The 116,916-nt window shown below is 49.5% G+C and overlaps 8 protein-coding genes across 30 annotated transcripts; 4 read left to right on the top strand and 4 right to left on the bottom strand.

The window, feature by feature from the left end:
* The first annotated feature begins 37,922 nt into the window (after positions 1-37,922).
* LOC6597824 (retinal homeobox protein Rx) lies at positions 37,923-74,994 on the top strand. 2 transcript variants are annotated; one of them, XM_026990682.1, is made up of 7 exons: positions 37,923-38,672; positions 44,978-45,028; positions 52,080-52,300; positions 72,339-72,528; positions 73,826-74,474; positions 74,552-74,645; positions 74,739-74,994. In XM_026990682.1, exons 1-7 carry the CDS (start codon positions 38,045-38,047, stop codon positions 74,973-74,975), a joined length of 2,070 nt encoding a protein of 689 aa, XP_026846483.1. In that variant the 5' UTR covers positions 37,923-38,044; the 3' UTR covers positions 74,976-74,994. The 2 variants fall into 2 exon arrangements, with proteins under 2 accessions (XP_026846483.1, XP_026846484.1); XM_026990683.1 differs by having other exon boundaries at positions 72,339-72,513.
* Positions 43,141-43,633, top strand: LOC113566187. Its single transcript, XM_026990681.1, has 2 exons — positions 43,141-43,279; positions 43,344-43,633. The coding sequence occupies exons 1-2, from the start codon at positions 43,165-43,167 to the stop codon at positions 43,541-43,543; spliced, it is 315 nt and encodes a 104-aa protein (XP_026846482.1). The 5' UTR covers positions 43,141-43,164; the 3' UTR covers positions 43,544-43,633.
* A 1,420-nt stretch (positions 74,995-76,414) lies between the features above and the next one.
* LOC6597825 (low-density lipoprotein receptor-related protein 6) lies at positions 76,415-77,558 on the top strand. Of its 2 annotated transcripts, none has more exons than XM_026990693.1 (2): positions 76,415-77,315; positions 77,366-77,558. In XM_026990693.1, exons 1-2 carry the CDS (start codon positions 76,977-76,979, stop codon positions 77,492-77,494), a joined length of 468 nt encoding a protein of 155 aa, XP_026846494.1. In that variant the 5' UTR covers positions 76,415-76,976; the 3' UTR covers positions 77,495-77,558. The 2 variants fall into 2 exon arrangements, with proteins under 2 accessions (XP_026846494.1, XP_002022903.1); XM_002022867.2 differs by having other exon boundaries at positions 76,416-77,315; positions 77,391-77,558.
* Positions 77,559-77,616: 58 nt separating this feature from the next.
* Positions 77,617-79,749, bottom strand: LOC6597826. 3 transcript variants are annotated; one of them, XM_026990759.1, is made up of 5 exons: positions 79,653-79,749; positions 79,445-79,587; positions 79,309-79,386; positions 78,874-79,234; positions 77,617-78,814 (listed from the first exon to the last, which is right to left on the bottom strand). In XM_026990759.1, exons 4-5 carry the CDS (start codon positions 78,959-78,961, stop codon positions 77,955-77,957), a joined length of 948 nt encoding a protein of 315 aa, XP_026846560.1. In that variant the 5' UTR covers positions 78,962-79,234; positions 79,309-79,386; positions 79,445-79,587; positions 79,653-79,749; the 3' UTR covers positions 77,617-77,954. The 3 variants fall into 3 exon arrangements, with proteins under 3 accessions (XP_026846560.1, XP_026846559.1, XP_026846561.1); XM_026990758.1 differs by having other exon boundaries at positions 79,445-79,749; XM_026990760.1 differs by lacking the exons at positions 79,309-79,386; positions 79,445-79,587; positions 79,653-79,749 and having other exon boundaries at positions 78,874-79,270.
* An 81-nt stretch (positions 79,750-79,830) lies between these two features.
* On the bottom strand, positions 79,831-82,009 carry LOC6597827 (N-chimaerin). The gene is made up of 4 exons (XM_026990757.1): positions 81,851-82,009; positions 80,633-81,778; positions 80,464-80,569; positions 79,831-80,404 (listed from the first exon to the last, which is right to left on the bottom strand). Exons 1-4 carry the CDS (start codon positions 81,945-81,947, stop codon positions 80,245-80,247), a joined length of 1,509 nt encoding a protein of 502 aa, XP_026846558.1. The 5' UTR covers positions 81,948-82,009; the 3' UTR covers positions 79,831-80,244.
* A 1,050-nt stretch (positions 82,010-83,059) lies between these two features.
* LOC6597828 (myosin-2 essential light chain) lies at positions 83,060-85,753 on the bottom strand. 2 transcript variants are annotated; one of them, XM_026990628.1, is made up of 3 exons: positions 85,680-85,753; positions 85,537-85,564; positions 83,060-83,990 (listed from the first exon to the last, which is right to left on the bottom strand). In XM_026990628.1, exons 1-3 carry the CDS (start codon positions 85,680-85,682, stop codon positions 83,578-83,580), a joined length of 444 nt encoding a protein of 147 aa, XP_026846429.1. In that variant the 5' UTR covers positions 85,683-85,753; the 3' UTR covers positions 83,060-83,577. The 2 variants fall into 2 exon arrangements, with proteins under 2 accessions (XP_026846429.1, XP_002022906.1); XM_002022870.2 differs by lacking the exons at positions 85,537-85,564; positions 85,680-85,753 and adding an exon at positions 84,083-84,146.
* A 198-nt stretch (positions 85,754-85,951) lies between these two features.
* Positions 85,952-88,895, top strand: LOC6597829 (ribonucleases P/MRP protein subunit POP1). Of its 3 annotated transcripts, none has more exons than XM_026990627.1 (3): positions 85,952-87,775; positions 87,835-88,745; positions 88,834-88,895. In XM_026990627.1, exons 1-2 carry the CDS (start codon positions 86,164-86,166, stop codon positions 88,719-88,721), a joined length of 2,499 nt encoding a protein of 832 aa, XP_026846428.1. In that variant the 5' UTR covers positions 85,952-86,163; the 3' UTR covers positions 88,722-88,745; positions 88,834-88,895. The 3 variants fall into 3 exon arrangements, with proteins under 3 accessions (XP_026846428.1, XP_026846427.1, XP_026846426.1); XM_026990626.1 differs by having other exon boundaries at positions 88,804-88,870; XM_026990625.1 differs by lacking the exon at positions 88,834-88,895 and having other exon boundaries at positions 87,835-88,802.
* Positions 88,896-92,038: 3,143 nt separating this feature from the next.
* LOC6597831 (proton channel OtopLc) lies at positions 92,039-113,204 on the bottom strand. Of its 16 annotated transcripts, none has more exons than XM_026990666.1 (14): positions 112,755-113,204; positions 108,236-108,291; positions 107,733-107,926; positions 106,336-106,469; positions 105,949-105,987; positions 100,076-100,186; positions 98,534-98,718; positions 98,290-98,459; positions 97,656-97,767; positions 97,413-97,573; positions 94,192-95,618; positions 93,740-94,100; positions 93,091-93,342; positions 92,749-92,989 (listed from the first exon to the last, which is right to left on the bottom strand). In XM_026990666.1, the coding sequence occupies exons 3-13, from the start codon at positions 107,880-107,882 to the stop codon at positions 93,202-93,204; spliced, it is 2,991 nt and encodes a 996-aa protein (XP_026846467.1). In that variant the 5' UTR covers positions 107,883-107,926; positions 108,236-108,291; positions 112,755-113,204; the 3' UTR covers positions 92,749-92,989; positions 93,091-93,201. The 16 variants fall into 16 exon arrangements, with proteins under 16 accessions (XP_026846465.1, XP_026846467.1, XP_026846466.1 ...); XM_026990665.1 differs by having other exon boundaries at positions 107,733-107,987; XM_026990664.1 differs by lacking the exon at positions 92,749-92,989 and adding an exon at positions 92,039-92,186 and having other exon boundaries at positions 107,733-108,291.
* Positions 113,205-116,916: the final 3,712 nt, after the last annotated feature.

A 116,916-nucleotide genomic window follows, 5' to 3' on the forward strand; every position in this document is an offset into this window, starting at 1 on the left:
TTAGCCGCCGAGTCCTGCCATTTAACTAATGACAAACAACGACCGCAATTGAGCTTCGCTTCACGCTCCACGTGACTTCTTTGCGACTAAGTGGAGGGTGGAGGGTGGAGGGTGGAGGAGTTGGGAGAGCCTTGGGGGGATCTGGCCCGACGGAGGGGCATCAGAAGAAAAACTCTCGGCAGTGCGGCATTTCCTGTGGCCTAAGCCCTCCTGGACTCCCTGTGGAATGGAAGGCCCAGCACATAATCCAGCCATCGACTGATGCACGTGCATTCCCGATCCCTCCAGGGCTCCTTGTCCTGGCAGACACGCTCCCAATAGTCGGATGGTCGGGCGATGGCGGTGGCGATGGCGCGACGTCGCTTTGAGCCACTTGGAAATCGTTAATTTCATAATTACATGTTTCATGCACACGCCCTGTGCCCCGGACTCCAAAATGGGGAATAGCTGTGGCAAGTCCGTGCGTGTGCGTGTGTGTGTGTGTGAGTGGCACATAAGTGGCAGCCAGCCAGAAAGCCAACACCATTTTGGCCATAATTTAGTTTTGCCCGTCCATTAGCAGGGCAGGGCAGGGCACGGCAGGAGCCGGGGGCAGGGGGCGTGCCTTTGTTGCAATGCCACACAAAGGGGGGTGGGGGAGGGGGAGGGGGGAAGTGGCCTCGAAGGAGCGGCAGTTCCACAAACGCGAAAGAGAAGCCAAAGAAGAAGGACGAGTGGATAATTATTAATAATTATCGCATTGACGTGTTTTCGCTTCTTCTCGCTCTTCGAGGGTGCCCCCCCCCCCCCCCTGCCATTGCGAGTGTGTGTGTGTGTGTGTGTGTGTGTGTGTGTGTGTGTGTGTGTGTGCAAGTGGTTTATATAATTGGTCAACTGCTGCCCCTTCTTCATTGCCCCAGCGGCGGCCACTTGGCTCGAGGGTTGACACAGAACTGGCAAAGAAAAAGGGTTGCCCCCGTCCGCCCGTCCGCCGCGAGGGGAATCGATTTTGAATCCCTCTTTGGCCTTCCATCAGGCGGCTTCTGCCTGGATTTGCATCTTGGAGCTGCCTCCCGCCTAATCAGCTGTGGGGTGGGGTCGGGGGGGGGGGGGGGGGGGGGGGGGGGGGGGGCAACCCAAGCCCGGCCCAAGGATAACTCCAGAGCTCATTAAGCTGCGGGCTCAAAAGAGAGAAGCTCTTTTCAATTATTGCCGCAGAAACATTGCCGCAACATTTGAATGGAATTCAAAAACGCTCATAATTCAGAATTAATCCCAGGGCCCCAACGGGGGCTGTCCTTTGTGGACATTGCGCCTAAATGAGCAGCAGACGAAACCATTCGAAACGGAACTTCAAAAGCGTGCCCCAGCCCCCGCCGAAAGGAGACGGGGATATGGCTTTTCACTTTCTGTTGACGCGGCATTCCATTTTGACCATCATCTAAAGGAAGTCTATGGCTGGGGCTGGGGCTGGGGCTGGGGCTGGGACTGGGGCTCAAATTAAAAGTAAACGTCGCATTCATTTGAATCTTAGGGGGTGCCAAGGGGGGCGGCAAGAGGGGGCTGCATGTGGGGCTTACATGGGGTTTATTTTCTTAATTACGCAGCTCAAAATGCTGGACCCGCAATGGCCCGCAATTATGTGATTTCAGAATTTTTCAATTAAAAGCCACCGCTCGAAAAGGAGTCAAAAGAACGACAGGCTGTCAATGGGAGAGTCCTCCAGTTTTTGTTTCGAGTTTTGTGTGTTCTGTTTTCTGTTTTCTGTTTTCTGTTCCGTTTCATTGGATACGTTCTGGCAGGGATTAGCGCGGCGGCACACAGATGGGGCCGCTCCGCTCCGCTCCTCTCCTCTTTTCAACTTTTTAAACTTTTCAAATTTAATCAACGGCCAAAAAGTGACGCAAAAGGCGGGCCCTTGCCCCGCCTCCACGGGCCTTTTATGGCAGACGTCCTGTTTATGGCACGTCGCGTCTGGCAACGCCAGGGGGCGCCACCGCAGGCCGCCGCGAAGGTCCTCGGGAGCTTGCGCCGCGGCCCGGGGGTTCGTGTGCCGGGAAAAAGCTTAAGCTTCGGAAAGCTTACGCAGCAGAGTCTTGGGAGTGGTATTGTGGACCCAGGAAGAGCCACCGAACTGTGAGTCAAGGATATATGTAGGTGTCCTACAGGACATTATCATTCGGCCAAAGGCGTCTTGGGGGGGTCTCTATCTATCGTGCTTCTGCGATGATTCTGGTCCTGTATTTTAGATCTATTGTTAATTTGGTGCAGCGGCAGGTCCTGGGGAGTCCTGGCGGGGAGAGAGAGCTCATTTCTGACGGATGGCTGGCGCCATTGGACGGATGCGTGACAGACAAACACTCGTGCCACCAGCGCACTGACAGAGGGATACCCAGTGACCGGTGGGGGCAGGGGGAGCTCTCCCCTCCCCACCCATCCATGTCGGGCCCTGATTGAATCAACTTTATTTCAAAATGATGCCACTTAAGCGCTTCCTCTTGTGCCAGTGTGTGTGTGTGCCGGATTCAGTTTGGATTTTGCATGTGGCTGCCACACACACTCGCATGGCATACTTTCTGGAATGTGCAACGTGCCAACCGAAATAAACTTGATAACAAGCAATTTCTCACGTCTCTCGAGCGTGGCAGTTGCCATTTTTGGTTGCTGCCCCGAGGACGAGGCGGGCTCACGGCATGCCACACATGAATCCAAATCAAAATTGCCATACACTGAGGAAAGCAGATCCAAGCGATGAATTCGAAGGGAGCTTCTTGCCCTTTGATTGGAGTGGGCCCAAGGATGATACGAATACGATCAATCCTCCATTTCGATGGCTCTTTTCTCCGAGTGTGAATGAATTCGATTCGAAATCCACACACCGAAAGGCTCCCCCTGATGGCTTTTCGGATGTGTTTTGACTTCTGACGCGTTCCACGGCGTTCGCTCCTCGTTCGCTCCTCGTTTTGCTTATCATTAGTTTAATTGGTGGCATGACGACATCATTGACATCTATTTTATCCATTGCCCCGGCTCGGCTCGGCTCGGCCCGGCCCATCCCTGGCTGCCTTTTCACCATTTAATTGGATGTTGGCAGTCGCAGGCCCAGCAGGTGGCCGGACGAGGAGGCAGGGGATTGGGCTGGGCCAGGGCTGGGCCAGGGCTGGGGCTGGCTTCGAGGGTTGCCTTTATTTTGACATTTGACACAATTCGGATGACTCGGAGCGGCATCAACAAGCCCCCGCCCCTTACACAGGGGTGGACTTTTAATTTGTCACTAATTTTCCATGTCTCGTCAAATTTCATCGCTCCGCTGCTGTCCTCATTAACGCCTTTTAAGGCAGCGACAACGAGAGAGAGGGAGTGGGAAGAATATGATTCCAATTTCGCCAACTTAATGAAAGTGTCAACTTTAACGAGCCTCAAATTGTTTTTATTTTCACTTACTAATCTTGGCGCAACAACAACAACAACAAAGAGGGGCACCAGCAACGCCAAAATCAACAAAAGTAAGCCCCAGCATTGGGGACACCCAAGAGACACCCTCAAAGAGGCATCATTCCCAATGGTATATGGTAAGCATATATGTTTATTGCACGATTAATACCTTATTTTATGTTTTATAGGATTTAAGACCTCGCCAAAAAGAAGATTCCTTGGAAAGATGTCACCAAAACACCACAAAGAGGATTAAAGAGGAAAATAATGAGGCCAAGACTCGATCCTACTACTATAAATACTTGTACGCATTCCAGTAACTAAAGAACATTTACTCAGAGCTCACGGAAATACGTAAGTACCAAAATCTTCTTCAACGATAATCCATCACTGAAAGACGCCTCCGAGAGGAGGACGCCACAGGAACACAGGAACTGCTGGCCTATGCCAAAAACACCTCGATTCTCGAAGACCTTAAGCCCCGCCCTAGCCGGATAACGGAGGTCCATACTGAGGGCCGTCCGGGTTAACCTAACCTAACATTCTGAACATTCTAAAACTGAAACTGACCAAAGCATAAACTACTCAAATATATAATTTGTAGAATATTACAATAGCACCAGCCAAAGGTAAGCTTTTTTAATAGTCCGTAGCTCCAACCTCGTTGTAGCCCGTCACATATATCTCAGAAAACCCTTCATACCCTCCCAGAGAGTATTAGAAAATAATAACAACGCTAACGACAACGACTTCCTGCCCGACCCGCCCCGGACCTCATCAGACATCAACGCTATTGATTGCTTCATCAGCGACCACTGACCCCCTCGAGCCCTTCCCCATCCGCTGGGGGAGCTTTGTGCCTTGATTGATTGGAAAAATTATTCAATCTGGTCTACGGATTTTATGATTATGTGGATTATTACATTTTGCTCAACATTATGTGGGTCCAAGGCGGGGAAGTTCGACCAGCAAAGGGCGATGGTGGATCTGCTACATCTGTGACTTGTTTCGACTAATAAATCGTCTATAAATAAAGTCTTTTACAGTCCCTTAAGCTAAGCCATGAGATACGAGGCCTGTAGGTGTTTTTCAAAGTTTGATCTCATTAGAGATTCATTACCGATTCATTACCCAACAATTGGATGTGTTATTGCTAGCAGAAGTCTTTATTTGAAATCTAAGTATTCATAAATCATCACCTTCACATATTCCACCAATTTGGAATGGGCTGTGCCTGGAATGACTTCTGGAGATTAAACCAAACGCCGTTTAAATTTGAAGCTAAACAGGATTCGCGGAAGGACCAGTGCCAGGGGACAGAGGACTGACACTCTCGTGGGGCCCGAAAGCTGGCTGCCTATTTAGACAATTGCTGTCAAAACATTTGGTAATTGATACCAGGATACCAGGATGTCTCACGGCCACCAGCTAGGGCACAATGGGGCCACCAGAGTCCTGGCTACAAGCGAACAAAATTATAGAAAAGAACAGAGCAGAGCAGGGCAGAAAGAAACGCGTCAAGTTGATTAAATTGCGTGAAGAGCTAAACGACAACCGCAAGGATAATGACAAAAGGGGAAGCCGGCCAAAGGATTGCCCGTGTCATGGTGATCGGGTTTCAATTACAAAAAGGAAATGCCGTCTCCAGTCTATAGTCCCCATAGCCATACCGATTCCTATTCCCATGGAAATCCTGTTTCCATTCCCATTCCCATTCCTATTCCGAGGCTCCAATTCAATTGCCGCTTCCTGGCGCAAATGTCATTCGTCCAGGGGCCAAGACAAAGGACTGGCTGTGGCTGTGGCTGTGGCTGTTCCCTGCCTCGTTTGGTTGGGTTTTAATTACGTCAAGTGATTCGCTGCCTGCCCTGCCTGTCGCAATAAGCAAAATGGAAATCAAATGCGCCATCTTGAAATGCAGCTCTGGCATCTCAAGTGACATTTATCGCATGTTTTGACAGAACGTTTGATGTGCCAGGCCAGCATCCCACCACCGACCCGTGACATTTCCACTTTCGCTGGAGGAAGGGGCACGAGAGGGCACTGCAACACTCTTGAGGGAATCCTTGGCCCATTATCATCCAAATTATCGAAATCCGTTCGTTCGCCTCCATCGAGCACTCAGCGAACACCCAATCCAGCGCAAAACAATGGGAGACCTCGTTTTCCACTCGAATAGATCCGCAGATGACAACACCACACCACAGCACACCACAGCACACCACAGCGGCTGTCCCGCATTATGCAATCATTATATTTTTATGCCTATTAACAACTAAACGAATCTACAGAAATTTGCATAAATCTGCGCAGGTGATTTGGGCAGTGGAGTGTGGAGTGGCCCGTTCCCATTTCCCCATTCCCCATTCCCCATGAATGAGTGTGAATCAAATCGCTGACTACTCAGACGGAATGGACCCAGGACCACACTGCGACCTGGTTCACAAGTGGTTCAAGCCGTCCTGATTGATTCGCTGGGGATCTATCTGAGCGTTTGAGCCTGAAAGGCGCTGCAACTGACTAGAAGAGAGTGCAGAAGGCCACTCCTTGCACCCCTCACGAGCGAAATATCAATTAAATAGTCAATTCTTCAGCAGAAATGCACTGCCTTAAGACACAGTCGCTCAAGGAGGGCCAGATACGTCCCGAATCCAATTTGCACAGCCCGCAGCAATAGCATTTGAAGTGGTTCAACCAATTGAATAAACAAAACCAATCGTAGTCCGAGGCAAAGGGCCAAGTGTGAGTCTCTCTTCCCCGAATAATGCACGTAAATGATTCGAGCTGGCACTCACTTAGCCATGAAACGTATTCACTAGGGCACCCCGTCTCTGTCCCAGTCCCAGTCCCAGTCCCAGTCCCATTGTGTCCGCAGCTGAGGCACCTTTCTGCATGCGAGTATGTCCGTCGGTGGTTCCTTCTCTTTGTTGCTCAATTTGTGCCTCAATTTGCTCATTTATTCCCATACACTTGGCTTGGCCGTTTCCACACTGCCACATTTGTCCCATTATCACTCACTTGCCAAGACTGGACAGGCCAGGACAGGACGGAGCAGGACGGAGCAGGACCTCTGGACACTGGACACAAATTGTGCTCGCCTGGGCTGGGGGCAAACTCAATTGCAGTTCACATGACAGGACAATTGAAGGGCTGGCCGCAGCTGAGGATGCCTGGGATATCATTATCCCTGCCACTGTCGTCCTCGTCCTCGTTCTCGTCCTCATTGTCACCGAGTTCCTGACTGACTAATTGCTGCCTGCTCTTTGCCGCCCGGAGAAAGTTCTCGGTGGGACACCGGAGAGTGGAGAAAGTCAGCCGTGAAATTTTAATGATTCGTAAGTCGATACGCCTTGTAAGGCGACAAGAACTGGCACTGTCACCGAGCCTGGGGTGGGAGATGCAAATGAAGGCACCACGAGACGGAGACTCGACGCTTTGGCAACCTCTCACTGATCCCGTAAAGGACAATTTCTTATTGAGCATCAAAGGCTAGAGACTATACCCTCTGCTCGAGAGATATTCAAGCATTCAGAAGGATATGCAAGGCCAGGAGATGCCCGTTTAAGCAAAGCTATGGGGTCTTCCCAATGCACAGACAACACATTATACCCTTCGGCTCCACGGGTAAGGGGTAGAGTGAGAAAAAAGAGCGGAAAAATCCAAACAAATGAAGGGGGATGGAGGAGTGACACCGAGGGTGAGGACCGGGGCGCACGTCAAAAGATTATGACAATTTTCCCACCACAAATGAACATGAAAACCCGACAGGCGACAACGACGACGACAACGACAACGACAACGAAAGGAGCAACAGCCCAGGACCGAGACGAGGATGAAGGACAGAGGACAACGGACAACGGATCCAGACCCAGACCCAGACCCAGAGCCATTGTTAGCTCCTGCCTTGTGTTGACAAGGATTAAGGACATCAGCGGCAAAGAAAATTCCATGGAAAATAAGAAAATGACAAAATGTGTAAAAAAGAAAATGAAGACGCGGCATTAGAGGCAGAAAGGAGCCAAAGAAAAGCCCTAGTAGACAAGCAGCATAAATGTAATCAATGGGAGAACAAAATAGCGAAAATTATGATTGATGTCGATTGTTTGATTGGGTCCGTCGACTGGCAAGGGAGTGGGGACCGGTCCCGACTGCTCTGCCACGGACTGGCTTCCAAAGGAAGGAAACTCGGGGGAGAGCCGCAGCGGCTGTGAAAAGGACGATCTGGGATTGGGGAGTGAAGCGATGTGCATAAGAGGCCCACTGTCGAAGGAGGTTCGATGGAACGAAGATCCTTTGCCTTTAAGGATCCCATGATGGTTCGTTTAGAACCAGTGCTGATCCACATCCAGTAGAGTGGTATTGTTGGCAACAAGATGCGGGGTTCGGGCACTCGAATTGCAACTAAGTCGATGTGAAGGGCCTCTGGCGAATGTTGCCACCCGGCGTGCTGCCACTTCGGTGGACGAGTGGAGTGGCAGCAACCCTGGCCAGCAACCCTTCCTTTCTCATTAAAAATCATTTAGGAAACACTCTTTTTTGTTATTTTTCCTTTAGGATAATTTCAACAATGCCCTTGCAAGTCCACGCAGTGCCCCGTTAAGGGTTAGACGACGCCGACGACGGGGGGGCGTGCCTAGCGCCATTCAACGCCAAGTGGGGCAAAGGGGGAGGCACAGCACAGCACAGCATAGCACTCGAGTGCAGCAAGACGCACATGCAGCCATCAGCCATCAGGCAGAAAGGAGGCAAAGAAGGCAAAGGAGGATGCAGGCAGCGAAGCTCCTTTTGATCGAATTAAGGCGCACAGCATGGCGTTCAAATATGGCCAACTTTGTGTCGAGACCTTTGCACTTGTCTCAGCCACGGCACGGCACGGCATGGCACGGCATGCCGCACCACCCCCACTGGCAGCCACCACCCCACCGCGTGCTTGAGTGCAGTTTATTGTTTGATTTTTTCCTCTTTGTGCATTTGCTGGCTGGCTGGCTGGATGGATGGCTGGCTGGATGGCTGCCTCTTGTGGGGGCGGCCCTTTGAAATTCAAATTCAAATTGAAATTCAAATTAAAATCAAGAGCGGCGCAAAGCGTTCGCCATCATCGCAATTGCATTCGTCAGCCATCATGGTTACCTTTTTTGCTTCACAAGATCTTCAGCCATGGACTCCGCCCAATTCGCGGACATCAAAGCCCCCTGCGGCAGGTGGAACCTTTCGTGAATGCTCGCTCGTCTTTTGTGATTGTGCAGCGGGCCTCCTTGGGCCCGCGGCACTGCCCCTCGAGTGGGGAAAGAGTCACCGAAAACGAACAAAAAACCAACAAATAAAGGCCCACCACACGCTGAATGAAAATTAAAAGGTCTGAAAGGTTTCACGCTCCAGCGCGGTCGCCAAATGAAACTTTCTCTCCCCTCGTCCCTCGCCCCTCCCCAGTGGATCTGGCAAATTTTGATGGCTCTTTCCACCATGTTCTTTTACTTTTAGGCAATGGTCCGCTGAGCTGAAGAAAGTCTCTGCTTTTCTTTTGCAACATGCCCGAAATCATTGTCTTTCGAAGGGCTCTGAATTTATCCAGCCAAGGATAGTGTGGGTTGCAATGAATCTCCACTACGAATTTGACTCAGAACGATGGCATTCATCGAAGATTAGCACATCTATATGTACATGCATTCTACATTCTATATAGGGCTTCTTCTACTCTAAGGTTTTCCATTTGCCTATGTGAATCCCAAAAATGAATGGCTATTCCCTTGGCTAGTTGTTGCCACTTTCTAATGCAAGTATTCCATGTTGTGCAACAAGTCTGGTATCACTTTAGAGGAATCAGAGTGCAGTAAATGGAAAGACCGAAAAGCCGCACACACTTCTCATAGAAGCACCAAATGGAAGATGTTTCCCAAGTAAACCACAGGTGGCTTATATCGATGTATAAACATACTAGCGAGCCCTTGAATCGTTGATTATTTTGAAAGGAGAGGTATATAAGTGTATTGTATCCACCTTGAAGGTAAAGTTAAAGGCGAACCTGTCCTTAACGTGGTGTCCCCCAGTCCTTATGTCACATCAGCCTAACCCTAACGTCAAACCAGGTTTTAAAATGCAATTTTTAAGACAAAGCAAAGAGTTAGTGAGAAAAAAAAGAAAACGATAAGCCAGTCCAGGGCTGGAACAGAGCACCCCCGGTTCGAAGGTCTCGGATCGAAGGCTGTACTTATAATGCAACTTGGACAAATCCGTGTCCAAACAGGAACAAGTTAACGAACTAAAAGGAAGTCGCTGGAGCTGGTCGTTGATATAAGATGTGGGATGTTGACTTTAAACACAGGCCCACACAAAGATGTATGTTTTACTGTTTGGGAAGCCATTTCCTCGCTGTTCTTAGGCGATTCAATGCCCCAAGAACTCTGCTCACTTTGTTGATCGCTGTGCGAAAAGTTCGAGGTGCCGATTGGGTTGCCAAAATTACTAAAAAAGGCTATTATTCACAGTTATTACTTTGTCACAGTGATTGAATTGCATTGAATCCACGTAAAATTGGGTTCCGTTCTGCCCTGGAATCGCTTTCGCTTGTGCAACCGAGCTTCCTCTTGTGTTCATTCGTTTTCTGGCTTATTCGTGTGCGTTCATCTTCGCTTCTTCTTTAGTTCCATCATTTTCTTTTACTCTTCGAATATTCTTCTACTCCTGTGCGAATCACTTGATCAGGTAGCGTAGCTGAAGATGATTCCGGTACCAGCTCCAGATCCAGTTCCACAGCTGTAAAAGAACCAGCGTCGATAGGCAAATGAAGCAGTCGATATTCCTCGAGGGCTGTAGTCGGCCGTCGATAAGGCAGTAAGAAAGCACATCTCTCTCTATTTCTGGTGTATATTTTCTATAATATGGATCTGCTGCTGTGATTTAATAACATATCGTATCGTATCAGAGGGCGCTATAGATGCTCTTTCGTTCTCCATTCCACCTGGCCGCCAGTGCGCCGTGGGGCATATTAAATGAATTGGTAAAACGGAGCAAACAAAAAGTGCAACAAAATGCAGCTGTGGCCCCTTTCATCCTTCCCTCCCGCCTTGAGCCACACACGTGTCTGTGTGTCCCCAAAGGCGCCGTCCGTCCGCGCCGGGCAGAGGGACTGCGTCAAAGGGATCGCACCTCAAAGCAAAATGCAAAATAATTGTTTATGGTGTTTTAACAATTTGCAGAGAGCCGAAAGAACGAACGACAGAAGGCGGCAGTCCTCATTGGGCGAAGGAACCTCGAGAAATGCAAACATATAACAATTATAAAGGCAAAGGCGGGACGGGGATGGGGATGGGGACAAGGAGGAGGTGCACAGGTGCATGTGGAGCAAAGGAAGCGGTTGCACATTATGCAAAGCAGCCAAGGATATCCGAGGAAAAATGCGTCTCATTATAGATTCAGATTCAAACACACACGCATCCTCAATCCCATTCGCCTCGCATTCCCAGAAGAGGACACCGAGGACCGAGGACCGAGCACGGAGCACCGAGCACCGAGCACCGAGCACCGAGCACCGAGGACGAGCACGTCGCATCGTTATCCTTAATTTATAAGAGTGTGCTGTGCGTTGGCGTCGTCATCTTGTGAATATGCATGAAACTGGAAGGAATTAAATTTTCAACTCTGTCCCAGGACACCCCCCTGAACCGTAACCACCACCGATCCCATAATGAAATGTAATGTAACCGAATAACGAACCAACCAAGCGAAACCGCCATCACCCAGGGAGCTCCCCGAGCGGCACCCACCTGCTCGCTGGGCTGCAGTTTTCCCTTTGTGCCCATCCGCATCCGCATCCGCATCCGTATCCCCGTTCGCAGTAATTTGCATATATGCATTAATATGCTTCAAGAATCCCGCATCCATCCGTATCCATCCTTTGTGGGGATGCGCGGCATGCGGTGGGGGATCGAAGTGATGAGGCTGCACAATCCATCGGGAGCACAGGCATCCCCTTGCGGGTGGCTGGGCGCTGGAGGTGGCCTGTTAATGGTCCTTGTTAAGTGATACAGTCCGCCACCACATCCGATGGCAGAAGTGTCTTGAAACGGATACGCCACTTGTTAAACGATTGGGGAGCACTTAATGACTGCCAACCGATTACGGCCCATGCTCGCGGATGCATCGAACTTTGTGTATCTCAATGGTAATTTCAAAGGGTTGCATAAGACACCTTCTCCACAGCCACCTGGAGATCTACCGAAGAACAAGGCGAGGGATTCCACCAGGATCTTGCTATGATGGAGGTACGCTACTGGAAGGCTACTGGAACTCACACATGATGGCTGACTATTGTTGGAGCAGACTTAAGATCTAAATAAAGTAGTCCTATACCTTAATCATACCCATCTGATACAGAAATTGCAGTTACACCTTTAAAATCGTCTTCAAATATTGGACTGCAATCATGGAACATAACGTAATCATCAGATATGCTGTTGTGCACTGTAATAGCTGTAGGGATCTTCAAGTGATCCCTACAAGTGAGTAGTAATCCTCTCCAGAAACTCAGAACTCGTTAATTCTTAGTTTCAAAAAGACTACAGATACCCTTGACTATATCGATACTCATCAGCTGGTTAAAGCGCTGATCCTACATAGATCAAAGGCTAGAGTTCTCTTATGACCTGTATTAGAATGTATCTACTTTATGTCTAAAGAGTACTGGAATCCCGAGGGTGGTGGCACCTGTATCTGTCTATCTATCAAGCAGAGCTTGTAAAATATGAGAGAAAAGAACCCTTTCCCTCGCTCAGACGAAGACCAATCGTATAGTTAATATGTGCAAAATGAGGAACTGTGGGAGGAACTGAGTGTACTGAGTGTACTGAGTGGATGCCAATGAGGAGGCGACAAGTGCACAGGGAATGGGCTGAGGCTGAGTCCGGTCTGTGGTGTGGAATTAGTTGCTGGGCCTGCCAATCCTCGGGTATCCGGGTATCCACAGGGCCAGGCATTGTCTTGGTGCCGGCCAAAGCCACCACCAGAGTCAGCACCACTCCTCCCCCTGGCTTTCTCAGGGTTGTGCCCTGCTCTTCTGCTGTCCTCCTGTTGAGGGGTTGCCAAATCGAGTAATCAGCGTTTTAATAAACGCCTCACCCCCAGCGCCTCACCGACAGAAGGACAATTTATAATGGCTTCCGCTTTGAGTCGGTCCTTCTCTCGTTGCAGCCAGCCACCGAGACAGAGAGAGAGGGCGAGAGAACGCGCGAGAGTGAGTGAGAAAGAGCAGCGTGCGCAGGTCGAGCGAGTGCGAGTGAGAGAGCCCGAGGGTGAGAGAGAGCAAATGCAATTCATAAAATGAATAAAATGAAAATGAATGAATGAATCCACAGAGAAAAGGAGAGAGGTATACATATAAAGAGCGAGAGAAAGAGAGAGAGAGAGAGAGAGAGAGAGCCAAATTAACTGGGAGGGGCATGCGGCACCAACAGAGAGCGGCACACGAAAAAGTCCTGTCAAGGATGATTGCAAAAATCAGCAAAGAATGTGAACAAAGCGGAGGGAGAGAATATAAAAAGAAGAGCAGCAGCAGAGGGTTGCCTGCCACACGACAGCACACACCCCCGCAGCCACCCACGACCCTCCTGCCCCACCCACTGCCCCACCCACTGGGGCAGGTAAGCGAAGGGAAACAACCACCAGGCGGCATGCGGCATGCGGCATGCGGCCTGGGTGCAAGAGTGACAGCAACAGCGACGCCAACTGTGAGGCGCCCCGGACAAGACGAGACCTGCCTGGGCCTCCTGCTCCTGCTCCTGTTTCTGGCCAGGACTCTGCTGACCGTGATTGGGTCCTGGCCGGTGGTGGTGGACGTCGGCCGGTGGCTGGGGGCTGGGGGCTGCGCCTCGGCACTCGGGCGGCGGCACTCGGGTGTGGGTCGCCCCGAAAGCGGATATTATATTGGAAATATTGAACGCCCGCCATGGTAATGCTGACGAGTCGCTGGAGTGGCGGGGCAGCGTCTAATGGCTCGGCTAAACAGCCCAAACCCAATTGCACCGCATCGCCACGAATCAACAATTACGCAGGCGTCGCCTCTAATGAGGCATATCGATGGCTGACTTTTAATGAGGCATCTTTGCGGCCTGCATGCAACAAGGGGCACCCATGCGATTGAGTGCGACTCGCATGGTGTTCGGCGACTAATTGATTAATCAATTCCTGATTTACATTCGACTGGGTGTTCAAAAAGTACCGAAAATTGTCCAGGCCAATCCCTGAGGCCAGCAGCAAAACGGACGGAGGATGTCCTCCTCCTCCTCCGCTGTGGCCTCCTCCGCTCCTCCTTCCTGCTGGATTCCTGCTTCATTTGCTTTGCTGATTTCGAAGTTTTTCCATATTTTTATGCAATTTTCGCTCTTAATTTTGGGAAGAGTCCGCAGTTCGTCTAGCGGTTGATTATGGCGCTGTGGGAATTGAGTTTGGGGAATTATGATGCGTGAAATGTGAGGGCTCGGAGCACAGAGCACAGAGCACAGAGCAGAGCCATTCGCTTCCATATGCAAATCTCGTTAGTTGTGCTCCTCCCTCGCTCCTTCGATCGTTCGCCCCATCGTTAGCGAATCTCAAATGCAGCCAAACGGTAAAAATGGTGGAAAAATCGAGGTGGAAATTGAATTTCGCAAGTATCTTCTCTCCCCCGCACAATGACGTATTAATTTCAAATGTTGAGAGGCGGAGTGCTCGACAAAATGCGCGAACCCATAGGTACGAGTGTAACCCATCCTCAAGGGCTCTCCAGCTGTATCTGTATCTGTATCTGCGTATCCGCATCCGTATCTATATATCTGGCTTACGGCCTAACGAGTTGCAGCATCTCATTCATTATACGACGATTTGCAGTATTATGGCCTCGTTTGGAGCCCCACTCCCCCCCCCCCACCCTCGGTTGTTTTTGGCGGTTGGGGCGTGGCAAGCACTCATCAAATATAACGGTTTCTTTTTGTATTATTTCTTTTTCCATTTTGGAAAATTTGCATTAAGTGAAGTAGTCATCAGTTATCAGCATCAACATCATCCACATAATCATCCCCCAGTCCCCCAGCCCCCCATCTCCCATCTCCCAGCCCCCATCCCCATCCACCGACGCAGCAAATTTTGAATTCAATGGACGGGGACAGCTTTCCGAGGACGGAAGGACGGTCCTCAAGGGGTTCTCTCAAGCGGGCTGGTGCGGTGGCGGCATTGTTTGCCCAAGAGGAGCCCTCCCCCCCGAAAGCTCAACCTCATTTGGACCAGAAATATGCCAACCGTTCTCGACGAGCACTCGGAATAATAGAGAAGGTATCGGAAGGAGCAGGGAGCAGGCAGCAGGGAGCAGGCAGCAGGCAGCAGGGCCATTGCGGAGCACTGTTGCGCTTCAGTTGCCTGTTAGTTTGAACGCAAAATCAGCGACATTATAATCGTCCTCATTAACAGTGCGCCGTCGTTGTCGTCCTCGTCCTCGTCCTCGTCCGCGTCATCATCATCATCATCGTTAATATCCTGGAAAACCTACCTCGTCAACTCATCAGCGTCATTAGCGAAGAAGCTGCAGCAGCACCGGCGGAAGGAAGGGAAAAAATGTCGTTCGCAGAATGGGTTCGGGGCAGGTCGAGCCTTGAGATGCGCTATAAAAAGCGCCTAGAAGGGTATAAGGTGGAGTGCCCCAGGGATAGGATATCTCCGGCAAGCTCTCACAAAAAGGATTATGCTCTTGATGCTCTTGAGACTTGTGATCGAAACACACGAGTGTGCATCGAATGATCAGTTCTGGGGATAGTAGGAGCCTGTAGATAGCTGTCACATCTCTGGATGTGGGCCGCCTGAAAAGCCGCAACACATCGGATTTTGTAGGGTCCCTTAACCGACCACGCTTACTCAATCCATCTCCGTCTGAATCTCAATCTCAATCCGAGTCCAATCCAATCCAATCCAAATTATCGCTACCTGGCAAGTTCGTTGAGTTTTCAATTGATAATACACTTGACTGAATCCAGCACATCCCCCTATCCAATGCAGTCGCCATGCCTCGTGCCCCGTGCCCCGTGCCCTGTGCCCCGCGCCCTTTCCGGATCTATTGAATGCCCATTCAGACAATTGCACAGCCCATCGCATGTAGACGAATCCAAGTCGCTCCCCAGTCGCTCCCGCAGTCCGTAAGTCGGTCGGTTTGTCAATCAGTCAGTCAGTCAATTGGGGAACGCAATTTTCTATTGGCAGTCACTGACAGGAAGCCAGGATGCCGAAGGATGCTCCAGGCCAGAGCTGATGTGGATGTGGATGTCGATGATGATGATTCTGCGAGGGAGAAATCGAAAAGAAATATTATTTCAGCGTTTCGTTTTTTTTTCGCTTTTTTCGCTATTTACTATTATATTTTTTTTTTGTAGCTCTTAAGTGCACTTTCAAGGGGTTGTGTAAATTATTCAGCTTAATTCTGGCTGGATTCTGGCATTATTTGCAGACCACCCACCACCCACCAGCCACCACCCTGCCTTGACTCGATGCGATTCGCCTTGGGTGCCTTTGTTGTCCTTGCTGGTGCTCATATTTCGCTAATGGCTGCCTGCCTCTGCCTGCCAGGACCACCTCCATAATTCTGCTCCTCCTCCTCCTCCTCCTCCTCCTCCTCCTGGTCCTCTTGTTGCTGCTGTTCTTGCGGGTTGGTCGTTGCATTGCGCACAGGATGTCATTATGGCGCACAACTGCAATGCCCCTGGCCCCTGGCCCCTGCCCTCTCGCCATTCTTTCCTTCATTCATAGCCTCCATTCCGCCAAATTGAATTATATCGAATTTGGTATTTTGCAATTTGTATTCCACTCCCATTCCCATTCCCATTCCCGTTCCCATCGAGGCTGCTGCTGCTGCCCAAAGTTAATGGATGGCTCGGCGGTAGCAGTGCAGATTTGATGGGTTCTCGTGGGTGGGAGACTGATTTGCGCAACATACATATATAATGCAATTAATTAAATATTGACCGCCGACGAGTAAAACTGATCTCTGGGGCATCGCCTGATGCGATAAAATATTTTGGATGTGTGTAATGGGGTTAGGGGTTTGCCCACGTGGGCAATGCCTCCATAAATGTCAGTTTCTAAGGAAACCCTGAGTCTAGGCTTCATGGGAATCTCTGGCCAAATCTCACCATCAAAGCATGCAATACTTAAACGTCATAGCATAGAAGGCACATTCAGGCCCAGAAACACACAGTCAAAATTCTAGTTCCGTTCGGAGCGGACGTGTGAAAAATCAGATCCCAGGAAAAAAAAAAAAAAATTTGTATTTTTGGTAAGTTGTAGAATGCCGTTTTATCGAGTGTCACATCTGTGAGGCTCCGACGACAGTCTCTGTCAGTTCAGTCTTGGGTGAAGCCGCTTTCTTCGCCAAGCTCATCGAGTATCTTACAGGACACGCACTGATCCTGCACCGTCGAGGGATGTCCCAAATGCGCAGAGGTCCTCGATGGATGCCTTGCGGATGACCTCCTGGAAGTCATCAAAAGCGTCGAACAGCGAGTTCCTTCAAGATTAATGAAGCCTCCTCTTCAAAGACAAAGTCGTTCTCCATTTGTAGCTCATCCGAATCCTTATTGCCATCGGCCTCATCATGATTCTTGTTGACATTGTCATAGTTTGTGGATGCCACCATTTGAAGCATGCGTTCGGTAATCTTCACGGAACGCAGGGGCCATATTCTCAGTCACAACGAGAACTGACAAATGTGGCACAAGCTCATCCCCAAGGCTCTCATAGACAACTTCCAGAGCAGAAGATGCGACTCATGCAGTTGGCGATCGAGGTCAGTGTATCGATGCACTCCGTACTACTCCGCCGAACGCCGAACAAAGCTACAATGGTGTCTTATGGAAACATGTTCGATTCTTGGCAGCTCCAAATGTAAGCTGACAGCTCTCACTCAGCCGGCCTTGAGTGTTCCTTCGGCAGTTGCTCCACCAGCAGGTAATTCCCATATCCAACTTATAAAATAGCTACTTGAATATAAATTGATATTTGCAGCTTCTTTTTGAGCTCGTCCTTGTCTTTGCCCAGGAATCCGGCGAGTGGATCCGGCGAGAGCGAGGAGGAAGCTAACGAGAAGTGGGAGCGAAGGCTGACGGATCGGTAATTTATAATTTTCATGGCCTATTGTGTTCCTATAGTAGTCCCTGGTTATTCTCAGTCGGTACAAGTGTCCGGCATCTCTACGGTGGCCATCGCATCGAAAACGAGTGCGCCGAGTCTGGCTTCGATCGCCCAAGATACGATGTAGTTTTGTATGACTTTGATCCTGACCTGAGACGGGCCTGTCGATCGTTGTGTATGCGAATGTGGTCACTGCGTTCCACTAGATTTTCGAACGCTTGCTTCAGACAGTTGCATCCACAGAGCATGGCAATGACAACGAGATTGATGGTGATGACGATGACGATAACGGTTCAAATGAGTTGCAGGTGGAGACCGACAGTGCCTTTGAGGAGGAGAAGGCCACATAAGCATTAAAGGAACTCGCTGTGGGTTCAAGCAAGGTAATTCCCATATCCAACTTATAACATAGCTCTTTAAATAGAAATTTATATTTTCAGCTCTTCGCAGACCAGATCTAGCCAGGGTTTCACCTTCGCCGCTGGCATTTACTGGTATTTGTTGAGGTCATCCTCGTCCTTGACCAGCGAGCGGCGAGTGGATCCGGCGAGAGCGGGAAGGAAGCTAACGAATGGTGGGAAGAAGAGGACCGTGCCTGGGCTGTCGAGCTTTTCAACAGTCTTGCCAACCCGGCAGGCTGTCTCGTATACTCCTCATCTATCAAAGACCAGCTTGTGGATTGGTACAACGTATTTCTGCCATTGATCGATACAACAGAAGTTTTCATGCACAAATATATACAAATGAACAGTTGAAAAGTGTAGTACTCGTAAATATATTCCAAGTGAAACAGTAATCCCCCTAAAGTGTTGGGACAATCAGAAGTCTGACAAATGACATTTATCTCAAAGGAAGTCGTAGTACTGCACTTCTAATAATACAGAACTCAATCATTAAGTCACTGCGGCAAGTCGCGTCACATCCACAGACCAAAGACATGCATGAAATGTTGCCAAGTCGGAGCCGGAAGAGTAATCCCCACTGCCAAGTGCAGTATCAACAGTTGAACAGCCAACATGGCTCGAGTGGAAATGGGAATCGTAATAGAAATTCGTTTAGTTGCAATCGCTCAAGGATCCTGCGATGCTGGCTGAGTGTCAGCGGCAGGCGTAATCGGAATGGCCAAACGTTGCACGCGCACAATACGCATTCTTGTGATGATTGCACAATAAATATGGCAAGAGCCCGGCCCCACGCACCACGCTCCACGCTCCACGCCCCATGCCCCGTGCACCTGTCAGACTTCAGCGGCTGTGATTTGATTCGATTTAATAACTTCTGTCAAGCGCACACACTCGCAGCTCTTGTGGAAGTTCCATGATGTGGCGTGCAATTGACGGGCCCCCATCCTGGCGCCACTCGAAGCTGCCAATATTTGCCCTGCAACAACTTATTTACGGGGGAGGCTGACTTCGATGCGTTGCCTTTGTCGAGCAAATAACTTCAGACCGAGACCGAGACGGAGACGGAGATGGAGACGGAGACGGAAACGGAGTACGTGGCGGAGCAAATGCCAAACGGTAATAGAAAATGTCAAAAGCCATTTCCTAGGCAGATGAACATGCGGAAGACCTGTTGATTTGACCTCACAGAGCCTTTAACCAAGCCTAATATGAAGGACATATCACAGACCTTCAGGGTACCGCATTCACGGTGAATCTAGGCCTCCAAATACTCCCAAAATTTCGATGATCATTCGCCTAGTCGCATGGAATTATGGAGGCACCCTGAACAGAGCAGAGCAGCCCGCAGCCAAAGATTGTTCTAACGATGATAAACCAATAAGAGACCGCATATCGGGCCCCCTACCGTTGCCATTACCATTACCTTGCACCATCCCCGCGGAGTGCCTTCCCGGGTGCCACTTCAGAGGCTACGTGTCAGAATTGGTTGACATGTTTGCCGTTGTCTGTCCTCTGGTGACGTGAAATGTTTGCACTTCATCCTTTTGTCCGTCGGCCGTCGACAGTCGTCAGTCGACAGTCGACAGTCGATGTTTTCGTTGATAAAAAGGCCTTTTGTATCTGGTATCTATCAGATACGCATGAGTATGTTCCCCTATTACCGTCCTATCCCTCCATCATCCCGCTCCTCTATTTATTTGCTCACGCCGACAGATGTTGCATTTGTTGCTATTCCCATTCACGCTTTCCGCATAATTCTGGATGCAACCGTCGCCTGTTTCGTTCTGTTCAGTTCTGGGAAATGTGAAAGTATCTCAGGGATACGAAAATTACTCAATTTCACCAGCTGGAAGCAGCGGCCAGGTGCCACGGCCTCCGCGGGGGAACGGAGCACACTCATCACTCGGCATTTCTCCAGTCTGCCCCATCAGCAGAAACGCAGACGAGGCACGGAGAAAGGTTCCCATTTGCATACCAAAAGCACGGATAAGCCAAAGCAGGAGACCAGACGAATTTCCCTCCGATTCGGTCAAAGAGATTTCTCTTCGCTTCTCTGTAATCCAAAATTAATTCATTTACAAATTTTCCCCTGTGCGGCGAAAGGTAAAAAATGCCGTTAAGCAATTTTCATTCATTCATTCATTCATTCATATGCTAAGAGGTCCGAGTGTCCGAGCGATTTCTTTTTCTTTTCACCAAATCTTGACCAATTCTGAGGCTGGGTGGGGGAGACAGCCACCCCACCAAGCCATAAAGCAATTAAATTAAATATTTGAAATGTGGAAACACAAGTATGGAGCAGGCACCAACTCGGGCTGGGCCAAACACTCGCTAATGGCATTGGATACGAGTCAAAAGCGAGCTTTTTCCGACATCTCCCGCTCGCACTTGGATCTGAAAAGGATACAAATATCTAAGATGTCTGCAGTATTGCCTGTCGTTCGCGAACGGGTCGTTTGCTGCACTTATACTCCCAAAATGTATTATAAAACGGGTTTAAAAGTGCGGAAATGGTGAACATGTAAAAAACAGAAAAGTTTTTTTGGACTTTTTTTGCCATTTCTAAGTACGAGGATCCACTTTCATTAGAGGCCTTGTATACTGCCAGATCTGCCGCTTGTTTTCTGTAAGCTCTAGAGTTGTTGGACATAATGGCAGGTGCAGGTTTTGCCTTAGAAGTCCCTTAGAAGCATTTCGAATTTCCCTTGCAATTGTTCCTAAAAGCTAGAGGCTTCTACTTTTATCTTCTAGTCTTCTTCAGAGCTCGTGCCAGGCTGTGCTGTCTTAAATCAATGCAAAATGGCATTCTCCCTTGCGATTTAGGCCGATTGACATCGAGTACCAACTAATACTAACACTAATACTCTACAAAGGACATTTTATCCCATGGTTCAAATGGCCTGCACTCATTACTTAAGCCTTTTCTCGTTACTCGTTAAACGATGAGCAATTACCAAAAATTTGACGACAATTTCCACCGCTCAGTCATCCAAGCATAGAAAGGTGCCTATCATTGAAGATCAATGTTTTTTTGTGGCCAGAAAAAGGGCCAAAAATTCCTCTAGTTCAAAGTAACGAAGTAAATATGGGCTCATCGTCTCGTTCTATAAGAGAACGAGTGTTTTTCAGATCTGGCGAGAACCGGGGTACAGGCGCCAGCCATACAGCCCTCCCACCCTTAAGCGAGTAGGAAAATATGTCGTTGTTTGTTTGGCTTTCTGCCTCCGAGATGCAGCAGGACGGGACCCTGCCCGAGGATGTTGATCAAAAGCCAGGAGGAGCACAGCTGAAGCGGATTAAGCGGCATCATCAATTAATTGTAGTCAAGGTCTGGCCAGAACTGGGCATCACGAAACCACACAAAAGGCAGAGACATGGAGCACAGCAGCCCCGTGCAGCCCCGTGCAGCCCCGTGGGTCTGGAGCATCCCTTGTTGACTGTGTTTGACTGGACCGCACGAGTGTAAATAAATTCAGCAAGGGACTTCCTGGCTGGCTGGCTGGCTGGCTGTCTGAAGGATTACACTGGGAAAAGGTTACGTGGCCGGGGAGTGGAGCAGTCACAATGGCAGCCGGGATAACAAGCGACACAACAACGGGGCCGAGCAACTTGGCCCATTGTCAAGTGGGCTCTAAAGCTTTTAGCTTAAATACACTTTGGGCCAACTACTTGGATGCAGGAAGCAGAGTGGATGGAGGGTCGTGTCGTGCCTCCGCCTTCGCATCCGCATCCGCCTCTGCCATTGACATATTTGGCCAGCGACAGGGGCCGGCCAAGTGTAATTTAATTTATCGTTTCGATTGTGCCAAAGTGTATCGAGAAAATTGCGCAAAATCGAATGGCCGGGTCGCCGGGTCGCCGTTAAATGCAACTTAACGAAATTGCCAACAAATTGCTGGACATGCCACATGCCACATGCGCGGGGGCAAGCATTTAATAAATGAAATTGAATCAAATCTGTCCGCATGACGCATACGCCGCGTTGCGCCCCGCGATTCGGCTAAATACCTGAGACACACACACACGCTGCATGTGCTGCAACCCTTTGGGCGACCCGAAAGCTCCCCCTACTCCGCTCTCCTGTTGACACTCGAAAGCTGCGATGTTTGCAAACTTTTCAGCGCTCGAAGGCAGCGCTAGACCTGGACCTGCGGCAGGGCTTAGTCGGGACACGAACCCCCAGCGAGCGGCCGCCGCAAAAGGGGAGCAGTGGCAGGGCAGGGATGCCAGAGATTAGTGGAGGAGGAGCATCCGATTGGGGAAGGAGAAGCAGCTGCAGTAATCAATTTTGGAAATCACTTAAAGAAAATTGTTTATCTGGCAAGAAAGGGGGCGAAAAGTGGATTCTCTCCGAGCAAAGCGGCGGCTGCTTCATCGAAATTCTATATTCCTTGAGGGGGGGAAATGTGGGAGCAGACTAGGAAGAGTTTTCAGTGGATAAATCACAATTTGGATGGTCAAAAGCGGGATAATACCTGAGCGAAAGGCCTTAATTAAGCCTCAAGTTTAATCTAGAGCATTCAAATAGTTAGCCAAAAGCTGATTTGTGCCAGGACATACGTATACCCAGAAATTTGTCATTTGATTGGCAGATCCCTGGAAGAAGAGAGGCTACTTTAAGCCTCACAAATTAAAGTTACTTCCTGGCTGAATCATTTAAGATTCTTTTGTTTCAAAAACGACTAAGCAGACGCTCCTTTGAAGAATATCTGGATGGAATTGGTGTGGCATGTGACCCCGTTCAGGGGGGAGTCGTGGACGCCTTCAGGAAACGCATTTAAGTCAATCATCTTGAGTGGGATTACCCTGATTGGGGATACGGCAATCACGTGGCAATCACGCCGATGAGCGATGTGGGATGTGGGTATGAGTGGGTCTCGGTCTCCGTCTCCGTCTCGGTCTCGTCTCGGTCTCGTCGAGTGCTCAGCCACTTCAAAGTGCAAATGTCATCCAGCCTCCAAATGAATGTTAAACGCACTTCAAAGCCCCGTCCAAAAGTCGAATTGCATCCATGGAATCCACTCGGCCAGCACCGAGGGCATCGCTTGATTACTTATTTAGCATTTATTCCAATTTCCATTTCCATTCCCATTCCCGAAGAGCCTTCGACAATTGTCTATTGTCAGCAGTTGGCACTTGGGCTCTAATTGCAATCTGCAATCTGCAATCTGCAATCTTATAGGACCAGGAATTAACCAAAACGGGTATGAATAAGCGGGATCGTAGCAGAAGGAGGAGGAGGAGAAGGACCTGCTGGAGCTGGAGCCTTTGCGGCCTATTATGCAATCAGCAGGTTGAAGGCTGAATGTGAATCCCAATCCCAATCTGAATATGAATATGATTTCCTTTTTGTATTTGGTGTTTTATTTTCCTGTTCACGCCACTTGCGCATTATTCAAATTTTGCAATTTTCAAATGAAAAACAAAAGCTCTATTCAGAAAAAGCAGAAAAATGTGTGTGTTCTATATAGAGGGAATGGATGGGAATGGAATGGAATGGAGAACAGTCGCTGCTGTTGCCGCAAATCCTTTTATGATAATTTCTCAAGAGTGTCGTCCTTTGATCAGGCAAGTGCCTGGCGTGCAGAAAAAACTCATTCAAGCATGAATGTGAATATGATTTTCAACCACATCAGACCCACCTACACCCACATTCAGACACTACAGACTTTTGGGCGTGGGACAGCACGGGGCACGGGGCACGGGGCATGAGCATGGGCAGGAGCAACCTTGGGCCAAGGGCATTGTTTTCGGTTAAATTTGAGACAAAAAGGATCAACATATCCACAGCAAATCAACCAATGGCCAGAGTGGGTGTTCAACTGGGGATAGCACCGCAATAACCCCAAGCATATACCATATCCCATGATCCCACGGTTCGACCCACTGTTCCCGGTGTTGCCTCTCGTTAGTAGTCGGATTTCTCTTTCTTTCTGCTGTGGGCTTGGGTCGTGCCCTTTCCCCCGTCTTCTGCTTATAAATATTCAAAACTGCAGTGCCCCCAGCCCAGGCATCCCCTCGCTCTTCTCTCTAATTGCATTTTTAGCTCAATTTTCGCTCACTCTCCGTCCGGGTCCGGGTCCGTGTTCGGGTGCGGGTCCGTGGCTCGTTTCCTGGGAAATCATTGCAATTAAAGCGTAATTGTTTTTACGCATTTGTCCAGTGTGCCACCTGGCGCACCTGCCGCACCTGCCCCAACTGCCCCACCAGCCCCAGCAACTACTACATCTTCTGCCCCCCCGCCTCCCGCCACTGCGCTGGGGCCTGGGCTTGGGCTTGGGCTTGGGCCGTGTCTCGTGTCTTTTCGAGAGCTGAAAAAATTGTGTATATCCGAGGCAGAAATTAATTTACAACATTCATAATGCAGCGCCTTGCCCCATGCCACAGGCCCCAGGCCCCAGGCCCCACCGGCATGCGCTTAATTTTCGCGCATTTGGTGGGAGTGGCGCAGGCTCAGCCTCAGCCCCGGCCCTAGTCCCAGAAGCAGCCCCATCTCTGGCTACAGCGAATACGAACACACGAATTCATTTGCATAATTTTTTAATACTCCATTTCGCTTGCAGGTGCGTCGGCGTCGGCGTTCTCCGCATCCGCATCCACATCCACATCCACATCCTTCTTCTCGCTCTCGTCCTGCACCTCATCGTTAGCTAACGAGGAGTGGATGTGGTGGCTCTGCTGAGTCCTGGCGGGTCCTGGTGGGTGTCCTCATTATTATATTTCACTGCCTCGACGAGCACACACACGGGCCTCCTTCACTTTATCCGTTTATACATAATTCCCGCCTGCCTTCCCCCTCACTCACGCTGCGGCCGTATCTCTGTCTCTCTCTCTCTCTCTCTCTCTCTCTCTCTGTCTCTTTCTGCCTCTCGCTTTTTTTCTTTCTTTTGGCGAAATTTTTAACTCATTTCCCCCCACCCCCACAACCCTCGACCGGCTCATGTCATCCAAATTAATGTTAAAATATGTTGATTTCCTTTGAGAAAAGAATTTTTCCGTCTCTTTTTTCTCTCGACTTTTTTTTGCCATGAAAATAATTCGAATGAGAAGCAAAACTTGTTGGCTACCAATTTGAAAACGGCGACATCCTATATAGAACAGAAATGATATCCCAAGAAGATCATCGCCGAGAGTGGGCACCGATTCGGGGCGGAAAGTCTCGTCGGAGAACCCATTAGCCAGCCAGTTTAGACATCGACCTGCCCATTGCCCATTGCCCATTGCCCAGCGGCAGAGCGAGTGCACTCACCGCCGTAGAGACTTCATAGTTATTCATTATTCCGGGGCTCACAGTCCGCCAATTATCCAATCAAAGAGGCGTGAGCAAATTGCTTTCTAAAACGTGGAAAATGATTTAATTCCATTCCATTCGAACAGCTCGCATGCAGAGCACTCAATAAGCAATTCAGAGTCGGAGGCGGATCATTCGTGGCATATTCAGGAAATTTAATTGGTTCCACCGAAGCGGGGAAGCCGGGAACCATCAGCCGACAGCCGACAGCCGACAGCAGTCAGCCGACAACTGGGGGAAACCCTTGAGAGGCATTTTCGCGTCGTCGTCGTCACCTCGTTAAAAAAGGTGAAAAACTGTTGTAATTGTTTTTACAGCCAGCAGAGGCAGAAGCAGAAGCAGAGGCAGAGGCAGAAGGCCCCGGCAAGTGTGAATCTGAGTAGACACTCGAGCGAGTGTGTGAGCGAGTGTACCTCATAATTGGTTCTGACTGCTAAATGAACCATTTACCAATTAAACTTGATTGCCAGCCAAAGACCTGAGACCCGAGACCCGAGACCCGAGAACGGAGAATGGAGAGCCGAGAGGCGCTCGACCTGGCCTAGAGATGGTACAGTGATTGTGGCGATAGAAAGACGAGTACAGCACGAGTACAGAACGATCTATCCATCTTTAATCCATCAAAAACGAAGAAAATACTTCCAAATCGGGGACGGAATAAGTCCAACCACTGAGCCGCACTTGAGTATTCATAGATTCCCGATCACGCTGCCATCTCTACTCGCCGAGAGGCGCTCGACATGGCCTAGAGATGGTACAGTGATTGTGGCGATAGAAAGACGAGCACAACACTAAGCCAAACGATCTATCCATCTTTAATCCACCAAAAACCAAGAATTTACTTCCAAATTGGGGACGGAATAAGTCCAGCAACTGAGCCGAACTTGAGGATCCACAGATTCTCCATCATGCTGCCATCTCTAGTCGTGGCTGCAGCTCGTTAGCGACCTGTTAGAGAAACGCTTTAGTCACGCTTAGGAACAGAACAGAACAGAATAGAACAGAATAGAGAGAAGAGGAGAGGAGTAGAGCGGAATGGAGTGGAATCGCTTCCCCGAAGTGCCGCGGAGCTGGAAAAAACAAGGCCCGTCGGAGCTGGATAAACGTTGCCTGTTTGCTGGAAAAGTGTAGGGAAAACACACACGTGAAAAGTTGCTGAGCCATCGACGGGGCACCTGTGCTCCTGGCTGTCTTTTTTGCGCTTAGAAAAATGGAAACTCAAGTGCCTGCCCCTCCTTCGCTCCGGCCATGTGGGAACATGGCACTGCCTCCGAGTGGAGGGATCTGTGCTGGCGTGGGGGAGGGCTATTCAAGACAGATTGGCGTTAATCATGCCATTAATTGGGCCAAAACGGCAGGGCAGGGATAATGATAGACCGACAGTTGGCGGATGAAATGCGGACAGGGATCGGTGTCTGTCCAGCTGCTAAGCTCTGTTCTCTGAACGAAAGAATAATAATGATGAGGCTGAAGATAACAAGTGGAATATATCGTACAGTAAGGCTTAACTGGAACTAAAATCCAGACGATACAAAATCCTGGTAGCCTCGATAAACTGTTTGATTCCGCATTGGCAACATTGGACCTATCAATCATCAATCAATAAACAGATATGGAAGTAAGCCTAATTGCAGTTTATTCCTTGAAATCTGAGGATATTTTGCACATTTGAATGCCATTATATTCGATGATTCCATAGTGCCCTCGAAAGGCTCGGAGTCTGTGCAGCTGGAACTCAATGGTCGATGGTCGATGGTCGCTGGTCGATGGTCGCTGGTCAATGGTCGATGGCATTGTCATGGGCTTTGTTTGTGCGGCCCAACTGTTGCTGGCTTGCGATTGTTTTTTCTGCAGTTGTGCCACTTAACGGATGGGATCACACCTCCGGCCGGTGGAAAGGTCAATGGTAATCGCATTCGTAAGCCGGCTCGGCCCACTCCTCTTCGCACCTCTCGTGGAGATCTGCTTATTTACATTGGCACTTCTCGGTCGTGCGGATTAGCAGCAGGGAGAGCCACTCGGGCATCCTGTGCCTGTTTGTTCTCCAAATAATATAATTACAAGTAATTCAGATGGATTCTGCAGGCTGCTGCTGCTGCTGCTGCTGCTGCTCTGCCGTCGATGATCCCATTTAGAGCCAAGACAATGGCCCACTGGAATGTCCTGCGAGGGCCCGTCACAGACCCGAGTCCTGACAGCCTGACAACTGTTGTGTCAATATTTTGACAGAAGAATGCCAAAAAGGAAGAGGTCTCTCGCTTTTGCACACAGCCTCGCAGCGAAGCAGGAAGGATGGCTGGCTGGCTGGCCAGGCCGTGGACGATTCGATGAGTCAGGCTGCAAATATGCAGACGGGATAATGCAAGACGGAACTATCGAGAGAAAGGGAGAACAACCTGAACAGGTTTTCGGGATGGGAACATAGCCAGGAAGCCGTGGATCGGATCGTATTGGGTAGCACTGAATGCCTCTCCGGATGGAACGTGTCCTGAGCGGCGGCGGCAGCTTCTTCTTGAGGGATTCTTTGACTGTCTAGTGGCTAGTGGCTCGTCAGCTGTGGGTGTGGCACTCTACAGTAGATCGGAGAGTTGTTCGAAGCAGATTCGAGGATGGCCTGTACCTGCCGCGCCACCTAGCCATCTCTCCATCCCCCTCAAGGCGGTGGTTGCCGGAGCACTCTTTCACTTAACAACAATTGGAGCACACACACACACACACACACACACACACACACACACACACACACTCGTTTTGCATTTGTCAAGTGTCCAGAGAGACAGACACACAGACCGACATTTGCATGAAAAGACGATATAAGCAGCAAACTAAAATAGAAATTAAGAGAAATGCAAGCAAAGACGGGTGAGGGGAGGGGAATGTGAGGGGGGGACTTGGGTCTGGGATGAGTGGCGGTGAAAAACAAGTACAAAGTGCAACTCAGATGGCGGAAATGAAAAGAAATTGCATGTACAATGCATAAGTATAGCTACGAGTGTGTGTGTGTGTGTGTGTGTGTGTGTATCTGTGTGTATAATGAAAAAGTACTTCATTAAAAATCAACAGCATTTCCATATAAACACGAGGAAAAGCCCCACAATCGCGTGTCGAGACCTGAGATACCCCGGAAATGGTTGGAGAACTTGTTCTTGGAACAAGCATAGCCCCAAAGAGCCCCATATATCTATCTCCATATGTGTATATACTGCGATCTGGGGATACCCCTCGTATGGTAGTGCTCTGCCGAACCGGAATACCCTGTGGCATGGCTGTTGAGGCACAACAACAGATGGAAAAATAGAAACCAACCGAGGAAATGCAAGGCACACGTGAGTTGGGGACAGCTCTTGAGGGAGAATGGGCGATGGCTGGGTGGGTGGTGGCCGTAGCAAGAGGCGTGGCAACGCCATTGTTGCAGGAAATGAGTTGAGCCATAATGCAGGGCCCCGAGTGGATGGCTCGGTGGCTGGGTGGAGGGAGGCCTAGACTCTGGTCCAGAATTGAAATTAAAAATGTGTAAATGAAGAAATGAATAAATATGCATCGGGGGGGTGGGTGGCTTTCGGGGTGTTTGCCAAAGCAAATGCAAGAATATAATTGCTACATTTCGTATTAAGCAGTTTATGCCCCACACCGTGCCCCTCGTGCCCCACCCCACCCTCAAGGAGAGTGCCGCTGCTGCTGGGCAAATGGCAACAATTGAAAACTTTCTTTGATCTTTCGCATGGAAATTAATTTCTTGCGCCTTTTTGTTGTTGTTCTGCAATTATGATTCGTATTATTTGTCGGCGTTGAATGGGCCCCCCGCCCCCAGCCACCAGCCACCAGCCCCCCGACCGTCCAGGTCCTAGAGCAGGGGATAATGGAAGCTGTGCCCGAGAGGGCTCTGCGATTGGAACACTCAGTGATACGCTCAGCTCGCTGCCGAGCGCGGAACAATGGGAGTGACAGACGGGATTAAGGATTATGGCAATCTGCGGAACAATTGGAATGGAATGGCATGGAAAACGCGTACAGTCACACAGATACACATGTGAGAGCCACTCTGATGGGCTTAATGAAGGATTCACCCATATTTCTGAATTTAAAGAATATCTAGGGATAGCCCGGGCAATTACTGAAGGGAATATTTGAAGGAGTGTGTGATGTATTGATTCCCAGCCAAAACTTCCTTCTTTGAGGCACTATTACCATATAAACATTCAAAGACCCCACCCACAGGCGGTTTCCCCCCCTGCCCCCTTCTTTTGTGGCAGACTCTATCAAATCGCATTCTAATGATCTCTTACCATCTCTTTCCCCCTGTTAGACCCCTATGCCTGCACAGAGGGCCCTCATCTTGCATTTCTGAGATTCTATTTTTTTCTAGCAGTTGCATAATCAGACCATTGCATAATTTTAGGCCTACACTACACACACACACACACGCGCACAGAGAGGGAGAGCACTCACACTGTGGCATACATTAATTATAATTTGCGGCCTGTAGGAGAATCGCAGCTTATAATTATGCAAAAGTCTGCATAGACACGCCCCCGTGCCCCCGTGCCCCCACCCCCGCCCCTCCTCGTCGTTGCTTGCGAGAAATAATTGAAAATTGCGCAATTCTCACAAGTGGGAAACAGAGCGGCCGCCCCCTGCCCCACCCCACGCCAGTGCCAAGGCTCCACCACAATTAACCGGGCGCATAGCACACCCACACACCCACACAACCACACACCCACACTGGCACATGCATATGTATATGTACCTTATGTAACCGCCGACTGCCACGCCCCCCTGAGAGTGACACCAGCCTCCGTGGCTGGTAGAATTTTTTCCTCTCTGGGATTTTTTCCTCGGAATTTGTACGATTTTTTTTTGCCACCGCATTTTCTGGGCGCCAACGCCCTGGCCCCAGGGGCAGGCCATATCCCATATCCCATATCCCACATCCCGTATGCCCCCCTCCTCCTCTCTTATGTATTTATGTGTGAGTGCGATTATTATTATCATGATTATTATGCGCAAATTGCAAAATTTCGCGGCAGAAACAGCAGCGGGGTACAAAACTCTCACATGAGAAAGAACACTGGAGAAACTGTTCAGCAGACGCCGAAAAGAGGTCCTGCACAAGAGACGAAGAGCTGAGAGATTGAACGCCGTAGGCCCAAAGGCCTACAAATAAAGTCTATGCCTATGGAAGGCATTCAATAACCTCTGGAACCGCCGTCCTGTCGCAAGACCTTGCCGAAGGATCCGCTTTCAGCGCAGCAGCAACGTGTCTTCCCGTTTCTCTCAGTGTGTGTCTCCCCCATGGCCCAGACTTCGGTTCAGGCCACAAATTGCTGCGGTTTCAGGCTGCATTTTCCATTGTTTCACAAAATGGCGTGGCTTAGGCCAGGCCGAGGGAGAGTGAGAGAGCCAGAGAACGGGAATGGGAATGAGGGATTGGGGCTGCTTTGTTCCCACTCACTTGTTGTATTTGCATACATAATTGTAATGAAAATTCACGCCCGACGAGCAGGCCCACATACCCGTTCTAGTTCCCCTTCCCTTTCCCGTTCCCGCTCCCGGGCATATCCCTGGCAAATCAGCCTCATCATTATCATTATCAAAACGTCACCAGCCCCAGCCGCAGAGGGGCATGTGGCAGCATCATTTGCACCGCAGCGGGCTCTCCTCTCCCAGACAAGTGGATATGGAGCTGAAGATGAAGATGAAGCCCTCTCTCTTCCGCTTCCGCTTCCGCTTTGCCACCTCTCGGTGCTCTCGAGCACTCGCATAGTTTTCATCCTGCCATTACTTGTCTGCAGCTCTCATTTGCCGAGTCTGCGGATAGGAGTGCTGGGTGGATGCCATCTAGCTGGGGATAGTGCGGGTTTTCCCATAAACATATACACATCCGCTTCTAGGGGAGTTTTCTGTTCGATTTGTGGCCCTTCGCTATGGTTTACGTTTCGATTAGTGGCCAAAGATCTCGCATTTGCCCCGGAATGAGGCCGTTCCTCCTTTCAGTCTCCTGGGATGTCCTTCTGTTCTGCGGATATTGAATAGTTGTGGCATACATACATACAATTCATTGATATGGTCTTGCGCCAGTCCATTGCTTTCCGGCTGCAATTGTTTCAGCGGCTCGGGGCTTCGACGCGGGCTTCAGGCAAATCCAATTCAGATTTCTGGAGGCAATCCCTCTCTGCAAACGGCGGGGATTTGCTTTGATTGCGAAACAGAAAACAAAAACGGCAAAAAAAGTAATCAAAACTCGTGTCGAAAATTGAGGACTGGAAATGGAGAGATGCAGAGATGCGGAGATGCGGAGATGCAAATGGAAATGAATCGCAGGCTGGGCGGGCGGGAAGGTTGGCTGATTGAAACGCCTCCTAGTGGGTGGTTTTTAATCTCTGGCTCGGATTCATGCACTCCTCGCACAAAGAATCAAACGGCGGCAAGAGCATTCCGAGGACGAGGTGGCCGCTGACGAGGTGGTCCTGCGTCTCTGCCCCGGCCCACTGAGGGCTTCTTTTTGTCAATTGCCCACATTTTGTTCCGGAGAAAGCGTATCACACAGCAGGTGATTGCCAGATGGTCCAACAAAGGTCAAAGTCAAAGGCAAAGTTCTTCTGGGATTGCGGCAGGGGATATGGCTTGGGAGCAGAGCGAAGAACCAAAGATTTGTCCTATCAGATCCCATCTGCCTCCGAAGAATGGACCATTGGCCAAGTACCTGACCATTTCGGGGGCGATATGTTCATACTTTCCAGCTCCAAAAGCACCGAAAGTTATCCCTAGATACCTCTCGACTTATCCAGGCTCCCCATCCCCAACCATCGCCTCGAATCCGCCCGAGCACAATACTCCAATTGGAGAATATTCCATTATTTTGATTCGATTTTGGCGTGCCCTTTCCGTGGGCCCATATGCAAATCGGGGTGGCCAGGGCCCTTGAATGGCTCATTAGCAGCAACGAGCGGCAACAAAGGACCTCGTTTTTTCCAGGGGAAGCTTGGCAACTCTTACCAGTCCCCAGTCCCAGTCCCAGTCCCTGCTCCACCCCCTACCAGGGCGAGGCACAGCTTGAAAGCGAAATAATCAAATTTGCGTCATGTCGTTTTAGTCCCTCTTCCTCTCCCTCGCGCGGACTTTGATTTGAAAATTAACAAATAAAATGCCACAAAAAAAAAAAAAAATGTATATTTCGGCCAGCAAGAGAGAAAGAGAGAGAGAGCGAGAGGGAGAGAGCGAAACATGAATGAATGAGCCCGAGTAATAAGTAATGATGGCAGCCGGCTGAGCGCCGGAAACGCCTGCAATTTGCCACAATTGAAAGTGGCTGCCGCTCGGCACTCCTCCTCTCCAGCCGCCTCCCCCTTTCGGGCTGGCAGGCTGGCGGGCTGCCATGTTTTCTTTTTTATTATAATTCTGCCGCTGCTTTTTGTGTTGCACGAGTACTCCCCTTTTTTGGTTGGCTGCCGCACCCGCCACCATCCATCGAAGCATCAAACATCAAACATCGAGCGAGCTTCGAGCGTCGAGCGTCTAATTGAAGTCATTCCCGTTCCCATTCCCATTCCCGTTCCCATTCCGCATTCGAATCCCACTCTCCCCTCACTGCTTTGCATAACTGAAATCTCTCGCACATACAATTTGATTAACCCATAAACGAGACGCGGGACCTTCCATCATCATTAGCGCCCGTCCAGGGCAGTGCACTGCGCGAAGGCCCGAGTGAGTCGATCGAAAATGAAGGATTTCGCAGTCAGTGTAGGGTTGTACGCCTCCCTTCAGAGGCTATCCATCCATATGTTCCATTCAACCCACAAACTCCTTGTCCCTGCGGAATGGGGAAAGACTTGGCACTGGGACTGGGGCAAGCAGAAAGCCCTCACAGTTTCTCTCAGTGTGGCGGCCATCGAGCTGGCAGGCCTGTGTGCCGCTCCAGACCCAGCGGCGGGCCGCGCCTGGCTACTTCTTCTGTTACACTTCAATTGAAATTCAAGAGCCGACGCTGTAGTTGTCGTCGTTTCGGCCATTTTGGATTTCACACCCCTCGCGATGCGTTCCCGTTCCCTTATTTTGCCGGTGTGTCGGCCACTAATTTATTTTGCCTTTGCGTTTTTTGTTGCTTATTTTCTAATTTACCTCAGGGGCAACTACAACCACCAGCAGGCAGGCCACCACCATTGGAATCAGCCGCCACCACCCCTAATCACACCTCCGCTGTCTCTCTCTCTCTCTCCTCTGCCCTCCTGGCTCCTGGCTCCTGGCTCAGTCTATCCATCCATCACTATCCCTCTCGTGGTGTAGTGTTTGCCTTTCGGTTTATTCAAGTGCCCGTCGTCTGTCTGCCCGGCCTGTCCCATAAATTGGTTCGTCGTCATTGTCGAGCACACTCTTCGGCCACTTCGGTAGCACACACATAGGGCAAAAGACAGGCCGAGGCCGAGGGCCAGGCCCAACCCTTGTCAGAGCATCCTCACTCTCGAGTGTTCTCAAATGATAAATCACTTTTCTCTCGCACTTCGCCCCATACAAACGATCAAGTATTCCCCCTCCCCCCCCCCTGCCCGCAGATAGATGGAAATTAGTGCAGATAATCCTGTTAACAAACAAGGCCTGCCACTGCCTGGATCTGGCCAGGGATTAGTGGGATTCGGGGAACCTTCGCAGCACAACAACCATCTCCGGCCAAGACAGTCACTAGTTCACTACTGGCTTTTGGGCCAGTAACTAAGCCTAACTAGCTGCTAATTATGCGGATAGTTCGAAAAGTTTTCCTAATTGCGGTCGCAGTTCGGGGCGGCGCTTAGCGGAGACACGAACCAGCGGCAGTGGCGTTGATTGCCTTCGGCAGCGCGAAAATTAGCCATAAAAGGGGCCCTGCAGTGGCGCCCTCTGTGGGCAGGGAATCGCAGCGAAAACTTTGCGATTGGATTCGTTCACCTCTGCCCAAATAATGGCAGAAATTAATTTTCTCACGTTACCCGAGCGACGCAGAGACAATGCGGCGCGGAGGGGCCCGGCCCCAAATAGACAATTAAATAATTGAAAACTAAACGCGAAATCAGCAGCAACACAAAGGCAACAAAGGCAACAATGGCCGAGGCACCACCAACAGCATCAGCCATAATAAATAATGGTCAAATGATAATGACGATCACAATTCAGGGCTAATACAGTGTGCCCCCGCTCCCCCGCTCCCCCTTCTCCCTATACACTTTCTTAGGGTACAGCCGGTTCCCCCTGCGGCTTGAAGCTCAATAAGGCTTCCAAGATTCCAGCTGAAAGTCTTAGTAAGAGCCCTGCCACAGGACATTCTGCTTGGCCCTTGAAGCCGCATTCTTTGATCTGTTTATATATTTTAGACCCCGTATTATCCCCACCTTTCCTTTAGAGTATCCAATTTTCGGTCCCAGTGCCTTTTTTAAGTGTCGTTTAGCCATTGGGGCTTTGGGGCATTATCGTTGCTATTATGCCATTGTGCGGCAATTAAAGTTTCAACTAATCACACGGCAACAATTGTGTGACAATAATATTGTCTGATCCCCCAGCTCCTCACCCAGCCCCACCCCTCCCCCAGCTGCGACTCCAAGAGCTAACAAGATTTGTTGAACGCACTTGTGGCCGACAGCGAAACAACTTAATTACACAACAATGTGCAGCAACAAAGGCTGAATGTTCGATTCGGTTTTCGGTTTTCGGTTTTTGGTTTTCGGTTTTTGGCAAGTCTTACAACGGCTCTCTTGAAGGCGTCCCTCGATGGGGCCTGTCTGTCGGCCATCACTCGAATCTGAAGTTATTGCCCAAAAATAATCGGTGGGGGAGTGCGGGAGTGGGGGAGTGGGGGAGGGGGGGAAGCCTACACAAAAAGCAACTGAACTTTAATTGTTCATAATTAAGTTTGTCCAATTTTGATTGTGTCCCAAGACAATAATAGTTAAGTAAATAAAACTCGACACTTAATTGACATTCGAACACTTTGGTTTTGGTTTTGGTTTTGGCTGCGGATTCGGCATCGATTTGTTGGGGATTTTGGTCAACTTTCGCACTTGAGCGGCGGGCCTCAATCGTCATAATTGAATCATTCGGCGGGCCATGTCAACTACCAGAAACGTGAAGAGCAGTTCAAGCAGTTCGCAGCTCCAGACAGGGCACCCGGTATCGGCCGTGGAGCTCGAAGGATGGAGCATGGAGGCAACGACCAGACCGACACTCCTCAGGTAGTCGGCGGGGGCTATCCTCTCATTGTGTGAGAGAATCGCACGTCAAAATATTTGCAAAACAATGAAGAATGAAGAAGGTGGAATCCGGGACAGAGCTTCTTGGAACTTGAAGGACAATCCAAGCCAAGGGCCGAGCAAAAACAAACAAACAAACAAACAAACAGAAATGCGAGTGGAGCAGGCGAGAACTGTAGCCAATGGCCGCCAGGTGGGAAGCTGCAGAGGATGTGCCGGGGGAAAACTAGAGAAACTATGCCAAAACACACACAAGATATCGCGTTACGGACTACGGATCAATCATCACTAATCGCCCCTCGGGGGAAACTCAATATTTATTTTGACAGCCGATCTCCAATCTCCGATCCCCTGCGATTGTAATTGCAAGTTAATTAACAATCAAATTCCTGTAAATAAACGAATTCGCTCTAAAGACTGGCTCCGCTCTCGCATGAATCATCCGCCTCTCGCTGCCTGCTCCAGATCCTGCGGATCCTGCAACCTGCTCACAAAATATCGAATTACCACAGCCACATTCCTCTCTCCTCTAGTACGCACTCCGCGAGTGGCAGCTCTGAGAGCATCGCGCCTGCGCAGCCCCGACGGCATCCATCGCTGCCAGACTGCGTGGCCCGACGGATCCGACAAATGCCATAGGAATGGTGGTGGCAGGGGCAGGGGCAGGGGCAGGGGCTCTGGCATTTCAATTGTTTAATTGCGACAGAAGCTCGCGCGTGGGCCTCCCTCCGCGGACCCATGGGGGGCGTGAGAAAAGCCCCGCTTGAAAGACCCGTTGTATGCCAATTGGCAAGCTGCTGATCCGCTTGCTGAACAAAGCTTTCTAATTTCCATTGTTTCCACACCTCCATCATGGTCGAGTCTTGGAATATCTATTTATTTTGGATCAGAGCAAGTTACTCCATGATTTCCGACGGCTATAAGCATCTGGGGCTGCCCACCAGCGAATGCCTGAGTTTCAGCCCAATCCGTAGAGCATAGGCCGAGATCCTTCAGGACAGCAGCTCCCCTGAAGCAGTTCTCAACTTGAAGTCAATTGCTGCACGCGGGGGGGTAAAGCCGAAGCTCTGTTCTAGTCCCCTGCGCTCAGCTTTTGTCTGCCGTTCCCCGAATTTTCCAATTCCGATTCCCATAGTTCTCTAAAATTTGCTGACTGCGCAGCAAGGACTCTCCTCCTCCTGCTCTGACACACACACACACACACAAGGGCAGACTCCGAACCGGAGAGCGGGCTGTGTAAATGCTAATTTACGCATTTTAATAGTAAAAGTTGTACGAAAATTGTAATTAGACTGCTTTTTTTGGGTCCTCATTGTTAGGCATGGAGCGGATCGAAGGGTGGCTTGGGGCATGTCACAGCGAAGACCCGAACAGAGCTGCATACATATAATTTTTAGTTTTAGTTTTACTCGGAATCGGACCTGGACTCCGCTCGTTTTTGGGACTATAAATTGGCGTCCTTCATCGAGAAAGAGTCCCGTCCCGTCCCGAGCCCTCGCACACACAAAATGGGCTCCGCACACACTTGCAGAGGCGGCACGCACACACTCGCAGCGCGGGCACGCACACCACGAGGCCTGGCACACACACTGGAAGCGTTCCAGTGCGCTGGAAGCGGCCGCGTGCGCCAGAGCGGGCCCGCTAGCTGCTCGGGCTCGACCATCGCCGCTCTCTTCTGGCCCAGGCAGAGCGCGGCGCGCACATGCGCCATGTTGGCCTCCCGTCGGGCAGGGGAAGTGCTCGGGCTAGCCGCGCCGCTCGCACTCGCGGCTGTGCGAGCAGGGCCACCCGATGCTCGCCGCGCGACTGAGCCCGCCCCTGACGCTGCCGTTGGATTTACCGTTGCGGGGCAGCGCAGTCGTCGTGCTGCCAACGCTGCTGCCGCCGCTGCTGCTGCCGCTGCTGCTGCCGCTGCTGCTGCTACTGGTGTGGCGCAGTGGCAGTGGCATGTTCTGCCTGCCGCCTGGCAGCGATGATGGTTTCAGGTCCTCGCCAGCTCCGTTGCCGTGGCCGTAGCCGTTTACCGTTGTGTGTTGGCCGTGCCGCTGAATGCCTTCTGGCCGGGGCCCAACCACCAGGAACGGCAACGGCAACGACAACGGCAACGGCAACGGCAACGTTAGCTTTTCACGACGACGACGACGACGACAAAACTCCTGGTGCACATTAAGTCAGGCAACAGTTTAACGTGGAAATTATTGCGAATTTGTTGTGTGTTTTTGCGACAGCGACAGCGACAACGACGCGTGCCACAAATCTCGCAAATCTCGCAAATCTCGCAAATCTCACAAATCTCGCAAATCGCAAATCTCGAAGCAATCAATTTTTTTAGTGCTCGGCCCCGCATCGTAGGTTCAAGTGCAGTTTAGCGGGATTTTGGGCCGGCATTTTAGGTGCCTCTGGTGCCACAGGAGTCGCTGGGAGCCACACGGAGAGAGGGAGGGAGAGAGAGAGAGAGAGAGAGGGAGAGCGAAGAGCGAAGAGAGAGTTCTCTTTGAGCGGGAAACCGCGAAAATGTTGCATTAACACAGAACACAGGCAGAACAATTGAGGCAGAGCCAATCGATTAATCAGCAGCGATGCCGCAGCGTTCGCCCTTTGCCATACAGGAGCTGCTCGGACTGGCCGTGGCGGCAGCGGCAACAACCACAACGGAGGCGGAAGCGGAAACCGTGGCCACCTGCGAGACGCCAACGGATCTGACAACAGCCGCCAGCAGCCAGGCATCGCCAAAAACAGCTGCCGGAGGAGCAACAACAGCAACAACGGCAGCAGCAGTGGCCACAACATACAACACCGCCGCAGCAGTGGCAACAACAGGCACAGGCCCCACAGCAACAGCGGCCACCGGAAGTGGAGCGGTGGGTGACAGTATGTCATCGGCGATGGATCAGCAGCAGCACCACCAGCACCACTACAGGGATCACCATCAAATGACCATGGCAGCCGCCTCCCGCATGGCCTACTTCAACGCCCATGCAGCGGTGGCGGCCGCCTTCATGCCCCACCAGCTGGCCGCCGCCGTGCACCAGCACCACCATCAGCATCAGCATCAGCATCAGCCGCACCATCCGCACGGAGGGCATCCGCATCCGCATCCGCATTCGCATTCGCATCCGCACTCGCATGCGGCCGGTGGTGTGCCGCCGCCTCCAATGCCGCCGCACCACCATCCGCACCACCACCACCCGCTGCTACATGCGCAGGGTAAGCCACTGATCCACTGATCCCCCACCACCCCCCGTCCACCACTCTGCGCTGCCCCGAAAGGCGGCAGTCACAATAGCAATCAAAGTTTAAGCGCAATTAGCAATCGCAACTGGTTTTGTCACCTGCCAGATAAACGGGCACAGATACACACACACACACACACACACACACACAGATACTACTCGGGTCTGCTGTGCACAGTGGGACAGATGCGACGCAATGCGTTACGGAGCGGCGGCTGGGACTGGGGCTGGGACTGAGTGCCGCTTAGTTAGCATAAAAAAGAAATTAATCAGCGGGCCATCGAGAGGCAAATCAGCTTTAGCCCCAATACGTCTTCCCCGAGCACCGAGCACCGAGCACCGAGCACCAGACAGCCTCCAACACCACTTCAGGCCCTCCTCCACCCTCCACCCTACACCCTCCACCTCCAACGCCTCTCAAGTTGAGCTGCTAATTGCAATGGCAATTGCTCTGCCTCTCCCGGCTGCATGTGTGTGTGTGTGTGTGTGTGTGTGGGTGGCGTGGCACAGTGGTCCGAGAAGCAAAACAAGAGGGCTTGGACTTGGGTATGGCTTGAGTGGTGCAGATAGACTTGTGGGATGCTTCGGGAGCTGCTTAAATCTATTATAATTATATGTATTACCATTTATGAAATATATTTTGGAAAACCCCCCAAAGAAACTCCAGCAAACCCACCGACCGATCTGCAGATATGCTCGCTTATCGTCGGGATATTCCCCACGAACGCCTTTCGGTACCCAAAGCCCTGGTCCCACTGTAGAGGCGTCTTTGTTCGACGATCAGCACACACATCCGAGTGGAGCAGCGGCCCAAAGTCGGGGCTTGAGTCGGCTGCTGTCGTCTCTGGGTCTCAAGCTCATTTGCAAGTGGCGGAGCCAGCAGCCAGCAAGTGGCAATATCATCCAAAGCCGAGTCGATGACAGCCCAGAGACACAGAGATAGAGATAGAGAGAGAGAGAGAGAGAGAGAGACCCGGGAGACCCGAGAGTCGGCAGTGGCAGGGGCAGATAATCTTGCAGATTCAAGTGGCAGCTGTTGTTATTGTTATTTTTATTATAATTAGCGTTGAAATGTCATCGTCATCGCCATCACCATCTCCAATTCCATCTCCATCTCCATCTCCATCTGGTCTGCTCTGATTCACTGTGCCAATTTCCATTCAAAGTATTTGACGGATATCGAATTGGGCTTTCGATTTGAATTTGAGTTTTTCAGAAGCCCCGGCCACTTCCGGTTCGTGGGGGGGGGGGGTCTGCTTTCTTTTCCGCTGCGAGGCCTCGCCGAGTGCCGCTTTGTGACTGGTTTCTGCTTTACTTTAATTATTGTATTTTCGTATTTTCGTATTTTTATTTCGTTTATCGCACATTTCCACCGACTCGTCGTCGTCGCAATTTGCGTTTAATAAATGTGAGAAAGAACTTTGTCGTTGGAGCGGCCTTCGTGCGGCATGTGGGGCCCACTGAGAGACCTTGCCCCAGAGGAGAGCAGAGTGTGCAACAAATATAGATGTAAGAAACTGCGATAGGCTTCCGAGAAGCTTAAAACAGCAACTACTTATCCTTAAGCTATGTATTTTTCAGGGATATATTCCTCGTTCTTGCCTGAGTAATGATTCTTAAATGGTTCCTTGAGTTGCTTGAGTTCCTTGAGTTCCTTGAGTGAGGCGCAACCGCAACCGGTCTAAAACTATCCCCCACTTCCCCTATATCCACCCCTATTGGAAACCCTCTATATCTTCGCTTAGGGTGTCCCCCATTCGAGGCCCTCTGCTCTGGCTTTGTGGCTAGTTTTGTTATTTCTCTGGCTTTCTGGCTTTCTGCCTTTCATTCGCGTCATCGTATTTAATTTTTGCATATTGTTGACTCGTTCTGCTCTGCCCTGCCCTGCCCTGCCCTGCCCTGCCCTGCTCTGCCCTGCTCTTTATACGTATGGCAAACACATTTGGTTCTCTGTTGATTTTTTACCCATTTGCGTGCCCCGTTCTTCAATTAAAAAATCGCATCAAGTTCTTGCGTGGCTTTCGGGGGCGGATTTCCTGTCCCCCAGTGCGAGGGGGGTAAGGGGGGAGGGAGCCGTGCCCCAAGCAAAAGCTTGGCGCCTCACGACCTGGCCATTAAGTGCCTTTGATCTTTTACCAGCGACGGACAGACGGCAGGAGAAAACCAAATCGGAAATCGGAAAACGGAAAATTGGTTGCCCCACAACAGGAACGGCAAAGAAAAGAAAAAAAGAGAACGATTCTCTGTGCTTTTCCCCAGCATTTAATTGACAATTTTCACTTTGGTTCTCCCTCTTCCCTCTCTTCCCTCTCTTCCCTCTTCCCTCTGCCTCGCTTTGTTGTGACAGTCGTGTTGATGTGTTTGCAGACACACCAAAGCACTCCCCCAGACCCTGCCCCGCACACCCGCACACCCGCACAGCCGCAGTCGCATGTGTTTTTGGCAAATTGATAGCAAAAGATTTCCCCCACTCAAATGCATATTTTGGCAAATTACTTGGGGCTCGAAATTAACCATTCAGCGCCAAGGCGCCGCCCGTGGCACACTGCCAGAGGAAGCACCGATGAAGGCTCCATTTAATGCACATGCCAAGCTCCATACTCCGCACTCCTACTGTCAAATGCTCATAATCCAATCTAATTATCGCCACTTAGTAATCAATTATTGCAGCCCCAATCTGGCGGGGTCCGCCGCCCCAACTGCCGCTAATTGCTGCTCGTCAGCGGTGGCCCAGAGCGGCTCCGACCACCACCCCGACACCGACTGCACTGCCCTTTGATATTTGAGCCACTTTGCTAATAGCCCCAGTGGCCGACCCTCTCGCAGATGATAAAAATATTCTTAATTGTAGTTTCGCCCCGCTCTGGCATTGGGGCATTCGGACAATGTGTGCGGTCTGCGACCAGGCCCCGAGCAGACATGACAGAGTCTTTTGACTTTGCTTTGATTTTGCGTTGACGTAAATTAGAAAAAAAAGTAAAAGCCAACAGCGACGAAAGAACCTCCAAAAAGCAGCGACAGGAGCGGAAAACATACATGGGAAAGGTGGGAGGAGAAACGCCCTTCATCGAGTGGGGCGGCCGACCGCCCGGCGAGTCGAGTGCGCCCCCCCCTGCCACCCTCGGCCACCCTCGGCCACCCTTGGCCACTCGGGGGCATTGTCTGAGGTGTGAAAATGTTCGATGCCGCCAGCGACAGCGAGGCACGAGTGCAGTTATTGTTTCAGTTGCACTCTAACCTCCGGCTCTATCCCTCCCATCCGCCCATCCGCCCATCCGCCCATCCGCACCCATTCTTTTTTCGGCATTCGGCATTCGCCATTCGGCACTTTGTCACACTTTTTCGCTTTGATTTTTTGCAAATTTAAAAGTCAATTAAAGCAACTTGACGAACAAGAAGTGCCGAGTGCCACTCAAGGGGTTAATTTGCTGTGCGAGTGAGTCAGTGAATGAGTGCGAGTGTGAGTGTTAGTGTGAGTGTGAGTGCAGTCCCAGCCGTGGCATGATTCACAATCGGCGATACACATCCAGCGGAATTAGCCGCAATTATTTCTAATTTGTTCCGCACAAAAAGTAGAGTGAAAGAGTACGAAATTCACTCACCATAATCACACATTAAAATAATAATACAAGTCGGCGATAATAGGCAGAGTCGTGGTTACACTCGTATTCATGTATTCATAAGCTAGATTTTGTGCCGCGTCACATGGCAATCAGAGACGGGCAATTCGTGCCCCGAAAAGCCCAGAGCTCCACAAACTGCACGCCAGAGGCGTAGTCGGGGGCTGGCGGACATCCAAGGGGGGTTCAAGACGGGCTTGGAACCCAGGGGCAGAGAGGGAGCCCCTCCAATACGAGCACATAGCAGGGGGACGCCCTGCTGGTGCTCCTTTCTCCCCGTGGCAGACGCCACTGGCCCCCAGTGACACACTCACGCGCAGGGGCCACACTTGAGCGGCGCTGCGCTAATTTTATAACGCAAATAAACACGATTTGGCACTTGAGTTTCCTCGGCTGCTTTCGCCTTCTGCTTCTTCAGCGGCTCGAAACGGTCTTTCGTATTGGGATCTGAAGCTGGAGCTGGGGCTGGAGCTGGGGCTGGAGCTGGGGCTGGAGCTGGAGTTCTGACCATTCGGCCATCAGCTGGTGGCTTTCACTGTTTGGAGCGACGGCGCGACTGCTAATTATGCAGCACTGGCCATCTATATGGCTATTTGGAGTGGCTGCTCAGCAGTTTTTGGGCCTGGAAATCGTTACATTTGTGGGCATGATCGAATGGAAATTCGACTACGGAGGAACGGCATGTCGTAGAGCGAGAGGGACTGTGATTTTGACAGGAAAAGCAAAGGAGTTTCTTCCTTTTTGGCCTTGCCCCAGAAACCCTTTCCCACTTTCATGACATTTGAAATTGGAGCTTGGACTGTCATACGTCCGAAAATATCAGGTAACTGCTGGGAAATCGCAAAAATGGATGAGTTCGAAGAGTACTTTAACAAGCTGCGCTCGATATTGGACGGGGTCCTGGAGCCGGAAATGTGGCCAGACCACGCGCTGACCATGGTCCTCTTCGAAATGCCTACCGGTAAGTGCTGGCCGAGCGAAACAGTGATCAGACAGCTATCTAGCACAGCCCTTACCTAGCACAGACGAGGCCAGAAGGAGACTGCGCCAGGCCCAGGCCATAGCCAGATACGGCGGAGACAGGATCATTTCGTTGGAGCACCTGCGGAGGGCGATGAACACGATTTTGCTGCGCCCGCGGCAGCCGCCGAAGCGCAAGAAACCCCCCCTGGAGGCTCGCTGCCTTCGCCCCCGCTCGTCCTTGGTCAACTATTGTGAGATCTGACGGGCCACACGGGCCTCCTTTTCTCCGCCCCAGGATGCCTCTGAAGACTGACAAATGTGACCCCAAAATGTGTATCGGAAAGGATTGCAATAAAGAGCCCATAGGTTGGTCCATCGATGGGCTCCACTCGAGCTCAGCCATTCGAACTGCTTGCTGGGTGTGCCTTGGGGCGTCGCCGCGAAGCACTTGGAGACTCTTTCGCTGGACACTGAAGCGGCTACTTTGCATGCGACCCGTGGGCCGGCGGCAGTTGGGGGCCACGAGCCATGGGCTCTGTGTGGGGTCTGGGGCCGCTATCCACGCCGCTCTCCAGTCGATGATTAGAAACTTGCTCTAAATCCAATATGAATGCTCTCCCCCGAGCCGCGAGCCGCGGGCCGCGGGCCGCTCGACCCATATCAGCTATTGTTTGGCGTTAATCAGTTTATAAATACTTCGTCACTTGCATTTTTGTTCCCCCGTTTCGACTGTACTGAGCTGTACTCCCTCTCCCCCTCTCCCCCTCTCTCTCTCTCTCTTCAAGAGCCATGGGTTTTTTTGTTTTTGTTCCTCGCAATTCTTTAGAGAAATTTTGCGCAGTATCGGATTTCATGGACGCTGAAGCAAAGAAATCGTAACTGGAATTCCTGGTAAAGCTGCTGCGATCCCAGAACCATGAGCTAATAAATGTAGTTCTTGTTCCAAACATCATCATCATCGTAATTACGAACCTACACACACCACATACTATGTCGACAGCGACAGCGACAGCGACTCGAGCTAAAGCGGTTGCCCTGCTTCTGGTGCTGCTTCTGGTGCTGGAGCTGGAGCTGGTCCCATTGTACTTGGCATCGTTTCTCGAAATGCGTCAGCGAGAAACAATTGAGGGCAATGCCAGGGCAGGGACAACCCCTTTCGCGGCTCAGGGGCAGAGGCAGAGGCAGAGGCAGAGGCACACAAAGCCCAGGCCCAGTCCCAGTCCCAGTCCCAGACCGAGACCCCGAACCCGAACGAGACGAGACGGAGCAAACGCCTTGAAACAATGAAACATCGACCAGAAATTAGCGCGGTTGTCTGTCAAATTTGATTTTGCTTTGATATGTCACTCCCCTGAAAGAGGCAGGGGTAGGGGCAGGGGCTGGGGCAGGGGCTGGGGCAGGGGCAGAGGTGGTGCACGAGGAGGAGCTTGTCTGGGCATCGATTTGCATTTCTGAGTGTCTGCCCTGCCCAGGGAGGGGCCTCCTCGGCCTTTGTATGGCTAATAAATAACCCGTCGCCCTCGGCGAGTGCTGAGCACAGTGCAGACTCGCACTGAAGACCAGAATGGGAGTCCCCAATGAAGATCCCCCTCTGGGATCGCACGTCCTAGCGTTCCTAGAATGCATACAAATGTGTAATAATTGTACAAGTATTTGTTCCGTGTCTAATTTAATCAATGTTTCCCTCTCTCCTTAGGCTTTCCGCAGCTGAAGAACTTCGCGGGAGGCGCCGGAACGTGTTTGCCAGGTAAGCTCGCTCTCTCGCCCCGAAACTCGGACGGGGTCGGGCGGCAGGACTCTGCTGTGGCGGAGATTAAGTGTGGCGCCCAAAGGTAGGCAATGCGCCGACCACAATGCAGTCCTGGCAGGGGGAAAAGCTCACGCGCTGACCGAGTCCCAGGCCCTCCATCTCCTCCCCTGGCCAACAGAGGGCAGCACCACTCATTCTCTCTCTCTGCATCTGCATCTGCATCTGCATCCGTCTCTCTCTCTCTCTCTCTCTCTGCCTCTGCCTCTGCCTCTGTCTGTGTTCGTGTGTCTGCCCTAATTAATGGGCATTCCTGCGCTTCATTTCGAACCGCTTGCCCCAGCAGCGGGGGCGTGGCCAGGCAGGAGGCAAGGGTTTTCGCCTGGCAGGCACATAAATTTCCCAAATTGCTAATAAAATAAACAATTTAGCTAACAAAAAAAAGCCAGAAGCTAAAAATCCACACACATGTGGGGAGATACAGTGCGAAAGAGCCAGCAGAGAGAGAGAGAGAGAGAGAGAGAGAAAGAGCGAGAGCGAGAGACAAAAGTCAAATAATGAAATTTTCATTTTCATTTTGTTGCATTCGCAACGGGCAATAAATATTTTCAACATACGCTTTTATACGCAATTTGCACGCGCATACATCTCCCCGTAGGACACATGTCCTGTCCTCCGTTTGCCTTAACCCTTTCGACACACACACGCAGGCACACATACAGATGCAAGCCGAAAACAAAGCGAAAGAAATGCGAAGCGCTCACATAAACTTGTCTAATAAGAAACGCTCTGGCAATCGTCGAAAAGGGGGATGGCTGGCTGGATGGATGGATGGATTGTGGAGTGCCAAGTGGTTTGTAAAGGTGTGCGGCGGTGGAGGGGGGGCAGGAGAGGGAGAGGGGCACCAATGAGTGAGTTGAGGGAAGAAACTATCTACGGGATCCCCGAAGAAACAACTGAGAGATCTGCAGAGCACCAATAAAATAACCAACGATCCTCAGGAAGGATTGAGAGAAGTGCTCTCTACCTTGCCACAACCCCCTGGAAAAGAAAGGGGCTTAAACCAATGAAGAAAGCTCGCATCTCGATAGCATCTATGGATCATATATTTATCAATGGATTATACAGTCTTTTACGTTGTTCTTTCAGTCATTCCTAAACCATTTCCAAGGCCTTCTCTAGTACATATGTACGAGTATCTGAAAGCTGATGGAAGACTGTCAGTCCCTCAATCTTGAGCCACTTTCGTTTCTGTCTGTTGCCTACTTAATTGCCTTTTTGTTGCTGTTGCTGTTGCTGTTGCTGTTGTTTCTGTGTGTTGTTGTAGGTAGGCCCTTCTAAGACTCTAATCTCTGACTGGGGAACACGAACTTGGCCACTTGGCCACTTGGCCACTTGGCCGCGCATTCTTTCTATTCTGTTTTTATGGGGCGAAGTGCCCTGCTTAAGTCTTCCTTTAGTAGCAGAGCCACTCGACGCCTGCATTCTTCCAGAGTCGGGAACTTGAGGCGGCACCACCAGCAACAACATTAGATGAAGATGGAGATGAAGATGAAGATGGAGATGAAGGGGCTGGGGCTGGGGCTGGGGCTGGGGCTGGGGCTGGGGATGGGGCTGGGGCTGAGGGAGAGCCACTTTTGAGCCATTTGCTGCGCTGCGAGCAGATTGCAAGACACGATTACACAAAGGCCAAGACGACGGCGAACAGAATGAGCCGAGACTGACAAGTAGGGCAATTTGCCTTGAATGGTGGCCCCGAGTGGGTGCTCGGGCCAGTGGGAGGGCCCCAGAGCGAGGGGCGGAGGCGGAGGCGGAGGCGGGGGCGGAGAGCCACCCACATGACATTCGCCCGGTGTCTGCTGCACTTGTCTCGCCCCATCGTGATGCACTTGTCATGGCTAAGATTTTAATTGGCATTTTTTTCCCCCTTTCTCTTCCATTGTGCCACGAATCCTTCCCGAGCGTGTCTAAGTTTTATTTGCTGGCCATGGCGAATCCGATGGCAGCTTCCCCGCCCCACCAGCCGGGTCCTAATTGAAACACGTAAGACACGAGAAAAGCTCTGAATAGAAGGTCCTTGAATACCCTTGCCCACGGACTTCGTTGGGAATCGGAATCGGGAACCCCAAGGATATCGGACCTACCCATCGAGCTGTGGCTTGTATCTCCAATGCTTAGCGAGTATTTCACTAGACTTATGTGGTCCAGAGGAAGGAAAGATCTGCTTAGAGCTGGGAATCGGAATACCCCCGGGTGTAGGGTACAACAGCGTTCGAATCATCCACTCACTCGCATGACGATGACATGTGTGAAGCGAAACCAATCGCAATTCACATCGCACCCGTTGTCTGAATGTGAATATGTCAACGCCCGTGGAGGGGGGCTGCAAGGGTGGATGTGGCTGTGGCTGTGGCTGTGGCTGTGGATGGACAACCTGTGCGCCAAAGGAGATTGGATTCGGGGAAAGAATCGGCAGCAGAAATATGATCCGTTGATGGAGATGTCACTGTTTCCAGGCAGAAAGCCAAACGAGTGCCCAATATTAATGGGTAAATGAATGGTAGTGAATGAATGCAAATGCAAAGGAGTGCAGTCTAATGCCAAAATAGGGAATCATTCTTTATAGAAAACATGGCTTCTACAGCGGGAAACTTTTCGTGGTTGCCGATAGCCGATAGCCGATAGTTGGCATGGAGGGATTTCCAGCGCGGTACAAAAGGACTTCCACGTGTTCTGTCCGCTCCCAGAAGTCGATTCGATCGTGTTCCAGGAGAGCATTCACGGATCAATCTCCTCCTCTGCTCGCTCTCTCTCTCTCACTCTTGCCCCCGTGTTCCCTTGGTGTCCATCTCTTTCCCTCTTTCCCTCATGGTCGGCAGCCGTGCTGTTTCCTGCACATCGTTACCGCGTCGAGACTCCGCCGAAGGCCCAGAAAAAGTGAAAGAGCAAAAAGTTTAGTGCAAAAATTGTGACACTCCTCTTGTTGTTGTTGTTGTTGTTGTCTTTGTAGTTTTGTTTGTTGTTGGCGCAAAGCGCTTTGCACTTAAAGTTCGTTGAGTTTGCTTGGGTCGGTGAAGCGGAAAGGTGGCCCAAAGTAGAGGTGGCGAGGGCTGGGAAAGGGTTGTGGGGCCGGGGACGGGGCCGGGGCCGGGCAATATGGCAACAGCAATCACGTTAACCAACTTTGACACAAAGCTGACTAAAATGCTGCAACCCAGAGGGGCACTATGCCACCAGGTGGAGGTGGAGGCGGAGTGGGGATCAGCAGGAACGATGTATAACAATGGACCCGATGGAGAGGCAGGCAGTGCCAGTGGCAGTGGCAGTGGCAGCAGGAGAAGACGAAGTCACACGACAAGCAAGGAATCTAATTAACAATTTTTCATTGAGTGCGCAAATTACGACCAACAGGAGCGGAACGGAGGGAGCGGAGGGGGCCAAGGGCTGTCCTGCACCAGAGGGAGACAGACACAGACACAGACACAGAGAGAGAGAAAGCGAGACAGACAAGAGCAATTAGACAGGAACAAACGCTGGACAATGTCGGAGACCCGTTGTCAAAGCGAGTTTCGTGAATAAATTCCAGACGAAGGCGCTTGAAGGACATATCCACCGACGACGACCGCCGACGGAGCATCAGGGAAAGTGGAGCCAGCCACAAAAATGAATCGTTAAGCCATGGAATATCAAAGGAGAGCACAGGAAACAGTTTAATTTATGAATGAAATGGATTAGTCGATTCTTAAGAGGTCGATTCCTTCCCATACAGGGACTAAGGATGTGCCATCATTCTTGGGGCATGACTCTCCAAACACCCTGGACCCTCTTCGGGCAGCAGAAAGCATTCGCTGTCGTGTATCAAAGATGTTAATTGAAGCATTTACTGTCCCCACTTGCTGCCCCACTCTCCGTCTCTCTCTCTCCGTCTCTCTCTCTCCGTCTCTCTCTCTGTGTGTGTGCGAGTGATTTTGTGCGTTTTCTGGTTTCTGTTTGATTCCTCAAGCAAATAATTCAATTTAATTTCTAATTAGTACGAAAAAAGCACACACAAAAATAAGCAAAAATAGATGCTTGCCGGCGGGGGGGGCGGGTAGGGGGTGGGGCATGCCACACACCCGCACACACATGCACAAAAACGCAGCCACTTTGGTGCTAATGCAAATTGCAAATGCCCCTCAACGCCATCGCCATCGCCATCACCATCGCCATCGTCGACATCAATGCTGGCGCAGACGCTGACGCTGACGTTGACGTTGACGCTGGCGGCGACTGCGACGGCAGTGCGCTGCCGAGACGATGCGTCGTCGCGTTGCCAACAACTCAGCCACTTTATTAGCGTATTTTGCCATGCAACTGTTTATGCGGCACACACACACACACACACACACACACACACACACATGTGCACAGTGCCGCACTGCCATCATGCACACCGATGCAGACACACTAGCTGGCACATGGGAGAGGAATTAGTCATTTTGTTGGTTACTTGATGCATAGCGAGGGGCGGGGGGGGGGGGGGGGGGGGGGGCAGGTTGGACTTGGGAATGGGGGGCGACTAGAGGATGACGATGGGAATGGAGGGGGAGATGGTTGTGTGGATGGATGTGGAGCCACGTGGAGACTGCGGCTAGCTAACAAAAATGGCGCGCAGCTTACAAAATGAACAAGTCAAGGAGCGACAGAGTGGGAGAGGAGGGGGGGGGGGGGGGGGGCACGAACCCAGGACCCAGAGCGACAACATTTTTTATGCGCTTTTGAGCAAATTAGATTTCCTAATTAAATTTTCTAGTGAAATGCGCATAAATTTCATAAAACTCACTCGGTGGGTGGAAGGGGGGGGGGAGGGGGCGGCTACAAAGCTTTCCTTTTGTACAGTCTGCCAGGCAAAGGGCAAAGGCAGGATAGAAAGGGATAGAAAGAGAGTGGCAGCGCTCCGTTGTCGCCATTCATTTTGCTGCCACATTTCGTATGCCCTTCGCAGAGGGTGCTCTGAGATAGCCCAGATCCTTGTCTCCTACGCTATATCGAACATCCCTCGAGCCAATCCCTACAGTCCATTGCCATTACCCGCAGATCATTGCAACTCCAACCCAACGATGAGCATTGATCGGTCGAAGAATAAGAGGGAATCAATTTGCTAGGGTATCCGAGGCGTCGGCACCCACTGCCGCCCATTCGTTCTTGTTTGCTTTTTCAAATTTTCGTGCTGACGTCGTCGTCCGTGTCGTCCTTGCGTCGTCCTTGCGTCGTCGTCTGCTTAAAGTAATTAACTAAGAAAATTTTAATTGCTAATATGTTGTGATGCATGTGTGTGTGAGGGTGGGTGTGATGCATGTGTGTGTGTGTGTGGGTGCTGGCAGGCATGTTGGCATGCTGCTCCCCCCCTCCTCCACCGTAGCATCCATCCTTTCCGGGGCGAAACTTTCAATAAAGCTCAACATCCACTCTGTGTGTGGAGCTCATTAAAAGTGCGATGCCAGAGCCACAAAATCTGCCGTTGCCTACTTTAGTGGGCCCCGAAATTAACTAATTCCCGGCCCTTGCTTATGATAATCACAATTGTTGCTGTTCAACAATGTTCATGGATTGGAAAGGCCTCCCCCCCCCCCCCCCCCCCCCCCCGAAAGTGAAAAACCCGCGGCTGCAGATCGAAAAAGATACAACTTTTCATGGAGCTGATGAAATGCACACTGGCACACATGTATCTGCGATTGCAGGGCCTATGGAGGTCTCTATTTGGCTGCGCTAATTGAGGGAATCACGGGCCGTCTCGTTTTTTGACGTTTTTCCAGCGAATGCGAAAATAATTACACCCGGAGTCGTGCGCTGCAATGCGTTTTGGGCCGTAATTCAAGACGCGATTGGTCGCTATGCACTCCGCCGCTGCACATTTAGTGGAAATCAAGTCGGCATCGATATGCCTATGCAGCATCCCAGCATTCCCATGCCCAAGCCACAGCGAACATAACGATGTGTGCTAAGGGACGGGGTTCGGGGTTCGGGGTTCGGCGAGATGGTTCGGCGGGTGAGGACTGCCCGTCAGGGCTTCACTCGAACAACTCGACAGCCACAACAGGCTTCTTCATCTCTACTTCATTTTTCATATCGGATTTCAATGCGAATTGGATTTGGTCGAGGTCTGCGTCTGCGTCTGCGTCTGCGTCTCCCCCCCGGACATGTCCCTCGCTCCATGTTTGTGTGTTTTGTTTTCTATACTTTCCCAACCTTTCCCAAAGAAAAAAACCTGTCTCCTGTCTCCTGTCTCCTGCCTCCTGCCTCCTGCCTCCTCCCAGGCTCATGAAGACCCAGACATGGCACTCCATCTGCAGCGTTTACACCGCTGAATGGTGTGTGTTTTCCGGGTGCTTCAGCGTTTGATTTGGCCAAAACGCATACAAACTGAGGACTGAGGCATCTTCAAACCTCGATCGAAGCCGCTAAGTGGCGATTTGCGATTTGAAATTTGCAATTTGGCTCTGGGCCCAGAAGTGGCCGGCTCGAAAGGATCCTCTCTCTCTCTCTCTCTCTCTCTCGGGCGGCGACTCGTAGTCCTCTGGCAGTCATCAAGACCCCTGTCAACGCAGCTACCGCGTCTGTCATCTCCCAATCCCCAATCTCCAATCTCCAATCCCATCTTCCTTTGGCTGCTTTCACTTTTCAATCGTTCGGATGTCAAGTGGGGTTTTCCTTGGAACCGAAGATGATGTGTGACAATCCCCAACAAAAAAGAGCAGAGAAGCAAAGAAAACAATCCCCAGAGAAGTGGGAAACTAGATACAATTATTAAATATTTAAAACAACACAAAACAAAACCACTTAGAGCCTCGCTTCAGCTTCAGCTTCAGCCTCAGCCTCAGCCTCAGCGCCGACTGCCACATGTGGCGGGGGGTTCCGGTTCGCTCTGTGGGTCATGGGAGTCTCGTCAACTAATTTGACAAGAATACGGCATGGGACTGGGGAAGGAGTTTGTTGAACTGCCGAAGGGAAGTCGGCCCGCAGCTAGTTGCTGCGTTTGATCCACCAATACTGTATCTGCCACTAATTTCAGGCTCCCTGGCGCCCAAGGACTTCGGCATGGAGGGGCTGAACGGCTTCGGGGTGGGGCCGAACAGCAAGAAGAAAAAGAAGAAGCGCCGGCACAGCCGCACGATCTTCACCAGCTACCAGCTGGAGAAGCTGGAGGAGGCCTTCAAGGAGGCCCACTACCCGGACGTGTATGCCCGCGAGATGCTCTCGCTGAAGACGGAGCTGCCCGAGGATCGCATACAGGTGAGTCAGACCTCCGACAGGTAACCCGATACAAGGCCATTGTTCCCGTGCTGGGTACTGGGTAATGGAATGGGCTTTGTCTTCGCACCGGGACGAGGACCAGGACCAGGACCAGGACCAGGACCAGGCCCATTAATGGGCTCCCCAATGAATTAACGAACTAATTACATCCGCTGAGACGATGCAGAGATATGTGGATGGTGTTGGATGGTGTTGGCTGTTGGCAAAACAAAAACGCGGCCAAGGAATTTGCATTTCCTCTCCTCCGGGGCTGGAAGCTCCTTTGTCATCGTCAGCTGCGTCTTGTTTGGATTTCAGTGCTCTGATTTTTCACACCTCCTCGTTGTGGCTTTCTGTGTGTGCAGCGTCATTCCATGATGGGGGCAGGGGCTAACCATTTTTAATAAGCAATCAGTGGAGCAGGAGTGTCTCAAGTGCGGCCTCCCTCTCCCTCTCCCTCTCTCTCGCTCTCTCTCTCTCTCTCTCTCTCTCTCTCTCTGGCTTTCTCGCATAGTTGGCTGGCCTCAAGGAGCATGTCCACAGCATTGCGAACAACGCAAAATCCGGAAATCATTTAACGCAGCCTCCGCTTCGTCAATGTCAGCTCTCCCGGGGCTCTCCCGCTGGGCAGCCCAGCCGGGCCGCAGCGCGAGAGAGAGAGAGAGAGAGAGAGAGAGAGACAGAGACAGGGCGAAAAAAAAGAGGAGAACATTTTCAGCTACGTTTGCGAATTTATAATTAAGCATTTTAATGGCCGTTATTGTTCTAAGTCCCGATACCCAAAGCGGGCGCGAGAGAGGGAGCGACATGGTCCCCAGAGCGAGATGGAGCATGTGTGTGTGTGTGTGTGTGTGTGTGTGTGTGTGTGTGCTTTCATCGAGTGAACTTCAACGCTGGCAAATTGCCACCCTTAAAAAGGCACACCGAAAGCAGCCTCTACCCCTGTCCTTGTTTGATTAGCAGCCGCAAAAAGAAACAAAAAAAAAAAGAAAGAAAGAAAAACGAAGAAAAAGCGACAAAAACTCGTGTAATTATGGCGCGATTTCAGAGCCCTGCCCGCGCCGCAAGTGCCCCACTCAGAGCCATGGAGTCTGGGTCGAACGTCGAACGGGTTCGCTATCGGATAGGCATCGGCATCGGCATCGGCATCGGACTAGACTTGGCTGCGGTGCGCTAATGGCAGGCTCTGGCTCAAGTGCCCAGGCACACACGCACAGACCAAGCGTATAGTATATGGATGGAAACCCATGCATATAGCACTGACAGGGTCTGCGGCTGGTCTCTCCATCGGAAACTGATTGCTGGCGATGGCAATCACGACCTAGGACCCGCTGTTTCGTCGATAAATGGATTGCTTGAACAGGAATGAAGCCCAATCGATCGATAAATGATCGGAATGGCATATAAACTAGAGTGGAAATCGAAGCAAGCACTAAACTTTCGATAGCTTCCGATGAGTGAAATAGATCGATTCATCTATGGATAATCGAAAGTATTAATCAAGCCATTGATCGATAACAAGTCAAGCTGTTGTAAGGGAAACCATGGCCTGGCTTTGGTTATCGTTGTAATCGGATTTCCCTTCACCATTCGTCTGTCTTTCCGTCTTTTATCTCCGCTAATTAAAACATCCAACTGTACCTAAAATGGGTGCTGGGGTGGTGGGGGGGGGGTTGGGGCACCTCCCGAAAAGCGTACATATATATGTCTGTATATATATGCAATTAACCCACTAAGACCCAGCTAAGGACACCGCACCACCCGCGCCGCTCCGTGCCACACTTTCAACTGCCATTCGGCAAATGGTTGTGTTGCAGTGGAAGTGGCAGTGGCAGTGGCACTCCTAGTCGCAGTCGCAGTCGCAGTCGTAGTGCAAAATTGAATTTCGAGTGTGTAAAATTTTCCAATTATAGACTTTGGAGTAGTATACCACCAAGCATGGCTTATCCTGTGTGTGTGTGTGTGTGTGTGTTTGTGTGTGTGTGTGTGGAGGAGCTTTTTGCCTTCGGCTTGCTTGGGGGCACATGAAGCGTTGCTAAAAGCGAGTCCAATTAGTAGCATTACTACTAACACTTCAATTTTGGCCAGAAAGTGTGTGTGTGTGTGTGAGCGAGAGAGAGAGGGAGTAAGGGAGTAAGGGGGAAAGGGAGAGAGAGGAAGAGAGCCTCCACATCCACTTGCGATGGCTGTGGCTATCTCTCTGTCTCTGTCTGGCGGGCTGGCTGGCTGGCTGGCTGGCTGGCTGGCTGAGGCAATAACGGCAATAGTCATCAAGAGCAGCAGCAACAAGGAGCAGGAGGAGGACAACTGGCTGAAGCAATGGCGCCAAAGTACGGCCATTTTGTGTGTGTATAGCTGATGAGGGTCACACGGGGGGCTGCGGAGCGGATTGGGGCATGGGGCATGGGGCATGTTAGTTGTGGACCAGACCAGAGACAGCGGCAGACAAAAGGGGCAAAGAGAAGGGCGTAAATTTGCATTTAACGTTGTTTGCGGTGCCCACGAATGGAGTCCATCCCCGCTCTCTTTCTCTCACACACACACACACTGACAGCTGGCGCACAGTGGGGCAGGACAGCAGGACGGCAGGACGGCTGGGCTCAACAGTTAGACAACCACAAAATACTCGAAAAAGACCCAAACAACCGCAAAACGATGCAAAAGAAGAGCGAACCGGAAGCGAAGAAAGCAGAGGAGTGGCGGCAAGGCAAGGATCTGCCCGTACACAGACACAAGGACACACAGACATGTGCGGGGCCTGCAAGTGTCAGTGAAACTAACGGCACTATTTGCCAGTGTGTGTGCGTGCCTCAGAGTCGAGTCTGAGTAAAAAAAGGGCTTTAGAAATTCTGCTTTTGGCTGGCAACGACGGCGCCCGAAAACTAACAACAGAACAACGGCACACACACACACGCACACACACACACACACATACTACGGAGACACACGCACACTGAGAGTAAGCCAAAGTTCGCTTGTCGTCCTCGTTGCCAGCATCGAATGCGTTGCATATTTTCAGGCACTTAAGCTATTTTCCTGAAATGTGCACAACACGCACACACATGCAGATTACCCTTGACACCTCCCAAAACTCACCCCCCACCCCCACCCCCACTTCTACACGTTTCGCACCCATTACTTGCTTGCTTTTTGGGCTCAAACCGAAGGCAAAACCAAAACCAAATCCAAAACCTAGCCGTGCCGTGCCGTGCCGTGCCGTGCCGTGCTGAAAGAGGGAACGCAAAGGCACTACGACTACAAGTACACACTCGGTATTGATTTTAATTGAAAAATTGTTAATTTTCCATGCCACTAGCAGTGGCTGCCACACCCACTCGCACACACATACACACATACACACATACACACACTGGGGCACCTACTGAACGTGCACCCGGGACGCCCCAGAACCTCCTCCTCCTCCTCCTCCCCGATAACTTTGCCAAGAGAACTTTTTGTGCTGCCAATTTCGTCTTCGTGTAAGTGTGGTGTGTGTGTGTGTGTGTGTGTGTGCTGGTGTGCTGGTGTGCTGGTGAGTGCCCGAGTATGTGTATGCCTTCTGGCTCTGCTGTGTTTTGTGTCTGGGCAATTACACGTTTCTGTGTGAATAAATTTGCAACCCCGAAGCCAAGGCGAACGAGTTTCAGAGCGGGATACTCGTACTCGCACTTATTCATTCATTCATTCATTCATTTATTCATTCATTCGTTTCTTAGAAGCGTTTCAAATGGATAAAGGAAGCATTTTCGATACCACAAGGTGGGCAAATATGACCCTTGGTGTTTGATCCTTACCCCTTCTGTCCCCTAAACAGATCACCATCAAAGCCATCGCTCAAAGGATATGCATCTTAGTAGAGCCTTAATTCTCTCTAGGGGGCGTTCTCTGGGAGACTGTGCTCGATAGATCTGTGAAAAGCGAAATTATTCAAACTAGAATTGGAATCTTGGAATCGTTGTGCCCCCCATAACAATGCGGGCCAGTGCGGCCAGCCGGCCCACAAGTTCTACGAAACTAATTTACTCAAGTGTCGACGCATCCAACTGAACAATGTCTCGATAGAGAGCCAGAGTCGGCTCTGAATGAAGCTCTGGTCAAAATGTGCAAGCGTCATCGGAGCTGCGGCCCGCGATTGGCAGTTGCCCCAACCCATGTGGTTGTCTGGGCTGCCTGGGCTGCCTGGGAACCAAAAGCGGACCCAGATCCAGACCCAGACCCAGACCCAGACCCAGGGCAGTCGATGGCAGTGGAACAGACTTGTGGCAGACAAGTCGACTCGCCGATGCTGCCACTTGACGCAATGCCGTCTGCCTCCACATCGCTGGCGATCGTGTTACCTGCCTCACATCGCTCTCCCCGCCGATCCCTCCGCTCCCTCCGCTCGTTCTGCTCTGCTCTGGGGTCCCGAGGCATTTTCTCAGGCCGCCGCTGATCGTGAAACTTCTTCATTTTGTTGACTCTGCGCCGAGTACCAATTCGCTTAAAATGGTATCAGTTCTAAGAAAAATATTATTTTTTTATAATTTCTCGAGTGCGTTAATCTGTTGGAGCAGACGAGCTGCAGTTCGATCGTTTCGGGTTGTGCATAATCACGACGACTGTTCGACTCTTCGACTCTTCGATGGAGATGGGAATGGGGATGGGGATGGGGATGGAGAGGGACTCCTACTCCTACTCCTACTCCGACCTCGGGTACCCCTTTTGTTGAGTGAAAACAGACGGAGAATCCAGCGAGTTGCAGTCTGGAGTGCGATCTCCCCCCCCCCCCCCCCCCCCCCCTCTCTCTCTCCCAGGCCCCCCTCGCGGGCCGCTTGCCACACACTCTTTTGGTGTTGACGTGCCCCGCCGCACAAAATGAAACGTCAATTTCAAGAGTTTTTCCTGGTAATAATTAGTAGCTGAGGTGGGCATTTAAATACTCGTCGTCTTCCATTTTTTTACGATACCGGGTACTGGTTCTCCGCGTTCTCCGGGTTCTCCGCGTTCTCCGGGCTCTCCCTCTCCTGGCGGTATTCCTCGTATTTGTGTATTAAAATAAAGCCACAGCAGCCAAATAATAATGCATATAATTGCGTTTTAAGTAGTTGCTGACGACGCGGCCCGGAGTATTGTGTTACCTCCGCCCGGCGATGTCAACCCCGACATCAAGCCAGAGGGAGGGGGGCCGGGGGGCCGCGGGGAGTGGAGCAATGAGTGGATTTTAATTTTCCACACTTGAGGTTTCCAGGAAAATGAAACGGAAACGCGTACAAGTGAAGCAAGTGGGTGGCTGTGGTCTCCCCGCCCCAACCGCCCCAAAAGAAAATCTGAATAGAGAAGAAGAGTTCTTTGGGTGCTATAGAGGCCATAGTACAGGGAACAGTCCCAGAGAGATTCAAGCTGATACAGAAAACAGAAGCACCTCGAAAGTTACACGATTAGGAATCAACATAAGGCTGATTCCGAGTAGACTCCATTTCAAGCAGAGTAATTGAGGGTCTCGATCGGTGTGTACCCCTCGTTATCAATAGGGGTTACTTTGGAGGCTTAGGGAGGCTTCGAAAGCTACTCAATTTGGAATCGACAACCGCTGAAACCACTACCAAAACTCACCTTCAGGTAGACTCCATTTAAAGCAGAGTAATTGAGGGTCTCGATCGTCATTCCATTATGATGTTTGTGGTCTATGTATTGCTTTGGGTGCTTATGGATAATTTCATTTAATATTGTAGTCTCTTACAACAGTTATCGTCATTTATTTAATCATCTGTCATGGGACGTAATCCCCCAAAGTTCGCTTTGACAGGCAGTTAGTTCGATGGGGATGGGGATGGGGATGGAGTGCAGAGGGGGAGTGTTTTCCCCGAAGAAACACATGTAAAAGTCAATGGGAACAATGTGCCACTGTGGTTTTTATCCCGGGGGAGGGTTTGAGCCACCGTTTCTGGTGCCTGGTGGCTGGTGGCTGGTGCCTGGTGGCCGGGTGCCCGGGTGCCTGCCTCCTGGTGTACCGGGGTGGATGCTGCAAGTGCGTTGTGGCACGTTACTTTTGGGCAGGATGAGGCCGATGATGTTGCGATGACACGTGTAAGTGCAGCCACATTGTCGCAATTACACTTATTGCTCGCCGGAGATGTGGGGCGGGGAGGGGGTGGACAGGAGGCCGCTTGGGCGGACGGGTAGATGGACATGGACCTCGCCCTGGTACTGTTATTAATTTGCTGCGTTTTGTTTGTTGTTTATTTCGAGTGGGATTTGCCTGGGCCTCTGCCCACCCACAGTGCGGAAACGTGACCCAAGCCCGGTTTCCCTCTGGCCTCCACCCGGCACTCAGCGCCCAGCACGCACTCCATCCCACCATCCCACCATCGAAACATCCCATCATCCCATCATCATCAGCTACATCCTTCGCCTCATCTTTGTCATAGCGTGGTGGACCTATTAGCGCAAAATGAGCACCAGATCTCATCGGAGGCCGTCATCTCGGAGTATTTGAGACACTTTGGTTGGGTTTTTTCCTACTTCCCCGTTGCCACCATGCAACATGTAGTACGTTCGTTTTTTGTGCCGCCCCTGCGCGTACGTGTCTTGAAGTGGGAAAGTAGCTTGTTAAGCACTTAACGCTTCCATTGGCAGGGCTCTTGGGTCTCTGTCTCTCTGTCTCTGGCTGTGTCACTGGCCACTGGAGTGGAAGCGGAGAGGCGCTCATTTAGAAATCGATTGCGGCAGCAATTAGCCGATAGCCAGAAATGAATCCCCCCCCCCCCACCTACTCTACTCTACTCTACTCCACATTCCCTCCCGATACGAATCACTAAGACGAGCACAAAGACATAGTTCCATAGATGTAAACCAACCAAAAATGCCTGAACAATCTGCTCAGGCAGACATGTTAAGACATCGGCACTCTCCTGGGCGGGTCTCCAAGGATGGGACTTCCTTCACGCAGGAGCATCACTAGAACCCGTGTCCACCGCGAGACGGGTTTATTGCTTGGTCTAGTCCAGTGCCGATAGTTTTGGTTAGACTCTCCATATGGCTATAAATAAGAACTGCCTAAGTTTTGGCAAGATCAGTAATCACCGACCTGCGATTCGGGCAGTAGGAAGGCTCCCCCGTCCTACATTCTTGGGAGGTATACTCTCTTCCTCCTCGTCGCCTTCCCACTTCCAAAGTGCGTTTCTTGAATCAAAGTTTCGATGGGGATTGCTGCCTAGCTAGATGGTGAGTGGCATGTGAGTGATGAGAGAGACCACGAGCTTGAAACTTGGAGCCTGGAGGCTCTCCCGGGCGTCCTTCTTCCTTGTCGGCCTGCTGGTCCCTGGGAGCCAACAATCTCTTTTTCCTGAATAGTCTTTTGTCTACTCTTCCTTCCTACTTCCACCACTCGATGGCTCGAACCGAGTCGCTGTCGAGACTAATCTAATGAAAAACGGTGCCGAGGCGGTAATTGAAACACTTTTCCCTTTTGGGGAGCCAAAACTCAGCCAACAATTAGGCACCGGCTAACGATTTCTCGCCCAAAGTGCTGTCATCATCCAATCCAATCCAGTCCCAGCTCCAGTCCCAGCCCCAGTCCCAGTCCCAATCCAAGGAAGAGGGCAATCAGCTGGATCCGCACTGAATGAAGCCTATTATCGCGTTTTGAAAGGCGTAATTATCGCATGACAATCCAAACGGAATGTGTTATATTTGTATTTACTCAATAAACATTATCGTCGATCGTACAGATTGGGCAACCCAGCCCCAGTCCCAGCCCATTCCAATTCCAATTCAATTCAATTCAATCCAATTTCCAGCTCCCACACAACGAACTCGTTATTATAGCCCGATTCGGGAGGGAGAGAGAGAGGGCTTGTAGATTGGAAAATTAGTCATTTGGAAACTGGTATTGTTGTCCGTGGATTTCCTGTGTGTTTGAGTGTTCGTCTGGGAAGCGCCTGAGTTTTCTCAGAGTAAGTACAAATTTCAGTTCCCATACACCAGATCATCGGTGCATACTGCATAGATCATCAAAAGACTTTTGTGGCTTGTATGGCCGTGGCTATTTCTGCCAGAATCGGCACAAATGGCCATCAAACATGTTGGAGAAAAACACGAAATGCTCCAACGCTTCCAGAGGGTGATTCGTGAAGTTCATTCCCAAAAAGGTTTGCCCGCAGAATCTGCCAGACTGTAATAACATCTAACCAATTGCCGGGGCTACTTATAAATACACGATGGCACATCCATCCAAAAACGATCAACTGTTGGCCATATACGGTGGGTCTGTCGGTCGGACACTGCCACTCCGCAGTGCATTCAACTCGGAATGATTTGAAGACTTAAATGACGGAGGAGGAGGAGGAGGAGGATGTCGGCTGGGCGGATGAATCACTAGCTCTAATAACGAGCATGAATCGCCGCGATCAGTCTAATTTGGCGACTGTGGCAAATTCTGGTTAATTTGCGCCCAAAGCCTTTCACTTTTTCCCGCTGCCAACAATGGGAATAGTCGAGGAGGAAGGCAGGGGCAGGGGCAGGGGCTGGGGCAGGGGCAGGGGCTGGGGCTGGGGGAAATATAATTAAAAAGGTGTTATTATATTTTCACGCCTCGACTGCGCGGAAAAGTCAACAGACAGACCTGGAAACTGGCGACTACCACTACGAAACAGAAAAACGTCAACGACTCCGACAAATTATTTGCAGAATCATCAAATTAAAGGTTTGATGTTGATTTCAACAAGCCCCGCAGCACGGGCGGGCCAGCAGGAGGGCGGGGGACAGGGCCAGGGACAGGGCCAGGGACAGGGACAGGGACAGGGACAGGGACCCTCGCTGGAGAAGCGACTGCATGTACTCGTACTTAGCCGAGTATATATTTATACATACATACATATATGTATATTGAAAAACTGAACAGTCATGCCATGCACCGGTCCCAGCAGCCCTCTAGTGTCTGTATAATTTTCGTTCGTTCTCTCGAATTGGCTGTCATAAGTTTTGAGTAGAAAATTGGTGTGCAACCAGCAACAAATCCGATTTCAACCGTCTGACAAAGCAAACTGTATTCTCCTCTTTGTTGTTGTTGTTGTTGTTGTTGCTGGTGTTGTTGGTGTTGGTGTTGCCGTTCAAGTGTGGCAGCGGAGCAAAAGGATTTCTTGATTGCGATAATGAGTTATACTTAATTTTCTTGCACCGAAACGCGAGCCTGAGAGCCTGAGAGCCTGAGAGCCTGAGAGCCCGAAACAGACCCGAAAACCAAATTGAAACAGAACGGCCACTTGAGCAGAGGCTGCCGAGGGCCAAAAAACGGAGATGGAGATGGAGATGGAGAGAGGGATCCCTGGGACTTATAGAGGTACCATCATGATCGATAACGAAAGGACTGTGGCGCTGCCGGAGGAGTTGGAATCCAACAGGTTGTGGAGTGAACATTTTGCTAAGTATCTAGATCTAAATTCGAAGTCCCCAAATCTCTAAGAATCGTTTTACCTATCCTATGCCTCCATATACCTATGAGAAACCGAAGACCAAGCAGAACGTATCCAAAGGAAGGCTTCGAAGGGGACCAATTAAGATAGCCATACATCAGCGACCACATACGAGTATATGAACAGGATATACCGTCGCTATCTTTCAGTTTTTCAGAGAGTAGAGCAAATGGAGTCCCACTGTGGAGCAGGCCAGATAGGGAACTAGCGCCATTAGCCAATGATCTTGGATCGATTAGCAGTTGGGATGATCGGAATCAGCACCAAATAGAGTATCTGTGCGATACCTAGTTACATATTCAAACAGTCAAATGGAGGGGAAAGCCTCCCGCCCCGTTCGGAGCAGGCATTCTGCTGTTTCATTTGAGAGTGTGGCCCGGGCCAACTAATTTCCTTTCTGGCGTGGAGTCCATTTGTTAAAAAAGCAAAGCGAAATTTTGACAGTTTCATTGTTTGTGCTAGCCATCGGGCGGTGGCCTGCGAAAGGGTTGGCCGGGCAGGACTGGCAGGACTGCATTCCGTAGGTGGATGGGCCGGAAATTAGGCGCGGCCCCGTTCTGCAATTAGAGCAAATATCGGACCTGGACTGAGAGCTGGACTGAGAGTCGGGGATGGGGACGGGGACGGGGACGGGGATGGAGTTGGAGTTCCTTGATTGATGGTCATTCATGGCTGGCTGCCATTGATTGATGGGAAACGTAACTTGTTCTCCTTGGGGAACCTGTTTCATCTAGTCTCCCCCCCTCCTGCCACTTGCTGTGCAACCAACTAATCCACACTTTCATCTCGCTGTCTGTGAGCATATTTTTCAATTATGTCTAAGCCCCGCCGCAGACGCTTAAAAGTGAAACTGAAACAGAAACAGAATCCAGATACAATTGACATTATAAATCGCATTTCACGCTAATTTGCAACAACAAGTGGTGGGTGGTGGGTGGGAGGGGCTCTATGTATTGCTGGCTCAAAGGAAACTGCGGTTTCTCGTTTTGGCTTTGCCACACACACACAGAGAGAGAGAGAGAGAGAGCGAGAGAGAGATACTCCAACAATAAGTGTATGAGAAGGGAAAGGGAAACGGCATTCATTGAATAAAGTGAAAGTCCCTCCCGACTGTTGAAAATTTTACAGGAAAAATGCGAGCATTTAACAATCTGAGCTTCCTGCCAGGTCCCAGTGGGACCTCCGGCTCCGGCTCCGGGTCCGGGTCCGGGGGTTCAGCAGGCAAACAAAACACTTACCCGGAAACGGGGAAACGTTTTGAGAAAATTAATTTTATAGATTAGAAACATTCATTGTTGAGTGGGTGGCTGGGTGGCTGGGCTGCTGGGCGGCTGTTTCTGCGGCAGGGGCGTGCACGCACTCGAGCAGGGGCAATGAGCCTTGTCAGCTGCCCCCCCCCAGAGCCAGAGCCAGAGCCAGAGCCCTGGTCCTCCCCTGCTCTCAGGTGGGCGCCCTCCCACCTGCAGCCGTAATTGAAGAATTGTCAGCGAATTATGGTCGGATAATGGGCCCCCGGATTGGAGCTGCAGCGGCAGGGACAGGGGCTCGTCACAGCATGATCCAGACTATTTATACGGCACAGTCGGAGCTGCCAGCTTAACCCGCAAAAGTTGTGCACTTTATCAACTGTTGCAATTCGGGGGCGTGGCGCCACGCGGCGTCGCCTGCATGCGTTTGACACTTCAATTGGTTTGTCGCGCCTCACACAGCCTCGCCTCGCACAGCATCGCGGCAAATGGCAAAAAAACCCACCAGAAGAAGCCACGGCCGACGAGCAGAAGCCCATCCGAAACGGGGATACCCTGCCGGAACCTCCCAGAACCAACCTCTTTACAAAGTGCCTCAAAAGTGGTTATTGCAAGTCCTACAAGTCGATTCCTTGTGTATTTCTTCGCCCCATCCATCCACCAGGACCAGCGATGGGCAGGGCACTCGCGTCAGATACATAACGGGACGAGAGGCTGGCAGCTGGAGACGAATTTGTGCGGTGGACTGTTAGTTTCTGGGGGTGTGCCAGCCGGGGGGAGGCAGGGTGGTGTCAGGTAGGCGTGTCATGGCGCCCAAATCGAAGTCCCAGTACCAGTCCTGGACTCCCCTTCGGCCTGGTCTGGCTGCGACTGGCTGCGACTGGCTGCGACTGGCTCTTGTGGCACACGCAAATCAGACAATTTGTATCCAGCGGTGAATATAATTGAAAAATGATTGGTTTACCATTAATGAAAATGATGATGACGACATTGATGTGGATGTGGATGTTGACTGCTGTCGGCGACAGGCACCTGCAGTTGCGTCTTCGATTGTTGGGTCAATCGGCCATCGAACGCCTCGATAAATGATTATAATGGCCCATGGCCCCCATTGTCCATAGCACTGCGGCAGGAGGCAGAGACAGAGGAATATTAAATCATAAAATGAGGAACAAATCAAGGAATAAATCAAAGAAGTCAGTGGTTTCCTTTGAGCCGAGCTGGGCCAGTTCAAGACTCGATTTCGAAGCCATCGGATATACAAAAAAGAGGTTGCTTTAAGCAGATGCCCCACTCCCCCCCCCCCCCCCCCCCGCACAGCTTTCGCCTCCTGTGGGTCCACCCACTCGTTTCGTAATCTGTGTCAGATGCTGGCACTCACTTTCCCACTGGGATTGGGGCACGTCCATCGAGGAATTTCTATTTGGCCTCCAGGACCCCACATTGTTGGCGTTTAGGACTTATTAACATTAAATCGCTGGCGCTCAGCAGCAGGCAGGCGGCGCCTGTCGCCTCAAATTGGAAATTCCTTCATTAATTCTAATAAGATTATTAGGCCCAGGCCCAGGCCCAGTCCCAGGCCCAGGCCCAGTCCCAGCCCAGTCCCAGGCCCAATGATAATGATAATGATGATCAAATGAGTTTTCGGCTCGACGGCGGTTCGGGATTTGTATTTTGACACCTCGGAGTCAACTCCAATCAGCGGCAAATCGTCCGCGATCCTGTGTCGGCCGCAGGATAATGGTTATCCCGTGGTACTTGCGGTCGGCCGGTCGTGTGAAACTCACAAAACAGATAGTGGTTGCCCCGGTAACCTCCCCCGCTTCCCACAGATCAGAGTGGAGCGGCGCGGCGCGGCGCGGACGCTCGAGTAAATCCAATAAGCATAAGTGTGCTCCGTAGAGTCCCGCGAGACCCTGCGACCATTGAGTGCGAAATGAATGAAATTAGCGCGCGTTAATCATAAACAAACTGATGATTCCGAGGAGCAGGGCTCGCATTGGCTCCGAGGGTGGGATGATGCTGATTATGGTCTCCCGGAGCAACCCTTTGCAGAGCAGGGCAGGGCTGGGCAGGGCAGGGCTGGGCAGGGCAGGGCTGGGCAGGGCAGCACCCTCCACAAATGGTGTGCTCGGAAAACAAAGCGACGACATAACAAGGCAAAACAAACAAACAAATTGCAACAGTTCTCACAGTGAGTGTGGTGGGATGCCTGCCCCTGCCCCTGCCTCATTCCCTCTGATGATGAGCAAAATGCGAACCGGCAACCTGCTGCGACGGCACGCGTCCGCAGACTGCTCCGAGGCCGTCGTGCACTTGCCAATTTGATGATAACTTCTCAACTGGGAAACCCGAATCAGTGCCACATCCTGCGACGTCCTGCAATGCTGCTTCGCGGCTAGTCTCAAGCTGGGCGCCCTTGCCTCCTCGTCCGTTGTGGGTGCGCGCTGCGCACTGGGCCCTGGCTGTGGCTGTGGCTGTGGCTGTGGTGGGGGGGGGGGGGGATCGGGTGGGATTTATGGCCTTGCGGATGCACTGCTACTGCCCTGAATCATAGGAAAAGAGTCGGCACTGGGTCTGGTCTGGCCCTAAACGAGATACTACTACCAACTGCTACTTCCACTAGCTGGCAATTATCGAGAGTTCCATCCGCCTATTCGGGGCTCTTCAGGCCATCGGGAGATGGCAAAATCATGGTAAGACTAGCTTGAGACTCACAAAACTCAATCATCCTATTGAATTCCCAAGTTTTGGGCCTACAAAATCGATGAAATTTCAGTTTACAGAAACCTAATGGAAAATAATGAAATAAATAAGCCCCTGGAAATCGTTGCCGTCTTCGGAAGCTCCCTGTTTATTCTGCCATATCTGATTATCGTCGGATAACTACATTCTATATTCATTCACAGTCAATACCGATATTTTTTGTTTAATTTATTTAAAGATGATTAGTTTAAATCATTTTTGTATACATAATTTCATTAACTTTTATGTGAAATAATTGAATCCGTAATCTTGTTGTGTTCATATTTTCCTTTTAATCTTATCTTCTATAAGGAGATGATGCCTGATGAAAGTTTCTCCTATCTCTATAAGGAGATGTTTTTCTCAAAGTCTCTTTTACAATCTTACAACTGCACATAGAGGATTTGATCGTTTCAGGACCTGAGGGGTCGGTTCAAGACTGTGTTAGCTGAAGATCTGTTCTCATATAACAGACGAGGTGCAAGAAGTGGGGGCTGGGTGTAGACGCCGGGTCGAGGCCGAGTTTGCCGTGCCCCAATGCAGGGGCGCGACAGATCGAGAGAGCGATAGAGCAGGATAGGGCCGCTGCAGTGCGGGAGCACTATCCCTAGTATCCCCTATTCCTATTGACAAGACCTCACCGATATAACCGGACTGAGCCGATATTCAAAGACCTAACCTATAATGGGCTATCGATAGTCGGGAGAACAGACTCATTAATTGTACCTTTTGAACCATGCACTTGGGCTCTTATTCGATATACAAATTATTAATAAGCGATATTAAATGTATGTGTATATGTGTATGTGTGTATGTATATAGGTTACAATGTGGCACAGTGACGGGTAGTGCAAAAAACAGACAACAATCGGGACTGCTGCACCACTGGCTACTATCGATGAACTATCGGCTACCACTAGGCTGCGGAAATGCCCGAATGAAGATATCAAAGAAATCAACCTTCTGCAATGTGGCTAAGGGGCCCCAAGGCCCCTAAGGGGCTTTCTCTCCCCCCAAACTCTTCAATTGGTGGCTTTTGGTGTCTTCTAATTTGATTCCAAATTGATTTACCGACCGGACGATTACCCAGAAGTACTGCCATTCGATTGTGTGATGCGCAAACTACTCGCAGTCCAAATATTGTGCAATTGTTGAAGTCGGCTTTTGGCATTGTCTGGCCGCACGACCCGCCCCCCGGCATTGTCTCCCCTCCGCATTGTCCACCCCTCGAGTGGTTGGCTGCGGCACGCTCTTTCAGCGCGTAATTAGAAAATCGGCTCATTAATCATGATGCATTTAAAACATCGTTTGAGTGTAATTAATAGTTCAGCATTCAGCAGCGGCAGTGGCAGCGGCAGTGGCAGTGGCAGTGGCAGCGTCCAATGTCAAGTAAAGGTCATTAATATGAGGCGACTGTACGCGGAGTCCGAGTGACTCCAAAGTCAAGCCTTTAGTTCCGTTTTTGTAAATTACTCGCGAGAATGAAGCAAAAAAACGCGCCAACACTTTGCATTTACATTTCTTAATCCGCAAAGCTCCATGAAAAGCCCCATCCCCACATCACTCTCTCTCTCTCTCTCTGTCTCTCTCTCTGTCTCCTCTGTGCGGGTCTGGGCTTTGAATGAATGAATGAAACAAAAGCTCAAATGAAAGCTGGAAATTGAAGAAAGAAAATGCAAAAAGACAGAGGAAAGGGTGAAGGGTGAGGGGTGAGGGGTGAGCGGTGAGCGGTGAGCGGTGAGAGGTGAAGAAAAAAGCAAACAAATTCCGCGAATGTCAATTGAATATTGCATATAAAGTGCGGGATGTCGTTATGAAATTTCCACACGCTTCGAATGGCTGACTGACTCCGACTCCGACTCCCTCCCGCACCCGCACCCGCACCCAATCCCCCGTTCGAGTTGATGAAGTAAACCAATAAAGGCCGCATGCCGCCGCACACAGCCACAAAGCCGGGCCAAATCCCCTCAAACACACACACAGACAGACAGACCACACATACACAGATGCAATCGAATGCAATTCTCATGCACATGTCACCTGAAAAGGACGAGAGGTCCTGCGAACTGCATATGCAATTTGCGCAATTTTGCAGCACCAGTGAGCAAATATTTGAGGCTTTCCCCTCCCCCTCCCCCTCCCCCTCGTACTCGTACTCCAGCTCCAGCTCCGCCTCCTTCCAGGTGGCAAAAGCCAGGGGCACCCCCACAGGAATCGAAATGCCTGCCAATACCCTGGCCCATACCCTGGCCCATACCCTGGCCCATACCCTGGCCCACACCCTGGCCCATACCCTGGCCCATACCCTGGCCCATACCCTGGCCCTTTGATTGGTTGCCAATACTTTAATTACGGCCAAGAGTTGGGCCTCACCTTTGTCTGGTCCTGGGTCCAGCTTGTAGGTCGCTTCTGGCATAGATCTATGGGATGCTATGGAAAGTATGGAGAGATGGGGATGCGTCGTACAACAAAAGTTCATCGATCAGTGGATCGATTAATATCAATCCTCCATCAATGCAAATGTAAGGGACGCGTAGGGACCGTGATCTCGTGCGGAACCCCTGTCCATCCTCCCGAGCGAACTGTGACCTCATCATCGTTCGATTTGGCTGGCCAGCAATTTTATAGTTCGATAAATCAAAAGCGTTTCCACCCACCGGTCGGACAGTCGGACAGTCGGACAAGTGGGCGTGACAGTCTCCAAGTGCCAGTCGCTAGGCGGCGGCATCTTCAGTCTCAGTCTATAAAAATGTGGCTGTCCAGAAGACCCGTCCACCCGTCCACCCATCCACCCGAGCACCCCTTCAGGCATTCATGCACTCGAACTCGGACTCGTACTCTCGTATAATAATAAATTTTCAATCAGCAAATTGATGTCGTGATTCGCATTGGCGTATTGGCAGCCGGAATAGGAATTGGAATCGATGCTGGGATAGAAATGGGCACGGGAATGGGTCTAGTAATCATTTAGCAGCAGATTGTCCAGGCTGTTATCTATATTAAAATGGTTGCCGTTATCCGGCACTCACCACCCCACCCCTGGTCACATTGGGTTACCCAAAAGGCCGGATCAATAGATTAAAATGGTGATTAAGTTGCTGGCCATCCCGTTCCACTCGATCCGAGGCCATCCGCTCGATACGATTGAGAGCTCTATGATAATTGAGTTCTGCTTAAGATTAACCCAATATTTGGAAGCGTTTCAGGGGGAACTTGCAGGAGCCGCAATTGGTTTGATTGTAGGGACACCTAGGGGCAGACACCACACGTATCTGCGGCAGGGTTTCGGTTATCGGCAAATTTCCGTTTTGAAAATTTATGGCATTTCCCTCTTTGATTTCCGCACTCAAAATGGACGCCAGCCGCGCCCGGCCCTGGCATGGTATCATAATGACGATTGAATCTGGATGATGGCCTGTGATGGGATGTTGTTTCTGTAGCCGGAACGGCACAGGGCCGCACAGAGCCGCACAGAACGGAGCGGGACATAAAGGGGCTGTGACAGCCAAGGGCCCGGCAGCCATTGGGGGCATGGCCTGGGCTCCCAATTGCAAAATGATATAATTCAATGAGAGTTGATTAAATTAACAGAGAGCTGCCGGGGCTGGCTACCGGATGGTTGGATGGTTGGACGATGGCTGCTGGATGGCTGCTGGATGGCTGCCTCCTGGCGGCTAGGAGCATCGTTGACACTCTCTTGCTTCCGCTCTCCCTCTCCCCCCCCCCTCTCTCTCTCTCTCTCTGTGGCCCTGTTTTCCGGACGCAGGCTGGGGCCCTACACGGCGGACGTTGCTTGTGTGCCTTGTTAATGAAATTTTCCGCTCCTTTGGCAGTTGCACACCATCTCTCCCTCTGTGTATCTCTGCTTCTCCGCTTCTGGTTGTGTGCGTGTGTACCTGTATTGTTTCCATGCGAGTATCTGTGTGTGTGTGTGTCTGCTATTTATTATTGCAAAATGTTGCTATTGCTTCTGCTGCTGCTGCTGCTGCTGCTTCTGCCTCTGCGTCTTTTGTCTGTTGTTGCAACTGATGATGATGACGTTGACGTTGCATGATGAAATAACAAACCGGATTAATTTGATTTCGTAGGCAGCCCAGCCCAGCCCAGGCCCAGCCCAGGCTCCCAGTCTAAGGTCGAAGCCAAGCCGGAACAGATTAGAGGAGCAGCGAGGCCCTGCCCCAAAAGTGGAGCCTGCCGCTTTGTGTCCCCCTACCCTCTGTGTGGCAGTGTCTCTGTGTCGCAGTGTGTGCTCAAATTAATTTGACATCCGTTGGCAGCACTCTCGAGAACAGTGGCAGGCAATTTCAGGACGCACTGTTTGCGGAATCCCATCTTTAATCGGAGTTGTTCAGCCGGAAAGCGCTCCACGAGTCCTCGCAAATACTCGACAGATCCCCACGGTGAGTCACACACAAGCGACAGTGCGTTTCAAAACGGTATGCTCGGTCTATCGATCTTCGTTCCCCTTCTTTGAATCGAATCTTTGAAGGAAATACCTACCATTCCATCGGATGGATGTGTTTCTTTCTCCACTTGCCTTAGAGCACTGAAACGCACTGTACAGCTGAAAGTTTGGCGCTTTGTTCGCCGCTCCGACAGGCGGGCGGCACTTTGCCAAAATCCGGCAAAAGTTGTAAATTTCCTGGGCTGCAACGGAACGCACTGAGTGGCTCCCGTTCCCGTTCCCGTTCCCGCTCCCTCTCCCTCCCCTTCCGTACGGAGACTCGGATTGCCATTCGGATCTGGGGCTGCCAATTTCTCATGCAACCCGGATTTATGAGTATCCCGAGAGCCAAGGGTACCGGGCTCCTGGTAGGCATCCAAGACTGGCGACAGAACCAAAAGCCAAACCACTTTATCTTCGTTTTGTGAGGATTGAGTGCCGTGCCATGCCGTGCCATGCCGTGCCGTGCCGTGCCACGCCCTGTCGTCCACTTAACCCGCGCACGATTTGTTGCGATTTGTTCAATCCGTGTGAAAAGGAATTGGGACTTGGTCTTGGACTTGGACTTGGACTTGGACTCGACTCTTGGCTCGTGCCATGCCAGTGGAATTTCGAGCAAAAATGTCGCCACAATGGCACCCGCAAGGCAAGTAGCGCAGGATCCCTGCCACTCGGTCGCCCCCTGCTTTGCATATTTTGCTTTTTATTATAAATTTTCATTCTGGACGAGGAGGCAGCCACTTCAGTGAGTTCTCGTCCTTCGTCGAATCCATTTTGCCGGGCAATCTTTACTCTCTGTCCCCCGTCCCCGTCCCCGTCCCAGTCTCTGTGTCTGCTCCCTGGTTCCCTGGCTCCGTGGCTCCCCCTTTTCGTACATGACTAATAGCAGAACTAAACGATTTGATGGACCAGAAAAATGATGACTTCTTTTTCGGTGCAGAAGCAGGAGGACGGCAGGACGGCAGGATGGCAGGGCGGCAGGATGGGTTTCGAGGGTTGCAAGTCCCTTTTTTCGAGTTAAATCCTTTGCCCGACTCTGCATACAGAGTGGGCTCCTGTGTCCGTGTCTGTGGTGTGTGCGCAAATCCTTTTATTGTGACAGTTGTTGTTGCGGGGCTGGCTGCCTCCTGCTTTTGTGATCAACATTTAATGTTTTCTTATTATTCGTATTACCAGTCGAGAGACTCGAGTCGAGAATCGGTTTAATGTTTTGGAAGATAATCTAATTTGGTCACTTATATGCGAATATGTATATCATTTGCTATTATGTGTGGACCAGCACCGCCCGAGAGTGTGTCTGTGTGCGCGTCTGTTTGGGTCTGCTGCTGCTGCTGCTGCTGCTGCTGCCACTGGCGTTTGTGGCATGTTGTCATCGCCAACAATGGCCACATTCTGCTGGCAGTGGCTCAGCCAAATGGGGGCAGCCAGCGGGCCAAGGCCTCCCCCTGGAGATTGGGCGGCGATAGAGGCTTATTGGGGACACGGGGAATCGAGGGAATCGAGGCAATCGAGGTCCTCTGTTGAGGAAACAAACTATGAAGGCAAGAAGTGGCAGCTTCAGTTATATTTGTGGCAATATATCTTGCCCAAACCACTTAGTAAACTCTGAACGATCGATGTGTGTGTAGACTCAAAGGCACGTCGGGGTCACCTTTCAGCGACTAACTAGATATTCGCGGCTTTGGGCGGATAAAGCTGATTGATTCGTGGATCAGACGATGCAAGGAACAAGCAATTTCAGTCTTAGATATCCCCCTAAAACATCAAGCATACTACGCCCTTGGGTTTCAGGCATCAATATGTGTAAGGAGTCCCTCTCTCTCCCTCTCTCCCTCTCTCCTTTGTGTGTCCCCAGCAGCTCAGGAGCTCAGCAGCTCAGCAGCTCAGCAGCTCAGCGGTTTATGGTCCAAGTATTAGCATTTAAAAAACATTCCATTTACATTTTTTCAATTTGGATGAGTTTTTTATTTAATAATTTGCAATTTGCATGCCATTTGGCTCCGACTGGAGAGCATTAGCCAGCCATCAGCCAGCCATCGGCCAGGCAAGAGGTCAGCGTCCATATGGCATATGGCAGCCGAACGCAGGACCCCAAATCCTCCCTCGAATGTACCATTAACAGCGCTCTGTTTTGCTTGATATTCTTCCAGGTCTGGTTCCAGAATCGCAGGGCCAAGTGGCGGAAGACCGAGAAGGTCTGGGGCGGCAGCACGATCATGGCCGAGTACGGACTGTACGGGGCGATGGTGAGGCACTCGCTGCCGCTGCCGGACACCATCTTGAAGTCGGCCAAGGAGAACGATGCGGTGGCGCCCTGGCTACTAGGTATGGAACAGAAATGTAAATGCAACAATCATATCGAAACTATCAAGCTATAGCCCACATTCACCATTCACCATTCACCATTTCCCGTCTCCCATCTGCCGTTCCCGCACCACAACACAACACAACACAGCCCTTGGTATCCACTCATTCGGGCAATAAGGAAACGACGGTGACCCCAAAGGAGGGTTTAATTAAATTTTGAGCCGCACAAAGGACAGCAGCTTGGGGATTATAAAGTGCGCGGTCGCGGTGCAGATCCCGTGGAAATTGTGAGCATATTTGGCGAGCATGTCCAACAACTAGAATCGAATCTTTTCGTCATATGTTGCGCACATTTCCCGAAATGACTTTGCGGATTAGCAGTCCTCTCCTCGCCTCGCCTCGCCTCTGCTATCCTCTCCGACAAGTGCCACCGGTTTGCCGGGCGGAAGGTCGCGGTGGCACTCGACCAGAGGGGGTGGCTCCGTGGCCGGATACGACTTCCTTTATTTGTTAATAATCGCTTAATAAATGCAAAATGCACACGCGATGCCACGAAGCAGGCAGAGAGGGGTTGAATCCCCCCTCCATCCTCCACCTCCATCATCCATCCTACATCCCCCATCCACCGCATTTCGCATCCCAATGAATTCCTGCTTTATTCGGCATTTATCGTTTATCTATTTCCATTGTGCGGCCTTTGGGACGGGGAAGAAAGAGCAGGAGCAGGAGCAGGAGCAGGAGCAGGAGGGGGAAGTGCTGGAAGTGCTAGAAGTGTGGGGTTAGACGCATAGTTCATCGGCTTTTACCCTCCTCGTCCTCCTGGTCCGCTGCATGACTCGCAAATTAATTCCCAAGTAGCCGTGGCCAAAGTCGGTTCGGGCCTTAAGTGGCTTATCGACGACTTAGCGAGTGGTCGCCCATAGTTCATCTGGGATTGGGATTGGGATTGGGATTGCCTGGGAGTTTTTAATTAAGTCGATATGTCAAATTAGTTGGCAATTGATAGAGCACATGAATTATGTATTTTAATGCTGTTTATAGAACTTAATTGGAAGAGCAATTAATGGGTGGGTGCCTGGGCTTTCCACTGGAGCTGCTCTACTAGTTCTTCCAGGAAGAAACTATAGATCTACTCGCAGAACATCTAAACTTCTTCTTCCCAATGGGATGAGTGTTTGGCCTCTTTTGTGCCAAGTTATAGATAGTTATAGCTCTTTGCAATCCCAAACACTCCCTCCTCGGGCAGCACCGCCCTCCACATAGCTCCATAAAGCACAACAAAACACCTCCCTGCAAATATCTACATATGTGCCTCTCTAATCTCCACCAGGCATGCACCGCAAATCGATTGAGGCCCAGTCCGCTCTCAAGGACGATTCGGGGGTGAGCGATCACGAGGACTCGGCCGGCTCGAAGTCGGCCCACTCCGAGGAGCTGCGCTCCCACTCGCGGGCCCTCAGCTCTTCCACGGAATCGCTGAACGTGGTCAGTCCGGCGCCAAGCAGTTGCAACACCATCACCTCGACGGCCCCGCCGACCTCGACGACGCCGCACGGCAGCAGCGGCTATGCGGCCGCCTCCTCGGCAGCCACCACGCCCACCGGGGCCAACACGAACAGCTCGGGATCGCCCCACATCGAGCTGGGCTCCCCATCCCCGCAGCAGTCCCAGACCCAGGCCCAGCTGATGCAACAGCAGCAGCAACAGCAGCAGAGCCAACATTACTTGTCTGGAGGTGGAGCCGCTATCGCCACCGCCACGCCGAGCTACCATCCGCTTCTGGATGCGGCCAATGCCGCCGGCGCCGGGGCCGCGGCCTCCAGCAAGGACTTCCACTTAATCATGAACACGGCGGTGGCGGCTGCGGCTGCGGCGGCCCAGCAGCAGCAGCAACAGCCCCAGATGGCGGCGGCGCCTCCGGGCCTGCATGCCCATCATCTAGCGGCCGCCCTCATGGAACACGATCCGGATGCGTTTAGGTGAGGCCGCAAAAGTCGACCTTATTCCAGATAACCGATATTTTAATCGAATGACTGGACCTTTGCACATTTTGCAGGAACAACTCCATTGCCTGTCTGCGGGCCAAGGCGCAGGAGCACCAGGCGCGGCTGCTCAACAACGGTGGCCTCTTCCTGCAGGTGCGGAGCTTTGCGGCACATGCCCAGGCTCAAGCCCAAGCTCAGGCTCAAGCTCAGGCTCAAGCTCAGGCCCAGGCTCAGGCCCAGGCTCAGGCCCAGGCTCAGGCCCAGGCTCAGGCCCAGGCTCAGGCCCAGTGTGATATGCTGAAGCACAGCGAGGAGCACAGCAACAACAACAGCACACAAGCAGGACCAGCGCCACATCCTCATACCAATCCACATGCCAATCCACACAGCCACTCCCACAGCCATTTGCGGGGCAACTCCAATCAGCAGCACATTAAAATGGAGCTTACGGGCAGCGGCGGCGAGGGGCCAATGGCAGCCTGTGAGGATGTCTGACGTCAGCAGGACACCTTCAATATGCAGTAATATAACCCCCCCCCCCCCCTCCCCCTCCTTCCTCACACGCACACACAAACCAAACCCGAACCAAATGAAAGATACCATTTTTTTTGATTAGACCTAAGCAATTAATTTTCTTGGATATAGATCTGTAATCGAATATTTTAAAATGTACGCATATGTTTATTTTAGCTGTAAAGACACGAAAACGTAATATTTTTAATAAATATTTAATCGAAATTCACTTTTGTTCTAATAATAAGAAATGAAAAATGCAAAACATTTGAAAAATCTACTAAGAAAATGATAATTTAATTCGTAGTGGATTCTTTCGTGCTCTGAAATCCCAGCTAGATTCCGTCCATCTCTATGTCTTACTTTTATTGACATCTACACAGATTTTGATGCATACATACGATCCACAATTAAAGCCCCAAAGGCGACACCTGACGGCACGACTAGTTACATTCCACATTTTACATTGAACTCTGCACATTCTACTTCTACATTCCTCATGTTGGTATGTAGCTACAGAGTGTTAGTATAACAGTTCAATAAAGTAGAGAACATGGTGGTGCTACGTCGAGTAAGTGCCGCCCTCAGGAGGTGAGGTCCTTCATACTTTCATATATCTACGATTTATGATTAGTATACTATTAAGACTTAAGATTATTAAATGAAATGAATGAAACAATTATTTCGAATAGGCCAATCAAGTAGGAAATAGATTCACCAATCGTATAAAATTATGTGGGCATGACAAATGTTCTATATAGCTAGTAATATTCGACGGAAGATCAAAAACGAGGAATATGATACATTTTCCGTATTTTTTAGAGTATATTTTATTGGGACTTGCTCTATTTTGTGATGGGATATCCTCTCTTCGTGGAGGGATTTTCCCCCACCACAATGTCCTTTTTCCCCTCAACAATGTCCCTTACATTCCATACTCACTTACGTTTTATGTTGCTGGCAGCATTAATTTGTATGGGCTAGACTCATGTGCCGTGAAATCGAGCAGCATTGTTCCACAACATTGCGCGGATTGAGCAACATTTTACATACCCTGGGAAATGGATGTTATGGAACTGAGAAAATGTTTGTCATCTAATGCACCAATAAGGGCCAAAACTAGTCAGTTTCTGTTTTAAAGGTATTTCAACGATATTTTGAAGGGTTTGGTCTTCTTACAGAAACCAAGAATGGGTATCGGGATCGGGATATATTTACAAGACCCTAATTATATGCATTAATATGTCCAAAACATAACAATCTGAGATCGTTTCTATATTAATTACGTTTTAAAACAAATTGGAAAAACAATTTCTTCATATATCAACGAAATAGGGTATACCTGTGCCCAAACTCCGGTTGACGTGACATTTAACCGTCACTTACGGCGTATTCCATACTCACTTACGTTGTTTTTTTGAAAAAGGAAGAAGAAATTTTGTTGAAATCGTTGTGAAAAACGGCCAGGGGGTGCCGGGGAGCCGAGGAGGGGCGCTGGTGCAGCCGAACAGCTGTTTTCGTCGACACGTGGCGGAAGGAAACCTGGAGGGGACAGCCGGACAGAGGTCGCCCCCCTCCCCTCGGACTCCCTACGCCGGATCCGAGCTATAATCATGGCCGGGAGCTCAGATTCGATTGGAGACGACGACTGGCGACTGGATTCTGGTGTCTGGTGCGATGAAAAGACCGTGGGGAACGTGCGTGAGCCGGGGGGAATGGGGCCACCACCTCTGCCTGGTGCATCTACTGGACTGACCAGCAACATCAACTGGTGCGATGCGGAGGCTCGTCTCATCGAGGTCGCCCCCCAGGATGGCAGCAGTCGGCGCGTGGTCTTGTGGAAGGGGGTGGAGAAGCCGCGTTCCCTGGTCCTTGAGCCGCGTCGCGGGTACATGTACATGGACAGAGTCGCCTCGGACTCCATACCATACCAACCATGGCCGGGAGCTCATATTCGACCAGGAGACGAGACGCCTCTACTAGATGGCAAGAAGCGTCAGATACTGGTTGCCAGCTAGGACTAAGTGTACTGGAGCGACTGGAGCACCGCGGACATTTATCAAGACGGGCCAGCCGCAGCCTCGCCAAGAACGTGCCCTGCATTCCCCCCAGCTACGACAGACTGCCCAAATGTGCCGCTGCCGGTGTTCTGGCATGTCCATGAAGGCGAGGCGTCTGCTCTTCTCAGCCATCAGGCCATCATTCGGGCCCGAGTCGATGGCAATGAGCGTGTGGAACTGGAAGGAGTCACGGCGCTGGCCCTGGACCAACAGTCCGATAAACCATGCGTATCGAACTTATAGACATCGATGGAAAGAACAAGTAAGCCACGAATATGGGGATCCTTTAGACACATGTGTAATCCCCTGCAGCCTTATTTCGATGCAAATCTCGCAGGTAATCAACATTGCCGCCTTGGGGGATTTGTGTACTGGCTGGACGACAAGACCGGAGTGGAACGGATCACTGTCAACGAAGAGCGTCGTTCCGCGGAGCTGTAGGGTATGCCGCAGATCACCGACATCAGTGCCTTGTGGACACCGGATGGGAAAGTGCTGTGCAAACACACGTGTCTGCACAGCCGCACGAAGTCTTTCCACATCGGCATAGCCAGCGGAAAAGGGGGTGGCACGCAGCACGCGCGACGTCTGTTCTCGCGGCGTGTATACGGCCTGTGGGTCATTTCACGTGCGCGGCCCCAGTGGCGGGGAATAGTGACATGAACAAGGACTGCGTACCCGCCTACTGGCGCTGTGACAGCGAAAAGGACTGCCCGGACAAGTCGGATGAAGTGGGATGTCCCACATGCTGGCATGGTCTTATTCTCTTCTCAAGGGAAGACACTTTTTTAAGTTTTGTTTTAATTTAAAGAAGAAACGATCAACAAATGTACACATTTCGCTGTTGCCGAATATAAGAAATTTGCAGAAAATTTTCTGCAGATCCTCGGACCGCTCCTAGCTATGTGTCCATGATGTAGCGCAAAAATCGGCGATAATCGATGCCCTTATCGGATCTTGCATTGCACTTTATGCTGTCGATAATGATGTCCAGCTCCTTCGCCGTGAACGAGCTGCCACTGCGATTGAGTAGCTCCAGCAGCTTGCTGCTCCCGATATAGCCCTTGCCCTGGGGATCTGCCCTGCGCAGGTCGTCGATGAACTCGTCCCGCTTGGTCATGTCCATGTCGACGGCGTTGCGGCCCAGGGCCTGGAGATAGTTGCGCGCCTGGCGCAGCGTCTCGGCGGCCTTCGCATCGTGGATGTGCATGTTCGCCACGAGATCCTCGTAGTGGACGTTGCCCTCTATGTCCGACACGGACGCGAGCACGCCGAAGACATGGGTCTCGTCGATGGGGTCGCCCATAGTCGTGAGCATTTTCCGCAGCTCCGAGTAAGCTATTTTGCCAGTTTTCTTCACGTCCCACGCCCGCAGGGCCTCCAACACGTCCCCCATCTTGGGCTGCCCATCAGCAACGGCCAGTTTGCAGTACAGCGTCAGCACCTTCTCGAAGCTCAGCCATCTCCGGCCCATCGGCGGCAGGTTGTCCTTCAGCCATGAATGGGTCGGAGCTAGTCCCATGGCGTGCAGGCAGTAGCCCAAATCGGCCTCTGAAATGCCAGTAGATTTGGAGGGGTCGAACATGTTGTAAATCTCCCGCAAATTGGGCACCAGAGGCAGCATCTTCATCAGCTCCGCTTGCTTGTGGAAGGAACCGAACGTGGGCGGTTGGCTCTGCTTGACGACCGCTGCCTGGAGCAGCTCCCTTTTGCGTGACATGGCCTTGAACGTAAATTTGGCAACAACAAAAACTATAAGGCCTAAAACAAGAACAATTTTGTGAATGGATATCGTATATGAGACAGATTCCCTGGCCTACCTGGGTGGGTGACAGTAAACTCAATATCGAGTCGATGCGCTGGCTGGCTCCTAGTCAAGCTCGGGATACGGATTGTCGAAATCGACATCAGATGGTTTGCAGTGCGACACCTGTTCAAAGGTCGTGGTAACGATCGCCTTGTTCACGTCCAACGGACACTTCTTGTTGACCAGTCAAACAGCAGTCCCGGTGGGCTCCCCGATGTCCCGTGGGGTCACCCCACCGTGGGGGGTCGTGGATAGTCGATGTCTTGTTGGTTCCATCTGGCTGGAGATCGAGCTTGATAGCCGACAAGTAACCGCTAACATCGCCGATGTCCATATCTTTGGGACAGTCCTGCTTCGACTTCGTGGATTCATCGCTGAGCGGGAAAGCATATATACATAGATTCAATTAATTGGATTGTTTTTTGGGACTTAAGCTTATCCTACTCACGATGGAACGATGCTACTTCCCGGTTCTTCTAATACCATTCCTGACTCATTCGAAACGCACTCATTCATTGATGTATTGCTGAGCGGGAAAGCAGAAGAAATGAAATAAAATATTTCTGGGTACTCAAGCTACTTACTTTTGAACGTGGAATAATATCTTCTGGCAGGCCTTCGACGTTTCGATCGGCATATGTACTTCACTTCAGGGTATATAAGGTCGAACCTTTGTACGCCGAACCGACACTCTCCCGCTCTTTTCCTTTGCGAAATCTACGGACTTCTGTTTTGAAGCGGTCGGTTTCAAACTTGCACGTTTTCATAGTTTCTTTCTCGTTCTTTACTCACAGCTTCTATTCCGGCTTTGGCATATATTCCACTTAGTATTGGAAGAGAATTACCGCTACCGATTCCTGAGTTCTGTACGATAGAAAACTCTACTCAAGTTAAGTGAAAGTGACTCAGAGTGATTCATGTTTGCGGTCAAACCATACCAATATAGGATATGGGGCCTATAATCATGGTATTAGTTTTATATAAATAAAATAAATATATTTCTTGTGACAAAACTATCGTAAATTTAAAATAGCTTAAAATAGTTCAAAAATTCAGTAAATTCGTACGTTAGATTCCTACAACATTAAATGCGTTCTAATGTGTTTTTGTTTTGTTTTGGGAGGCGGGGTCGTGGGCATCCTATACTCGATGTAATCCTTACAAAACTGGGAATTGTAAAGCGCTATTCATAGATACTTAGGCTAAATTTTTGGTGGACATATCAAGGATGCATCGAAAGTTCATTAATAAATTAAGGTAAATGCTAGGCGAAATGCCAATTAAGGTGTGCAGATCATGCGACTCATCCGGGGATGGGGTGCAGCAAACTGAGGGAGCTGAGGATAGCTGTTGCTCCTCTAGCGGCTTCTTTTTGACGTGATGCTCAAGCAAATATAATCTTGCAGTGGGTGATCAGCGAGGAGAGCATGAATATTTCCTCGGTCAGGTTTGTCATGTGCTGCGGCGTGGCTATCAAAGTGGGGGCGAACACAGTGGCCAGATTGTGCTCGTTCATCTTGTTGACGGCATAGTGGGAGGCCACGCTGCGGCAGAAAAGGACGAGTTGGAGTGCAGGTGCGTTGGGTGCCAGCAAACTACTCACCGCTTGAGGTGCTCCAGCATGTACTGCAGGCAGCTGTAGTGGGCCGGAGGCAGACGACGCACTGCCTCTGACATCATCTGCAGCTGCTCCGCCTGTTTGGTGTTCCCTGAAACGAGTGTAAAAAGCGATTGACATCGGCTCTAATTTCAGATCACAGCACAACACTTACGCCCGGCAGTCATGAAGCTGGGGTACGCCTGGAACGTAATGAGCGGCACGGGCAGCAACCGCAGATAGAGCTTTAGGGTACCGGCAATGACATTGACATTGCCGTAGGCTGCCTCGGACATGTCCGTCTTCTCGCCCTCCCGGTCGAGGGCCAGCTTGAGAGCCTCGATCTCGTCTGCGAATCCCGAGACGCGGTAGATGCCCTCCTGGAGCATGCCCCGGGCCTCGACCTCCTCCACACAGCGACGCACTACGAAGGGGATCTGGTGACGAGGGTCTAGCTGAACCATGGTGGCAAGATCGGTGCCGAAGACGCCGCGAATCCGCTTCAGATCGGGCACACACTTGGGCGGCACCAGCTCTGAGCACTTGGTGTGGGCCACGAATCCGCAGGCCTCGCACTTGACGCCCTGGGCGGTGAAGCCCCACAGGAAGTTGGCGCAGAACTCGCACCAGTTGAGACCCTTGAAGGTGTGCACCTTGAAGTGGTGCAGCTTCTCGTAGATCAGCGGCATGGGATCCATTGCAACAGCGGGCGGCTGACTCACCAAGGGCTGTGTCGGCATCAATGGCACATCCACATCCTTGGGAGAGGCGTCATCTTTTGCTGCAGCGGCAGCGGTGGCGGCGGCGGCATTGGTCTTCCCCAGTTCATTCGACAAGGCCCGCAGCTTGCGTCCGTTGAGCGTCATATAGGGACTTTGCTGGTAGCAGTTTTTGGTTTGCTGATTAATCTGCTGTATGATGGGGCTGGCGTGGAGCTGCATGTGGAAGTTGATAAGGCCGTCGGCCACCATGTCGTAGACCGAGTCGAAGCGCTTGTCCTGCTCGCGCAGGTAGTGGCCCACGCCGGGCTTGTGGAACAGCTTGTAGTGCCTTGTGCGCTTGTTGAAGCGCAGGCTCAGCGTGTAGAAGCCGTCGGACATGGGGCTGCGTCGCACCAGATAGCTGCCTTCGCCGCCAGTGAGACCGAGCAGATGCTCCGCCTCCAGGTGGCCCATCAGGCCATGGTACTCGGAGCCGTATAGCCGCGCAGCCTGGTTGTCCTGCTCCACTTCCTCGGCGGTGCTCTTTGTCGGCGGCAGCGGCAGGGTGCGCTGGCACCGCATCGGACACGGGGCCGGGGCCTCCAGCTGGATCTTGTACACTAGAGAGAGTGCCAAGAGAGAGAGAGAGAGATATGACCAATGGTTGTGTTCCTGATGACTAAATCACTTACGCTCGGGCTTCCACACCTTTTGCACTGGAGAGCTGGGCTCGCCGCCGCCTCCGCCAGGCAGAGTGGCGACCACGCCCGCGGCAGCGTTTCGGGACATGGTCCGCGCGGACTGGACTGCAGCGAAGCGAAAATAATGATAACTAAAAGCACTACAAAGTCGTAAATTAAGGAATGCAGCGGTTGCACTTTTCAAAACATTTTCGCTTTTGTTTTATTTTTACATGGCAACTACGCGGTACACGGTTGCTACACGTTTGCTACATGATGAGTGGATAAAGAGGGTATGGACAACAGCCAGCACGGCCCAGAAAAGCCAACGCTTGCAAGGTAGAGTCCACCCCACTTGCTTAATATACCTTGAAGACGAAATCGTCTTCTTGTATTCAAGGTATATAGGTACGAGGTGTGTTGGCCATACCCTGTTTCATAGCCCATTCCAAATTACGACTGTGACCCTCAGAAATACCGATGAAAACCCGAACTTGGCTCACCTAGGCCCCTATTTGAACAGTTCAATGACTTGAGGTAATGGCGAAGAATATTATTGATTGTAAATTCTTCTTGTAGATCCGTACCATCTTTCACCTAAACTGCGCCAAAATTATTCAATTTTCATTACATCGGTTGAAACCCCGTGGACCACAATTTGAGAAATCAAAGGTTCAAAAAACCTGCGTATTTTCTATACCGACAAATGTTACAGGGTATTAGAATTTAGAGATTTTTGCGAACGAAATTTGCGGGTTAGATCCGGCTCACGACCACTCTGGCTGCCCTGGCAGCCCGCAAATTTTAAATTGATATTTAAAAAGCCTTGTTGTCAGAGCAAATGTTCCAGTTGAACAAATAAAACAACATAATACGGTTTCAATTGGTTTAATTTAGTTTTAAGTACGTTTTCTTTTTCTCTTGTAAAAATAACCTACGTTCACTCGCTCTTTGTTTGTTTTTCTTTTGTTTATTAAATACAAATATTAAATTATTAAAAAAAACATGTAAAAGTTTGAAATGCGCATTTAAATTCAAACAAACATCATACGCTAACCATCCGATTCTGTTTAGTTTAGAAATACTTTTCATGATACTCTTGCTGCAGTGGACATCGGTATGCATTCCATTCCTGATTCCAGTCCTAAATATTTAGTAGTATATATTGTATAACATATTTTTTAAGCTTAGAGTATGCGGTAAAAAAGAAACGCCGGAATATCGGGTTTAATTACTGTTCAAATTTCTCTTATTTCTTCAGAATAATACGCACAAGTTATTCCTGCGGCCATTATGATGTCTACTGGATTGATTAATCGTTATTCAAGAGTGTAGTGTGTCTGTGTGTTGCTCTGCTACGTCGATGGTTAGTTCTGTTTTGGGGCGGGGCGGGGCGGTAGAGCTGCCCTGGTCTCCTGCCTGCTGCTCCAACTCTCTCTCTCTCTCTCTCTCTCGCTCTGGTTCCATCGTTGGTCGTTGTGTTCAGTTGTTTTGTCTTTCGTTGGAATATTAATTCTGATAGTCCTTTGATGGACAAAGGACATGGGGCATAGGAATACGAAAATTGGAATTTCGGAGTTTAATATTCTGGCGGAATGAACTACATGTCGGCTATCGGCTGCGATAGCCGACAGATTGGCAGGTGTATAGTGTTATTGTTGCTACTGTTTTTTTGTTTTGTTTTGTGTGGATGCTTCTTGTTCTCGTCGAGGTTTTTGGGGATGGGACCCTGCCAAGCCCTAGCCGCTCATGACCATGCGGACAAACTCCTCGTAGTTGATGTTGCCCTGCTGGTCCTCCATGTTGGCCAGCAACTGTTCCACCTCCTCGTCGGTGAGCTTCTCGCCCAGCGTGGTCAGGAGATGGCGCAGCTCGGCGGACGAGATGTAGCCACTGGCGTCCTTGTCAAAGTGACGCAGCCCCTCGATGAAGTCATCGGCCGTGTCCCCGGAGCGGGCCTTCGATATGGCCTGGTAGATGGGCAGAAACACTTCGAACGAGATGCGCTCGTCTGGCTTCAGCTGGTGCGTGCACTTCTTCACGTCCGACTCGGTGGGATTCTGGCCGAGGGCCCGCAGGCATTCGCCCACTTGGGCCAGCTGAATTTTGCCATCGCCGCGATTGTCAAACAGATTGAAGGCCTCCTGGAACTCTGTAGAGAGAGTGAGAGAGTGATAGAGTGTGTTAGAAATTATACATAATATCAGAATAAAAGTAAAATCTCTCCCTTCTCCCAGCATTAACCTTCCACCGTGGTGAACGTTGGCTTCACATGGGCTGTGTAGTAATACATGATGATCCGCTTAGATGACCGCCTCGCCTGCTACTGATACTCTAGCTATGGCTTACAGTTCTGGCCTCGCAGCCTGGCAGCCTCGCAGCGAACCCCACGAGCCGCAGCAAAAGCAAAAGCAGCTGCAGTAGCAGTAGCAGACAGCACCAGCAGCAGCAGCAGCAAGAGAACGGATAATTTTGAGCCTGCATTCAGAGATATACCCTCACAAGGGGCTGTTTCGACTTGGCAGAAGGATTCCCACGTTACATATAATAACTCCTGGCAGAAGGATAATATCTGAAGTTTTAATTTCCAACTTTTTAGAGTAGACAGTCCTTCGACTGTAACTATAATTTGAATCTACTTCGTAGATATCAGATATATGGAGTCAATTCCTCTTCCTTTCAATGAGTGAAGGGTATCTATGCTTCCATAGCACATGCATGAGGGGGATATGTTGTTTTGGCCATTGCATGAGCATATGGCTGCCAAAAATGGCCATAAAAGCAAACGATTTCAGCGTATTTTTTTCCATTTTAGGCAATGAATGGCAGAGCTGCGCGGCGCCACAGATCAGCGACTGCAGTACGTGGATTCGCGGCTGAATGCGGTCAGGGGCTGACGTCAGAGACTTATCGGGCTGTCGGTCGGGCGAATGGCGCGCATTGGAGTGGCTAATCAAGCAGCAATCGATGCTGATTAAGTTATCAGCGGAGCGAGCAGAAGGAGCAGGGGGGGAAGCGGTGTAGAGGTTCGATCGTTGCATAATGGCCGCCTGGCCGGGACCTGGTCGTGGCATCGAGATGCATTTGACCCAGAAGGTGATGGTGGCCCGGTCTGGTCCGCCTTAAATGGTGGCAGCCGGCCGAGCGACCGCTTTGGACATGGCCGAGAAGCGAGAGATGTGGCGATCATATCGGATCTCAGCTGCAGTCGCCGCCGGGCAGTGGACGCGAGCTAGTCCCTCCAGTTCCTTCTCCTGGTATCGAATCTTCTCCTGCGGCTGTGCTGCTGCTGTTGCTCACTTTATCACCACTGCCGTTCGCCGGGTGAGTCACTCCAACGCGATCGTATGGCTGCCTTCCAGTGCTTTCCCCTCCTCACACCTCCCATCATTCCAAGAGTATTTGTTTTATCAATGATTCATGCACCGCATATGAATATGTGTAGCACTCGCACACACTACCATGCACATTTCTGTGTCATCGCCTTCACAATCAACACACGAACACACTCACATTCCAATACAGAGTGAGAGAGAAAGAGTTAAAATGTGCCAGCGCATGCAAATAACTGTTTTTTATGTTGTCTTTTTAGCAGTCGGCGAGGCTTTGGGGAGGGGAGAGCTTTGAGCTGGCACTTTGAACTTCCACACACACACCCACTCAGAGTGCTAGAGGGAGATAGAGAGAGAAACACTCACCAGCCAACTGATCCTCGGTGTAAGCTGCCTGGAAAACCAAACAAAAAAACACATTAATTCCCAGCAAAAATCAGTGGAAAAGCCATACGATACGTAGTGGCTATATATTGGCCACGTTATCAATTACTTTTCGGCCTACTTACCATATCGATTTGTTGGTAGGCTGGCTGGGGAAAAACAACACAAAACACGGAATAAGAGTGCGAACGCAAAAATTTGATGCGACAATGTTCGCTAGAGCTGCAGATCCCGCGATAACACCTTTCGATAGGGGCTGCTGTGGTCACACTTAGAGGTTGGGCGGCTAGCTTAAATTGCGGCTTACTTGTGATTTTGAATTTGGACAACACATCAACACAAGACAAAACGGAATTTACAGCTTACAATTTTGTTTGATTTTTACGGCCGAGAGAAATTTAAACGAATAACAAATACCAATGACTGGTAACAGGAATCTCTAAGACGATACATCGTCCAATATCGCTGCGCACTTATCGATAGTGTTGTCGATGGTTTTGCAGCCGTAGTGTGACCATATTGCCACGTGCCGCGGATTCAGTTTGTTTTGATCTTCCGAAAGCGTTTTCGAAATACAATTTATGCTGAATATTGCGGCCCGGCCCCATCATGAGCACACAGAAACTGGAGTACGATGCCCGCATGGGCGGCCGGATCACACTGCCCACGCACGTGTCTACCTACCGCTACGCGGCGGGTGCGCTGAACGAGATCAAGGGACTCATCGCCGAGGCCTTGAGTCCAGTCAGCAGCAAACTGATCTTCCAGTCGCTGCCCAAGCACATGCGGCGTCGCGCCATGTCCCACCACCCGAAGCGGTTGCCGCGCAAGTACCGCCACGCCCACAAGAACCAGATGAGCAAGGGCGGAAACGACCCGGTTATCCGGAAACGTCCCTCGCGCAAGTACCGGCGCCGGCCCGATAACCTGCTGAAGGAGTACGTGCGCCGCCAGCGGCGGCACCACTGGCTGGAGACGCATATCTGGCACGCCAAGCGCTTCCACATGGTAGACCGTTGGGGCTACCGCCTGGCCAACGCCAGTTGCGACAAAACCTACCGCGCCTGCTATCGGGCAAGCGTCCAGCACTGCCTGCTCCAGGACATCTCCTACTACACCTGCGTCGAGCTGCAAGGCAGCCTGGAGTCGTTGCGCATGGGATTCGCCCGCCTGACCAGCCCTGAGTGCGGCTTGAGCGTGACGGCGAGAACTTTCCTTACGGGCCGTCGCGAGGGAAGCGTGGATCTCTTCGCCGATAGCCAGTATCCTCGCGGTGCTCTCCAGCGTGCCAGCTTTATGTGGCGACCCCTGGAGGAAGGAGTGACATTCACACAGGATACACGCACCCTCTGGCTCTGGCTGCATCCCAGTGCCGCCCAGGCTACCGTTGAGCAGCTGCAGAGAGTGTTCCTGCTGCAGTCCAGGCGGCAACAGACGCTACCCCTGGAGGAAAAGCCAGCGAAGGAGCAGAAAGAGCAAAAAGAGAAGCCGTTGCGTTTCTGGACACAGACCAAGGCTTTTGAACGACACGCCCACTACTCCAACACGAACGGCAGCATCCAGCTGCTGGTGTTGCGGCAGGAGTTCAACCGCTTTCGCCTGACGGGACCCCAGGCACAGCGAGTGCTGGCATCCAGCCTGCGGGCGCATCGGAGGGATCAGCTTGGAGTCCAGGCGGCCCAGGCCGACTACTGCGAAGCCGCTCTCCGACTGCATTCCCCTAACGAGCTGCTCTCGAACCTCATTATGGGCCTCCACATCGTGGATCCCCGCCTGCAGCGTCCCTGCAAGCGCACTAAGGCGGAATCTTGTGCTGGAGCGGTGCCAGCTGGTAATCTCCTGCTCAGTCCGCCCGAGTGCCTGGCTCGGAGTCCGCTCTGGCAGCGGGAGGAGAGGGAGCGCCTGGCCAGGGGCATAATGTCCACGCATCACTACCAGGAACTGCGCCAGCAGCACGCTGTAGTTCCCGGAGTACCGTGTGCCTTCGAGGACCAGATGCAGGCGGTTCCACTCCTGCTGATCCAGCGACCCGGCTCCCAGGATCCCGAATACAAGCGTCTGGGCTACGGCTGCGGCTGGGACGTGATTGCGCCGGCCAAGTACGGCATGGCCCTCTGGCTAACACTCACCATGTGGGGCGCCAGGCCGGGCGGCCTGCGGGAGCTCGATTCGGTGGCCAGGGAGTCTGGCGGCGAGCAGCATCTGGCCGACACTTTGGCGGGTAAGTGGGTGCGCTCTGAGAAGACACACTATATTCCCCATTTGGGTATTTATTTCCAGGGGTGAAGCTGGCGTCTGCGGCTGCCGAAGAGCGGCGCGCTCGCTACTTCCGCCTGCCGCCCAACAAACGCACCAACTACCGGAAGCTGGCAGTCGCCAGCCCCTTCAGTGCCCCTTGGAAGCACCTGGTGCGGGACTGGCAGACCACTGCTGCCACCTCCAGTCCAGCCGTTGGATCGTACCACGTGCTGCGACACCGAGAGCTGCTGGAGTCGATCGGCGATTGTCTGCGGCTACACCAGCCTCTACCCGACCAGGTGCCCGACGACTGCCTCATCCAGATCCAGCTACGTCTGAAGGCGCGTGGACATGTGAAGGACAATGCCCTTATATGTCTGCCCTCGGCTGCCGATTACAAGCAACGCTGGCGTCAGATCAGTCGGAACGAGCAGGCGCCCGTCCACATGGAGCCCCCGCAGCCCGATCTCAACGAGCGGACGCGCAAGGAGCTCCGCAGTGACCACAAAATCAAGCTGAAGCGCCTGCGGGCCCGACGAGTGCGCGAGAAGCGGCGCCTCCAGGAGACGGCCACCAGGCGTGTCCATATCCGACCGGCCAACACGGCGCCTCTGGTCCGAGCCCACCTCCTGGAGATGTGCCGCCTCTGGCTGCCCACAGACCCCGCCGAGACGAGCGATAGCGTGCGGCGCCAGTGCAGCCGCGAGGTCTTCGGCTACGTGACTACGGCCGGCTTCAGCTTCACGGAGGCGACCGTCTGTGCCGTCGGCTATGTTACTCCCGGTGGCCTGCAGCATTTGTTGAGCAACCTGAAGGACTCCAAGGGACGCCAACTGCAGCCGATGTGCCTGGTGCGCGACCCCGACAGCCGCGACTATCGCTGGGCTACCGTCCAAGTGAATCTAAATGTGGCCGCCCAGACCTTTTGATCCGAGGATTAGCTGATAGCCAATGTATGTATAGTGCCTAATATATATCCGAGATACACGAAATAGATTATGATATTAGCAGATGATTGATCCGATTTGTGTCTGCCTTTAGTTTGGTTTAATGTAAACTCAAAATGAACAACTCGCCCAGTCCCCTTAAAAATTCGATTGAGATGTAATTTTCGGTGGAAGTCAATGGTAAAAACCGAAATGCGAAAGACCTTTCCGTACAATTAGTTCTATTTTTGAGGTTTCTTTGGTGTGAAGGGAACATCAAGAAGGTCTCTTACGATTTGAAGACAAATCTCGTTTTGGATATTGGTAAGATGATGGAAATGATATTGAAGAAGATAATAACTCCTTTATTTCATGTTAATTCTGGTAGTTCTGGCAGGTTCGAGGAAGGAATCGAGAAATTAGAATCAGCAGCAGAAAAATGTTTTGTCCTCTGGAGAAGAGATGCAAAAGAAACGAATTCCAATGAGCGAGCAACTGGGAAGAGAACGAGAGCTTGGAATGGGCGAGCAGTAGGCCACTCCAGAGGTGATCCAAAGATTTTTAAATGGGATCTAAATTGTTTGAAATCCTGCGGTGTATCGAACCAGTCCGGTCCAGTCTATAATGTTCCCATCGAAGAATCGTTCGAATTTGGTGAAAATAAAACGCATTTGAAAATTTGTTGTACATATTTAATACTAATTTTTATTCAATTTAAAATTACTTGTATGTCATTCTTGCTTCGTTTACCATCATCCACCTCCACATCCAACTTGTTTTTAATTCAATTTGTATCTTTGTATTCGTTATGCAATGTATTCAATCGAGTGAGTGTATGAGTGAGTGTGTGTGTGGGGTGTGGCTGTAAATTTGAGTGTTGTGAATACGTTGGAATGTGTGTTTATCTCTGTGTGTGGGGGCTTCGAACAATTCGAAATGTATTCGCGCTTGGAAATGGTTTAATTTAGTTTTTCTTTTTGTTCGCTATCGATTTTATCTTCATCTTCAATATCGTTTCTAAAATGCGACAATGATTAAAAAATTGCTTACAATTGTTTATGTGGGGCAGGGGGGATGGATGTATCATATATTATACGAGTGTGTATTCACTTTAAATTGTTGAATTATTCGACTTCGACTTCGATTTTGGTTTCGATTTGGTTTGGTTTTGGTTATGGAAAAATGAACTTGAATTTTTGCTTTCGCTGTTGGGCTTTCTCTTTATATATAAGTGTATATATATATATATATTGTATATTTATCAGTTATTGAAATTGTCTATATACTGCTTATGTATACATATGTACTCTATATATACTTATATGGTTGTTTTGTGGTGTTTTCGTTACTTGGGGAAATTTTATAGCTGTTTTGTTTTTGGTGTTTTCTCTTGTTTTTGTTGTTGTTGTTGTGCGTTAAGTTGCGTTTTCCTTTCGAATTTTCGTTCATTAATTTCAGCCCCATCGATTATCGATTATCGATATCGTTTTCCGTTCTCCATCTAGCCAGAGCTCTGGGGATCCATCCTTCCAATCTCTGGCCCGAAATGCTGTCTAAGAATGCTGTCTGGTCTGTCTTTTCACTTAGATACGGATACATAATTCCATTATGTAAACTTTCACTTATAATTATACAACTTAGTTGAAACATTTAATAAATATTTCGGTCTTCGGCTGTGATTAGCTTTTTGTTTTATTCGCTTTACTTTGTTGTTTGTTGTATGACATAAAATATGATTCGATCTTATGTTTAACTAAATTTTAAAGAAAAAACAATTAGATTTATATATATATATATATAATATATGTATGTATACATATATATGTAGTATGTATGAATGTGTGATGCTCGTATGAATATTCTTCATTCAATTACAATTACAATTACTAAAAGCCTACACAAGTACAAGTTTCAAACTGAATTTGATTCGCAAACTTTGAATATATTCATGTCCTTTATATGTCTGTCTGTGTGTGTGGAGTATCTGTGTGCTGAACTACTTATGATTTGTTCGATTTTGGCTTTATCTATTACGAGAGTATTGTATATTGTATACTGATGCATTTTGCTTTTTTCTTTTTGCTTTGATCTTTCCAGCTTTTACCATCCACATTTTGCTCATCTCTCATATTCTTTGACCTCTGAATTTCCTTTAAGTTGGAAACATACACATACATATATATATATATATATATAAATATACATATATATATATACATATATATACATATATATATATATATATATACATACATATATATTTTGAATTTGGTTTCTTTTGTTTTGTTGGATTGTATATAGAATCGTATATGTGTATATATATGGCCCTAATCTGGAAATACAAATACACACACATACATATAGAATACATTTATATCGTTAGAGCGTGTTTAGCATGTATTTTTTTTTTGTATAGAGACTTGTTGTAGATTCATGTACTCTCGTGGATCACTTGACGGGCAGTGTGTTTCCCTCCACCGGCGACAAATTCTTTCAAAATTCAACTCTCAAATTCTTTTTTCTCTTTTCACTTTTCTCTTGATGTGTCCCTCAATTGATGTCCTTTTTCTTTGGTCTTTAGCAAACTCTTTCGTTTTCGTATTCGTATTCGTATTCGTTTACATTTTCTTTACTTTTCTGCAAGTTTCAGCTGTTTTCTGGGGCATAGTGATAGATAGGGGGGGATAGGACTTTCATGGGCCTTCTTTTGGAAGGGGAAGGTGTATTGATCTGCGCATCCTCTTCGTGTGTATAAAACGTTGAAATACTTTGAATTTGGTGGGTTAGTATACATATATTTATAGATATACGTGGCAATATATCTTTCAAAATGTCCTCTTAACATTGTAGATTGTGTTTCAAATTGTGTTTCCCTTTTCTTTTTGTTCGCTTTGGGTTTTCATGGATCTTTTGTTTGTTTCATAAATGCGGGGATAGTATTCGTATTCGTAAATCGTTATCATTCTTTCGGTACATTCTCGGTACTTTACTTCATTTTTAATTTTACTTTTACTCTTACTTTCGCTTTCACTTTCACTTTCTCTTCCTGTGTGTTCTGTATTCTGTTCAGATTCTCGGCGAAAAGGTTCGCTTCGATCCTATTCTATAACATACATACAATATTTTTTCTTTTCAATTATTATTAGTATTATGTTTATCGTTAATTATGCTTTCTTTTGTTGCTTTTTGGTTTTCGTTTAACATCACTACTAATAATCAAAAAATGGACATTTATAAACTTTTATATAATGTATATTAAAAATGTGTTTTGTTCTTTTTTTATTTTTTTCATTTTTGGCCTCAGAATGCCACAATTTATTTGGTTTTTCATTTGGTTTTCTTTAGTTTTTAGTTTTTTGTTGTTTTTGTTTTTTTTTTGTTTTTTTGGTGCCATGAAGTTGTTGCAACGCCATTCGTGTTTCGCTTAAATTCTTACAAAAGTTTTTGCGACCGTTAACTGAAATGCAGCTGAAAATGCACGAAAATATAATTAATATACAAAAAACTCATAAATTCTTGCAGATAAAAATGAGAGATATTCATGAAGAGAACAAATTTATGGTATTCATCACAGTTTTGTTGTTGTTCGGCTGGTTGTTGTTTTTGTTTTGGTAAAGATTGAAGTTGAAATGTGTGTTCACTTCCGTTTCCGGTTTGCTGCTTCTTCATGGCAATATATGTTTGTCTGTGTGTTGGTGTGACTGTGTGTCTGTGTGTGTCTGGGGGTCGTCGTTTCACTCCCAGGAGGGATATTCCTTACCTACTCATTGAGCAAACTCGAAAAGTAAACAACCATTTTGTAGAATAATTCACGTCTTATTCGATATATGAATTTTAATTGGTTTTTTATGTTCTTTTTTGTTTTGTTTTGTTTCGCTTTTTGTTTTTTTTTAATGTTTGGATAATGATAAAACAATTATAAAATTAATATTATCTTGGTATTGTATTGCAGCGTGTTAAAGAAATTAACTAATAATTTAATATTCAACTGAGATTAAACGTATTCGTGTGCCATGTGATTCTGGGGAGTGGGTTCGGGTTGCAGGTTCTGTAAACACTATGACTTAGTTCTTAGATTCCGTAAGTTTTTCCCATGATTAACAAACTAAAAAATAAGAAAAGTAAATGGAGAAAGCATTAGGCGATCATCCGGCGATTCCGGCAGCAGGGTTGCATATGCCCTCTCTCTTATCGTTTATCGATCGTTTCGATATCGTTCGTTCGATTCGTTTGAATTTTCGCATTGGTTTCGCGTTTGCTTTAGGTTTAACCTAACATAACATAAACAATAAACAAAAAAAGTATGTAATATATATAATTATATGGTAGGGTTTTTTTTTGCATAATGTTTAATACGTAATTAGAAACTAACTTTTTTCACTTGATTTCTGTTTGCGTTTTGGTTTTTGGGTTCGCTACATTTTGGTTTTTTTTTGGTGCATTTTCATAACTCCCTCGACATCCAGCGGTACCGCCTCGTTGCTTACTCCAGGCGTGCCTTGTAGGTGGTCTTCCAGATCTCGGCGAGTGTCACGGCACTGTGGAACCGATGGAAGATGCACAGCGGCAGTGTAATGCGCTGGATGATGGACCAGGGCACAAAGCCATAGAAGTCAAGCTGAACCTGTAGATTCGAGATTGGACCCATTCGGATATTGGTTAGTAAATGGAATCAATAATTCGATAATAATAACGATTCGTAAGCCAAACAAACAAACAAACAACATGCAAGAGTACAACACAGAAGCTCAAGTCATTCGAATTGAAGGTACCGATTAGATCCCTGAATGAACCCACAGAAGAGTATTTCGAACACGAAAGCATTGAGCTCTGTAGATTCATGCGGGACATGCATCTAGTACCTTTTTCTTTATCGCACAGAAACATGCATGAACGATACGAACAGATGAACACATTTATGTACATTGAGTTAAACATTAATTAGAATAGAACGTATAGAACGGAACGATTTGAGAACGAGAGCGTTAATCGTTTTACTTAACTCAGTCTCGCTTACGTACATATCTACTTACAGGATTGGCGAATACTTTTTGAGCTTCGAATGTGTAGATGGCGAACATGGCCACATTGCAGATGAGTAGGAAGGTGACGATCTGGCGGCCGGGCTTGCTGCGATCGTGCTCCGGCAAGTGGACGCGACGCCGCGATACGTCAGCGATGAAGAGCAGCTGCAAGATCACCTGGAAGACGGCCACACCGCCGGTGGTCGTCACCAGGAGGCTGGGCTCGCTCTCCAGCACCTTGAGGCTGCCGGCAATGATGCTGAACACGGAGTAGGTGAAGAGGCCGAAGGCCGAGATGCGCAACAAGATGTCGTTCAGATTGGATTGCTCTTCGCAGCGGAACTTAAGGTTCTTTACTCTGTGAAAGGAGAATAGAGTGTCGTTAGTGCGGATCGAAAATAAAGTAAAGGCATATATGTATTCTAGATGAGGAATATGGAGAACCAGACCTGATGAAGCCCACTATGATGGCCAGTATGGCGAAGGCCATGAGGATGCAGTGGCTGGCATCGGCCAGGTAAATGGCCAACAGCGAGAACTGCTGATGACGCACCAAGACGAAGAAGAGTATCAGGCAAATGAGGGCGCCGACCAACAGCAGCAGACCAAAGAACAGTCCCTTCGACGAGCCAACGCAGTCGACGCGACCGGAGCGTGCCTGCTGCGCCATGGCGACGGCACGACGTGAGAGCATCACCTCCAGACGGTGCTCCAGATCCTCGTCGTTCATCCGTCCCGGATAGCGGCCGATGTGCTTCCACATGACATACAAAACCACCGCACCGATCAGCGAATACTCAATGATGAACGGATACAGATACGGCGCCGAGTCGTACACAATGGTCCCCATAATATCGATGCGCCCGCAGGCGGTGGAGTTGAGTGTGCCAATGTTGGAAGACAGCGCCGCCGGGTAGATACTGTCCAGGCTCTCCAGATTCTCGAAGGCCACCAGGCCACCGCTGGACTCCTCGTGCGATATGTCCGAGTAGGTCTGGAAGCTGTTCTCCATTCCGGGTCCGAAAAGGTTGTTCATGATGTTGACTGGGCCCTCCGTGCTGGCGGCTCCGATGCTGGTGCTGGGTGTGGATGCGGCAAAGCTGTTGAAGAACGAGGAGACGCTGCCAGTGGCAGCAGCGGGCAACGCCGAGGAGGCGGACCCATCGACTGGCGTCAGACTCGGGGCAGCGCTGGATAGGAGTCGCTGGAGGCCGCTGAAGGGCGATTCGCTGGTCGTGCTGCTGATGGCGTCCGTTGCAGTGCTGCCGGCGGAAATGGGTATGGCGGTGGTGGTGGTCAATGGGCTGGTGGTGGTGGTAGTGGTGGTGCCGAAGGTGGTGGTGGTGCTGGCAATGGTGCTGGGGCTGCCGCCCGTTGTGGTGGCTGCTGTGGTGGCACTTGTGATAAACTTCTTCAGCTTGCGGGCCATAGTAGTGCTGTGCCATTGATAGCCGGCCGTCGTGTACGGTGCCCGAGTGGTGGTGCTGCTGATGATGCTGCTCGCAGTGGAGCTGGCCACATCCCCGCCCATGCCCAGGCTCTTCGAGATGCCGTCTACGGTGTTGCGCACCAGCTTGGACAGCACATTGTCGCTCTTGTAGACATCCTTCGGCAGCAGATCCTCCCCGTCCAGCACCTCGAACTCGCTGTTCGGGCCGGCATGGGTGCGTAGAACGGTCCCGGCATGCCGCAGCGCATGCTGCCGCACCGAGTGGGCTATCGACGAGGCCTCCGGATCGGCCTCGTTCTTCTGGTGCCAGATGGTGATCTCCAGAAGCGACTCCTTCACCAGCGTCCGGATCCACACGCAAATGTTGGTGGCCACCACATGCATCAGCCCGAAGCGGGCAATCACCTTGAATCGGTGGATGTTCAGCTGCAAGTTCAGACAGAGATGAGGAGAGACGGAGAAAAGAGAGAGAGAGCAGTGCCCGGGTGGAGCGCTTGAGTACGACTGAGATTCTTGGATGCCGCAGGGTTGCAGGTACATTGATTACGTAGATTACAGGCAAAATTCGGCTTCGGGCGAACCGAACCGCATCCCCGACTACCCCTGCAGATGTTCCTAGAGGGTATTCCCAAATCCAATGATTGTTTTCTTCGAGGACTCTATAGCGTAGATATTATGATCAGCAAATATACTTGATGTACTCGAAGGCACCCGAAGCCTTCGAAACGCTTACGCAGACGCAGATTCAATATGTTCGAATTGGTAGATCTTTATATTGATTTACAGGATTTCTGTGTATGTATGTATGTGTATCTTAAGCTCAAATGAGTGTATTTCTTCGGGAATCTATCGCGATTATCAATGCTACTCTTGACTTCATTCGGATGTGGATTGGAGCCCTTCATGGTCATGAAACCGAATATACTCGCCGGCACTCGAAGTCTTAGAAACGATTACTCGAATTTTTTGGAAAGACCTAATCTCTGTCGCATGAACTGAGGAACAGATCTGGTACATAAGTCCATGTTTTTCAGGAACTTTTTAGTCTGCAAGGGGTAATCGGTGAGGGTGGGGCAACTAAACAAAAACCAAACTGCCACACATCTGACATGGATCGATCCCTTATATATAGATAACATACGAGTATTGTAAGTTATAGAGAGATGTTGTAAGCTAATGGTTATCATATACGAGTATCGGTAACATAGTATCATAGACATATGTAGGATGTATGTTTTTGTATATGCGGTATACAGTGTGAGAAATGAGCGTAGAGTAGGGAGTAGTAGAGAGTACAGTAGAGTAGAGTAGAAAATGATTTGCATATCGTACCTGAAATGGTGGCCTAGTCTGCGATCGCGCGAATTGTGGGGCGGTTGTTGTGGGATTATGTACACAAAAATGGTTTCATTAAATAACTACTTAGCAAATTTCGACAAAAATTTATTAAAAAAACTATGAATGCATTGATGGATGGATGTATGGATGAATGTTTGATGGATGGATGGATTGAGAGTTTGAAATGCGTTGTTGTGTTGTTGTGGTGGATATGGTGTGATATGATGGGTGATTGATGATCGATGATCGATGATCGATTCGACCCCAGCCGAATAGCACTGTACTGTGAGTGGTGGAGAGTGGATGCCACTTGTCGTGGGTGGCATTACGTTCGAGCCAAAGACAGAAACAGAGACAGAGACAGAGCGAAGCATGGCAAGCGAATAGATGATGTGAATAGCGGTTGTGGTACGAGTGGAGTATGATATATGGGTGCGAATGTTGCAGTTGCAGTGGCAGTTGCAGTGGCAGATGCGCGAATGCATGAATGAAAACTCAACTGAAACTCAACTCAATTGCATAACTGCCAATTATCACGCCAGATACAGATACAAAGTGAGGGTGTAAGACCGAGTCGACCGTAACCGTAACCGTAACCGTAACCGTAAGCGAATTTCTATTGAAATGATCCTACAACCCCGAAACCGAGTACCCGAATCCGAACTCTAGAGAGAGGTGGCAGATGGAAGACTAACCTCGAACTTTTTGGAAGCCTTGGGGATGTGGTTTCGTGTACTTAATCTTTGTTTAACATTTAACATACGATTACAGAAGCCGTAGATAATAGTAGGTAGTAGGTAGTAGTAGTAGAAGGTTGTAATAGTAGTAGTAGTCATACGCTTACAGTGTTCTTTAGTTTAGTTTTTTTACATCGACACTTACCCGTGCATTCATGAATATAAAGTACATTTGCATGAAGGTGAAGATCATCTGCAGCAGCGGGTTCACTCCGATCAGTATGTGGTGGCAGGGCGAATCGAAGGGTATCTCAAAGAACGATCCGAACTCCAGTCCAATGTAGATCATGGCGCCCAGACCGAATGCTGCACAGAACACAAAACCCCCACCACCCCCAAAAAAATCAGATCCATGGGACACTCTGCCATATTCTGTTATCCCTCTTACCAATGGCTCCCACTCGCAGGAAGAAGCTGCCGTGCGTCGGATCGCTATGAGTGGTCTTCCTCTTGCGTACATTCTTCGGGGTAACGGCCACCTCGGCATCCACGGGTGCTTCCTGCGCATAGAGAGAGAGAAAAACATAGATTGAGTGCCATAGGAAATTCACATATGACCCATAATTGATGCGGCCTCACAGTATAATTAACATGACAGAGCTTTGGGGGCGCGAACAGTGAATATCTATTGAATGTTTTCCCATGGAAATGCATCTATAGCGCACTTTTGTTGAGGTTATTCAATGAATTAAATTCCTACGAGAGATCAGTCAGCATCGATTGAACAAAAGCTAGCGGCTAACGACCTAAGTTGAAGATCATTGAAGATCAAATGAACGTTTCGCAAAAAAATATCAGAGAAGCATAGTGTTTGAATGCGAACAAGAACCAATAAATGGGGTATTTTTGGTAAAAGAAGAGGCCGTGAAGGTCATCTAAAATGATTTAAATCTTTCTTAGAAGAAATAATCTAGAATCTAAGCTCCTGGAGCTTGAGGGCCACCTGAGTGTTCCTTTTTTAATGGAAAACAAACGAGTATTGTAAGTGTCAATTATCAAAGATCGTTCTCTTGTAGTTTTACCTGATATGCAGCGCCTTTGACAGCTGCTTTGCCAGAGTCCTTGGAGCCCTTCGCTTCCTTCGAATCGGCTGGATCGGCATTCTTGGCTTTCTTCGATTTCTTCTCCTTGGGTTGGGGTTTCGGCTTGCTGCCATTGCCATTGCCATTGCCGCCATTGCAGCAAGAGCTCTCTGATGGAACACACGGAACACAGTAGCACGTGAAAATCCTCCCGCCATTCGTGAGAGACTCCGACTGTACTTACCCTGCAGCAGGAAACAGAATACGTAGAGGAGGAAGAGTATGCTGACGCCGTACAGATACGTGAAGAATGTCTCGTAGTAGAGCACTGGCAGGCGGTGTGTGGTCACATCGCTGATCACGTATGCAATGCATACGACGATCAGGAGGATTGCGTACACCAGGCTGGTCACGATGAATAGCGATGTCCTGTATGGCCGGGAAGGGGGGATGGAGTCACATCATTAGTTCATGGCTTCAGAAATATTTACGAGTTCTGGGGCTTGGGTGCTCATACGTGTGTGTACGTGGGTGCTGCAGTTAGTATGTGTCTGTATGTGTGTGTGTGTGTGTATGTGTGTGTGTGAAGTGTGTCAAGATCTGGTTGCAACTCCCCCTCCGAGTTGACCCACTAGAACCGTTTTGGCAAGTGCGAGAGTGTCTCAATCTCCTACTTTCGTATACAAGTGTGTGTATCTGTGTGAGTTTGCGTATCTGTGTGACTGACATGCAACTACATGCATACTCTCAAAGAGCATCTCAAGTGCAGCCGCCTCTCTCCCTCTCTCTCTCTCTCTCATTTGACAGCTCGAGAGTATAACAGCCGCCGTGTATTAGCCCTAATTTGATATTTGATTAGCCCTCTACTCCTCGCACAGTGGGCTCCATCCACATCCACATCCACATCCATATCGTTCTGATGCAACCCACTGGGCGCGCGTGTGTGTGTGTGTGTGTGCCATGCAACAACTCATTGCAAGGCAGTCATTTTTGTGACCCAGTTAGCGGCATCAACGACTTGGCTGCAGCTTAAAATACACAGAAGGCGCGTGGCCCCCTGCTTAGGCAGTCACTCATTTGCATGCAGCACAGCACCCCACTCTGTGCCAAAATGGTGGTGCAGGCTACAGAGCAGGGAAGCCTAAGCTCGAATCGAAACTGAAGGCGGAATTTATCGAACATGCATAATGGTCGTCATATCTCCTGTAGAACAGGAGACATATCCTTGAGAATTACATCCAAACGAATATGGAATAATTCAATTACTTAATAAATTTTGAAATTTTGCGGACTTTGAACTAGATTTTAGATTTCCATTTTATAGATAGAAGATGGTATTCATGGGGATACCAAATATTACATATATTTATCATATGAAAGTTAATAATTTTTTACGAAAATATTCTCAAGAACCTTAGATAATGCGTGTTCTCATCATTTACATTCTATTTAAACGCTGGATGATATTTTTATGAAGGAAACTTTTGCGAAAGGGGAAGAAATATCTGTACTTTTCTCATACAAATCGTAGTAAAAGGCTGTCTGGCTTTAAGAATAAAAGAGATGGTTCTCCGTCGAGTGTGGATTACTGGGGTTGGGTGCCCCAATAGTCTTGTCCCATAATCATGTATTGGTTCAAGAGATTATCCCACAATCCACTGGGTACACATACAAGATGTAGGGACTATGGAAACACAAGGGAACAGTGGAACACATCTTGGTGCGGGCTTTGGATGGGCTTTGGATATGGATATGGTTATGGTTAGCATCATAGGTATCATATTACCATAGTTCGATTGGTCCCGTTATTGGATTTGTTTGATATGTGCCCTGTACCGTTATTTTCGCTGGCATAAAACTGTGTTTATTTGGATTTGGCTTGAACGTGTAGCAAACCCTATAAGATTGAAGATACTTATTCAGATATTTCTGGTTCTGGTTCTGCTTGTGGGCGGGGTGTGGTGTGGCGGGGTTTTAGGTTTTACACAGCTGCTGGGGAGCGGCGGGTTAGAGGTGGAGCAAGGATTAATCTTTCCAAAGGAAGGGAGCATGAAAGAGAGACAGTGGGCTCCTACGGTTGTTTTGTTTCGAGGCGGTGGGCTGGTGGGTTGCACGTTGGGCCATAGCATACTTGTGTGTTATATACAATGCTTGGTCGGTGTGGGTGTGTATCTGTGTGTTTCGAGTGGATTCCCACAACCCGCTACCCATTCCCTACTGGGCACTGCCTATGCCCCCACTGATGACGATCGCCCGCCCCAACTGGATGGATGAACGATGGGTTCGGTTCTCGCACCTTTGCAGCGGCTGCGGCATGACGTTCTTGAGCTCCATTTCCTTGTTGGCCGCATTGTTCTTCTCGGCGCTGTCGGTGCTGCCGGCGGTGTGGGAGCGGGAGACCGGCAGTGTGGCCATGTTGTCTCCGCCCTCCACATCGACGGTAGCGACCTTCACTTCACCGCCGCCCATGGTTCCCGTTTCCGTTTCGGTCTCCGTTGCGCTGGCTTTTATTTTCGGCTGCGTGATACCCGACGATTTCTAGTTTCCTCGATTTATCGATTGCTCGATAGACTCGATAGTTCTCGACAGTTGTCTTTATGTCTTTCACTTGTAATTTTGTGTCACAGTTTTTTTTGTATGGTTTTCGCTTTCTATTATCTTTTGCAACTCTAAATCGAAACGAAACAATTTGCAGAGTGATTTTCGCGGGGGTTAATTTGGTTTTTGTTGGTTTTTCTGGTTGTTGCTTTTGCTTTTGTAACAGAAATGTGCAACAGAATTTCGCGAGCTAGCTCTCTCTTTCCCTCCACTCTCCCTAGGCACTCACTTCCTCTCTCTCCCTCCTGGGCCTTCTCTGGCCATCCCTTACTGCTGCTGCTGTTCTCTCTGTCCCTCTCTCTGTCTTTCTGATTTCTTGGGGTTTTTTGTGGAACGCATTTGAAATGCATTTGACAAATGGGCAAATGAGGCGTGGCCTTAAGCCGCGCTTTCTGTTTTGGACTGCATCCCGGGGAGCCGACGACCTACTGACCTCTCTCTCTGTCTCTTACACTCTCTCTCTCTCTCACTCTGTCTCTCCCTCTCCCTCTCTCTCGCTCTCTGTGTCCCAGCGGAAGCGGAGCGCAGCCCCAGTTCCCGCGTAAACAACTGTGATTTCAACCCTCGCACTCGCATTCCGGGCGGGGAAAGTGTATCCCAAAAACGAACGGAGAATGGAGTCCTTCGGCTGCGTGTGTATGCATTGGATCGGCTATATTTATACATATATATATCTCCATTCTGGTATATAGCTCCTCTTGAATCTTGAGAGCTCTCCCTCTCTCTCTCTCTCTCTCTCTCTCTCTCTCTCTCTCTCTCTCTCTCTCTCTCTCTCTTGTCTGTATAATAAGCTGTGTATTAGTGCCCGGTGCCCCATCAAAAGGCTTCTGATTTCTGGTTTCTGTTTTCTGGAGGCCTGGCTCCGCAGTAAATTGCAAGCTTTTGGAAAAAAATAAAACCCCCCTTTTTATCCTACGGATGGTATATATAGGGGCAGACACTAGAAAAATATATTCTGCAAATTGTTTCAGTTTTGACCCAGGGAAAAACCTCTTTCAGGTACAACTTGGATGGATATATGCCATATACATTTTTTTCTTTTTGTTCTCAAAAACACTTCACTTTTCAGCACATTTTTTGCACACTTTGATCGGGACTTTTCACCAAAACAAAATAAATGGAATATGCATAGAAATGCTCTGTTCTTTGATGGATTTGATTCCCTCTGCCAGACTGGTGCTGCTCCTTATCTCGAGGCTTTACCTTGCGAACGTTCCACACAAAACACGTCCAAGAGCCTCTACTATCCAACTACAACTGAAAAGGCTCGTCGAGGCCTCGACTCAACAGAGGGCCAGCAGCATCCAGCATCCAGCATCGAGCAGAATCCAGCAGCAGCAGCAGCAGTAACCGCCCTCAGAGTGCGCCGAATCTCTCACTCTCTCCATCTCTCTCTGTTTCAGGATACTCCTCTCCGAAGGATACTTCAGAGCTGGGATGCGGCTGCTGCTGCTGCCTGCTGCCTGCTGCCAGTAGGGGAAATTTCGGTAGAGTATGCCAGAAAGTAGGACACATTCTGTGTTTTATTTCGTTTTGTTTTCGCAGAGACAATTTCCATATAGTAGCGAGCACTTGATTGAAATGTTTATACCGCGCTCATCCATGCATCGAGGCTGTCCTCTGGCTATCCTCCGCCTATCTCTTAATTGAGTATTGAATCAGTGGGCAGGCCAGTGGGAGACTCTTTGTTTAGCTTCCATCACAGCTTCTGCTTCAGCATCAGTTGCAGTTTCAGTTACAGTTACAGGATCCTGAGGCAGCGAGACAGGCAGCTCCCCCGGGGGCGCCCCCATGTAAATGGGTCAGTTGCAGCCCAAGGGTTGAGGTTGACATGCCAATCAATGGCTGGCTGGCTGACTCCAGGATGCAGGATGCAGGCATCAGATGGCGGAAGGCATCAGAAATAGGAAGAGGGTAGGGGTTGGGGCCCAGCAGCCGTCAGTCATCGAAAAGCAACAGCCCAAAACTCAATTACGGCTGCTTTTACTGCCTCTTACAACCAGCTACTCCACGGCACTATGGTTCTTACAGCCACAGTGCCGGAACAACCCCAGAACATTGAGCAGGCACGCGGGCACAGTGGATGGTGTGGCTGAAAACCTTCTCACTATTCATTTGGGGTGGGAAGTTCACTTGGGGAATGTGAAAGATGTAAAAGATTCCAGTTTCAGGATCAAAATATTTGAAGAAATTCAACTTTGATATAACTTTCTTTCGATGCGAAATGAATCAGAAATCTATACTAATATCCTATAGTACATAGTACATATGTATGTACCTGCAATGACTGCCCAAACGACATCAAGAACAACCTTATGTCGTGCCTTATAAATCAACAGAGGGGCACTGCCGCACGACACGCATGCAGTAAACTCGCACAAGTTCTGTAGTTTCTCTAGTTTCTGCGTAATCGAATGACTTTTCAATGTGCTCTGCTCAATAAAATTACAAAAATTACAAGGAATATGTTCTTGTGGAATTTTGTTTGTCATTCGTTGCCTTTCCCAGTGGATACATGCTTACCCTTTGAGCGTCTCATTAGGCGCTCATGGTTAAGCTGCTGCTGCTGCTTCTCCTTCCCGTTGCGACTTGCGCCTAATCCCCCCACTTGAAGCCGTGCGCTGCCCATTGTGCGCAGCGGCAGCGGCAGAGGTGAGCAGCGCGACAGCAGCGCGTGGCTGCGGCTGTGGCTGCGGCTGTGGCAGCGCAGCAGCATGGGGCAGAGAGCTTACGATATAGTAAAGCCGACGACGACGCGTCGTCATGCTGTCTGATCCATTCGTTTCCGTGGCAGCCGCTGTTCGTCGTCCTTTTCGTCCTGCTGTCGTTTTATCGTAACTCTAGCGCTCGCTCCGTTTTGCGCCGCCCGTTCGCCGCCTGTCTGTTGCGGCCTCCGCTTTGTGCGCATTTCACAACAACCAAAATGTTTCGGATTCTGTTTTGGTTGTGCATTCGCTGGGTTGCCGCCCCCCGGCAGGAATCTGTACGCTTCCAGGACTCCGAACTACCGTTCCCGACTCCCGTATGCCGTGTGCCGTGTGCCATGACGCAGCCATTGACTGCAGTGTGCATGCCCCATGCCCCGTGGCCCGTGTTGTGGCAAAGGGGTTGCAGCAGTGGAATCACAGGAGTGAAAAAAAGGACTACTCGGATAAGGATTTGCGCCGCAACTCCAATACTGCGTCGTAGTTGTGCCTGGAGTGGCAGACAGACACGAGGCATGGGGCAGGAGGCATGGGGTATGAGGTATGAGCCGCACCCTAATCCCAGCCAGAGGAGGATGCATGACCCAAATGCCTGCCCTCACACTCTAATCCCGCGAGCAACGCGAACAAAAATAAGAGAAAACCCAATCGATGAGAGTCGACTCCTTTTGGAAACATCTGCAATCATCTGGAGGAGTGCTTGATGGCCACGTTTCAACCACGATTCATTGATGATGGGGCATAATCATGGAAATTACATGCCCCACATAATCTTTTGTGCTTTTAAAAGATCTATTGAAAGTATAGATGAGGTTGTTAGAAGGAGTTTTAGCTGACTCTGAATACGTTCCTATTCAAAGCACTATCCAATATCTCATTATGAAATTACAATTAGTTATATTTTTGTGGAAAAATTCACCCCTAAATCAGGATTCCCAATGTAATCTTCAGTATTTTGCATTGTTAAAGAAGCTAACTCCTTCAAAACCCTTCCAAAACTAAGAATAAATTGATTCATTTTGGACTCTTGGAGAACACGAGTTCGAGAGTATTCCTGAAATCAAAGAGCATTTCCCGCAGAGCTTCAATAAGTAGCTCCTGATTAAGCACACATTATTATAGTCCGTAGACTATTCTTAAGTCTGCATTAAGCTAAGAAGCTTGTATACATCCTTAATCATCACAGGATTGTTTTGAAAGCTAATTTGGATCAATGGTTGAAGTTTGAAGGTTGAAGAGTGGAAAAGTGGATGAGGCAGGGGCTCCTCACCCTCATAGAAGCAGGGCTATAATTACTGTGGCGGCCTTTCATCTGCCACCCCTTTCGATGGCCCTAACGAAGGGTTGTGTTTCCTCTTGCCTAATTATATTTTTAGCCTATCAACAGATGAGGTCTTTATCAGAAGGTCTGAAGCTATTATTTATAAAACAAAAAGCAGTGAAGTCACACGAGTGCGAGTATTGGGGATGTGCCCAAACCTTGTGCCTAATCGGGTGATAATTACAGTACAAGGCTATAGCCAGGGGAATCGACGCAGCCTTCCGCAAATAGATTCGAGTCGAATCAATAAGTTACTTGGCCAGCCATGTTCTGGAGAGCCTGGAGAGTCTGGAGAGTGCCTCTTGGCCCTATGCCAAGCATCGATAAGTAGTTTTCCTGTCGCGTTTTGTCGTCCTCCCCCCCCCCCCCCATGTCTTTGGCTGGTTTTCACGAATGTAAGTCATTCGTACAATGACACTTTATGCCAGAGACAAAGACGAGGGCACTCTCCGCTCCAGCCTGACAGTTCATGCCGCAGCGCCAGCACCAGCCCAGCCAAGCCTAGCCGAGTGGAATGCTCTGTCGGTTTGTCAAGTTGCGTAATTTGTTTGCAACTTATCTTTTTCTCCCATTGTCGCCCGTTCCCCTTAGTACATTGTGTAAGCGTTTTTCCTACTTATTTGTTAAATAGGAGCGGCAACAATGCCACAGCATCGGGAATGTAATGTTCCTGTGCCTGAGCCTGTGTCCTCAGTTCATTGACATTATAATCCGCAGGATGCCAAAAAGAAGTACAATAAAAGCTGCATAAATTCGGGCCTTACACTCTACAGAGGATATAAGCGGGTATTCCCCCCTTGGACGGATCAAGATCTGGGGTTAGATTTTTTGGTGCACTACTGGATAAGGCCATCACGCAAGATGCAGGTGAAAGATCTACTAAGAACGTAAGTGAGTGGGAGGCTAGGCCAAAGATTCTTAGGGATTCTTAGGATATTAGTGGGGATAGAGTCATACGGTTATAAGAAGGAACTATCTATTGTATATATTTATATTGGTTTTTTTTTTTTTCATATGAATAATACCAAATCTGACCTTGGCTGTGGGCGCGTCAGAACCGGTTGATGTATGCCGCTGTAACGGTTTCTTGCTTTGATTAATTTGAAAACTTTTTACGGTGTACGGTATGCGGTTTATAGAAGGATTTCAAAAACACTACGTTACGATATCTAAGGATCATAGAGGAACATAAAGAGAGTTCTCACAGATCGAGAGAGGAACAGACAGAGAATGAATGGAAGATGGGACGACAGTCAGTCTTTCGTTGTAGCGGCTGGAACTTTTGGAAAGGAACGCGAGGGAACGAATGGAATGAAAGCAGAGTACAGTTTCGGGTGGATGTTAAACGTAAATGGAACACAAAAGAACACATAGAGTGAGAGGGAACATCATGTGATGCATGTGACCATGGAACGCACTTACTTTGCATTTTTCGGTCTTCGGGCATCGATCGGGAAGTCATCGTCGAAATCCAAATTGAAGTCCTCGCCCAGATCATGTGGCACTAGCGGTGTGCGCTGATGTGCAGGACTCGTGTGATAACCATCTCCCTGTAGCTGTTTTTTGAATCGAATGTTAAGTAAAATTGGGGATTAAACTCTCGTCCTGCATTGAGCTTGTTTACTTTTTTAACAACAATAAATTGGAATGTCGTATGGTACAAGATGTTACACATATTATATACAGAGACACAAACATACATATATATAGCATATATATATATTATATAGATGGTTTTAAGGAAGCGTATTGCATGCATTTGTTTTTTTTTCAAAAATAATATCGAAACAATTCCAATTTATTGCCAGAAATAATATTACTCATGAGAGTGGGCTCTCGCTTTTTCTCTTTTTCTGTTTTGATTTTCAGTTTCGTTTTCGAGGAACATAAAGTTAAGGGCGAATCGTTTACTCGTGCAAGGATTTGGTTCATCAATTCTTGGTTCTCTTCTCTATAATGGTAAAAATCTTTAAATATAAATCTGCCACACAAACAGACACTCACTCACACGCACACGCCATAAAATCGGTTTAAATCTTAAAATTCATATGCAATATTAACAGGACTTTCGAGTTGGTATGCAAGTATTCATATGGATGTATTTGGATGTAAGCGGATGATGTATGTCCAATGTACATACTGTATGTATGAAATTTGTGTCGCACTTTACAAGTGGAGTGTTTTAATGTGTTTGCATCAAATGATTGAAACTTCTTCAAATTATGATTTTAAAGATCTTTTAGAACCATTGCCCATTCAAAATTCGTTTTAAACCAGCGAAAATATGGCTTAGACACGTCCTAATGCGTGTCTAACAGTTCTTCTAATAGTAGTCTAGTATTTTGTTTGGTATTTTTTCAGTATCAGTCCTGGTACTTTACTATTCCGTGTCTAGTAGTATTTTAGCAGCAGTCTAGCTATTTATTTAGAATAATGGCAGTAAGAATCCTAGTACAGTTTTTCGTTTGGTTTAAAAATCATTCTAAATTTGGTTTAGGTTTTTAGTTTCGAAAGTTTCGATGAAATTTGATATGATATGGTTAGGCTAGAGGTCAATTAAGCTCCGATTAAACATTGTGCCAAAAGCTGTATGTATTTTCACTATAAAATGCTTTTTAAAAAAGTGGAACTTCAGAGATGTTTTTATGTTAAAAATACACATTCGTTTGTCTGATGGATGCTGGATTATGGATGAGCTGTGCATGAGTTTTGAGTGTGTGTGTGTGTGTGTGTGTGTGTATTAATGAGATATGTATATTGCATATGATTGCGGGGGGAACGGGGGAATCCTTGTAACGAGTATATCGAATAGCCCGTACCTTGACCACAGTGCCGACCTGATTCGATTCGGAGGCCGACTGTCGATTGTCGAGCAGATTGGCCCGCTCCATGTTCTCCAATTGCAGTGTCTCCCGTGGCTGGTCCAGCAAACGTTCTCGCATCTCATGTATGTAGGGACACCGCTGCATTCCTCCTCTCCCCAGGGTCCTGACGATGACTCTCGTTTGTGTATCTACGTATGTATGTATATCTGTGAGGTATCTGCTCCTCTTCTATGTGTATTTTTTGTATATCTGCTGATTGATTTATCGATTGATTGATAGATTGATTGATTGCTTGCAAGTGTTAGCTGACTACTTGGCTACTCGGCTCAATAAATAGTTAAAGCTTCTAGCGATAGCAAGCCATTCATTCTTCCAAAAGGTGGCTAAGGTTGTCTTGGGTGTAAAGGCTATATAAAGAGTTCTTAGGGAGTTAGTTTTCTGGGGGGTTTCTGTTCCCCAATTCTGTTGGTTGATCAACGTGGATAAATCAGTCATACAGTTTGCAGCAGCAGTTGATATTTTCAAGACTTTTCGGTTAGGCTAATTGGTCGATCTGCAAAGAGAAGAGAAGAGAAGGGAAGGGAAGAGGGGTTTTTTCTTTTAGTTAAAAGGTTTCATTAAGTATGTATTCTTAGAAATGGAATCAAGTGGAGCGAATGCCATCGCTGGCATTGAGTGTTCCAAGTATTTCCATATTTTCACTAGATATTTTACGATTTCTTGCCAAGTTTTTTTCTCAATCAAAAACATTCAGATTTTGATGCTCTGCTCTGCTTAAAAATAAATGCCGCCCTTGAAAACCGAGAGACGAAACAACAAGTGGAAATTCCAGTAGGAAACAGCCACCAGCCACCAGCCATCAGCCATCAGCCACCAGGCAGTGCTGTCAGATTCGATGCTGATGGACGTGTCTGGCAGCGGATTCCCATTAAATCTCTCATTGAAGATCTTGACAGATTTATGAGGGAGCCAGCCGTGGTCGTGGTCGTGGTCGCAGTCGTGCCCCCAATCCCTGGTCCAGTAAGCCGCTTACTAAAGTGTGTCCAGGAACCGCGAAACCAGCATCAGAACCAGCAGCAGCTGGGGCAAAATTTGATTTGATTATGTGCCGCACTTTTGTGCCTTGGCTGCTGGCCAGAATGTGGCACGCATTCATGTGGCATGCAGCAGAATATTATTCAATAATATGTTTATTTTCTCGTCTGCTTTGGGGCAACAGACGAATGGAGCCCGAGGTCGTGTGCCGCACCAGAGAGGCAGAGGCGCACCCACCCACATCTCCCTACTTCTCTTTGGCGCCCCCTGTCTCCCCTTTGCCAGTGGCAATGGCATGTGAACACCCCTGGTGCACCCGAACGCACAAAAGCAGAAAATACACCGTGACTGGAAGGCATGGGGGCATGGCTGGCCATACGCATTCGAGGGGATCGGGGATACGGGGATACGGGGATGTGTACAAAAACACAAACAAAAACATACCCACCGATCCGTAGAGATTGATGTGGCCTCTATTTGCTTAGCCGAAGAGAGTGCCAAAATATAAAGCCCTGCAATGGGGAAAACAAAACAGGAATATGCTGGGAAAGTCCAGAGCGAAGATCTGGAAACGATCTTCTCTTGGCTTTTCCTTAATTCCCCTTGGATTTCATTCTTAAAACAACTCAACAAGTGCCATTAAATGAGAGAATAGCACTGCAATCCAATCCGAAAGACGCGAAATCAGAAGGAATCCGTGGCGTAAAAGATCTCTTCAGTACAATTCCCTTCTTCTGTGACATTTCGTCCTTCCTCTCTCCCCAAAGAACCTCTAAGTTGATACAAAAAGAGATTAGGGATTCTTAAACATGAAATTATAGAGCCAAAATATAAGGCTTCTTTAGTATAAGATGTATGAAAGGATCATGCATCTGCTTATCTGCTTAAAGAGAACTTCTTTGTGGGAGCATCAATTGTGTCTTATTTCAGATAAGATTACGGATTTCGATGGTAAGGAGTAGAGAAGTTCATGTGGAATGGAAAAGGTACACTTAATCGAGAGAACATCTTTTATAGAGGCAATCGATTCGCCGATAATCGGGTCAAGATAGCGATTTGGCTGCGGCCCACTGTCGAATGTTGCTTATAGCCAAAACGGGAAGGGGGGCACTTGCAATTAACAACATTTGGTTAGATTTTGCGCCAGTTCCCTTGTGCGGATAGCAGTGGACATGGGGCGGACAGGGGCGGACAGGGGCGGACAGTTGTTAGCCATCAAATGTTAATGGTATTAGCCAAGCTTTCAATTTACGCGACTGTGTTGGTTGGGAGAACGCGAGAACGCGAGAACGCGAGAAGGCGAGACCGAGAACGAGAACATGCGACAATTCTGGCCTGTGCCAATGGCCATGGAAAATGCCCCCAAGAAGAAGCTGAAAACAGCAGCAACATTGTGTGAATGCAACATGAACGCTTTTTATGTCTGCCCCACCATTGCCTTAATGCGGTTTTAGCCATAGTTTTTTCTTAATTTTTTGTTGCTGCTCTTTGGCTGGTAATGATGGGTCCCTCTGAGGCAGGCCCTCTTTAACTCTCAAGCTACTTTGGAATCGCCTCCTCCGAATGGGACCGAGAGAATGGAACGACCATCATCCATTATTTTGGAGGGAGGCTGAGCCTGGGGCTGGGGCTGTGATGTGTGTCAACTTTACGATGGGAATGAATTTAGTGTGAGAATAAAGCTGCTCATTGCCGTGGGGGACTTGCGTCTTTGAGATCCCATTGCCATAAAAACTCCTTTTGGAAGAGAAAACCATTTCCCTGCGAATCAGAGAGTCACGTCGTACTATGTGTGAATAAAGCAAATGTTTATCCGTAAACATTCTTAGAAAAGATCTAATTCTTTAAGTACTTTTTAAGCGCTAATTCAAAGCTGTTTGTGTGTACTCGAATTTACCCAAAACAAACGCTGATCGTGTGAACCAGATTTTGCCATCGTATTTTTCAAAGAACTTCCATTTGTCGAATGAAAAGGGTAATGGGAAACCGCATTCGTTGTAAACAAACGATGCCCCTTGAATTGGGGGAGATCGTTGCAGTGCGACTGTCGATGTTTATGACAAGCCCGGCAATGTCCGATGACAGATTACAAACAAACCAATCATCCACCCGTCCATCCAATCATTTGAAACCCCAACCACACCCACACCCACACCCCCCACATGGGTGCACGGCCACACGGCGGCGGGCGCCACTGGAAAATTACAACTAAAAAACCTAAACATGATCTATGCAGATCTCGGGGAGCGTAGCGTCGTTGCAGCGGAGACACGGAGACGCGGAGACGGCGCCCACATTGAGAACCGGATATTGCAGATGGAAGACAACAGAACAGAGCACCAAACTGGGAATCGGATTTGGAACTGCAATTGGAAACGGAGTGGAAATGGAAGTGGAAATGGAAATGAAAATGAGAACAGCAGAAGAGGAAGAGAGCAACGGGCATGAGAACTGCCACCAGATGGACGCATGTGGCAGACATGGAAATAGGGTGACCTTATAAACAGTATGCTGCTGCTGCTGTTCCCAGTGCAATGTTCCATGGGAGAATGAACTGGGGCCCATGAGCCATGAGCCATGAGCAAGGCATGGCTTCGAATGTTGTGGCCCTGGGCCCCTGTTTTTGGGTGTGTGTGTGTGTGTGTGTGTGTGTGTGTGTGTGTGTGTGCGCGCGTTCCTTTGGTCAATCCGTATGTACGTCTGTCAGTCATTCGCTTGGTCCGTTCCGTCCATTCCATCCCCATTTTTGCATTTGGTCGCCGTCGTCGCGAGGTCGTCGGCTCATTAGTTAATATGCCCCCGGAATATGCAGAATATGCATTTTGTTTTTTCTGCCTCTCGGCTCTTTCATATTTTATGTTGCAAACCACCCCTCCCCACCCACACCCACACCCACACACACGGACCCACCCATTTAACCACCTCTAGAAATGGAATCGCGTGTCGCTTGTCCTCGCGGCTTCGGCTTCAACCCTCCGCAAATGTTTTCTACGTTTTGTACGTTTTGCTAACATTCCTCCCAGCGGATATGCGAGCGCCGAACGACTTGACAGCAGAGTACTTTCGAAGCATAGATCGATAAAAGAATCGATAACGATCACAGGGAAGAAGTAATGCTGTAAAGGGAATACAGCTAAACAAAGTGGAAGAAATATCATTTCGGAATGAAGTGCTTCAAAAGAGCAATAGTGATGAAATATATGTAAGAAAATTACAATGTTATTCATTCAGTGCCCTAACGATTTCCCTAGATTCAATGGCAATCAACGAAAATCATGAGACATTTTAGAGGTGCAGATATTAGATTGGATATTTAATTACTTGAGACAGCAACCCATAAGCACAGATACTCGTAGATTGTAAGATTGAAAACAATAGCTATATGTATCGATGGATTTAAGAGTATGCCCCCTGATCGCGATTGTATTGTGATGAAATTATAAGGTTTAAGTGTCTGTTTGACACGGTTTCAACGCTTCAGAAGGACACTGCCGGAGTGATCTTACCACCCAGAAAGGTGACCTGACCCAATTCCGACCACTGTCTTACTTACTTCTGCCTGCCACAGAGAGTGTGCCCCAAACAACACCTCTCCTCAGCCACAGACACTGGCACAGCCACAGCCACAGCCGCATAGCCGTTTTGTGCGGTTTTCCTTTGTCGCATTTCTTGTGCAATTAAGATTTTCCATTTCGAGCACTTCTATGGGTTGCCCCCAGGGTCTGGTATTGGGATTGGGTATGCCCCAGAGCGATTGGGGCTCTGGGGCTCTGGGGCGCTGGGGGGTCTGGGAGAAAAAGGAAGCGAAATCGCCTCCAATGTCTTTCTAATGGAAGACCAAGAAATGTGCGTGTGTGTGGGAGTGTAACCCGAGAAGGCCAATTGGCGTTTGGCGATCAAAAAGGGGATTAGTGGCTCTGACACACAAACACCGGGTGATGTCATGTGTGCAGGGTATTCGTCGGGCTCATCATCACTTACTTGGGGGGGCTCTTCCAGGCTTCGGGTTCCTTACATGAGGAGTGGGGTGGTACTCTTCCCTCTCCACTGTCTCTCCTTTGTTTTGTTAGGAATTACGTATGTCCTGGTTTCTCTGAATACTTCGTGGAAGCCGGGGGTACAGTTGGGGCGGGGTGGGCGGGGATGGTGCCCCAATGAGTGGCTGTGTGTGTGCTTCGCGTCTGTTGCGCTTTGTTTCGCTTTGTTATTGCGTGTCCTTTTTGTGTCCTTTCGTTTGTTGGTTTGTTTTTGTTGCCTGCCTCTGCCCGAAAATGCGTTGCAGCTCAACCGGAAGCGGATGCCCTAACACACACACACACACACACTCACACACGCGCGCGCTTACACACAGACAGCAGACAACAAGATGGACGACGACGACGTCTGATGCGCACTCAAAAATTGAATTTGTTTTCTTTACTTTCTTTCTTCTTTACCCTAATCATCCGTTTCCTTTATCCTTTTCTTTTTCTGTTTCTGTTTCTATTTTCGTTATGTTTTTTATTCAACGCACTTTTCTTACACTGCACAGCAAGAACAATAAAAAAATGAAGAAAATATTTTAGCAAAGTATGTGCAACAATTGCGGAAGGGGGGCAGCAGCAGCCAGCGACAATTGCTACCACATCTGCAACAGCAGCAGCATCAACCAACACAATCCAGTCTATGAGCAACGCTATAAGAATTGCACTTTAATTCATTAACAATTAAAACGATCAACCACTTTGGAGTCGAATCTGTTCAATATTCCACTTTCGATGCGATTGTTTATAAAAAGTCGTAGTTGTGGCTGTGGCTGTTGCTGTTGCAATTGTGGTAATATATTGTTAATATGTATTTAAGTGGAAGTTGAAAAGTGGAAGTGGCAGGCACCGGTATGACCCTTCCAATCGCTCGCAACGCTTCGAAATGCGGCGAAATATCGTATCAAAATCAAGTTGTTTGGTATTTTCACCGAAGCAGCGGAATAGCAGAGCCAGAGCAGAGCCAGAACAGAGCCAGAGCAGAGCCAATAGCAGTGTCAGTAATAGCAGCAGAATCAGAGGCAGAGGCAGCGAAAAAGCATAGGCAGGAGCCCAGACAGAAGCAGTGGCAGTTGCAGAAGCAGAAGCAGAAGCGGCGAAATGAAAGAGCCAAAACGAGTCCAATATGTGAGTCACGACGCAACCAGTACCCTGTACATACCTGTCTACTAATATACATATACCTACATATGTATGTTTGGACGATTATACGTAGACGGCGGTACTTGTTGTCAATGAGTTCCTCATTCCTCCATCTATTTCTCGAGGAAGAGTGTGATAAAGAGAGAGAGATCGGAAACACCTCATGCTGGCTGTTACACAGATATACACGAATAGAATATACCCCTTATACTCCATTGAGTACCGGGTATAAACAGAACAGCGCCAGACCGAAACGTAGAAACCACCCCGCTGCGACAGAGACGCAGGCAGAGGCACAGCGACAGCAATGTAACGCAATACGATAGCCCACACACACCCCCCCTTGGGCATGGTAGTGCAAAAAACCACCTAAGCGACGCTGACGGCGACAGCGACGTCGGCAGCGACACTGGCAAACGCAACGCAACAGTCAGCCGTGGCGTCGCAGCCGGCGTATCACGTACGACTATATATATACGATATTCGTGTTTCGCCGTTTGTTGTGATACCCTCGACAGGAGAAGGTATGATGAGTAATTTAGAGATAAATATAATTTACTACATATATCTATAGATATAATAGTACGTATACATATGTATATATCCTGTGTACCTGGTCACCGTATATCTCAGGGAAATAGGATGGGATAGCAATCGGATGCTATACAAAAATCTGTAGTTTCATTCTGCCATGGGACCGATGGATCTGCCAGGGTATCCAATACTTCGGCCACGAACCTATCCTTCCTCTCTTGTTGCTTCTCGCGCTTTGGTTTGTTGTTGCTCCGCCGTTTTTCTGTTGCGCTGCTGCTGCTATTTGTTGTACGCTGCCCACGCCATTCGCTGGACGAATGGGAAAGCAAAGGCAGGGCGATAATAGCGCCGGCCCGAGATGTCGTTTTTTTTTTGATGATTGTCTGAAATGTGGCCAAAGCACGTGAATGTGAATACTACTCGTATTTCTATGCGACAGATTGAATAATTAAGCCACGCACACACACACACACACACACACACACACACACACACACACAGCGACACAACACGAGAGATGTCAATAATTGAAAGGCGCCCTATAGTAGTCACTCGACGTCGACTACCAGATGGGCCAGTGACCACATCTTGGGCGAAACTTAAGGGAATCTCCATTCAAAAGATGTCTGAAGTCGGCGCACACGTTTTGCGAAGCTATATTTAACCATAATATGTAGGGTACTTCCAATTGTCTCACAAAAATGAAATGGAAACAGTTACAAAACATTGAGTATGAAGAAATACGTATAGTTACATAGATGCGTTATGATACCTTCCACGTAGATATATTAAAGGTGTAGAATCTGAGCCTGATTTGATGGCAGAGCTATTTTAACTTCTTGTGAACCAAGAGCTCAGCCTTCATCGCAATCTACTGAACGAATGCAAGAGATGATGTTGCAATTACGAATCGATCAACGATTCGATGGGTCGATGAATCTGTAAGAACTTTCACTCATTTGGACCTCGAATTTTCCAAAGTCCTTTCTTCCGTAAAGACAAAATCTCCGTAGGTTATTCCTGCTGATTATCAAATAGATTTCACTCTATATAAAAGCGTAGTATCTAGGTAGTGGCATCCGTTGGTTAGTCTCCACTGTACTTGTGTGATGGCTGTCAGAATTACTACCTCTGCATATGCACAATTGTGCACAAAAACTCTGAACCATAAAAACATCGCGGAGAACTACATGGAACTCCATTTTAATTACGAGTATGCATAAAGGATACGACTTCCTCTAAGCTTAAGGACCAACTACGATTGGATTTGGGGATGTGGCTGGGGCTGGGGCTGCCTCTCCCTCTCTCTTGGTCAATGAAAGTTTTAACAACTGAATAATCAGATTAAAGATAACGACAGCTAGCGAGTGGCTAGGGAGTTCCTGTCACGGGGACCCACTCCAGTGGTCACTCCGCAGGGAGGCCAGCGGCTAAGAGGCGTTAATGCCCAAAAAGGTGCGACAGGGGCAGGCACCCGAAAGATGCAACGCCAAGGCGTTGACACAAAACATAACAGGGGGGAGTGGTTGAGTGAGTGAGGGTGGGGCCTTGGTGGTTGAGAGAGGGGCGCTGCTTTGGCTCTGGCTCTGGTTCTGGCTCTGGCAGGACGCATGCGCCAGATCCTGCCAAAGGACATTCACCTTTTGGGTGCTTTAGTTTGCCGCCAAACAGGGTGCATTTATGTAAACCCTGGATCTGAAATCGTACCTAATTGCAACCTGGCGCGCCCACACAAGGCCTGCCGGCCTCCCCGTTGTGTGTGTAGATGGACGGATGGATGAATGGACGGATGGATCGACGGATGGGTGGACGTGTGGCATCGAATGCTAATTGAATTAGAGCCTGGCCTCCTGGATGTGCTGGACAAACAAAACCCTATATCATAGCCGTATTGTCCCGCGGAGGAGCTAACCTAGTTTTCGGGCAGCTCGGTTGGCCAGGGCGTGGTTCAAATCCCGGGTAACCAGTGGCACGCATACTCGCAGCGTCGCACCGTCGCACGGGTGCCCGAGTATATAGGCACCCGAAACAGCATCCACAAATTGCAGTGAAAATCAGGGGATAGCATCCACAGAGAGAGATAGCGAGAGATGGAGAGAGATGGAGCTCTAGTTGGGGTAATCTGCGCTCCATCTCGCTCTGGCGTTGCACGCACCCACTGGCTCCAGCAGCAGCAGCTCCAGCTCCAGCCATAGGAGCCCTTGAGGCTTCGGGCTCGAGTTCGGATTCGGGGTGCCTCTCGTGCCATCCTCATGGGTACATGCCCGCAGTCATTTCCGATACAATTGCGAGTACATTACACTTTCCGAAGTTCCAGTTCCAGCTTCAGATTCAGTTCTGTATCTGTATTTATAAATGTAAATGTATCTGCTCCTGCGCCTCTCGCCCCTCTACACTAATTTTGTAACGCGTTACGCCCATAATTGTCTGTAGTCCCAGACCCA

Source organism: Drosophila persimilis, unplaced genomic scaffold (assembly GCF_003286085.1).
Source record: "Drosophila persimilis strain 14011-0111.01,24,50 unplaced genomic scaffold, DperRS2 tig00000606-arrow-arrow-pilon, whole genome shotgun sequence".
Lineage (NCBI taxonomy): Eukaryota > Metazoa > Arthropoda > Insecta > Diptera > Drosophilidae > Drosophila > Drosophila persimilis.

Coding starts and splice junctions, on each gene's coding strand:
- LOC6597824 (XM_026990682.1), top strand. CDS start 38,045: ATGCCGCAGCGTTCGCCCTTTGCCATACAGGAGCTGCTCGGACTGGCC. Junction 38,673..44,977: donor CCCGCTGCTACATGCGCAGG/GTAAGCCACTGA, acceptor CTCTCTCCTTAG/GCTTTCCGCAGCTGAAGAAC. Junction 74,646..74,738: donor TCCTGCAGGTGCGGAGCTTT/GCGGCACATGCC, acceptor GCCCAGGCTCAG/GCCCAGGCTCAGGCCCAGGC.
- LOC113566187 (XM_026990681.1), top strand. CDS start 43,165: ATGGATGAGTTCGAAGAGTACTTTAACAAGCTGCGCTCGATATTGGAC. Junction 43,280..43,343: donor CCTCTTCGAAATGCCTACCG/GTAAGTGCTGGC, acceptor TACCTAGCACAG/ACGAGGCCAGAAGGAGACTG.
- LOC6597825 (XM_026990693.1), top strand. CDS start 76,977: ATGGCAAGAAGCGTCAGATACTGGTTGCCAGCTAGGACTAAGTGTACT. Junction 77,316..77,365: donor GACATCGATGGAAAGAACAA/GTAAGCCACGAA, acceptor AATCCCCTGCAG/CCTTATTTCGATGCAAATCT.
- LOC6597826 (XM_026990759.1), bottom strand. CDS start 78,961: ATGTCGATTTCGACAATCCGTATCCCGAGCTTGACTAGGAGCCAGCCA. Junction 78,815..78,873: donor GTTTACTGTCACCCACCCAG/GTAGGCCAGGGA, acceptor TTCTTGTTTTAG/GCCTTATAGTTTTTGTTGTT.
- LOC6597827 (XM_026990757.1), bottom strand. CDS start 81,947: ATGTCCCGAAACGCTGCCGCGGGCGTGGTCGCCACTCTGCCTGGCGGA. Junction 81,779..81,850: donor AAAGGTGTGGAAGCCCGAGC/GTAAGTGATTTA, acceptor CACTCTCTCTAG/TGTACAAGATCCAGCTGGAG. Junction 80,405..80,463: donor ATGCTGGAGCACCTCAAGCG/GTGAGTAGTTTG, acceptor TTTCTGCCGCAG/CGTGGCCTCCCACTATGCCG.
- LOC6597828 (XM_002022870.2), bottom strand. CDS start 84,131: ATGTATTACTACACAGCCCATGTGAAGCCAACGTTCACCACGGTGGAA. Junction 83,991..84,082: donor AACGTTCACCACGGTGGAAG/GTTAATGCTGGG, acceptor CTCTCTCTACAG/AGTTCCAGGAGGCCTTCAAT.
- LOC6597829 (XM_026990627.1), top strand. CDS start 86,164: ATGAGCACACAGAAACTGGAGTACGATGCCCGCATGGGCGGCCGGATC. Junction 87,776..87,834: donor TCTGGCCGACACTTTGGCGG/GTAAGTGGGTGC, acceptor ATTTATTTCCAG/GGGTGAAGCTGGCGTCTGCG.
- LOC6597831 (XM_026990664.1), bottom strand. CDS start 107,882: ATGCAGCGGTGTCCCTACATACATGAGATGCGAGAACGTTTGCTGGAC. Junction 97,574..97,655: donor CCTGCGAGTGGGAGCCATTG/GTAAGAGGGATA, acceptor TGTTCTGTGCAG/CATTCGGTCTGGGCGCCATG. Junction 94,101..94,191: donor ATCATAGTGGGCTTCATCAG/GTCTGGTTCTCC, acceptor CTCCTTTCACAG/AGTAAAGAACCTTAAGTTCC.